We start from the raw sequence: 144,179 nt of genomic DNA, 5'->3' as shown, positions 1-144,179 counted from the left end.
GTCTTCAACATCGATTACAGATTTCTTGCAGATGCTGTTGTCAGTATGAAAAAAATATATAACGTAAAAAAGGCATAGCGCGAAAAATATAAAAAACTGTGTACTGTAAAAGAAGGTTGCGAAGGTGACTGTTCGCGAGAAGTGAGAAATCCGGTTTCGAGACCTGGTCCGACACAAATTTTCACTTGATGGAATTCGAATTATTTCAGTGTGAAATTGCAGCCCAATCCGAAATCGGACATGTCCGAAACGACACCATACATAAGTAAAAGAAAAGTACGAGAGGTTGAAAATACCACTTCAGCTGTCAAGTTTTTGTTATCACACGACCGGTTTCGCGCTCTTATAAGCCTATCTTCAGGTGTCGTAACTTGGTGCTGCGACTCCCGAGCTCCGCGGTGGACGTGTACTAGGTGCTGTGTGCAGCCTAGGAGCGCACAGCAGGTAGTGACTTTACAAGTGAAGTGGCATATTCAACCTCTGATATAGTGCTCAGTTGCGGATGTTCCACCAACAGGATCGTTTGTAAAAGAAAAGTAACTGATGACAGTGGGTTGTATATATTTATATAATGAGTTTCAAATAAGTGATGACACTCAGGTTCACCTTGCATATTAATAATGAATCCTCGTTGCGTAATGGTTACAGTACAGAATCCCTCAGACGGTAATTGAACAAATAATACCGAATAATATCTGTAGATACGAGAGCAGCAAAATTACCTTCTACTCGCAAGTTCGCTCAGACAAGAGAGTGTGAACAAGAACTCATCCCAGAACAACGGCTGGGAGAAAGATTCGCGTCAGTGATTTATTATCTTCGTTGACATGGATTACAGTCACAAGAAAAAATTAATTGACGTGTCGTATCATGTTTGCGTAGTGCACTGCGATGTGGTTTCGATGATCTTTAAATATGCTTCAAATGCAAATCAAAGTTAAAGCTACTATCGTTAATCCTTGCGTTAAAAACTGATATTGGTTCCAGAAAACCACACTGACACTCAAATAATACTATGAAGTCAACAACACCCTAATGCTATGTCAATGTTTTTAACTATTTGCGGCAAAAGCTTGGCGTAAATTACTTCTACACACATCAGAGTAATAAATTTCAGTAGACCACGAATAAATCAAATTCTCAGGGATTTCACTCGAAAATGGATTCAGTCGTATGTAACGTTGTATTACACTGTTGCTTATATTCACTTTGCAATCAACTTGGATTGTTAATGAATATTCCATTGGTAGCTGTGATGGCGAATACGGTAAGCTGATATTACTTGGCAGCATACATCCAGTAGTACCACTGTTTCTACAACAACAACAAAATTTTTTCTTTGTCTTTAACCTTGGATAGAGACAGAATGAACTTCCTCGTAAGTAAATGGGCTCGAAGAGCCAAAACTGACAATATCATTTAGGCCAATAGCAACGGCGGCCAATAGTAGAGGACTGAAGCCACGTAAAACTGTCTTAAATATCTCAGGTGAGAGCACTATATTACAAATAAAAGATTATAATTAACAAATACGCTACTGTATTGCGAAAGCATTTAAGTAGGTAATTCACGCAATTATTGTTAACGTAAATGAATTAAATAATAGCTACGTCAAACATATCTAAGCCAGCGGTAATCTTAAGAGAGCTAGCATCAGTCTTTGTTCGTTGGACAAAAGAGGCAAAAAACAGTAACTATTACTGTCTTTTGTAGTTAGTATCAGAGATCGCACAGTCATATGTAATTGTTCATCAGTGCCGCTGATCACCTTTTATCACTCGCTTCACACGATTTCTTTCGTTCTCTATAGTACATCCAGTTCATCATACAGATCAAAAAGTATTCTCCAGAATGAGATTTTCACTCTGCAGCGGAGTGTGCGCTGATATGAAACTTCCTGACAGATTAAAACTGTGTGCCCCACCGAGACTCGAGCTCGGGACCTTTGCCTTTCGCGGGCAAGTGCTCTACCATCTGAGCTACCGAAGCACGACTCACGGCCGGTACTCGCAGCTTTACTTCTGCCAGTATCTCGTCTCCTACGTTCGAAACTTTACAGAAGCTCTCCTGCGAACCTTGCAGAACTAGCACTCCTGAAAGAAAGGATATTGCGGAGACATGGCTTAGCCACAACCTGGGGGATGTTTCCAGAATGAGATTTTCACTCTGGAGCGGAGTGTGCGCTGATATGAAACTTCCTGACAGATTAAAACTGTGTACCCGACCGAGACTCGGTCCCGAGTTCGAGTCTCGGTCGGGCACACAGTTTTAATCTGTCAGGAAGTTTCATTTCAGCGCACACTCCGCTCCAGAGTGAAAATCTCATTCTGGAAACATCCCCCAGGTTGTGGCTAAGCCATGTCTCCGCAATATCCTTTCTTTCAGGAGTGCTAGTTCTGCAAGGTTCGCAGGTGAGCTTATGTAAAGTTTCGAAGGTAGGAGACGAGATACTGGCAGAAGTAAAGCTGTGAGTATCGGGCGTGAGTCGTGTTTCGGTAGCTCAGATGGTAGAGCACTTGCCCGTGAAAGGCAAAGGTCCCGAGTTCGAGCCAGGGTCGGGCACACAGTTTTAATCTGTCAGGAAGTTTCAAAAAGTATTCTGTTGGTTTCTCAGTAAATCCTAACTGGGAGTACATAATCAAGAAATATGTTACGTAGATTTACGTCAGAATAGTGATCAACGAGACGATAAGACGCTGCCGTAACATTTGCTTATTTACGAACAAGAGATCTTCAAGTCACCTACATATGAACAAAACTAGTACATGTCAAATAAATATGGTCAGTCACACTGTAAAATACGGATACAATTATATAGAGTTAAAAGAAGGTTCCTTGTCATCAAGAACATAATTATCAGTTGCAGCATCTAAATGAAATAATTAAGACTCAATACGTGTGAAGACATATAAAAAACAGTATGTTAATATACACCCGTTAAAGATATACGCAAATCTAGCTTGAGCACTTGTCACTTATGCATGTGTGCCTTGTCTCCTAAATTTTTCTATTTGTCAGCAAGTTGAGAAATTGTCAGTCCATTGCACTGTTCAGCATATTGTCTGGCCAAAGTAGTAACATAAACTGGTGACTGAATCAACTGATGTTTGTTTTCATTTGAATGCACCGATATTATTTACAGGTTGGGATAGTCGATCGTAGCTTCACAAGCGATGCATAACTTACACTATGTATGAACTTGGTTACGGACGATGAATAAACAGGTAAAACTGAGGAAACCACATGGGGAGTCAAGCCATAAAGTGAAGCCTACATATTAGAGCGTAGATTAGAATACTCGGTATCTACATGTACATCTATACTCCGCAAGCCACCTTACTGTGTGTGGCGTAGGCTACTTTGTGTATAAGTGTCATTTCCTGCCTTTCCTATTCCAGCGGTGCATGGTTCGCGGATGGACGATTGCTGGTAAGCCGCTGTGTGGGCTAGAATCCATCTAATTTGATCTCAATGATCTTTCCGCGATATATACATAGTAGGAATCAATAAATTTGTTAAATTTTCTAGTAACGTGCTCTCTCCGAACTCACTTGTCAACAGCCATTTTGCATCTCGGATGTATGTATTTTGGTGTGTAGAATCCGAACATGCCATTTAAAATGTTCTAGCACGTACTATTTTTGAGTTATTAAAGGTTTTTTTTTAGTTTTCGTATTCCGTGTTTCACTTTTTGCTGCTCTTCTGATTTGATGTTTAATTGTTTGGTTTTGATTTGCCGAGGAGAGCTAGAAGATCTACAAATCGTCAGTAAATGTTTGGTGTGGTAATCCAGTAGCGTGAAAGAGATCCTCAGTGAGTGTTTCCTGTGGAAGATAGTGCAAATTTTTTGTGTTGAAAACTTACACTAAAAAATGGCAACAAGTAAATCTCGTTGTCCAAATCATCCCGACAACTTTTGTTATGTGTGTGGGAAATTCACTCGAAAAACCCAAAGAAAACCAATCACTGATTTGGTTACGAAGTCATATAAACTGTATTTTGACTGTCCTGTTGGTGATCAAGATAAAAATTTTGCACCTCATGTTGCCTGAATAACCTTTACTACAACCCTAACCAAGTGGTTGAAAATAAAACGCCGAGCCATACCATTCGCTGTTCAGGTGATGTGTTGTGAGCCTAAAGACCATTATTCAGACTTTTACTTCTGTATTACAAATATTCCGGGACATTCAACCAAAACCAGACATAAAATAAAGTACCCAAATGTATATTCAGTACATTTTCCTGTGCTCCATGACTAAGGGTTGACTGTTCCTGCTGTAACTTGAAAGCCACGGAACCAGACACCATGTCAAGTGAATCAGAAAGTATTGAACATATAGAAGAGTACCGCCCTCAGAATCATGACACTTCGCCTCAGCACTTTAATCAAGAGGAACTGAACGATTTGGTTCGCTATCTACAATTTCGAAACAACAAGCTGAACTCTTGGGGTCGAGATTGCAACAGCGGAACCTTCTAGCTCTAGGGACAAAAAGTTCCTGTTTCATATCAAAAGGTGCTTCCTTCACTCAATACTTCCATATTCAGAATTCAATGTGTGTATGTAGAGATGTCAAAGGTCTGATGATGCAGCTAGGTGTACAACATAATCCACAATAGTTGCGACTATTTATTGACTCCAGTAAAAGGCGCTTGAAAGCAGTACTATTGCGTAATGGCGATGCATTTCCATCCGTACCTTTGGCTTAGGCAGTAGACATGAAAGAAAGTTAAGAAACCATGGCTTTGTTGCTAGAGGCAATCAAATATAAGGATCATGAATGGCAGCTTTGCTGTGATTTAAAAGTTGTTGCACTCCTTATAGGTTTACAGGCTGGATTCACGAAATACTGCTGCTTTTTGTGCTTTGGGACAATCGTGACACCAAGAACCACTATATAGTCAAGGAATATTAAGTGAGGTAAAGCTGAAAGAGGGTATAATTGTTGGACCACAAATAAGAAAATTGCTGAAAGATCCAATCTTTCATACCAAACTCACAGATATCCAGTTAGCTGATTGGTCTTCTGTTAAATCAATTGTGAAGGGCTTTTTGGGTAACAGAAAGGACAAACACTATGTTACCATTGTGAATGATTTGTTGGACAACTATAAGAACATGTGGCACATCAGTAGCAGACAAATTGTGCGGGAATCGGGAATCTCAAAAACGTCGGTGTTGAGAATGCGATATCAACATCTATTGCAACCGTACCATATTTCTATGCACCAGGAATTCCATGGCGACGACTTTGAACGTCGTGTACAGTTCTGCCACTGGGAACAAGACAAATTACGATGACAGATTTTTTGCACGCGTTCTATTTAGCGACGAATGGTCATTCACCAACAGCGGTAACGTAAACCGGCATAATATGCACTAGTGGGCAACGGAAAATCCACGATGGCTGCGACAAGTGGAACATCAGCGACCTTGGCGGGTTAATGTACGGTGTGGCATTATTGGAGGAAGAATAATTGGCCCCCATTTTATCGATGGCAATCTAAATGGTGCCATGTATGCTGATTTCCTACGTAATGTTCTACCAATGTTACTACAAGATGTTTCACTGAATGACAGAATGGCGATGTACTTCCAAAATGATAGATGTCCGGCACATAGCTCGCGTGCGGTTGAAGCGGTATTGAATAGCGTATTTCATGACAGGTGGATTGGTCGTCGAAGCACCATACCATGGCCCGCCGTTCACCGGATCTGATGTCCCCGGATTTCTTTCTTTGGGGAAAGTTGAGAGATATTTGCCATCGTGATCCACCGACAACGCCTGACAACATGCGTCAGCGCATTGCCAATGCATGTGCGAACATTATGGAAGGCGAACTACTCGCTGTTGAGAGGAATGACGTTACGCGTATTGCCAAATACATTGAGGTTGACGGACATCATTTTGAGCATTTATTGCATTAATGTGGTTTTTACACGTAATCACGCTGTAACAGCATGCGTTCTCAGAAATGATAAGTTCACAAAGGTAGATGTATCACATTGGAACAACCGAAATAAAATGTTCAGACGTATCTACGTTCTGTATTTTAATTTAAAAAACGTACCTGTTACCAACTGTGCGTCTAAAATTGTGAGCCATATGTCTGTGAATATTACAGCACCATATATCACAAAACGAAAAAAAGTGGTCCAACTAAAACATTCATATTTCTTTACGTACTACAAGAATATGTAATAAAAATGGGGGTTCCTATTTTTAAAAAAAACGTAGCTGATATCCGTTTGACCTCTGGCAGCGCCATCCAGCGGGCTAACCACAGCGCCATCTGGTTTCCCCCTTCAAGCTAGACAAGTTTCGTTCTTTGTAGTTTTTTGCTTCAAAATGGTTCAAATGGTTCTGAGCACTATGGGATTCAACTTCTGAGGTCATCAGTCCTCTAGAACTTAGAACTACTTAAACCTAACTAACCTAAGGACATCACACACATCCATGCCCCAGGCAGGGTTCGAACCTGCGACCGTAGGGGTCTCGCGGTTCCAGACTGCAGCGCCTAGAACGGCATGGCTATTCCGGCCGGCTGTAATCTTTTCGTTTGACGCTTATTTCGTGAGATATTTGGCCCGGTCACCACCAATGGACCACCCTGTATATAAAATTGTATTGATTTCAACTGTTCTGAATGTGTATTTTTGTTTGAGTTAATTGAGTTAATTTTCGCTATTAAGATTTTTTATTCTGTTGTGTATCTAGGATCTGTGACGCCATATAGGATAACTGATTTTACCAGTGTATTCAGCACCCGAAAGTTAGGTAAATCCATCCATTTAGAAATCAGATGCAGAAAAAGTTTATACTTGTTGACTAGTGTCTTTAACAATAAACCACACCGCGATGCAGAAAGGCATGCTGTACCTTCTGCCTATGGAGTTCACTGGTCACTTTCGTGACGCTTCCGCGCTTACTAAGTAAACCTGTAAGGAAACGCCATGCTCTTCTTCGAGTCTCCATTTCCTCTACGAATCCTGTCTAGTACGGACCTCAGACTTAAGGACACTATTCAAGTACTCGTCAAACGAGGACTTTGTAAGCTACCTCTTTTGTTGAAAGACTACATTTCCTGAGGACTCCTCCAGCGAAGCTCAATCTGCCATTTATCCTACCCACGATTAATTTTATGTGGTAGTTCCGCTTTAAGTACCTCCTGTGGTATGCATGCACTCAGTCTTCAGATCACAAGTGACCCATCGATACCATATGACCGTCGTGTCATCCTCAGCTAAGGATCTGGATAGGAGGTGCGTGTGGTCAGCACACCGCTCTCCCGGTCGTTATGATGGTTTTCCTTGACCGGAGCCGCTACTATTCGGTCGAGTATCTACTCAATTGGCATCACGAGGCTGAGTGTACCCCGAAAAATGGTAACAGCGCATCGTGGCCTGGATGGTTACCCGTCCAAGTGTCAGCCACACCGGCAGCGCTTTACTTCGGTGATCTCAGGGGAACCGGTGTATCCTCTGCGGCAAAACCGTTGCCTTCCAGAGATATTCTACTAGATATTTTATGGGAGTAACTGTTTCCAGCGATTGTTCTGAAATCGCACGATTGTACAATAATGGGTATTTCTGTCTATGTACATATGCTGAGTTTCAATTGCTACTCGCTGAACGGAGGATCGATTCTTTGAATATCTTCCTGCATTTCGCTACAATTTTCTAACGTTGTGACCTCTCTGTTTACAACAGCACTATCTGCAAAAAGACTTTTGGAACTCCCGACATTATATTCAAGGTGTTACGGATGTAAGTTCAAGTCATGGCTGAGAACAGTATACTGAACATTACTACATTACTTGATTTGCAGGCTAATAATTATAGCTTTTATGAGTAGTATGTTTTTAGGTGGGTTAGTATTTCTGGCACAAGCTAGCCATTAAGTTTATTTTCCCCTCGGTAACAGGTCAAGTATTGAAGTGTGGATGCATGGAAACATAATGGTAATACGAGTATGTACTAATACTGGTAGCCCATTTCGCAGTGGAGTTACGACTTGGCGGGTCAACGAAGAATCTGAACGGGTGTCATCAGACGTGCGCTCCGAACAAAGAAAAAAGTCAGCGTGACGGATTGTCAATTCTCTGCACCCGGGTTCGATTCCCGGCTGGGTCGGGGAATTTTCTCCACCCAGGGACTGGGTGTTGTGCTGTCATCATCATCCTATCATCCTCATCGACTGCAGGTCGCCGAAGTGGCGTCAAATTGAAAGACCGGCACCCTGCGAATGGTGTGCCTTAGCCATACGATTAAATAAATCCCCTAACACCTTTTATGTAACAAAACAGATTATGTGGAATTACAAGATATATTTTTGTTACAGTCTAAGAACCATGTCACATTTGGCAGCCTAGTTACAAACATTTCAATATTTCACTGTTTTGTACAACATCTAAAACAATCTACCTTTCTTCAAATGACAATAAAAAAACTTAGGTATTTTAATAAGCAGTAGAATACAGTTTCGAACAAGCAGTTGCAAGGCAACTAGGAATGCAGCAGATGTTCCGATTGCCCTTGGTACTTTGCTACTGAAGATAGCGATTTTGGTTCAAATGGCTCTGAGCACTATGGGTTTAACTTCTGAAATCATCAGTCCCCTAGAACTCAGGACTACTTAAACCTAACTAACCTAAGGACATCACACACATCGATGCCCAAGGCAGAATTCGAACCTGCGACCGTAGCGGCCGCGTGGTTCCAGACTGTAGCGCCTAGAACCACTCGGCCACTCCGACCGGCTAGCAATTTTGCACCTACCTTGTCCTGCAGGAGTCTGGCGCAAGGCAGGGGTTCATAACACTATTGATTCTGCTCATAATGGAGTTATTTGAACCAGAATACTAGTGAAGGGATCGTTGTTGCTCGTAACGCCAGCTGGACTCAACAGCGTCCACCTGTTTTCGTAAGAAGCAGTTGCGCCGTTTTACTAAAGAAACGGTTCACCTTGTATTCTACGACAGAGACGGGCAGGTACAAAAGCTAGCGGCGGGCTGGCGTCTTAAAGGAGCCTGTGGAAGGAGGTACAGAGCAGGAACACAGGGACCCGTCTGGGGTCGGGCGAAACCTGGGCGTCGTTTATTGAGGTTCCGCCCGCGATGGCGGTACAATGGATAAGGCGGTACGACGCGTCGCTTAATGAGAGGTCGCCTCCGAGCTCTGTGCTAATGACCACGGCAAGTGGGTAGCTGGCAGGGGTGGAGGGAGGAAACGGGACGTATAAGCGGGAATAACTAACGGGCCGCGAGTCGCCTCTGATCTCTGTGTGTATAAACTGCGAGATATGCAAATGAAAAATGAATATGTGTACAGATAAATCTTGCGCGGTGCTCTGCAGGAGCGAGAAGGATGGGGCGGAATAAAAGAAGAGGGGTAGGTGAAAGTGTTTCTCGAGGGGAGGGAAGATAAGGTCGGCGAGAATGGGTGACGGAGGCCGGCGAAAAGCTTGTGGAGGGAAGGAAATTCCCAGGGAGCTGCGAGAACAATTGCACGGCGAGACAGCGTGCATTGCCGGTGACGACAGCGCGCTGGTGAAAGGCGAAGAGGCGGGGAACGCCACGGCGATGTGGAAGCAGACGAACAGCGGGCGGATGAGTGGTGTATGGCGCACTTATGCCGAACTATATCTATACGCCAGTCGTTTGTGTGGGATATGTAAAGAAGTATACGGCTGGATTACAACGGTCTGGCCAATAAATCTATAATTGAGATAAATTTTTTGTCTTAAGAGCTTCTGTATGGTTTGATGTGGACCGCCATCACTTCCTCTCGCGAGCGAACTTTTATTACACATCAAAACAGCACGTTGCAAGGCATCCCAGATATGTTCAATAACGTTCATTTATGAGGAGTTTGGTGGCCAGCGGAGGTGCTTAAATTCAGAAGAGTATTCCTAGAACCACTCTGTAGCAATTCTGGATGGTGGAGCGTCGCGTTGTCCCGATGGAATTGCCCAAGTCCGTCGGAATGCACGATGGATGCACTTGATGAGACAGGATGTTTACGCATGTGTCACCTGTCAGAGCTGTATCTAGACGTATCATGGTTCCCATATCACTCCAACTGCACACGCCCCACACCTTACAGAGCCTCCACCAGCTTGAACGAATCCTGGTGACATGCGGGTCCATGGATTTGTGAGGTCGTCTCCATACCCGTACACGCCAATCCGCTCGATACAATTTGAAACGAGGCTCGTCCGACCGAGCAAAATGTTTCCAGTCATCAACAGTCCAATGTCGATGTTGACAAGCCCAGGCGAGGCGTAAAGCTTTGTGTCGTGCAGTCATCTAGGATACACGAATGGGCCTTGGGAAGCCCATATCGATGGTGTTCCGTTGAATGGTTCGCACGTTGACACTCGGTTATGGCCCAGCATTGAAATATGCAGCAATTCGCTGAAGGGTTGCACTTCTGACACTCTGAACGATTGTCATCAGTCGTCGCTGGTCTCGTTCTTCCACGTTCTTTTTCCGGTTGCAGCGACGTCGGAGATTTTATGTTTTACTGAACTACTGATATTCACGGTACGCTCGCGAAATGGTCCTACGGGAAAATCCCTACTTCATTGGTGCCTCGGAGATGCTGTGTCCCATCGCTCGTGCGCCGACTATAACAACACGTTCAAACTCACTTAAATCTTGATAACCTGCCATTGGAGCAGCAGTAACTGATATAACAACTGCGCCAGATCATTAAAGTGAGTTATGGTTCCGCTTTCTGGCCCTAGATGTTCCAATCCGGCCCGACTGACTGCCATCACATTCTATGCCAGTGAAGTCACAGGACGCAGTACAAAGGGGTGTGGTTAGCACATTGTTTTCCTGGTCGTTATCGGGTTTCTTGACTTTTAAGCTGCTGCTAAGCAATTGGGTAGATGCTACGTTGGCCTCACGAGATTGAGTGCACCCCATACCTATTCTTCCACAAACAAAAACTCCCTAGCAGTACCGGGAATTCAACCCAGGATGTCTTCTTGGCAGCCAGCTATGCTGATCACTTCGCTACGAAGTCGGACAAAGCGTTAAGACCAACTGCTTAAAAGTGTGTTTTTCCCACTTTTGGAAATGCAATACGCCTGCAATTCTGCGTGGCATGCATTCGACAAGTTCTTGATACGTTTCCGCACTTACCTGGCACCAGATGTCTGTCGCACAGGTTACGCCATACTCGTAAATAATAGACTGAATGTTTGAGAGGTGCATAGCCAGCACCTGACCGCGTCCCATACGTGTTCCTTCAAAATGAGAGTAACCATCAGGTCTATCATGGTTCTCAAGCCATTATAGCTTGATTCTGGAATTTGGAACGGACAGTTGCCTGCTGAAAGGTGCTATCGTCGCAGGGGAAGACATTAACCGAGAATGGATACACTTGGTCCACAATAATATTCACGTAGTACACAGCAATCTTCGTGTATTCGGTTGGTACGGCAGGTCCTATTGAAGAGCACATGAGCGTTGTCCAAAGCCTAACACTGCCCACCTCCAGCGCGGTGCTACAGCGAGCAGCCGTTGGCTTGGATGACAATGTATCTGGACATGAATTTCGACATGACATAATAAGAAACCTGGTGCATCCGACAAGATAATAAATTTCCACTAGTCCACAGTCCGATCTCCATGATCCTGTGTCCACTGTGGACATAGCTGACGATGTCATTGGGGCTGACGGATTCATTGGGATAGTATGGGAACACCCACGGGTCGTCTGATGTTGATACTCACATTCAAAAACGTGAGGCGAACAGTGCTCCGAAACACTTGTCCCTGTTAACACCACTGGACTCTGTCATCACATCTACCACAGGTCCTACTTGACAGACGGGGCAAGCCTACGACCTCCACGCTCTGTGATGCGTGGATGTCCGACTGCTTGCCACCTGCTCGTGGTTTCATTGTCCTGCAACTGCTTTCCACAGGTTTCCATCATAGCAGCATGCTAAGAGCCGACCACCTTCATCCATTCCGAAATACTAATACCCAGTCTCTGGGTCATCACAACCTGCCTTTAATCAGAGTCGCTTACGTGAGCGGATACCTGACGAACCCATTCTGTTCTTACTGCCGCCATACTGACAACGAAATGATCTCCGCCTTCTTTTGTATTTATGTGTCCACCTCTCGTGGTATCTAGTAGTCGTATCCGCATTACGTAGTGGTGTCCAGATACTTTTGATAGATTCATGTTTGCTCTGCATTCTATGACCGGGAGGCCTTTTCGGGGAGTTGGGTCTCATCCTGTTGTTGTTATTCATTTAGCACCACCCAGGAGGCACACGTGTGACTTAGGGTATATCACGGATGCGAGTAATCTTGCCCCTGAATTTCTCACACACTGTGGACCAGTAACTGTCAAATGGCTTACTAACTTCATGTCAGACATTCTCTCCACTGGAAATCTCCCGCCATTATTCAAGAAAACCAAGCTAATAGCAACCCTTAAACCTAACGAAGACCCAACAGAAGTAGAAAGTTACCGCCCAGTAGCCCTGTTAAGAGTTAATTACAAACTACTTGAACGATTCATCTACAACAGGATCTATGAAATAATTAATAAACAAAAACCCATAGAACAAGCTGGATTTAGGCCTGGTAGAAGCTGTAATGACCAAGTGCTCGCATTAAAAACCCATATTGAAAATGGATATGAGAAGAAATACGTAAGCATAGCTGCTTTCTTGGATCTATCCGCCGCCTATGACACCGTATGGCAAGAAGGCCTTCTCTTAAAATTTGTAAGCATCAATCAGTGTCGGAAACTCACAAACCTACTTAGCAATATGCCAAGCAACAGACTTTTCCAGATTTACTCTGATAACGACAGAAGCAAAGTCTTCAAAGTAAGATACGGACTACCTCAAGGAGCCGGCCGCGGTGGCCGAGCGGTTCTAGGTGCTGCAGTCTGGAACCGCGTGACCGCTACGGTCGCAGGTTCGAATCCTGCCTCGGACATGGGTGTGCGTGATGTCCTTAGGTTGGTTAGGTTTAAGTAGTTCTAAGTTCTAGGGGACTGATGACCTCAGAAATCAAGTCCCATAATGCTCAGAGACATTTTGAACGTACCTCAAGGATCTGTATTGGCCTCTCTCCTTTTCAACGTACACGCTTATGACCTGCCAGCTACAACCTCAAGGAAATTCATATATGCTGATGACATCTGTTTGTTAACCCAGAGCCTCAGTTTCACCACTGCTGAAAGCACATTAACAGCTGACATGGAAATCCTGGACACATACTTCAGGAAATGGTGCCACCGCCTAAACCCTCAGAAAACTGTTACTTCAACATTCCACCTACGGAACGTGTAAACCAGAAGTTAAACTCCGAGGACAAACCTTGAAATACTGCAGCACACCGAAGTACCTCGGAATAACATTCGATAGGTCTCTAACTTTCCGACTTCATCTCTCCAACGTGGCCGCAAAAGTGAAGATCCGTAATAATATCATTCAGAATCTTGCTGGTACCTCATGGGATTGCAGCACTCAAACCCTAAGATCATCTATTTTGGCACTGTCATACTCTGTCGCTGAATACTGTTGTTCAACTTGAATGAACAGTGCTCACTGTAACAAGATAGATGTACAACTCAACCAGACAATGCGACTGATCACAGGCTGCATACGTAACACTCAAACTACATGGCTACCAGTTTTAAGTAACATCGAACCTACAGCTGTACGAAGAGCAGATGCTCTCCTGAAGATCTGGAGAAACATTCAGAAGAACCCCCAGCTACCCGTATACAGCGATATATTAATAGCAGAACATCAGCGTCTGAAGTCAAGAAAACCACCTTGGCGAACTGCACAACATCTTGAAGCCACCGACTTTAACATCAACGAAGTATGGAGGAGTCAGTAGGAAGAATCTCCAGTGTACAACGGCCATCTGGTTGAAAAGACTTTCATGCGAGTTCCAGGTTTCACACTCCCCATACGCCAGTGGAAAACCACCTACCGCATCCGAACAGGACAAGAGAACTGCGGATATCTAAAGCACAAATGGCGCTGGGCAACATCTCCATATTGTGAATATGGAGCTGCCCTGCAAACAGTAAATCACATTGTCGGTGAATGCCCGAAACGAGCTTTCGGGAGATCGATAAATGACACCCACCATGCATCACCTGAAGGGCTCAAATGGATCAACAGATTGGACTTAGAAATCTAAGAACTTGTCTAATGCGTACATAATTTAGGATAATACTTTGGACATTTGATTCTGTACCTCTACTTCGCTGGTCATTTCTCACACTGTGTACTCTTAAAATTATGTATTTGATCCGAGCTCTGTATAATCATACGATAAATAAAATAAGTTCATATTTATGATAATTCCCATGAACAGTGTAAGAAGACACATCATATATGAATAAGCAATGAAAAAAAAAAAAAAAAAAAGGAACATATAAACGTGAAGGGAAAAAAATGGTTCAAATGGCTCTGAGCACTATGGGACTTAACATCTGAGGTCATCAGTCCCCTAGAACTTAGAACTACTTAAACCTAACTAACCTAAGGGCATCACACACACCAATGCCCGAGGCAGGATTCGAACCTCCAACCGTAGCGGTCACGCGGTTCCAGACTGCAGCGCCTAGAACCGCTCGGCCACACCGGTTGGCCATGAAGGATAATAGGGACTAGCGTACTGTTGACTATATTGTTAGAGGGGTAACCAAGACCAGATTAGCGGTGTCATTTTCAGATAATCCATACGGGCATTTGCCTCAAGTGAAACCGTGGGAAATCTACGTCTGGACAGCTGTTCGAGAGTCTGATGCACAGCCCTATCGAATGAGATTAATTTCTTTGAGCACGCAGCAAAAAGACACGCTAACATCTAGGTTTTCAGAAAAATACCAAAAACAGCAAGGACAGAAAACGGTGAGAACTACAGCACAACCAGCTTGACAGCTCATGCATAAAAATTACTGGTACGAATAATATGTGGACAAATACTGGTAGACAAGAAATTTAAGGATCTGTTGTTTGACGAGCAGTTTGGCTGCAGGAAACGTCACGGCACTAGAGAAGGAGTTCGCAAGTTGCACTCAATGGCGGAATGAAAACTTAAGAAAAATCAAGATACTTTCTTACGGTGCTTCGGGCAAGAGAAAGCCTGCGACATTCTGAAATAGCGGAAAATGTTCGAAATTACCAGGTAAAAAGGTATAAGCTGTGGAAGCATTTAAGATGTGGTCTTTAGAAGGATGATGACAGTTAGGTGGACTGGCGAGATAAGAAATGGGAAGTTCTCAGTAGAACCGGCGAGGAAAATAACATATAGAGAAAACTGACGAGAAGAAGGGACAGGATGGTGGTGTAACGAATCAACACTACATCTTTCTTATTATCTCATGTCTTTGGCCATCGTAAGTTAATATCGAATGCATTTTTATATCTTGAGTGTGAAACCAGTCAATAACTATTGACAGTTATACAGTATGTACTTCATACTTTGCTTTACAGAAGCTACTACATCACATTTTATACGTTATTAACTGTGCAAATTTGTTTGTAAAGAACTGATCTCTGACTGAGCGAATGATGTATCAAATATTGGAACGTGATCTTCGATAATGAAAGTACGTAATCTGCAATGTCTTTTAATATGACGACGTTTTCTTGCATTATTGCAGTTTCGCAATCAGTAGAACTCATTCATAGTTAGACATTAGTGCAATGGAGTTGGCGGCTGGTGTGCACAATGAGCAGTTAATGTTGTGCACTGAAGTATCGCACAAAAGCAGGTGGAGAGGTCGATCTGGTGTATTTACAGTAATAAATCGTCCCAATTGCCTAATTTTCCTTTTTGAAAGAACTTTTTTTTCAGGCTAAATGAGTATTGAAGTTCTTAGTGTCACAAGCACAGCAAGCGTTTAGGTCAAGAAATGCATTGTGGCGAGCAGTGGCTGCGTTATGGATATGAGATGTGAAGATGTGTAAAATATTACCTGCTCGCGTCTTACACGTCCATGCGTTAGTTAAAAGAAACGACGTTTTCTTTTCTCATTATAGGTGTAATAGTAAAATCAGTTGTATTAGGGAGAATTGTTACTTTTAGTTCTGAACAGCATATTAACACGGTATATTATAGTGTATGTTAGTATTATTTGGAAGCTTAAGATTTCCGTTCGCACACGCCATTTTCCAAAGTTATACTGTTAACTGAAGATAATTATGCAGGTATGCAGTACAAAGGTTTGTACAGTAATATTAATGCTACATGATAGAAGATTAGGTCTAATAAAATGCCTTCAGCATGCAGAAAAGGTGGTAGCAAAATTTCTTATTGCAAGTTCGTATTACTACGCCTCTGAACAGTAAGTGAAAAAAGTGACAGTCCAGAGATACACCGAAGTTTTACTTATTTACGGAACTGTCGCGTCGCCAAAATTTATGCTTAGTTTCACAATTAAGATCGGTCACGAACACCGCAGACCTACAATTAAGACCTTGCGCGTTACGAAGAAAAGCAAAATTAATAATGTATGTCATTTCTCTTTGTGTAATCAAGAAAAAGGTAATCAATGTTTGTGTTTACGACCACTGACGACACGTAATTGTCTTCTGTGCAGGTTGCATGCCTTTTTCATATTGTTTCTGTGTCCTTGGTCTTTATACAGAGAATATGAAGGTGAAAAAGCTGCCAATAGTGGCACTAAGCTATTGTTGGCAAACTGAAAACGGCCACCTACAAATTGTATCTCCTCTAAGTTGCGGCTGGTCCCGGCGGAGGTTCGAGTCCTCCCTCGGGCATGGGTGTGTGTGTTTGTCCTTAGGATAATTTAGGTTAAGTAGTGTGTAATCTTACGGACTGATGAATTTAGCAGCTAAGTCCCATAAGATTTCACACACATTTGAACATTTTTTTCCTCCAAGTTTTGACGCAAGTCGTTGCGGATGGCAATTTTGTTTACCGGTGGTTTCATGGGGTCTGTAAACTACCTATGCATGTACATCGACACCTGAATCTACTTCTGCTCAGTATTATAAGAACAGTATACAGCTTATGGTGGGGAGCCAACGTTATAGTCGTACTCACTCGTTACGGACGTATGGTTCATTACGTATTGGATTATTGCTGCATGTTCCATGGAACTGCCTCAACATTTCTTCTAAGCAAGAACGGTACTCTGCAATACTGTGCCATACGAATTTTTCTTTGGGCAATGAATTCTACACCTGTGAATGCGCTTTTGGTGGAGGCAAGGGAGATGCCCCCTGAATTGCGGAAGAATTTCTTGTGTGAGATATTCATACTTAGTACAGCAGCGCAAACAGTTCATCCTCTGCTTCACTGCTTCATTGAGAACAAAGGATATGTCGATAGGATTCGAAGGAGGAGCACACCTCTACTAGAAAGTTACAGACAGCAGTGATACATGATATCTCTCATACCAAGAGACCCCAGCATTTAGTTTGGAATAGGAGCACTGAACTATCAGCCCGGAGGGTCTGATCCATCATTCACCTCTCCTAGCGGCAGTTCCCATGTGACTGCATCGACGTGGCTTCCATCGGTCAAAATATTCACTGATGGCTCCAAAACATGAGAGGGTACTAGCTTTGCTTACTTGTGCAAGGATCCACTATTTCGGGCTAAGTTCCGACAGAAGCCAGCATCTTCACTACCAAAGTTCTAGCAGATAGGGAGGTCCTTCGATATGCGATAAATCAGCTTGGCGACATATGCACAAGAAAACCTAGAAAAACAGCATTGGGACTGTTGTTCGGCTACTTTGGGAGTCACACAAACCAGGAAGGAGAGAAGTTGTGATATCCGGAAGCAGGAATCCAAAACTGTCTGCGCAAAACTTTTTCTGATAAGGACACTTTATTTCAAAACAGGAAGTAAACATAACTTCTCTTTACGAAGTCGCTGCCTCTGCCTCCTACTTGCAATTACTTTGACAATGTATTACTACTGGCAGAACGTAGGCTAAGTAACGCCTTCCTGTTAAGACTGAAGCTCACGAAGTCTACAACCGAACTGGGCTGTGTAGCGATGGGCGTCTGGTTAAACCACTGAAGCACCTCAACAGCCTGCACGGTTCACACAGGTACGGGAAGTGTCTGATGACCATTTTCCTGTTGAAATGTGTTATCAGAAGGGAGGTAACAAATGAGGACAAAGGATGCTCGTGACATACCGTCCGTCTGTCTCTATCAGCTATGGCTCAGAAGTCATATTTGGGGGCTCCCCACTCCACAAGTACAACCACTATCCCTCCGCAGAACATTGACATATGACAGGTCTCTATAGGTCGCCACCATACTCGCCGATGATCGGCACCTGGAGTAGTACGGAACCGCGACCGATCGCTGAACACCGAGCCCCACGAGACGAGAAAGATAGGCCATCGTGCCAGCAGCAGTTACCGACACGTAGCGAGTAACAATTTCGGAGGAATTTAATGATTCTTTACTGCGTATTTAACTGCATGCAAGTTCTAGATAGCAGATGACAAAATTGAGACCTTTAGTGGGTACCTTTTCAATTAAATACTGATTTGCCGTGGTCCCTGCCCGGAGTGGACCGTTTACGAAGTGTGGCAGACAATCTGACTAATGTGACATCACAAATTCGTTGCAGGGTTCTTATATCTCGTTGGCCCACTGAACACAAGATGACGCCATTCATCAACACTTGATACTTCCTGGCCGTGGTACCAATCAAAATGCAACAGATTGTGTTATGGTACTGACGGCAGGCTACTTCTGGGATGGAAGTTGCTGAAATTGCTGAGTCCGGCTGGTGATAGTTTCAGACCAATGGTCCAGTATGATTCAGAATGCTGCCGAGAGGCAACTGCTTGTTCCCGGATGACACGTACAGATACGAAGGGGCCACGATTTGCTTGGTGTATAATACGGCGATCCTCACTTGTGCGGGTCAGAGACGATCACCCGGAACCCTGACGACGAGTGTGATGGGAAACCTTGTCACCCCAAAATAGCCAACAAGGATTTTAGTGGAAGGAATGAACAAAATGGTTTGGATTCTCATACATCATTTATTGCACACAAAAATGATTTATTCATAATAAGTTTCAGGACGAAAACAAGCAATAAACTCTACGATAGAATATGAAGGTGCTTTAAAATCAAAGTTTACGATTTTAAAACAATTTAACAATATAAAGAATACAGATACAAAAACAATAATTTAACTTAAAGGAACATACAAATCTGTTTGCATGAAGTTAACAACAACCCTTAGAGAGCAAGAGATCAATAACTAACACTTCATTTCACATGATCCAATTAATTACAATTTTAGTAACTAACCAAAGAGCGAATGACAATGACAGTTCCCAAAATTTATTTGCAACAGGTAACAAACGCTAAGCGGCGCATCCATACTAATAATAATTCCCCGCTGAAGGAACAAGATGACGGCAGTTAAGGGCAAGAATTCGTTCCAGATAAAGGGAGGGATCACAACTCCTGCGTGTTGAAATAATTTTGAACAATACGTGATAATCGCAGTTAGTGGGGCAAGAGGAGCACATAGTGAATACAACGGACGAAACTGTTGACGCCCGCCAATTTTTTTGGAAAGCACTCCTTACGAACACTTTTCTGTTAAATATGTAAAAATTAACAACAGTAAAAGAAGAAGTATATCAGTCTCACTCTACAACCCGAATGTATGCAAAATTAAAATCTTTTTTTCAACGCAGAATTTATTGGCCGCTTGCAACGCACAACCTATTAAAGCAAACACTTTAAAATTGTGTCAAAGACTCCGGAGGATAATAGGGGATAATACAAAACAAAGACAACTTATCTTGTATTCTGTGTACGTAGTGGGCTCCGATAACACAACGGTAGCCACGGTTATGATTGGTTCAAATGGCTCTGAGCACTATGCGACTTAACTTCTGAGGTCATCAGTCGCCTAGAACTTAGAACTAATTAAACCTAACTAACTTAAGGACATCACACACATCCATGCCCGAGGCAGGATTCGAACCTGCGACCGTAGCGGTCGCCCGGTTCCAGACTGTAGCGCCTAGAACCGCACGGCCACTCCGGCCGGCCACGGTTATGACCTCGCTCTCCCGACTGCCTGACAGCCGGCGAAGGGACAAACAGTGTAACGCTGCACTACGAGCGTGCGAAACAGGAATCAGTGGCTCCAACAGGTTCGAACGCTGACTCCCGCACGTATCAGTACAAGTCCCAAAGCGATCAAGTTTAGCGTAGACACATGGAGTACAGATCAAACATTAGTAAATATTAAATTAAGGAGATCACAATCGAGCGCACACAAAATCAGTTGAATTAAGCTCATAAAACCCCAATGAACCCCTAAGTACGGTGATACATTTCCAACTGAGTGTAGAAAATATAAATTAGACACACGTGGAGTGCTGCGGCCAAATCAAGTGAACAACCCAAGGAAATTTTAATCTTAAAACTTTGTGGTAAAAGTACATAAAATTTTCCATAACACTAGTTCACAAAATATCCAATTATAAATCTGCCTTGCAGTCATTGCTTATCTGGTGCAAAGATAACAGCCAAACAGAAAAAAATGTCTATCGGAATGTAAAGGCTGTCGAATATGACCTCCTCCCGGCAATAGACAGCGCTGCCTGGAACAGAGTAAATGCCTGTACTGATAGATGGTAAAAAAACAAATTAGGCCGACCCACAATGATGACAGATTGTCAAGCTAACAATGCACGTAAAACAACTTCTGCCATAGCGTGGATAACTCGAATAACTATTCCGAACCACTCGGAACTTAACGGATGTTAAAACAGCCCCACGCAACAATTCATGAATTTCAATACGAAGTTCAGGGGAAAAAAGCAGCCTACACATCAAGGAACTACAGGGTAAACCCATCTGCAGAGATGAAACGAAGTAAGCACAAGAAAATCGTCTTAAAACATTTCAAGAAATCCATGTCTGTCATCACAATTTCTCCAATTGGCAGGTCAATGGCCCCAAGCGCCTAGGATCCCTGGCTAGTCCACAACACACCGCAAGTACTGCCGGTGACGGCCCAATCCACAAACATTTCGCGAGCTACTTGCTAGGCTCGTACTGCTCTCACCTCTCTCCAGCAACCCCATTTCTCTCCGCCAGAGCGCGCCACCATGCACTCGAGTCGCAACCGACGAGCAATGATCAGAACAGAGGGAAAGTATCGATATCCAGAGAAACGCTACGGCTCAACGAGTATGCCTGCAGTCACGTTCGGCCGGCCGTTGTGGCCGAGCGGTTCTAGGCACTTCAGTCTGGAACCGCGCTGCCGCTGCGGTCGCAGTTTCGAATCCTGCCTGGGGCATGGATGTGTGTGATGTCCTTAGGTTAGTTAGGTTTAAGTAGTTCTAAGTTCTAGGGGACTGATGACCTCAGACGTTACGTCCCATAGTGCTCAGAGCCATTTGAACCATTTTTTGCAGTCACGTTCCCATGCAGACCAACATAGAGCCACTGTCGAATCCAAATGCCTCACAAATATGGATATTACACGAATAGGAGCGAGAGGTCAAACAGATATCCACAATGACGCCCTTTTCAAACACTGTATGGTGTTGAAAGCGCTATTTTACACGACTAGTGGGTCTCCGTGGCCTTCACAGTGACCCATCAACATCTGCCGCTGTTCATGTCCCTTACGTACCCGTCCAATTTTAGTAACAACACACGAACAGCACTAATGATCTCTGGTGACTGCTCTACATGTCACAAAGAATTGAAACTCTTATCCTTTACATGGCAGGCGATGGTGTGTTCGTTGCGAAGCTGGATTGACATTCTACCTCGTCTAGTGGTGTTTGACTTTCTTGTCAAGCAGTGTATGAATATACGAGGTGCACTCAAGTTCTAAGGCCTCCGATTTTTTTTCTCCGGACTGGAAAGAGATAGAAACATGCGCATTGTTTTGAAATGAGGCCGCGTTCATTGTCAATACGTCCCAGAGATGGCAGCACCGTACGGCAGATGGAATTTTACCGCCAGCGGCGAGAATGAGAACTGTTTTAAATACTTAAAATGGCGACGTTTTCCTTACTTGAACAGCGTGCAATCATTCGTTTTCTGAATTTGCCTGGTGTGAAACCAATTGAAATTCATCGACAGTTGAAGGAGACATGTGGTGATGGAGTTATGGATGTGTCGAAAGTGCGTTCGTGGGTGCGACAGTTTAATGAAGGCAGAACATCGTGTGACAACAAACCAAACAACCTCGGGCTCGCACAAGCCGGTCTGACGACATGATCGAGAAAGTGGAGAGAACTGTTTTGGGGGATCGCCGAATGACTGTTGAACAGATCGCCTCCAGAGTAGGCATTTCTGTGGGTTCTGTGCACACAATCCTGCATGACGAACTGAAAATGCGAAAAGTGTCATCCATGTGGGTGCCACGAATGCTGATGGACGACCACGTGGCTGCCCGTGTGGCATGTTGCCAAGCAATGTTGACGCGCAACGACAGCATGAATGGGACTTTCTTTTCGTCGGTTGTGACAATGGATGAGACGTGGATGCCATTTTTCAATCCAGAAACAAAGCTCCAGGCAGCTCAATGGAAGCAAATAGATTCACCGCCACCAAAAAAGTTTCGGGTAACCGCCAGCGCTGAAAAAATGACGGTGTCCATGTTCTGGGACAGCGAGGGCGTAATCCTTACCCATTGCGTTCCAAAGGGCACTACGGCAACAGGTGCATCCTACGAAAATGTTTTGAAGAACAAATTCCTTCCTGCACTGCACCAAAACATCCAGGAAGGACTGCGCATGTGCTGCTTCACCAAGACAACGCACCCGCACATCGAGCTAACGTTACGCAACGATTTCTTCGTGATAACAACTTTGAAGTGATTCCTCATGCTCCCTACTCACCTGACCTGGCTCCTAGTGACTTTTGGCTTTTTCCAACAATGAAAGACACTCTCCGTGGCCGCACATTCACCAGCCGTGCTGCTATTGCCTCATCGATTTTCCAGTGATCAAAACAGACTCCTAAAGAAGCCTTCGCCGCTACCATGGAATCATGGCGTCAGCGTTGTGAAAAATGTGTACGTCTGCAGGGCGATTACGTCGAGAAGTAACGCCAGTTTCATCGATTCCGGGTGAGTAGTTAATTAGAAAAAAAATCGGAGGCCTTAGAACTTGAATGCACCTCGTACACTGAAACGACAAAGAAACTGGTGTAGTCATGCCTATTGAAATACGGAGATGTGTAAACAGGCAGAATACGGCGCGGCGGTGGGCAACGACTGTATAAGAAAAGTGTCTGGCGCAGTTGTTATATCAGTTACTGCTGCTCCAATGGCAGGTTATCAAGATTTAAGTGAGTTTGAACGTGGTGTTATAGTCGGCGCACGAGCGATGGGACACAGCATCTCCGAGGCACCAATGAAGTAGGGATTTTCCCGTAGGACCATTTCGCGAGCGTACCGTGAATATCAGTAGTCCAGTAAAACATAAAATCTCCGACGTCGTTGCAACCGGAAAAAGAACGTGGAAGAACGAGACCAGCGACGACTGATGACAATCGTTCAGAGTGTCAGAAGTGCAACCCTTCAGCGAATTGCTGCATATTTCAATGCTGGGCCATAACCGAGTGTCAACGTGCGTACCATTCAACGGAACACCATCGATATGGGCTTCCCAAGGCCCATTCGTGTATCCTAGATGACTGCACGACACAAAGCTTTACGCCTCGCCTGGGCTTGTCAACATCGACATTGGACTGTTGATGACTGGAAACATTTTGCTCGGCCGGACGAGCCTCGTTTCAAATTGTATCGAGCGGATTGGCGTGTACGGGTATGGAGACGACCTCACGAATCCATGGACCCGCATGTCACCAGGATTCGTTCAAGCTGGTGGAGGCTCTGTAAGGTGTGGGGCGTGTGCAGTTGGAGTGATATGGGAACCATGATACGTCTAGATACAGCTCTGACAGGTGACACATGCGTAAACATCCTGTCTCATCAACTGCATCCATCGTGCATTCCGACGGACTTGGGCAATTCCATCGGGACAACGCGACGCTCCACCCGTCCAGAATTGCTACAGAGTGGTTCTAGGAATACTCTTCTGAATTTAAGCACTTCCGCTGGCCACCAAACTCCTCATAAATGAACGTTATTGAACATATCTGGGATGCCTTGCAACATGCTGTTCAGAAGAGATCTCCACCCTCTCCTACTCTTACGGATTTATTGACAGCGCTGGAGGATTCATGGTATCAATTCCTTCCAGCACTACTTCAGACATGAGTGGATTCCATACCACATCGCGTTGCGGCACTTCTGCATGCTCGCGGGGGACCTACACGATATTACGCAGGTGTACCAGTTTCTTTCGCTCTTCAGTGTATAAAATTGCCTTTTTTTCCTAGTGTTCTAACGACTTATATACAGCGGGAAAGGATATTGCCTCATAAGGGTTGACAATATATTTTTCTTTTCAAAATTTGAGTTGTGCTGACTACTGTGCCAAAAGTGGCCGATATGCCCGTATAGCAGCATGTGGCCTCTCTTTGTGAGAGTATGCCCTATATCACGTTCCAGCAATCAGGCAGGTGAAAATGTGCCAAGTATTATCCGAACTACGTACTTGGTCTCTGAGGAGGTCGCGGCAGAGACAAGCCACCCAGCAGACAGAAGCGCTCGTATAACAGACTGCTTGCGTGGCCGTGTCGCGCTCGGCCGTCGCGTTAACCCACTGTAATACGGACACCTTCCCAGCGACTTTACTGCAACGAGCGTGCGTGCTCAGGGCCCCAACTGCGGAGCTGCATTTTAAAGCTGAACTTCTCCCTCACTTCGATCCCCACACTTCATATCACTCGCAATTTTAACTTGCGTATAAACAATGCTTTACCGGAATTTTGTGCAGACCTTGTTTTTTTTCCGAGTATCGACTTATTCGGTAAAGGTTCTCTTGCGGTATCTCACAGATTTCTCGTTGCCTCCTGGTTATCGTGATTAATTATGGAAAGTCAGAACGACGAATCACCAGTCGCATGTGGTTTGCCAGTCACACTGCTCGTTGGTAATTTCCTGTGACTCGTAAATGAAGTTAGCTGTTATTTTGTTCCACGCGCAGAAATTTAAGCTGTGCTGTTATCTCCTCCTTCAAATGGTGCCATAAAAAAAACAGAGGTCACAAGCAACGATAACGAAACGGCAACAACGCGCACGGTACTGCTGGTGTTCATGGTCTGCGTCTACATCAACATCTACATGAATACGCCTGGCAGAGTGCTCATCGAATCACTTTCGCACTATTTTTCTACTGTTACACTCTCTTAGAGTTCGCGGGGAAAAAGAGCTTTTTTAAATCTTTTCGTGCGAGCTCTGACCTTATATTATTTTATTACGTTGATCATTCCTTCCTATGCTAATAGATGGCAACAAAATATGTTCGCAACCGCAAGAGAACGTTGGAGATTGGAATTTCTTGAAAAGTTCTGGTCGCAACGAAAAACACCTTTGTTTTAATTACTGCCATCCCAACTCTTCCCTATTGTACGATCCTTCATAATGAGCTGCCGTTCTTTGAGCTTTCCCGATGTCCTCCGTCAGTCCCATATGGGACAGCAGTAACCCAGTAGTACTCTAGCAGAGGACGAACAAGCGTGATGTAGGCATCCTTCTTAGTAGACCCGTTTCAAATTCTAAGTGTTCTACCAATAAAACGCAGTCTTTGGTTTGCCTTCTCTACAAGAGTATTTATGTGATCGTTCCATTTTAAATTTTCGTAATTGTAATTCCTACGTATTTAGCTGACTTGACAGGCTTTACGTTTGTACTATTTGCCGTGTAACCGAAACTTCACGGATTCCTTTTGGTACTCTTGTGGAAGAGCTCATACTTTAATTATTTACTGTTCTCACTTTTCGCACCATACACATATCTTTACCAAAGGAACATCTTCCAATAGCCACATATTTTCGGCAGTTATTTTATTTGGACGAGCAGTTTAGGCATCGCAGCGCGGAATTAGCCGAGAGGCCTAAGGCGCTGCAGTCATGGACTGTGCGGCTGGTCCCGGCGGGGGTTCGAATCCTCCCTCGGGCATGGGAGTGTTTTTGTCCTTAGTCCCATAAGATTTCACACACATTAAAAAAATGTTTCGGCATCTTATTTATGCCATCTTCAGGTTTCTATGTACTCCATGTATACAGAATCTGTAGAAGGAGCCTGAACACGGAATTTATGAGATGCCGAAACTGATCGTCGAAATAAAATAACTTCGGAGAAAATACAGCTGCTTGGGATTTTTCTTTAGCAAATACCTGGCGGCTGCTGTCCCGTATCCACGATATGGATCAACAGAGGTAGACACATTTGGCGTAAACGATTCTTCATTTGTTATCGTTTTTGGATGGTAAAACACAGCAGTATCTGCGAACAGTCAAAGATGACTGCTCAGATTGTCTCCTAAAACGCGTGTTAGGAACAGCAGAGGACCTGTTGCGCTTTCTTGGAGAACACCAGGTGCTTATGTTTTACTTCATTACTTTCCGTCAGCTGCTACGAACTGTGACCTTTCCGACAGAAAATCTTGAATCCAGTGACCGTAATGAGACGATACTCCAGAAGCACGCTAATTGATTATAAGCCACTTCTGAGGAACGATATCAAAAGCCTTTTGGAAATGTAGAAATGTGGAATCAATTTGAGAGTGTCTGTTCAAATGGCTCTTAGCACTATGGGACTTAACTTCTGAGGTTATCAGTTTCCTAGAACTTAGAACTACTTAAACCTAACTAACCTAATGACCTCAGCAGTGAAGTCGCATAGTGCTCAGAGCCATTTGAACCATTTGAATGGAATGAAGAGCCATCTATCAGTCACGTAAATGGATCACTGATCAATGCATGTAATTTTTGAGCATTTCGACACAATTGTATCCGCACCGCCACTGTATAAGTCAAGTTATCTTAACAGGGTCCGGGTCCTAATTCTAAATACCAACTGAGTGCTAAACTTAATATATATATATATAATAACGTTAATGTGACCACCTGTCAAAAGCCTGCATAACCACCTTTCGTAGCACGGACTACTGCGAGACGTGCAGGAAAAGCGTGAATGAAGTTCTTAAACGTACCGACAGAAGTATGGAACCATACAGGCTCCAGAGCCGTAGCCAACTGCCCTAATGTTCTCAGTTCCACGGTGTGAACAGCCCGATCGAGGCGGTTCCACAGATTATCGATCGGGTTTAAATACGGGTAGTTTGGTCACCATGGGAGTACGGTAGACTCACCGTGGTGCTCTTCGAACTACGCACGTAGACTGCAACCTGTGTGAAACATTGCGTTGTCTTAATGATAGAGGCCATGGCACCGCGGAGGAACAAATTTCGTATAGTGATGGACACGTTCCCTAGGAAGAGATGCTTACTTGCGTTGATCTGTTGTGCATTTATAATGACGAGGTCATTGAGGGAATACTGCGAAAACATTCCCCAGACAATAACGCTCCGTCCTCCTGCAGGGAAAGCTTGTTTGCTTTCAGACGTTTCACGCCGTACATGAAGACATTCATTCCTTCGGCCTTGACCCTTACGACGATTGCTGCAGAGCTCTATTCGCCAACAGCCACCTGTACGATGGAGCACAAAACGTGATTCATCTGAAAAGGCCAACTCTCGCCATTCAGTGGATGTCCAGATGCAGTAATGGCATGAAATTCCAGGTTTCATCGCCGATTACATAGTCAGCATGGATGCTTGAACCATACTGCTGCTGCTGAGAAAGTCCATACGCAGCAAATTCCTATGAAAGGTCTATTGGTAGCCCCTTGGTTCATCTAAACAATGAGCTGCTCAGCAATTGCACGTTTATTCGCCCATAACCACGTTCGCAGCTTTCGTTCATCGCTGTCATCTACGGCTTGTGCCACCCTACAGTTGGCTCGGCACCGGCTTCGGAGAGCGCCATTTTACTATACACGGTATACTTAACCAAGTATAAAAACGTAGCTGCTTCGGAAATGCTTTCACACTTGGCCCGAAAACTAATGACCATGCCGTTTTCGACATAAGGTAAACTGCTTCGTTACCGCATTACATCAACAACTGCACTTTTTTTCGCGTTCTCCCGACACACATTATGTATCCTCCACTGCTCGTGCTGCTGTCTGCCGTCTGTGAGTGGTTATTGCAATTTGAGGTCGAATACAGTCAGTGGTCACATTCATGTGACTGGACAGTGAAGATTTCACGTCTTACATTTACAACCCCTCAAGCCACCTTAAGAGGTCTGGAGGGCAGTACATGGCGTTCGAGTGACACTTCCCACTTTTCCTATTCCAGTCGCGGATGGTGCGCGTGAAGAGCGTATGTTGATAAGAAACCACGTAGGTTCAAATGTTACCAATTTTACCTTCATAGGATATTTGCGACACATAAGAGGAAGTATGTACGCGGAATTTCAACAGTAAACTGCAACGTTAGCACAACGACTGCCTTCCAAGTCTCTGTAGATCTCCTACAGTTGTCTGTACCAGACTGACGAGCAATATTGGAGTATTCGCCGAAAGAGGTTTTGTAAGTACCTCTTGCATCGATGGACAACACTTTCTGAAAATACATCCAATATCTCTCAGTCTGGCAATGGAATTGCTCTCGTTTGTTTTATGTGATCGTTCCAGTTTAAATTCCACAGTACGTGTTTTCCCAGATATTTAATGAATGTCACTGCTTCCAGTACCTGTTAGGTAAGCGTGTAAACATACGATTCGTGTCTTTCACCTATTTACACGTTATATGGGTATTTATCCATTGCCAAAAGATTCAGGCCTAGTCCCCTATAGGGACATCCGTGAGTGGACTGCCAAAGGGGAGGTGATCATGAGGAAATAACCTACGACAGGGTAAAATTCTACGAGTAGGACCATGGAATTTCATAAATTTGACCCTGGTATGGAATCTAGCAAATCTGAAAAGAGAAATGCAAAGGCTGTGTTTAGATATAGTGGAGATCAATGAAGTGAAATTGAAAGAAGATACAGAATTCTTGTCAGACGAGTATAACGTAATACCAACAGCAGCAGAAATTGGTATAACGGGAGTAGGATTCGTTATGAATAGGAAGATAGGACAGAGAGAGTGAGTTAGTGCGGACAGTTCAGTGGAACGGTTGTTCTTATCAGAATCGACAGCAAACTAACACCGACAATAATTGTTCAGGCATAGATGCCGAAGTTGCGAGCACAAGATGATGAGTAGAGGAAGTATATGAGGATATTGAATGGGTAATTCAGTACGTAATGGGAGAAGAACATATAGTCTCGCTACGAGAATTTAAATCACGTCATCACAATCAACTTCATTGTGCAGTGGTAACAAGGTAGCGGTAAAAACACAGCTTGTAAAATTGGAATGCAGTTGTATGGGAGAGAGTAGAGGATAAGGTTACAAGGGAATATGGGCTTAGTAATAGGAAATAGAGGGGAGAAAAGCTAATTTAGTTCTGCAACATATACATCAGTTACTAACAGCGAATACACTGTTGCAGAATCAGAAGAGGAGGAGGTATACTTAGAGAAGGCCGGGAGAAACGGGAAGCTTCCAGTTAGAATACTTCATGCACAGGCAGAAATTCAGAAATCAGACAGTGCAAGTTTAAGAGACTAGTGAGGAAGTATCACCACATAAAGTCAGCCTCCTTAGCTGATTGGACAGTGCGTCTGACAGACATGCAGTGGCCACGAGTTCGGTTCCCGGACTGGTCGGAGATTTTCTTCGCTCAGTTATTTGGCGTGGCGTTGTCCACATTACTATTACATCATCGATACGCAAGTCGACCAACGTGGCGTCAACTCAAAACACTTGCAAATCGGCGGTCGAACCTCCTCAGGTGCGGAGGGCATGAAGCTGGATACGGAAGTTCTAGAAAAAGGAAACAAATTCTTGAATTTCTCACATGCTATAGAAACTGAGATAATGAATAGGGCAGTAGGCACATCAGTCGAAGACGTCTGGAAATCTCTAAATAGGGAAATCAAGGATGTTGGAAAGGAAACGTAGGTAAAAGGAAGATAACAGCGAAGAAACCATGGATAACGGAGGAAATAGTTAATAGACGAAAGAAGGAAGCATCACTATGTGGAGGGAAATTCAGGAATACACAAATACGGATCATTTAGGAACGACACGCATAGGAAACGCAGGAAAGATAAAGCGAAAAGGCTGCATGAAAAAAACGAAGCAATCGAAAAATATTTGATTATCGGATGGACAGACTCAGCATGTAGAAAACCCAAAACAAGCTTCGGTTAAATTAAAAGCAAGGCCGGTACCATTAAGAATTCAACGGGAATTCCACTGTTAAATGCTGAGGAGAGAGCGGGTAGGTGGCTGTGTACACTCAAGACCTCTATGGGGACTAAACTGAAGACTTGATAGAAGAAGAAACCGAAGTCGACAGGGAAGATAGGGGATCCAGCATTACATTCAGAGTGTAAAAGAGCTTTGAACGACGTAAGATCAAATAAGGCAGAAGAGGTTGATAATATTCCATTGGAATGTCTAAAATAATTGGAGGAAGTGGCAACAAACCAATTGTTCACGTTGGTGTGCAGTATGATGACAGAATTTCGGTAAAATGTCATTGTATATCATCAGTTTACGGAAAAACCTCATCAACACAATTCCGAAGATAACAAGAGCCGACAAGGGTGGAATTGTCTCACAATCATTTTAACAGCTCATGCATCCAAGTTGCTGACAAGAATTATATACAGAACAATGGAGAGGAAGACTGAGGTTGTGTTAGCTGACGATCAACTTGAATTTATGGAAGAGAAAGACACCAAAGCGACTGTTCTGTTCTTGCGATTAATAATGGAAGGAAAACTAAAGAAAAGTCATAGGATTTGTCAACCTGGAAGAAGCGTTCGGCTATGTAAAACGGTGGAAATTGTTCGAAATTCTAAGAAAAAAGGGGTATGCTAAAGATATAGACGGGTAACATACACTATGTACAAGACCCAAGGGATAACGCTAAGACAGGGTGGTCAAAAACGAACTGCTCGGCTTAAAAAGGGTGTAGGACAGGGATTTAGTCGTTGTTCCCAACTGTTCAATCTGTAAGTAGAAGAAGCAATGATGGAAATGAAGGAATGGTTCAAGAGTGGGATAAAAACTGAAGGTGAAAGGACATCACCGATAAGATTCGCTGATATTATTATCCTGAGTGAAAGTGAAGAAGAATTACAGGATCTGTTGGATGGAATGACCAATCTAGTGAGTAAAGAATATCAATTGAGAAGAAATCGAAGAAAGGTGATAGTAACAAGAACCAACAAAGATGAGAATAGTGAGAAACGTAACATAAGAATTGGGGATCACGAAGTGGACGAAGCTAAGGAATTCTACCACCTAGGCGTCAAAATGACCCATGACGGACAGAGCACGGAGACATAAAGACAAGACCAGGACTGGCAAAAAGTGCATTCCTGAGCAAGAGAAGTCAGTTAGTACCAAACATAGGCCTTAAGCTGAGGAAGAAATTTCTGGGAATGTATATTTGTAACACAGCATTGTGTGGTAGTGAAACGTGGACTACGGAAAAACCGGAACAGAAGGGAATAGAAGCGTCTGAGATGTGGTACTACAGAAGAATGTTGAAAATTAGGTGTACTGATAATGCAAAAAATGAGGTAGTACTCCGCAGAGTCGGGGAGGAAATTAATATACTGTAAAAACTGACAAGAAAAAGAGAAAGTATGATAGGCATCTGTTAAGACATCAGGGAATAACTTGTATGGCATTACAGGGAGTTGCAGAGGGCAAAAGCGGTAGAGGATGACAGAGATTGGAATAACAGAAGAAAATAATTGAAGAGTTTGTTGCAAGTGTTACACACAGATGCAAAGTTGGCACAGTAGAGAAATTCGTTGCAGGGCGCATAAAACCAGTCAGAACACTAATGGCTCAGGACGGAAAGATATCTGGTTGATTCACGCCGATGTCATTTTGTGCAGCCCGCTCTATGTCTGTAGCACGAACAGAATCCAGACAGGCAGCAGCCAAGTAATCGACGTAAGTTCTCTTTAAGATCTTTGGGCGACTGCTATCAGTAGTGCTAACAATATCGTAAAATATACAAGTGAGGACTGTTCATGAGTTAGACAACATTTTTTTGATTAAGATATACACTCATACTCATAAAGTCAAGATAATGCTGGTACATGGTAAAACAACGCTCTGGTGGGCGGTTTGTGGGTTTAAATCACCTCGGGGTATAGCCATGCCATGCATTTGACTTGCGGTCGTCGCACGGTAGCGCTGGCAGCAGTCCACATACGCAGAGGTGTGTTGGTGCATGTCAGAGTACGGTGCAGCGACTAAGTGTGCCGACGTTTTCAGGCGTGCCAATGGTGACTGTGTTTTGAGAATGGCTTAAAGAACACATATTGATGATGTTATGAGGGGTAGGATACTAGGGCGGCTGGAGGCTGGTCAAACACAGCAGGATGTAGCACGGGCCCTCCGTGTGCCACAAAGTGTAATCTAAAGATTATGGCAACGATTCCAGCAGACAGGAAACGTGTCCAGGCGCTACAGTACGGGACGTCCACAGTGTGCAACACCACAAGAAGACCGATATCTCACAATCAGTGCCCGCAGACGGCCACGAAGTATTGCAGGTAGCCTTGCTCGGGACCTTACTGCAGCCACTGGAACAGTTGTCTCCAAACACACAGTCTACAGACGACTGAACAGACATGGTTTATTCGCCTGGAGACCTGCAAGGTGCATTCCGCTGACCCTTGGTCACAGAAGAGCACGTAAAGCCTGGTATCAAAAACACAGTATATAATCATTGGAACAGTGGTTCCAGGTTACGTTCACGGACGAGTCCAGGTACAGTCTGAACAGTGATTCTCGCCGGGTTTTCATCTGGCGTGAACCATGAACCAGACACCAACCCATTAATGTCCTTGAAAGAGACCTGTATGGAGGTCGTGGTTTGATGGTGTGGGATGGGATTATGATTGGTGCACGTACACCCCTGCATGTCTTTGACCGAGGAACTGTAACAGGTCAGGCGTATCAGGACCTAATTTTGCACCAGTATGTCCGCCTTTTCGGGGATGCACGGTGTTCCATGTTCCTCCTGGTGGATAACAACGCACGACCCCGCCGAGATGCCATTGTGGAGGAGTACCTTGAAACAGAAGATATCAGGCGAATGGAGTGGCCTGCCAGTCCTCCAGACCTAAACCCCATCCAACACGTCTGGGATGCTCTCGGTCAACGTACCGCTGCACATCTTCAAACCCCTAGGACACTTCAGGAGCTCCGACGGGCACTGGTACAAGAATGGGAGGCTATAACCCAGCAGCTGCACGACAAGCTGATCCAGAGTATGCCAACCCGTTGTGAGGCCTATGTACGTGTGCATGGTGATAATATCCCATATTGATGTCGGGATTCATGGGCAGGAAACAATGGCGTTTTGTAGCAGATGTGCTTCGGGACGGTTTTCTCAACTTATCACCAATACCGTGGACTTACAGATCTGTGTCGCGTGTGTTCCCTATATTTCTATACTATTAGCGCCAGTTTTGTGTAGTGCCACGTTGTGGGGCACCATATTCTGCAAGTATCCTTAATTTATGAGCATGAGTGTATTTTACTTATCCAAGGATCTCTAATCATTCTTTCTGTAATTAGCAGCCTAGTCACTCAGGATTTGGATGTCTCTGTACGTTTACTTCCTTTATAGTTCTTAATCTTTCCTAAATCGTTCGGACACGTTGCCCTATGTTTCACCATCTGAAATAGCGTAATTAACAGGAGATATCAAAATGGTAAACGTGGAAGTAGCAACTTTCCACTATATCACCCAATGAAAACGTTAATACGTGTCTCGCCAAGTTAATGCGCTAAAGTAGTTACATAAACGAAATTTGTACAATACGTGTAGGATGTCTTCGTATACTTTACGAGTTATCCAGCGATATTTCGACAATGTGCTTCACATTTCCAGAGCGAAATGACCATCGGTGTCGTCCTGTCACATATGGTTGCATAAATGAAATATCTGGGACAGTTGCAACACCCTGTTTTGGTTCATGTTGAGGGTCTGCGTCCTCGGAGTCTTTCGCGGCAGCAAGTCTGAGTAAAATCTTCTCGGTTTTCAAGTCGCGTCAGCGCGAATAAATAGTCATCTATCAGTCTATTCACTGAACACTGATCCTCTGCAAGCCTTCCTTCATTCTGCTACAATTTCGTAGCGTTGTGACTTCTCTCTATACAACAATCCTTGCACAGCTCAAACTGGTGAATCAGATTCGTTTCCTTAACCTCGCATCTAGAACGCCTCTAGCGGGCTCACAGTGTTGAATCCACGGTGCCATTACTTTGTTACAGTATTAACCGTCCTCTGGGGAATGGGTGACATGGTTCGTTAACTTATTTCACTTGGATGTGTCCATCCCATTCTTACATGTCTGGGTGCATTTCATGTGTTTCCCCTGGCATCCAGCATCGACACGAATGACGAGTAGGCCTAACCAACTTAACCTGAAGGAAAAGTACACCAGGGAGTGGAGAAAAAATAGGCAGTGTCAAAGATAAATGCTAGATCCGGTTGTCACAGAGTTGTGGTTGGTCACACTTTATGGGATTATCTCCTCTCCACCTGTTCAAGACAGGAGCCGTTTCGACCACGCGCTTCTTTCATCGCTCATACTGCGAATTGGTAAGTGGCCATATGTTCTGTCCTGAACAGTCTTGTCTAGTCGAGAAATTATTTTAATATGACATGTTAATTTGTAGGAGTGTTAATCTATTTCTTTCAGCTTCGTTATTTTATTGAAAAGTTGATTCCCTTTCTTTTTGATTTATATGTTTAATTTCGCGTATTGAGTGAAAACTGATGGTACGCATTTAGTTCCTCACGAACTGCTGCCATATGTAAACTTTGTCCGAAACATTACAGAGTTTGAGCTCCCTGTCTGTTAGTTTGATTATCTATTACCTGATGAATCCCGTGGTGAAGGCCGTGCGAACGAATTACAACTGATGAAACATTGAATTTGATGCCATTTTCTTTGTCCGTCAGTACCTATATGTTTGAATTCTCTTAGGTTTCGGTTGAAGTCGCTATACACTTTGTGGAGCGTGGAATTATGTAACCCATGAGTATCGACAGTTTTTTGCGACCACACGCCTTTGATATGTTACCACTCGCCGCTACCTCTGTTAACTTCTTGCTTTCTGGGAGCTGATTGTGGTATTAAACACTGCCCGCTTCTTCACTGTATGAATGCTTGGGTACAAAATGAATCACGCCACGTGATTTTTAATGCTAGTGTCTCAAACACGAGGTCGTTCCTTTTACAAAAGAATTAACGTCTTCTCTGAAATAAACTTTGAAATGGTTGCAGAGACCTTCAATTTAGTAGCTAGTTCCGAAGAAGAACTGACCGCATAACTTCGTTTGTGCCCTGGTTATTTTGTTAACACGTGTTTCTGAAGTGTTTTTTGTAGCAATGATAATTGTTTTGAATAAATTGTCAACAATTCACCAATAAAAAATCCTTTTATCTTTCTAAAATGATTTTCATACCACGTCTTCCGATTTCTTTCCTCCAACACAGGCCTACCATGAAAGATTTATGGAAATGAAACGCGATGTTGTCTTCGAAGAAATTAAGTTACGGAGGTGCACCATGAAGTAAATTATTGTGCAACCTTCTCCTACATGCTTGCCTAGATTCGAGTTATCAGTTGCTTGAAATCATTGTCTTGTTTAATGGGCCGTATTCAAGTTTATTAAACATCACGGATATCCAGTGAATGTTACGTAGATGGAAACGCTTGGTACTCTTCAGTACAAATACAAATTTGAAACAAATAAACACGTTTTACGTGACAGCACAGTCTACGATTATCAGTTATACAAACTATTCCGTCTTTATAGCTACAATGAGTCTCCGTTTTTTCCATTAGGTTCGTTGTATAGCCCGTGTATAGCGACGGCCCTGTAGCACTCCATTGTACTATGCCCAAAATTACTTTTACGTCTGAAGACTTCTGTCTGTTAAGAGTGACCTGCCAAGTTCTATTTGTTAAAAGCTAGTCAATTCTGCCACAAAACTGATCTAATATTACGTATGGACAGTCCACGAGCACCGTGAAAAATACAATTAGTGAAAACCTGCTAATCGAGTACTGTGCATTACAACGCCAATCCTTGCATATAGTCAATAAGAAAATATGTATTGCAATATTTTCGGCACAAAACGGACGGTTTTGCAACACTGTACTTATATGTACAGAAAGTTTCTTTTTTCAGCGCACATAAAGCTGCCTGCCACTTAACATCGTGTTAGAATCCTTGAGATGGAGGGTCCTTTTTGACAGACGTATTTATTTTCATTTGCTAATTCTAAGCCGATAAGGAGCGACGTCTTCCGTTTTAATCACCATAAACCAAATACAAAGATCACAATGTAGTAATGATGAAGGGTAGGCTGAAGTTTAAGAGATTTGTCAGGAAGAATCAATATATATAAAAAAAATGGGATACCGGAGTACCAAGGAATGACGAGTTACGCTTGAGGTTCTCTTAGGATATGGATACAGCAATAATTAACAGCCCAGTAGGCAGTACCGTTGAAGAGGAATGGACATCTCTAAAAAGGGCAATCACAGAAGTCGGAAAGAAAAACATACGCACATGGAAGGTAACTGCGAAAGATTCCGGAATAGCTGCCATTCGGATCTCCGGAAGGAGACTGCCAAGGGGGAGGTGACCATGAGCAAAAGTTTGAATGACCAACGAAAGGATAGCGTTCTACTCGTCGGGCTGTGGAATGTCAAGAGTTTGAACGTGGTAGGAAAGCTAGAAAACTGAAAAGGAAATGCAAAAGCTCAGTCTAGATACAGTAGGGATGAGTAAAGTGAAAGGGAAGGAAGACAAGGATATATGGTCAAATGAGTATAGAGAAATATCAAAAGCAGTGGAATAAGGTATAACAGGAGTCGGATCCGTCATGGCTCAAATGGCACTAAGGACTATGGGACTTCACATCTGAGGTCATCAGTCCCCTAGACTTAGAACTACTTAAACATAACTAACCTAAGGACATCATACAAACATCCATGCACAGGCAGGCTTCGAGCCTGCGACCGTAGCAGCAGCGCGGTTCCAGACTAAAGCGCCTAGAACCGCTCGACCACAACGGCCGGCGATTCGTTATGAATACGACGGTAGGGCAGAGAGTGGGTTATTGTGAACAGTTCAGTGTCGGGGATGTTCTTACCAGAATCGACAGCAAACCGACACCGATAACGATAGTTCAGGTATACATGCCGATGTAGAAAGCTAAAGATGAAGAGATACAGAAAGTATATGACGATACTGAAAGAGTAACACAGTACGTGAAGGGAGATGAAGATCTTATAGTCACTGGGGACTGGAATGCAGTTGTAGGGGAAGGAGTAAAGGTTACAGGAGAATATGGACTTGGAACGACGAATGAGAGAGGATAAAGACTAACTGAGTTCAGTAATAAATTTCAGCTTTCAATATTGAATACTCTGTTCAAGAATCACAAGAGGAGATTCCTGGATTGTAAGGCTCACCTGTCAGCAGATATAGACACTCATCACAATGAAGTAGTGATGTAGAGTAGGCTGAAGTTTAAGAGATTAGTCAGGAAGAACCGATACGCAAATAAGTGGGACACGGAAGTACTAAATGGTTCAAATGGCTCTGAGCACTATGCGACTTAACTTCTGAAGTCATCAGTCGCCTAGAACTTAGAACTAATTAAAACCTAACTAACCTAAGGACATCACACACATCCATGCCCGAGGCAGGTTTCGAACCTGCGACCGTAGCGGTCGCTCGGTTCCAGACTGTAGCGCCTAGAACCGCACTGCCACTCCGGCCGGCGAAGTGCTGAAGAATGACGAGATACGCTTGAAGTTATCTAAGGCTATAGATATAGCAGTAAGGAATAGTTCAGTAGGCAGTACATTTGAATAGGAATGGACATCTCTAAAAAGGGGAAGTACAGAAGTTGGAAAGGAAAACGTACGTACAAAGAAGGTAAATGCAAAAAAGCGCAAGGGGAAGAGAAGAAATCCATCAGTTGATCGATGAATGAAGGAAGTACAAAAATGTACTCAGGAATACAGAATACAGAAATACAAGTCGCTGAGAAATAAATAGGAAGTGCAGGGAAGCTAAGACGAAACAACTGAAGGAAGACTGTGAAGAGATCCAAAAAGAAATGATTGTCGGAAAGACTCATTCAGCATATAGGAAAGTCAAAACAACGTTCGTTGAAATTGAAAGCAGGAATGGTAACGTTAGGAGGGTAACGCGAAATCTACCGTTAAATGCAAAGGAGAGAGCGGGTAGATGGAAAGAGTACATATATCATATGGCTCTGAGCACTATGGGACATAACTTCTGAGGTCATCAGTCCCCTAGAATTTAGAACTACTCAAACCCTAGTAACCTAAGGACATCACACACATCCATGCCCGAGGAAGGATTCGAACCTGCGACCGCAGCGGTCGCGCGGTTCCAGCCTGTAGCGCCTAGAACCGCTCGGCTATCCCGGGTGGCGAAAGAGTACACTGAAGGCCTGTATGAGATAGCAGTTTTGTCCGATGTGATAGAGATAGAAACAGGAGTCGATTTAGAAGAGTTAGAAGATATAATATTAGAATTATAATTGAAGATTGCTTTGAAGAACTTAAGATTAAATAAGGCAGAAAGAATAAATAACTGCTGGCCGAAGTGTCCGAGCGGTTCTAGGCTCTTCAGTCCGGAACCGCGCTGCTGCTACGGTCGCAGATTCAAATCCTGCCTCGGGCATGGATGTGTGTGATGTCCTTAGGTTAGTGAGGTTTAAGTAGTTCTAAGTCTAGGGGACTCATGACCTCAGATGTTAAGTCCCATACTGCTTAGAGCCATTTAAACCACTTTTTTTGGGAGAAGGGACTTTTTGTTGACTTGTTTCAGAGAAGACTACAAAGAGACGATTGTTTTGCGAGGAACATAACCTTCAATGGGAAGGCACACTTAAATGATTTGTGAAGAATCAGAAGTGCCGCGTCTGGGAGTCACAAAATCTTTTTAAGATCAAATATGGCAGGAGGGATAGATAACATTCCATCAGAATTTCTAAAATCGTTGGGGGAAGTGGCAACAAAACGACTTTTTACGCTGGTGTGTAGAATGTATGAGTCTGGCGACATACCACCTGCGTTTGGGAAAACTATCATCGACACAATTCCGAAGACTGCGAGAGCAGACAAGTGCGAGAATTATCGCGCAATCAGCTCAACAGTTCATGCAACCAAGTTGCTGACAACAATAACATACAGAAGAATGTGAAATAAAATTGAGGATGTGTTAAATAATGATCGGTTTGGGTTTAGGGAAGGTAAAGGCACCAGAGAGGCAATTCTGACGTTGCGGTTGATAATGGAAGCAAGGCTAAAGAAATATCAAGACACTTTCATAGGATTTGTCGACCTGGAAAAAAGTTTGACTGTGTATAATGGTGCAAGACGTTCGAAATTCTGAGAAAAGTAGGGCTAAGCTATAGGGGGGTCGGGTAACATACAATACGTACAAGAGTCAAGAGAGAACAGTAAGTCTGGACGACCAAGAACGAAATGCTCGTGTTAAAACGGATGTAAGACAGGGATGCAGTCTTTCACTCCTACTGTTCAATCAGTACATCTAAAAAGCAGAGATAGAAATAAAAGGAAGATTTAGGAGTGGAACTAAAATTTAAGGTGAAAGAATATAAAGGGCACTATTGGTCGATGACATTGCTATCCTGAGTGAAAGGCAAGAAGAATTATATCATCTGCTGCGTGGAATGAACAGTCTAATGAGTACGGAATATGGATTGAAACTAAATCGAAGAAAGACAGAAGTAATGAGAAGTAGCGGAAATGAGAACAGCGAGAAATTTAACATCAGGACTGATGGCCACGAAATTCATGAAGTTAAGGATAGCTACTACCTAGCAAAATAACCAGTGGCGGACGGAGGAAGGAGGACACCAAAAGCAGAATAGCATAAATGGCAATCCTGGTCAAGAGAAATCTACTAGTATCAAACATACACCTTAATTTGAGGAAGGAATTTGTGAGAATGTACATTTGTAGCACACCATTGTATAGTAGTGAAACATGAACTGTGGGAAAACCAGAACAGAAGAGAATCGAAACATTTGAGATGTCGTTCTACGTATATTGGAACGTTGAAAATTAGTTGGGATCATAAGATAAGGAGTGAGGAGGGTCTGCGCAGAATCGGAAAGGAATATGTGGAAAACACTGACTAGGAGAAGGGGCAGGATGATAGGACATCTTTTAAGACATCGGGAAATGACTAAGACATCAGGAAATGACTTCCATGGTGGTGGAGGGAGCTGTAGAGTGAAAAAACTGTAGAGTAAGAGATTGGAATATATCCAGAAAATAATTGAGGACGTAGGTTTCAAGTGCTATTCTGAGATGAAGAGGTTGGCGCAGAAGAGGCCTTAAAAGGAAAAAAAGCTAAAAACAGTGGGTCATGTACAAAACACGTGCAAATGACAGTACAGTCGGTTTTACTTTTCCACTTTCAAAGACTATTGTGCCTTTCACCTTTGGCCCTGTTCTCGTACCACAGGCTACATTCCGTAGTTTTCCATTTCATTATTAGTGTTGGTTCCTCTCCTATAGCAACTATATTTCCTGTGATAGGTACAAATTACACAGGCTTCGTTTTTGATCTACTCTTGCTTGTTCTGTCCTCCACTATTCAATCTATACTTTCTCTCGGTATGGTAGTGAACAATGAGCACAACACAGCGACGTGTTTTGTGTGTCACCCTCTTACAGCTTAACGTGTAGCAATCTCTGTCACTCAGAGTATGTATTTTGCAAAACAGAAAATAATTCTAAAGAACAATCAAATACATAAGAAACGGTGCAAAATCTTCCTCGCTAACACAGTTTAATAAAAGAGTAGTAATAAAAGTGTGGACCTGTTTTGAAGAAGCTGGTAGCTCACAGTTAGTAAATATTTGAAGGACCTTATGATTTACAGCTCCTCTTGGCGGGAAATGTGTATGTCTGATTTTAAAAGAAGAGAATTTTATTTCATTAAATACAACTTTGTTCACAAAGTAAAAATACATATTTAATGAGATGTAAAAGTCACGTACTTGATTAGAAAGTACATTTTTAATTTTTAAATTTTAATTTTGCTTCCAGCTATGAAAAGAACCACAACTGAAGGAATAATTTTATTTCCTTATACAACAAAATTGCAGTTTAAAAAGTTTGTTTAAATTATTTACTTATGCTTTATAGATATTAACCTCTTTAGTCCTCAAATGGTATATAAGCTACATAAAGCACTCCGTCTTCAGCCACGAGTGGCCTACCTGGACCATCCGACCGCCTTGTCTTCCTCAGTGATCGATGTGGATAGGAGGGGCGTGGGGTCTGCACACCGCTCTCCCGGTCGTTGTGATGGTATCCTTGACCGAAGCCGCTACTAATTGGCCGAGTAGCACCTCAGTTGGCATCACGAGGCTAAGTGCACTCCGAAAAATGGCAAAAGCGCATGGCGACCTGGATGGTCACCCATCCAAGTGCCGACCACGCCCGACAGCGCTTAAATAAGGTGGTCTCACGGGAACCGGTGTAGCCACTGCGGAAAGGCCGTTGCCATATAAGCTACATCCAAATTTTGTTTTTTGTTTTTTCTTCCTCAGGGAATAAATTAAACTTGCAGCGCCTAATTGTACGAATGGCATATACCGTGCTTTATACCACGAGCTTTCATCATTGGGTTTCGTTTCTGCATAATTCCAGCTGGCAGCAGCACCTACCTAAATACGCTCTTTGTCACAGTTTCAGCGTGTCTTTGTGTTATTACAAATGTATTTATTGTCGTTTGTATTATTTTCATAGCTGAGGAAACTCTTCTTGGTTCTATTGCTGGTCGGATAAAGCCTTAGCTACAAATAGTCACAAAACTAAAAAACCGCAGAATTTAACGAAAACCCGTATGGGAAGAAAATCAAACACGTTGATGTAAATTACGTAGAATTTGTATGCTATTTTACTAGAGTTTATAAAAACTTAAGAGTTATAGCGATACAAATAAACATTCTGGAACATATAGCCAGCAGAGGGCGCACAGGAAGATCTGCAGTTAATAAGGCACTTAATATGAATGCCGAACATCCTCCGCTTTTTATATTGCAGCTAAATGTCCTATGGAGAAAGAAAAGAAATCTGAATGGTACAAAAAGTTTTTAAGAGACCCTTACAAATCACAAAATTTTCATGTCTTACTTATATTACTTAATAAAGCAACTCGTTTCGAGGTACAAACCTCATGTTCAGCCTACAAAAGTAAAAATGTTAAAGAATTTGTGTACAGCCTTGACACAGGCTGCGGCTATCCTAAACAGGACACTGGTTTCCAGTGTGTAACGATTTTAAAGTACCATACACTTTAAAGAAGAACTGGAAGAAGGCCATATTGGAGGAAATGGAATATTCATCCTAGATCAAAAGGGAGAAAACGAAATCCCGAGCAGAACTAGAGATTTCAAGAAATCACATTTCTTCACCAACTTCAACTGTCATTACTAACATCAGATTGTCACAGTTTCTATTATTGTAATATATCTCGCTGGTCAACATCAGAGATGTATCTGCAAGGTGTGCAGAAGATATAGCAAGTCACAGATAACTCTATAATCGACAAATCGATAGTTACATCGAATGAAACTGTGTTTATACCGCCATCTGGTTTCCTCTGCACAATGAAGTTGATTGTAATGACGTATTTTAATGGTTCGTTGCAAAAATATGAACAGTGTTAGCAACATCAAAGGAGGCATAGCTGTGGATGTAACTGAACTCACCACAAGAAGATAGCTATTTCATATGAATGAGGTGAGTTATTATTTAACAAAATACGTGAACACCATACTAACAAACTAAGTAAACATTCCTTCATTTTAGGTTATTGCCGGCCGGTGTGGCCGAGCGGTTCTAGGCGCTTCAGTCTGGAACCGCGCGACGCTACGGTCGCAGGTTCGAATCCTGCCTCGGGCATGGATGTGTGTGATGTCCTTAGGTTAGTTAGGTTTAAGTAGCTCTAGGTTATAGGGGACTGATGACCTCAGATGTTAAGTCCCATAGTGCTCAGAGCCATTTGAACCAACCATTTTAGGTTATTATTCTCCTTCGCAGAACATCTTTCACACTTATGTCTACTTTTGTCACATGTTTCGTTTTGCTATTATTGTCGGAAGATGAGGTTCGTAGCTCAAAACTTCTTGCTACATTAAATACTCTCAGTGCGTCAACAAAAATTTATAACTGGTAGCAGAGTCCGAAATATCTTTTCATATTTTCAAAAAGACAACGTCTATTAATAGTCAATATGGATATCAACTGTCAATTGGTAGAGTTCTAAAACAGCCTTCACTAAAGAAAGACGAGTGAAGCATAACGTTTCGAGAAGAGGAAGAAAAAGCGCTGTGAAGGAAGGAAGGACATTGGAATACGAGAAAGAGAAAAATAGACGAATAAGCACTGGAATTCTCTGTAATGTTTAGAAGGCCCGTATGGAAAATAAATGAATCTTAGCGTAAGATGCTGATGTAACCGAGCTTATAATCTGTGGCTCACTCCTGAACAAGGAGAGCACTGAAGGTACAGAAGGCAAGATGACGATCACATGTCCATTTGCGTCAACTACCAAGAATTGGCCGTGACTGTCGTACTATTTTCCCGTGTATAAGACGACGGCGGCGAGCCTCCTGCTTCCGCCGGAACTGCGAAATTCCAGGCTGTCAGGCTTGCGCGCTGCACCATCCAGCCCGGCACGCTAACGAGCCGAGCGCTGACGGAGAGTGCCGACTCTAACCGAACGTCTGCCGGCGCGGCGTCTCCGGTTTCGCCGTGGCGCTGCCGCCGCCTGCCGGCTACCGTTAAAGATAATGGCTGCAGCCACTGCGGGGTAATTAACCTTTAGCTGCGGCTTTCTTCGCCGCCACCGGCGCCATACTGTTTGACATCGTCCGAGTTCTTCCTGCCAAAGATGTTGCCTATACATTATTCCTATACGTATTCCAAACTGTTCCACAACAACATCGGTTTCTCATTTACGGACGTTATTCGCAAAGTGTCAGACGCACAGCCAACGGTAAATGAATTTTGAATCGTGCGGCGTAGCTGCTGTGATTCGCTCCGACAACCAATAAGAATTCAGATTTTACCTAAGCGCTGTGCTGTCGGTACCAGCCTTAAAAGTGATTACAACCAAAGACGGTTTGTCCATATATCACATGCAATGGGCCTGCGCTACCACTGAATAGATTTTCGGGGAACATTAACTGTTAACAGACTATAAAATTCTTCTGGGCTTGGGACCGTATTGTCAACTACGAAATTCCGACGTTTCGGCGACAATTGCAAGACGCGTCTTACAACAGTCGCAGAAACGTAGGAATTTTATAGTTGACAATGCGGTCACAAACCCAGAAGAATTTTATAGCCTGTGACAACGGCCGCGGAAACCTACGTTAACTGTTAAGGGGCTCCGGAAAGGCTCAAAATCATGAAAAGTTCAATTTTTACTTTTTTGCGTTTTCTGAATCTGCAGACTATTATCTTTTAATAGATACATAATTTATTCAATTCCGAAGACTACAACTATTTTTAAATTTTTTTTGAAATGTGTTCTACATGGGCGTGACCCACTGTGGCGCTGTTAAACTGCTGTCAAATGGTGTTATTATTAACGTCCGTGTTCATCAGGTACATTTTAGTGATGTGAGATAAAGTATGTGTTGTGGCTAACCTGTGATGGTTCAATATATATCGCTGGTGTGATTGTCGATTGTTTCATGTTTATTTACTCTGTCGTTATCTCGAAAATATTCGTAATTAATTGTGTTTCTTGAGTCTCTGTTTTGTTGAAATATAATAATGAGTAAAAGTAAAGTTATTAGAAATCCTCTGAAGGCTTTTAAGAAAAGGAGAAATGTTGGAAAGCCAAAGGTATGTGTTATTACTGTAAACAATAAAGACGATAACCAAGTGAGTGAACCTAACCTCTCAAGTACACCTGCCCATAGCAGTCAAATTTATATATATATATATATATACGCATATTATGTGAACTCTATGTCGCCACAGTTTTATGTGGGGATTGTTTTGAACTATGATTCTGTAAGATACCGGTAGAAGTTGGGCCCGAACTGGACATTTTCGGAAATTTATGGTAAGTTCCTAAGGGACCAAACTGCTCAGGACATCGGTCCCTAAGCTTACACACTACTTAATCTTACACTAAGGACAACACAAACACCTATGCCCGAGAGAGGACTCAAACCTCCGTCAGGGGAGCCGCGAGAACCGTGGCAAAGCGCCCAAGGCCGAGCGGTTACTGCGCGCGGCCGGCCTAAACTACCACTGCCAACAGAGCTTAGGCACTGCCAAATGCTTTGCGCACTCCAATTTTCTTTGCATTTGGACTGCCTGTTTTCTTGTCTATTTTGAAATGAGTGAAGAGACTAATCCTGGAGCGTAAAGGGATTCGAATGCGACTCCAACCACAAGAGCCGGCCGCTCTGGCGGAGCGGTTCTAGGTGCTTCTGTCCGGAATCGCGCTGCTGCTACGGTCGCAGGTTCGAATCCTGCCTCGGGCATGGATGTGTGTAATGTCCCTAGGTTAGTTAGGCTTAAGTAGTTGGAAGGTTGGTTGGGTTTAAGGGCGATAGTTGGAAGTCTAGGGGACTGATGACCTCAGTTGTTAAGTCCTATAGTGCTTAGAACCATTCGAAACCATTTGAATCTAACCATAAGAAAAGGATAAGCGATCTCTATGACCGTTAGGTCAGTTCTGCTTTTGTGTAAGCGCAGAATGGGGGCTTAAGATGGTAGCCCTCCTTTCCCCTCTGCCAGTCTGTGCTCTCGTTTGTTTACTGTCGCAACCGACTGCCAGGATATAATGTCCGCATAATACTACTTCTGCTTTGTATAAATCTTCTTGGTTTGTTTTTGTGATCTTAACATTCCAAAGGTTTAATAACATACTACCTGACAGAAGACATGATCGGCTGCTAACGTAACACTACGCACCACTGTTCAATATGTAAACAATTAGAGTCGTAATTTACTACGACAGGTAAAACAACCACCAGAGTGCATTAGCGTTTTTGTGTTTAGTGTTGTTCTCAGTCAAAATGGCTCTGACTTAACGTCTAATGTCATCAGTCCCCTAGAACTTTGAACTACTTTAACCTAAGGACATCACACACATCCATGCCCGAGGCAGGATTCGAACCTACGACCGTAGCGGTCGGGCGGCTCCAGACTGTAGCGCCTAGAACCGCTCGGCCACCTCGGCCGGCTGTTCTCAGTCACGGTAGCATTTATAAAGGGAGTGAACAGTGTCAGATGTTAAGTGCTAATCCGGCCGGAGTGGCCGAGCCGTTCTAGACGCTACAAATGGTTCAAATGGCTCTGAGCACTATGGGACTTAACTGCTGAGGTCATCAGTCCTCTAGAACTTAGAACTACTTAAGCCTAACTATCCTAAGGACATCACACACATCCATGCCCGAGGCAGCATTCGAACCTGCGATCGTAGCGGTCGCACGGCTCCAGACTGTAGCGCCTAGAACCACTCGGCCAGTCTGGCCGGCTAGACGCTACACTCTGGAACTGCTCGACCGCTACGGTCGCAGGTTCGAATCCTGCCTCGGGCATGGATGTGTGTAATGTCCTTAGGTTAGTTAGGTTTAAGTAGTTCGAAGTCTAGGGGACTGATCACCTCAATTGTTAAGTCCCATAGTGCTCAGAGCCATTTGAACCATTTTGTTGAGTGCTAACTGTGAAGGACACGGAGATGCTGCGTGTTCGCTATCAGCACCTGAGAGAGTATGAAAGGGAACTCGTTGTGCATCTCCATTTGCTCACCTGGTCGAATCGTGCAATATTCGTATCTGTGGGGCATTCGGATGTCATACTGGCTTGATGTTGGACTGCATGGGAACATAAATGCAGGCATACTGATCGTTAAGGTTACGGTCAATCACGTCTGATCACGACAAGGGAAACTCCTCGATTGTGCACCGGACACCGTGCCTGCCAACCAACAACATTTTGTGTCATCCTATACCATTAGTTAGAGACTACTAGCAGTCAGCTACAGAATTTACCATTGACACTACAACAAAAACGCTTGCGTTTGAAGTGGTAAAGCGACTGGGAAACATGGACTGCTGGTGAAAGGTGTCGCAATGTGTTCAGCCACAAACCGTCGGCTCCCCACAACTTGACGTCACGAGCAATACCGCTGCGTATTTCCGAGACATTGAAAGAATGGGACCTCTATACATGTCGCTAACATACCCAGCAACAATGGTTATCCGAGATCATGCATAACTATGATTCATAAGGGATATCAGTAATATTGTAAGTATAAGTTTTGTACGGTGCTCAGCTGAACCACGTTCTATACTATCGGAACATGGCCCAACAGTCCGCCCCCGGTAGCTGAGAGGTCAGCGCGACAGGATGTCAATCCTCAGAGCCCGGGTTCGATTCCCGGCTGGGTCGGAGATTTTCTCCGCCCAGGGACTGGGTGTTGTGTTGTTCTTATCATCATTTCATCCCCATCGACGCGCAAGTCGCCGAAGTGGCGTCAAATCGAAAGACTTGCATCCGTCGAACTGTCTACCCGATGGGAGGCCGTAGTCAAACGACATTTTTTTTTTTTTTTTTATGGTCCCAACATAGGCCGCAATCGACTGCTCAGGAATAACTAACCAACACATTTGTTGCAAGTTTTTCGTGATTTGACCGTTTCTTCGGGTTCCCGACGGTTCATTTGTATACTGTTTCACTTATCAAATGGTTCAAATGGCTCTGAGCACTATGGGACTTAACTACTGAGATCATCAGTCCCCTAGAACTTAGAACTACTTAAACCTAACTAACCTAAGGACAGCACACACATCCAAGCCCGAGGCAGGATTCGAACCTGCGACCGTAGTGGTCTCGCGGTTCGAGACAGTTGCACCGAGAACCGCACGGCCACTCCGGCCGGCGTTTCGCTTATCCGATGTTTTTTTTTTTTTATGAGTCTGCCTTCTCTTACATAGAGAGCACTACTATCAGAAATTTTTTATGCTGCGTTTGAGTCTTCTCCAGGGCACTATGAAGGCACCATGGTTGGTTCTGAGGTTGTGAAACGACCAAATCTCCCGTACAAGCGACTCACGGTAGCCTGGAGTGAATCAAATAAGGAAGAACGAGTATAGACTGAATAGCTATATCACAGCATCCCTAGAGCACAAGAACAAGTAGAAACTATAAAAGAAATAGCGGAAAGAGTAGGTCTCCAATTATCAAAAGAAAAAATATTCCCTAGAAACAACCTGGCGTACAAAATTCTGAAAGCTGAATGTGGGAAAACTGCAAGTGTTTCTCATTTGAAATTCTGAGGTGAAACCACGAAGGAGAATGATCTGGAAAAGACTGCTTACGAAATTCATTGACATAAAACAGAAATAGGCTTTAGACTTACATAAGATATGTGTAACAAAAAATAAATCTCGTAATACACGGCAACACAGTCATCAAATTACATTGTCTTTCCTGAACTGACCACTCGGTTTTAACTGAAAGGAGACTTTATGAAATAATATGTATTGTTTCAGTAACTTTTTAGTAATATTTGTTAACAAGAAGCGTTTCTGCAGCATGCTGCCGTCATCGAGTGCGTTATAGACAGATACACGTCGCTTTGATTTGAAGTGTTATGACGATTGGCCGGCCGGAGTGGCCGTGCGGTTCTAGGCGCTACAGTCTGGAGCCGAGCGACCGCTACGGTCGCAGGTTCGACTCCTGCCTCGGGCATGGATGTGTGTGATGTCCTTAGGCTGGTTAGGTTTAAGTAGTTCTAAGTTCTAGGGGACTGATGACCTCAGAAGTTAAGTCGCGTAGTGCTCAGAGCCATTATGACGATTACGTAAGTCTGCAGGAATTTGTGGCCGATATTGTTTTAGGTAAAATCATTTAGGGTATTAGGCCGCCTCACATTTCTTCATTCAGCTTTGGACATCACAATATCCTGGAGAAGATTCCAGCAGACAAGTCGAAATATCGATTTATACCAGAAATATGACGCAGACTAACAACCTGAAGATTTTACTTTAGAAGGAGGATTATTTTCTGGGGGTACCAGGAAGGCTATGTTCCAAAATTTAATCTTGAACAGAATTATAAATCTGTTTGAGTGGGTATGTTAAACGAATCGTATGTTTAAATAATCTTTTTAATTAAGCGTACTTGTGCTATGGTACATATCAGATAGTGTGATTATTTGGTATTTCTGTGATATATAGGAATGCTAAGATATCAAAAACAATTTTTACAAATATCTTAACATTAAAGTGTAACTACCAAATACTACCTAATATGTAACACAGCAAATATTTGTGTTTAAAAATTTGTTTTTCCATTGCCAGTACTATTTTAGAAATCTAAATATGTTTGTCCTAGCAGAGTCTCTGGAGTAATGAAAATATTTGAATGTAAAAATGTTAAATGGTGATGATTTGTTTATTAATGTACTCGGTGTGCCAGACAAATTCCCAGCAAAAATGTAAGGAAATACACTAATTAAGAGACTTAAACATATAATTCGCTTAATGAACACACTTAAATGATTTTATCTTTCTGTACAGGTTTAAATTTCGGTTCACAGGATCACTTACATACCCAAAAAATTAACCTCGTCACACTTCACATTGATGTTATGTACACGTAAGTGGTGGCAGCATGTGCCGAAATGCGTCGTGTCATTACATATTAGGGAAAAGTCACTGAAGCAGCAGACGTTATTTTACAATTTAGTATACAATAACAGACCTCAAACAATTGAAACGGTAAGTGGATGGGTGTTTAGCAGACAAATCCATTAAGACGTAAAAACTTGGTCTGATGACGGAGAAGAGCCTATTCTGAGAAAAGTTCTACGTGCACAGTGAAAATTCGAAACAAAATTGAAATGCCTTTTGTTGTACCACACGTGGTCCACTAGAGTTTAAACAAGAATAATCGTACGCATAAAAATTCAGCCTGTGTATGTTTTGTTCAGGAAACTCGAAAAGCAGTCGGTCGATTGACCTGAAATTTTGACATTACGTTGCATTCACAAACGCGAGCGTTTTACATACGCATTTTTAAATAAATGTAATATATAAATAAATATGTAATATATAAAGGGGCACATTATTCCCGCAATTCTTGAATGTAGTTCACCGGATTACTTCACATTTTTACACGATGCTCTAATGAACTTTCTGATCGATATAGAGTATATATTATTAATATATGTAATATATTATATATATCTGTAATACACAGAGAGACAATTATTTAAACCAACGAACTCTGGGAGGTTGCTTGGGTCATCAAAGTGAACATTTTTCTCTTATGCCATATTTTCCTCTAACATTTTTTTTAAATCTATGGAAGGAGTTTTCTTTGGATGAAAATAAATTAAATTAGCAAAAGTCTGGGAGGTTGCATTGGACATAAAAAATGATTTTTCTAATGTATTTTCCTGTGCGGCACCATTTTATGAGGACAGAAAATCTTCCTTACCGCGAACAAAAAGTGATAGAAACAGTTTTTAATACTTTATTACCAAGAGGCAACAACGTTAACAAGGAAGAGGAGGAAGAGGACGACGATGACGAGATTGGTGTTTAACAAAAAAAATGGTTCAAATGGCTCTGAGCACTATGGGACTCAACTGCTGAGGTCATCAGTCCCCTAGAACTTAGAACTGGTTAAACCTAACTAACCTAAGGACATCACAAACATCCATGCCCGAGGCAGGATTCGAACCTGCGACCGTAGCGGTCTTGCGGTTCCAGACTGCAGCGCCGTTAACCGCACGGCCACTTCGGCGGGCGGTGTTTAACATCCCGTTGACAATGAGGTCAATAGAGACGGAACACAAGCTCGTATTATGGAAGGTTTGGGAAGGAAATCCGCCGTGCCCTTTCGAAGGAACCATTCTAGCATTTGCCTGAAGAGATTTAGGGAAATGACAGAAGAATGTAATCGGGATGGTTGGACATGGGTTTGAGCCGTTGTTCTCCCGAATGCAAGTCCAGTGTGCTAAGCACTGCGACACCTCGCTTGGTCAACATTAAGAAAACACAATTACTTCAGTTTGAGTAGAGGTTCTATATGCTTTCATGGAGTTGTAAAAGAAGGTTACACCGGTGACACATGTTGGAAGTGGGACAAAGACTGCAGGAGTATACCTAATGTCTCCTATTGCTGCCACTATCCTCTTATGATTCAACAGCAGTTTTCTAAACAAAATCCCTACACCGAAATAGTCCAGATTAGGCAATGGTACAGGACCACCTCTGCCAACCACTTTTTTGGAAACAGTCGGCTGAAGAATCGACGCACAGGACGACTGAAAACTGCTGATTCCCCGCCATACTGGAACCACATTCGCTGTCTCGTAGCGAGTGGCACGCCGTCCAGCAAATTCGGCAATGCTCTAGCGAGGAAATTGTAATAATGTTTGCCACTTAAATGGTTCAAATGGCTCTGAGCACTATGGGACTCAACTGCTGAGGTCATTAGTCCCCTAGAACTTAGAACTAGTTAAACCTAACTAACCTAAGGACATCACAAACATCCATGCCCGAGGCAGGATTCGAACCTGCGACCGTAGTGGTCTTGCGGTTCCAGACTGCAGCGCCTTTAACCGCACGGCCACTTCGGCCGGCGTTTGCCACTTAATGGCCTAGTTCGGAGGATATGTGGCCCAACTGAACAGTCCCCAACACATTCACATGAGCACGAGTAAATCAAGGCAGGTGGATTAAACCCACACCGCACATGTGAATTGCGGATGTATGAGACACAATCGCCATGTACTAAGCACCAAATATATCGGTGTACTCATTCCATTTGCACCCGTCCATTAGAGCACAAATACTCTGCTGGGTCAAGATGGACAACTAAATGTAAATGTGAGACAGCTACTGCAACTAAACAGGAAGTTTGCCTTCTACTGGTACTACAGAAACCGTTAGATAGCAAATAAATCACTACAACGGAAGAGTGAATACGCCCTCTACCAAATTCAATTATGCTGAAAGGAAATTATGACATCAGAGAAAAATATTTGTTTCGGTGTCCCCTGCAGCATCCTAGAATTTCTCAGATTAAATAATTTTCATTCTGTATAAAGGGGGAACAGTGTTACCAAAAATCCCAGAAAGTACTTGACCAGTGTACTTCAGATTTTTACATGTTACTGTAATAAATGTTAGGACACCCACCCACCCACCCACCCACACACACACACACACACACACACACACACACACATAGTTGGCAAACAACAAGTGTGTTTATGAGTTATCAAGTTATGATTAGAGTACCTCGAACAGGATCTAAATTTAGAATAAGCAAGCCTTAAGGTCAGAGAGAGGGAAGGGGAGGGGGGGAGAAGAGGAGATAAACAGAGGCTCTGTTCTGCACTCAGTCTTCAGACCACAAGTGGCCCTTCCGGACCATCCGACCGCCGTGTCATCCTCAGTTGAGGAGGCGGTTAGGAGGGGCCTGTGCTCAGCACACCGCTCTCCTGGTCGTTGTGATGGTTTTCTTTGACCGGAGCCACTACTATTCGGTCGAGTAGCTCCTCACTTGTCATCACCCCGAAAAATGGCAACAGCGCATGGCGGCTGGATGGTCACCCATCCAAGTGCCGGCCACGGCCGACAGCGCTTAACTTCGGTGATCTCACGGGAACCGGTGCATCCACTGCGGCAAGGCAGTTACCTAGATAAACAGAGGGGTGAGGAGTAAATGGATATAGAGAGAGGATATGGACAGAGAGAGGGCTGGCAAGAGGAGACGGAGTCGGGGGGGGGGGGGGGGGGGAGTAGAAGATGGACAGAGAAATGAGGGTGGAGCTGATGGACAGAGACAGGGGGGGGGGGGGGGGAGAAGGAGATTAGAATGTATACCCACATCCTACACATATTTAGCAATTTTCCGTTTAACCAGGCTGAGCCACAGCACACAGCAATATTTGGCTAGGTACATATAGTAATAATAATAACAATAATAAAATACAAGTGCTGCCGTGGTACATACAAAGAAAATCCTGAAACTTTTGTGCCCGTGTACTAACTTAACTAAGGGACCGATGACCCTAGCAGTCTGGTCCCTTTAAATCCCCCAACCCAACCAACCAACTAACTTAACTCATGAAAGAATGAGCTAGCGGGCACTTTTGCCTCCATTTCCACGGTTGCCACGGAAACAGCAGCGGCGCCGAACTTTACTTTCCCCCCTGGCTGGAGGGCGGCCCGCGGCCCTGCGAGGTCACGCTGGGCGCCTGGCTGCTCCTGGGGAGATTTACGGCGGCGAAATTACCCGCCTCCGCTGCCGCCGCGCCCTCCCGATACCCAGTTAGCGGAGTCTCGCCGCGTCTCCTGATGACTTAAGACGGGGATTTCGCGGCAAACATCTCGCTTCAGCCCTCTGCTGGCCTTCTGCGCAACAAATAACATGCTATACCACTTAAGAGGACTATACGGATACATTTTTATGGAAATATAAGACGGTACGGCTGCCTTGCGAAGGAAATACCAGTGTTCTGGTACATACATAATTTACCCTCAGTTTCTGCAAGATATCAGTAAGCTCTCCATTATTTAAAGAGTCGATGTCCCACGTACAAAACAGCTTCCAGCAATTGATTACTATGGAAACGGAAATGAGCGTTTCTTGTCATTGGCCGGGAGGCGCCTTGCGGGGCAGGTCTTATTACACTCGACTCCACATTGAGGGATCTGCGTGCTGCATGGGGATGAAATGATGATGAAGACAGCACAATACCCAGTCCCTGAGCGGAGAAATCCCCGACCCAGCCGGGAATCGAGCCCGGGCAAGTAGAACGGCAATCCGTCACGCTGACCACTCAGTTATCTGGGCGAACATTTGATTACTATACAAATGAGTTAATGATGTTAAGCAACTAGAAGACCGGCATTTGAAGCTGACGGAAGCCCATGTACAATTCTCGTAAGCACCATGAAGATAAGATAACGGAAATTAGGGCTCGTGCAGAGGCACATAGTCGGCCGCGGTGGCCGTGCGGTTCTAGGCGCTGCAGTCCGGAACCGCGGGACTGCTACGGTCGCAGGTTCGAATCCTGCCTCGGGCGTGGATGTGTGTGATGTCCTTAGGTTAGTTAGGTTTAAGTAGTTCTTTCTAGGGGACTGATGACCTAAGTTGTTAAGTCCCATAGTGCTCAGAGCCATTTGAACCATTTTTAGAGGCGCATAGTAGTTTTTCATTAGTCTATTTGCGAGTGGAACAGGAAAGGTAATGACTAGAACTAGTAATAGGTACCCTGTGCCTTGCACATCGAGCACATCGAGCAAGCAGGTAGTAGCTACTTGCGCCTGTCTTGTATCGAACCTAGCCAAACCTCGGGTTCGCACTGCTCACATGCGTTTCAGCGCTGGTAAAGCGGCTGAAATAAAGAGGACTGGAGAATTTTATTATGCTGTCCTTCGTGATCTTTATGACAGTGCTTGAGAAGCCTCTTTAAGAATTATGGAAGTTCATGGCGTCATGGCGCAACTCAAAAGAATGCAGTTAGACGGTATTTGTTTGCGATCCCAGTCAAGTCTGATACTGCAGGATGAGTTGACGTCCATGTATCATCTAATTAGACTTTGTACGCGGTCTCCAAGGACGTGTCTCAGTTACATTCGTTCTATAGAAGGTCGTGAGTGGTCATCCCAACCTGACATAACGTGTGATCTTTGCCGGTATCTTCCTGATCTTTACACTGGAGTGGTATCAGACGAGTTTTAATTTTGCTGGAGTGGCATCAGACGGGTTTTACTCTTCTCCGTTTCCCTAATGATTTCGGTCTTCAAGAAATTTTGCAGTTTAAGTTATTACTTCGCTAATGAGTTCCGTGTGGCTGCACGAGCTCTATTTAATAACGCTGGAGTCCCAAATTGTTGTCACTGCCTGTTTGTCCCGTTTACCGTTTTCATGCGGTTCTGTACAAAGTATTTGTTGGTCTCTGTTAAAGTATTTGTATGAACCATAATATCGTGTTGCCTTATCGGTTAACCAGTTGTTATGTCAGTATTTACGACTGTAATTTCCATTACGAATTAATAAATATTTTGGAAATTCCTATGGGACCAAACTGCTGAGGTCATCGGTTCCTAGGCTTACACGCTACTTAATTTAACATTAACTAACTTACGCTAAGGACAAAACACACACACACACACACACACACACATGCCCAAGAGAAGACTCGAACCTACAACGTGGGGATCCACGCGAACCGTGGCAAGGTGCCCAGACCGCACAGCTTTCCCGCGCGGCACGAATTAACAACCATTTTATCCCTAGAGTATTTCCAGGCGTCTTTATGTTTCCAAATGCTACTGGGCTGCCTCTCTTTATTAATCAATCGTAATTTGTATGATCCTGTTATTTGGCAGCATGCTGTGTCAGTATTTTATGGGAGCAGCGTATATCCATGATTAACACCTGCCTTTTGTTCAGTACGTTTTGTCTTGTTAATTTTTGATAAGGTTGCTGTACCTTCCTGATATTTTCAGACAATTATTACAGTGTGTTATCTTGTGTGAGAGAGCATGGCGCTAACCCTGTAATTGCGGCCTTCCGCAGTAATTTGTCACAGTAGCTCCCATGTCGTAAAATTTCTTAATGCACTTAATTTGGTCAGTGAAATAATTGACACTTTCCCTATACTGTAGACAGCGGTCCCACCAGTGGACTTACTGCGTGGGTGTGTAATATACTGAGGTGACAAAAGCCAAGGACTAGCAATCTGCACATGGACGGATGGCGGTAGTTTTGCGTACACAAGATATAAAAGGGTACTACAATGGCATAGCGGTCATTTTTTACTCAGGCGATTCATGCGAAAACATTTCCGACGTGATTATGGTCGCACAACGTCAATTAACAGACTTTCAAGGCGGAATGGTAGTTGGAGATAGACGCAAGGGACGTTCCATATCGGAAATCGTGAGGGAATTCGATAGTCCGTTATCCACAGTGTCAAGAGCATGCCGAGAATACCAAATTTCAATCATTACCTTTAACGACAGACAAAGCAGTGACCGACGGCCTTCACTTAACGATCGAGCGCAGCGGCGTTTGGGTAGAATTGTCAGTGCTAGCGGACGAGCAACACTGTGTGAAGTAACTGCAGAAATTAAGGAGGGACGCACTACTAATGTATCCGATAGGAAAGTGCGGCGAAATTTGTTGTTAATTGGCTATCGTAGCAGACGGCAGAAGCGAGTACCTTCGCTAACGGCGCAAACTCGCCTATAGCGCTTCTCCTGGCCTCTTGAAAGTATGATTGGAAAACCGTTGCCTGGTCAGATGAGCTCCGATTTCAGTTGGTAACTGCTGATGCTAGGGTTCGAATGTCGCGCAGACCCCACGAAGCCATGGATCCAGGTTGTCAACAAGGCACTCTGCAAGCTGATTGTGGCTCCATAGTGGAATGTGGTGTGTTTACATGCAATGGACTGGGTCTTCTGGTTCAACTGAACGGACCATTGACTGGAAATGGTCATGTTCGGCTACCTGACGACCATTTATAGCCACTGATTTCACCGAGCGTTTCTGGGCGCTTCAGTCCGGAACCGCGCGACTGCTACGGTCGCAGGTTAGAATCCTGCCTCGGGCATGGATGTGTGTGACGTCCTTAGGTTAGTTATGTTTCAGTAGTTCTAAGGTCTAGAGAACTGATGACCTCAGATGTTAAGTCCCGTAGTGCTCAGAGCCATTTGAACCATCGACTTCATCACAATACGCCATATCACTGGGCCACAACCGCTCGCGATTGGTTTGAATTGTGAGAGGCCGTAGGGGCAGCATGGCTTAGTATTACTGCAGAGCACTTCCAACAACTTGTTGAGTCCACTTCACGTCCAGTTGATTCACTACTCCGGGCAAAAGAAGTTCCGTCCCGATATTATGAGATATATCATGAGTTGACACCTCAGTGTACATTTGGGTACTCACCAGCTTAACTGTGTGTTATGACCTCAAATTTAAAACAAGTTTCCAGGATTCTGGCGTTGTCCACTCTTTAGTCATTGACAGGTAACTGGATGGTGCGACAGGACCCACAATGCCATTAAATTCTTATGTGTGTCAAGATTTGTTTGTGTCTATGTTCTAGAGAGACGGAGCTTGTGTGCTTGGGGTGACCGTTTGTGAGGAATCCCAAAATTTTTCGAGACATTAGGGCATACTACCAGCCACTGCGTGGCTTGTTTACAGGCAGTCTTTGAAGTTTGTGTGAATGCTGTCCCTCCTGTTGATGCCTGTTTACTGCCTTTCTCTAACCCAAGCATTGATGTTTAATAATTCGTTTAGACTTGTATCAATGTCTCTGAACAATTTGTTCTAAAACTAGAATTAATGTTTTCTAGCAACTTACTTTAAAGCAAGGAATGACATTTGATAATTTGCTCAGAACCTATTTGAATAATTTGTTTCAAATCAAGGATTAATATGCTTGTAATCTACAGTAAGGCCAGCGTTTGTGTGACTCTTTAATATTGGATCCCAAACCAGGTTTATGTCTTTTATAACAGTTTGAAGGGAGAAATCAATGTTTTGTATCAGCGAGGCTGCATGCGATGTTTTATAAATGCAGTTAAAAGTTGCGTGAGTCATGAATGCTCTTCAGTACCTTGTTGCCCTTTTCCTTCGGACCCCATGGAAACCAGGCACGGAAGCCATGAACCAAGTTCTTGTCAGGTCGTAACTAATATGTGAACCACATTTGGTTGAAATTATTCCATGGCATTATAATGAGCTGTTTACCCATAGCTTTGCCGACATCTGCACATATAAGATATATGTCACATATATTAATCATATTTCACACGTATTTGTAAAAATATTTCACCTGCACCTCTAATGAATTTCGCCCTGCATTTCCCACGCAGCGTTTTGAAACTGCAAGTTTAATTATTATCATCGTGCGTATCTAGAAACGATAGAAATATTTGCATAAAATATTTATTTCTTAGTTTCTTAAATATAGGCCTATTGTATGTAAACGTACGCAAACGCAATCAAAGAAGCTCATGACGTATGTGGAAATGTACCTTAATCTGTATGCACGCCATCTCAGCACATGATACTCTCTTCATGTTGGAACAATGGGACTGCACACGAGGCACCATCTTTTTGCATTTGTTAGTGTTTTAGTTGTTGATTTTTAGGTTTCCAGTTGGAAGCCTGGTTTGATGTCTCTTTGCACGCTAGTCGATATGATGCAAGCTCTTTCACTTGGTTAAGTGACAGCAACCGAAGTCTAATCGAAAATGATTGGTGTTGCCGAGCCTTGGTCTCTCTCTGTAATTTATCCCTTATCTTCCTCGTAAAACTGATTTGTCACTGACGCCTCAGGGTGCATGCTGTCAACGTATCCCTTCATTTAGTCAAGCATGGTCATGAATTTCGTTCGTTCAAAATCGACTTTTTCATTAGTTATTCGACCAACTTAATCATCACCATTCTTCTGTAGCAACACCCTTCTATGCTTCTATTCTCTTCTTGTCTGACTTGTCAATCATTCACGTTTCAGTTGCATAAATAAGTTCACTCCAGAAAAATAAGTTCATTAAAGGCTTACTAACACATAAAATTTGTATCAGATGCTATCATACTTCCTTTTCCCTGACATGTTTTTGTTCTTATTGCCAGTTTGCGTTTTATACCATCCACTTCGGCCATAGCAAGTTATTTTTTTGCCCAATACTAAAACTCGTCTTCTGCCTTTAGAATATCATTTCCCAATCTAATTCCTCATTATCGTCTAATTTAATTCATCTGCACTCACTCTTGTTTTGCTTATACTGATGTTCATCTTATAAACATTTTCAAGATACTGTCCATTTCATTCAGTTGATCATCCAATACGTTTACCATTGCTGATAGAGTTCCTATGTCGTAAGCTATAACATCAGTGTTGTTATTTCTTTTGCCTGAAGGTTAATTCTGTTTCAGGACTACGCTTTGGTGTCGTTCAGTGTTCCCGCTGTACTGATTGAACTACATGTATACGAGGCTACAACACTGTCTGACGCCCATCTCAATTAATGCCTCCTTTCATGTCCTTCGACTCTCAGTGTATTCAAGGTCGTACAACTTGAGGAGAACCTTCTGAAACCTTCAGAATTTCAAACACTGCATTCCAATCAACATTATAATTAACTTTTTCAAAATCAATGACATTCGATATGGTCAAATGGAGCACGAGATACATTCGAAAAATAATTTTGTATTCACAAGTGTCTCAGTGAGAATTCATGCATTTATGACAGTTAATCGGTATCGAATATAATGCATTATCATCGGTACCAGTAAGTTGTGAAATTAGTAACACGTTAGGTCAAAACCTGATGCGAATCGAGTTCACTTATAACCAAATTAGTCACAGAGAATTCTGGTGAGTTCCTTTCGGCAAGGTTGGCGGGGAGTGACCAAGAGGAGCACTAAATGATCTCTTTAATTGGTACTTTCGAAAGAGGTACTGATTCTGATGATGACTCACTAAAATCGAAACCGTTAACTGTCATAATCGGTTACCATGCTGAATGACTAAGTAAAATACGTATTTTAGGTTGTTCTGAATAAATCCTAATAACATCTAAAAATACATGCATAACCCCACATTAACACTCGTTATTGACTGTAGGTAATAAAAGTTATCACTTGATACGATAAAAAAAAGAACCTGACAGTTTCTAAATACCTTTGCACAGGTATGCTAAACGAGTTAAGTTCTGCAAGATTTATATCTCTAGTAACCATTTTACTGTTCAGTGTTGGCACAGTTCACTGTTTGTGCACCTCTGGTAGGTATTCCATCATTCTTCTGAGGTTCCTTTCCTTTTCTGAATATAATCCTTTTGCACCAGTGATCTCACTAAATGTCATCGTTTTGAAATCTTCACCTAGTCACCCCTTTTTCAACAATCTTATTATTTCCCAAATGTCTTTTATATCTCAATTACCCTAGGCGTGTTAGGCCGGAACTTACGTTGACGTTAGTTAGCGATCATATCGGAGGCTTGCTTGAAGCATATAAAAAAACTGCCTTTCTCTTGAACAAATTTAAATGTTTGCCTGTCACGAGCTACTGCTATTATTACATCATCATCAAGAAAACGCTTCCTCATCTTTGCTCACAATTTCTTTCAGAGTTTCCACTTTTTCTGTTACTTCCCTTTGCTGAATTATTCATACTATTTTAACTATTAATTGTACATCCAATGAATACGTGAGAGACTACCAAACGACAGGGGCAAGCGATAGTGTATAATGCGTGCGTCCAGAGTGGCCAACGCGTTTAACTCATTCTGCTCTTATCTTATTTAGCATGAACATGGCATAGGAATTACCACTTACGCAATCTACTGCTGTTCGTAACACCAACATCAGTTATCACTGGAGACAGCCCTTTTAGTTTGTAAAAGCCCCGTTCACATACCTCCTAAGAAAGTATAAAACACAATTTATCGAAAACTGTCGCTTAGTCCCTTTAGCAGAATAACTTCTCGATTGTGAACCAGACATTTGTGAAAAATAACGCATTTCTCTAAGTCAGCAAATGTTATGATCGTAGGATTGCCTGGCCGGCCGGAGTGGCCGAGCGGTTAAAGGCGCTACAGTCTGGAACCGCACGACCGCTACGGTCGCAGGTTCGAATCCTGCCTCGGGCATGGATGTGTGTGATGTCCTTAGGTTAGTTAGGTTTAAGTAGTTCTAAGTTCTAGGGGACTTATGACCACAGCAGTTGAGTCCCATAATGCTCAGAGCCATTCGAACCATTCGTAGGATTGCCTTTCTTAATTGTATCTTCTAAAAAAAGCCATCGGGTCAGTATTGCCCCGTGCTTTCCTACGTTTCTCCAGAATCCACACTAATTCTCTTCGAGATAGAGCTGGCTTCGATTAGTCTTTCACATTCTTCTGTAATTAATTTGTATATTAACATTTTACAACCATGAAGTATTAAAATGAATATTTGGTAATATTCTACACGACTGGCCATTAAAATTGCTACACCACGAAGATGACGTGCTACAGGCACGAAATTTAACCGACAGGAAGAAGATGCTGTGATATGCAAATGATTAGCTTTTCAGAGCATTCACACAAGGCTGGTGGCGACACCTACAACGTTCTGACATGAGGAAAATTTCCAACCAAAAAATTGACTCTGAGCACTATGGGACTTAACATCTATGGTCATCATTACCCTAAAACTTAGAACTTCTTGAACCTAACTAACCTAAGGACATCACACAACACCCAGTCATCACGAGGCACAGAAAATCCCTGACGCCGCCGGGAATCGAACCCGGGAACCCGGGCCAAAAACTTTCCAACCGATGTACCATACACAAACAGCAGTTGACCGGCGTTGCCTGGTGAAACGTTGTTGTGATGCCTCGTGTAAGGAGGAGAAATGCGTACCATCACGATTCCGACTTTGATAAAGGTCGGATTTTGGCCTATTGCGATTGCGGTTTATTGTATCGTGACATTGTTGCTCGCGTTGGTCGAGATCCAATGACTGTTAGCAGAATATGGAATCGGTGGATTCAGGAGGGTAACACGGAACGCCGCGCTGGATCCCAACGGCCTCGTATCACTAGCAGTCGAGATGACAGGTATCTTATACGCATGGCTGTAACGGATCGTACAGCCACGTCTCGACCCCTGAGTCAACAGATGGGGACGTTTGTAAGACAACAACCATCTGCACGAACAGTTCGACGAAGCTTGCAGCAGCATGGATTATCAGCTCGGAGACCATGGCTGCGGTTACCCTGGACGCTGAATCACAGCCAGGAGCGGCTTCGATGGTGTACTCAACGACGAACCTGGGTGCACGAATGGCAAAATGTCATTCTTTCGGATGAATCCAGGTCCTGTTTACAGCATCATAATGGTCGCACTCGTGTTTGGCGACATGGCGGTGAACGCACGTTGGGAGCGTGTATTCGTCATCGCCATACTGGCGTATCACACGGCGTGATGGTATGTGGTGCCATTGGTTACACGTCTCGGTCACCTCTTGTTCGCATTGACGGCACTTCGAACAGTGGACGTTACATTTCAGATGTGTTACGACCCGTGGCTCTGCCCTTCATTCGATCCCTGTGAAACCCTACATTTCAGCAGGATAATGCACGATCGCATGTTTCAGGTCCTGTGAGCCTTTCTGGATACAGAAAATGTTGGACTGCTGCCCTAGCCAGCACATTCTCCAGATCTCTCACCAATTGAAAACATCTGGTCAATGGTGGCCGAGCAACTGACTCGTCACAATACGCCAGTCACTACTCGTGATAAACTGTGGTATCGTGTTGAAGCTGCATGGGCAGACCTGTACACGCCATCCAAGCTCTGTTCGACTCAACGCCCAGGCGTATCAAGGCCGTTATTACGGCCAGAGGTGGTTGTCGTGGGTACTGATTTCTCAGGATCTATGCACCCACATAAAGTGAAAATGTAATCACATGTCAGTTCTGGTATAATATATTTGTCCAATGAATACCTGTTTATCATCTGCATTTCTTCTTGGTGTAGCAATTTGAATGGCCAGTAGTGTAGATGTCAGCACTTGCCTTCTTTGTAATTGGGATTACTAGACTAGTCTAGATGTCTGAGGGTCTTTCGCCTGTCCAGCTAGTTACAGTAGATGAAAGCCATTTCCGCAGCACGGCCCTTAACGCAGGGGTAGCGCTAACAGCACCAGCTCGCTGGCAAGCAGCGTAGCGTAGCAGGTACGGGCTGACTGGCGTCCGCCCTCGGCCACTGATGAATATTAATTCCGCATTCTAACAGGCAATGCGAGTCCCGCCGCCGCCGCCACCGCGCTGCCAACTTTGGCGCTAGAAATTCTCCAGACTTCTCTGCGACTATTATTCCAATATATACTGTCCGCGCAGCGGCGGCGGTTTATTGCCACGTAAATCACGCCTCCTCGTCCCTCACCGTTTAAATATCTTTTCCCGAGAGCTCTCCTTACCCCGTCCGCCACACTGCTGTCTTTTCGCTCTTCAGCCTTCCTGCACGCAGCTTTAGGCGCGGAGAATGAATGCGTGCTGTTGGGATGCCATCGCAATATGGCGCTGCGAAAGATAACATCGCAGTCGTTTGTCCTCGACGAACAGCCAGAACAGTTCCACTCTCTCTGCTGTTCCGGAGTAACGCTTCGATAACTCGGCTTGCGTCCAGAAAACTTCCACCCATTATGAGACAACATTAACGGCAGTGCTCGGCTACACGATAAATTTTTAAGTCGCAAGTCACGGAATGAAGAGGTACTAGAAATTCTTTGAAAGACTTCATGTTCTCCGTTGACTGTACGTTTTGTATCCCGCATGGAAGGCGGCGTGTAGGTAGGAGCAGGAAAAGGTAATACAAGTCGGTACTACAAATACAGTTAAAGCACCTTTACTAGTGTATAAACATATGCAAACTGTTGTGTTGGCAGAAGAGCCAACACCGTGTTACTAGTGGAGGCCGAAATGCACGCGTTTTAGCTCACGCAGGCTGGCGTGAGGAGGAAAGAACTATACTGACGTGTGGTCTGAAACAGGAAAGGGAATTAGAATTCAGAAAGCGGACGTAATTAGTTTGATACTTCAATCCGTTAATGATGAACGTCGCTCTTGACGGTGCATGATTCACAATATTATCTGTTCAGAATACATTCATAGTAACTGAATATGGCACCTTGCTAGGTCGTAGCAAATGACGTAGCTGAAGGCTATGCTAAACTGTCGTCTCTGCAAATGAGACCGTATGTAGACAGCGAACCATCGCCAGCAAAGTCGGCTGTACAACTGGGGCGAGTGCTAGGGAGTCTCTGTAGACTAGACCTGCTGTGTGGCGGCGCTCGGTCTGCAATCTCTGATAGTGGCGACACGCGGGTCCGACGTATACTAACGGACCGCGGCCGATTTAAAGGCTACCACCTAGCAAGTGTGGTGTCTGGCGGTGACACCACACAAACATATTACATAACTTTAGGTGATGACACGTAGGTGCGACGTTGTAGCCCCATCGTAACTGATGCAATGTCTCAATAGAAAGCTAAGCTGAAACGATGTTCCCTGGCTGTCTGCACCTGAAGAAATGCGCAGAATCTGTAGCGATGCTCGTAGAGCTCTCCAGCGCCGGCTAGAGGGTGCTGTCATCGGCGTCGGTGTCGTTTTGCCAACCTACGAAGTGGCATCGTAGCTATCGATACTACAGTACGTTTGTTAAAAATGCGCCACTGCAGTTTCAGATTTTCGCTAATTTTCAAGTGGGCAACAGCCGCAATCAATACATACACAAGGTTTAACGTACCACTATCGTAATACACACGTGATTTACAGTAGTGGCACTAAAATCATGATTAAAAGAGACTGGGAATGACTTAAGTGCTCCAAGACAACAGAAGTCATCACTAAAAGGAATAAAATTGACGGGAGCCTGTCATATCATAATTATCATCATGGTCTTCTTCTTCTTCTTCTTCAACAGTTTCCAGCCCCTGGCTGGGTCTGTGACCCTCGCTATATAGTCCTGTTTTCCCAACATCTAAATAATGTATAAAATAAATGCATCGTAGAACGTCAATGAAAAACTCTCCTTTAAATTTACCGTTATGTCACGGGTTGGGTTGTTCGGAGGAAGAGACCAAACAGCGAGGTCGTCGGTCTCATCGGATTATGGAAGGATGGGGAAGGAAGTCGACCGTGCCCTTTCAAAGGAACCATGGCTCTGAGCACTATGGGACTTAACTGCTGAGGTTATCAGTCCCCTAGAACTTAGAACTACTTAAACCTAACTAACCTAAGGACATCACACACATCCATGCCCGAGGCAGGATTCGAACCTGCGACCGTAGTGGTCACGCGGTTCCAGACTGTAGCGCCTAGAACCGCTCGGCCACTCTGGCCGGCCAAAGGAACCATCCCGGCATTTGCCTGGAGCGATTTAGGGAAATCACGGAAAACCTAAATCAGGATGGCCGGACGCGGGATTGAACCGTCGTCCTCCAGTTATGTGAGAAACAGGATAAAAAATACGTGAAATATGAAATGTGCTTGCTGCACGTATCAGTAACGAGCAGCGTTCTGGTCAAAACAGGAGGGAAAGATCTCTACCGGAAAAGAGCTCCAGTGAAATTACGCTATCTCTAAGAACTACATTTAAGATGCACGGAGGCGTATTGGTACACAATCTCTGCCTACATAGATAGGTATAGACAGCAAGTACAGTTGTGTAAAGAACTGACTAGCCACTCGTGGAGATAAGCGCTACAAGGTTAGACTACATAAGGTGACAGAGAGTACCAGATTTAATAAGCCGTGCTTTGAGTATACTTACAAAGACTGCATATCAGGACGCCTGCGCGCCTCTTAATTGTGGTCTTTGGAAAACGAAACTCCTCACAAACAGGCCATGAAGGTCCAACGGTACCAAACGGTCGCCGCGTCATCCTCGGCCCACAGGCGCCACTGGATGCGGAAATGGAGGGGCATGTGGTCAGCACACCGCTCTGCCGGCCGTATGACAGTTTCCGAGACCGGAGCCGCTACTTCTCTATTAAGTAGCTCCTCAGTTTGCCTCACAAGGGCTGAGTGCACTCCGCTTGCCAACAGCGTTCGGTGACCGGATGGTCACCCATCCAAGTGCTAGCCCTGCCCGACAACGCTTAACTTTCGTGATCTGACAGGGAGCGGTGTTACCACTGCGGCAAGGCCATTGGCGTATCCTTTGAGGACTGCTTGTAGCTGACTTGGAAACGACCAATGTTTGAAACTGTAATAATGGATATTTAGTAACCGTACTGTCAATGACGATCAATTCTTTCAAAGAATTTAACGAGACTGTGAATCCATAGCAAACACTCTTGTGTAAATTAATAGAAAGACTAGTCCGTGGAAGACGTTTACGGTAAATAGACAAAGGAGAGTGGTACATACATGACATACTGGAAAAATTAATTTGGCACTGGATGGAGCAGTAGAAAGGAGGACTGTAAAAGGAATGCAACAGTTCACTTGTAATTGTGGAATTTTTATCGAATCTCATCGTCGTAATCTGCCACTTCACAAGTACTGATGTGCCCGATAGACTTTTTCGTGCATTAGGGTCATGTCTGTGGTTCCATGTTGCTTCTAGACTTCTTTGTATATCGGTTACCCACCTTGCTTGCGTTCTTACACTAACATATTCCTGTGTCTTGTTATCCAGGAAAAACCTTCTTCATCTGTTTACCATCAGTTGGTCTTGGGCACATGTCTTGGCTACCACATATCTATCTTCATCTCAGTGTAACCATTCTTTTTGTTTTTCTCTCAGTACTAGTACTTTCCAAAGTGCATATTCCCCCTATTTTCTGAGGTTTAGAACGACTATTGCCTTAAAAGTTGGTTCAAATGGCTCTGAGCACTATGGGACTTAACAGCTGTGGACATCAGTCCCCTAGAACTTAGAACTACTTAAACCTAACTAATCTAAGGACATCACACACATCCATGCCCGAGGCAGGATTCGAACCTGCGACCGTAACAGTCGCGCGGTTCCGGACTGCGCGCCTAGAACCGCGAGTCCACCGCGGCCGGCTTAAAAGTTGGTAATAGGTACTAAACATACCCATGTGAAGATTCGGTACAGTCTTATGTTTGAAGACAGTATTCACCTAGCACATTTTACTCCTCTCTTAATTACTTTTTCTGTGCATGCCGTCGCCGTCCTCAAATCATCAACTGGTTCTATTCAATTTCCGATTTCTTACTTTTGAAGCTTTTTATATATTCTCTTGTTTTTGTAATTTGTTTACTTGTCTATTTTCTAGCTTTGTGTAGCAATATCTGATAATAATTTCTGAACTCTACCTCAGCTAAACGCCAACAACGCAATGTCATCAACAAAACGAATCCATTTAGTTCCTTTACCACTAACTTGTTTTTCTTCTCAACCGAATTTTTGTTCATTTTACTGGTTTGAAGCTGCCCCCCCCCCCCCCCCCCCCCCCCACACACACACAAATTCACCTCCTCTGCTAATGTATTCGTTCATAGCAGCACTCGCACAGTACATCCTCAGTTATTTGTTGGATATATTCCAATGTGTCTTCTGCTATAGCTTCCGCTCTCTACAGACCAGTCAAATATCCTTGAGGCTATTTTCTGATGTCTTAACACACGTCCAATGACCAGGTCCCGTCTTCTTGTCAATGTTTTCCACGCGTTCTTCTCCTCACAGATTGTGTGGAGAGGCTCACTTCTGATCTTCATCATTCCACCTAATTTTCAGCATCTTCCTATAGCGCCACATATCAGTCTCTTCGATTTGCTTCTCTTCAGATTTCCGCACAGTCGTTACTCTCACTTCTGCTACTCCTCATTACTTTCGTTTTTCTTCGATGTACTTTGAATCCATATCGTGTGCTCATTAGATTCATCATTCCATTTAACAGGTTCTACAGCTCCTTCACACTTACACTGAGAACAGCAGTAACATCAGCCCACCAAATCATTGATATCCTTTTACTCTGAATTTCAGACTCACTTCAGAACCTTTCTTTTGTATCTGTTATTGCTTCTTTGTTGTATAGATTGAGCAGCAGGAGCGACAGCCTTTCTTCCTGACTCTTTCTAACCCAAAGACTGCGATTTTGATATTCCATTCTTATTTTTCAAATTTGCTTCTAGCACGAGGCATACGACACACTTCACGTGTTCACTTGTGAATGAAACGGTCCTCGTTTTATGTATGAATAACTGTTAACTGCGGCTGCGCTCATATGTCAGTAGTTTTGTTATGAAGAATGGTGACGAGTAACTAATCTACTGTAAGTGCAATAACATCAGCTGCCGTCACGTGTCTGCTGGTTGGGGAGAGCATAGCTCTTGATGTGCGCCCCTCTCTCCCTCGACCCAAGCTGTCCCAGCACACGATGTATCGGCATGTTCAACGTCGCTGCCGCCTCTGCTTACAGAAGAGCATGGGCAGGATTCCCCATTCATGAAGCGTGTTACTGAAGTAGTTACAAATTTTACAAGTTGTACATTATGCAACAAATAGTATGGAAGTATGCTTAAACACGTTGAAGGTTATATAAGAATTGCATTCATTACTTTGAATCGTATCATGTAGCCATATCAACGAATAAAATCACTTTTAGAAATATGGTAAAGGTCAAAAGTCAAGGAGCAAATATCTTTTTCACTGAGTAAATATTTTTCCCTGGTTCACGTAATACTCTTCTGATCAACAAGTATATTGTACCAAACACTTCTTAAAGTAACCTTTGTTTTTCCTCAATGTTCAAGCTATGTTCTTACCAAATTTCATAGATATTAATTCAGCGCGTTGGTCGAGAAAAGCTGAAGATACAGTTAATTCCTTTGGAATTTACATCAGTTCCGATAAAATTTTCAATTACTATATATTTTTTTGTGATCCGTTTTTGATGAGATAAAGGCTATACTGTGTTACGGGTTATGCTCAAGTCATCTGTGAAATCACAATGAAAATTCGTCTACTAGTTTTGAAGATTAGTGCGGTCAAATGGAGAAACGGACAGATACAATGGTTTTAGGTAAAACATTAAATCACTATACATTTTTATCGTGATCCGACTTTGATGAAATAAAGCCTTTACGATGCCCCAAGCTATATTCAAGTTACCCGCGGAAACGCCATGAAAATTCGTCCAGTAGTTTTCGAGAAGCTTGTTCAAACAAACACACAGCCGCGACAGTTTTACAGAATTATTACTGATATGGATACTGTTCCTATTTTCGTCTCAAATATGAAAACCTTATTTACGACTGCAGAATCAGTAATAAATGGATAAAAACTGGAAAAGAGTCACCCACACGTACAAGGTATTCGGAAATTCCCGTAACTACGTTCTGGGACTCGTAGAGCAGAATGAGCACATAATATTTGGAATAGGAGCCCATATCCCGAAACTTACTGTTTCCGTACTACGACGGTTACAGTTCAGATGTACACACATCAAAAAAAGTTTTGCATCTCCTCGGTTCCAAGAGTTCCGAAACCTGTATAGAAAATTGGATTAGAGATCAACATAAACATCATTTCCGCCCTTTTTATTGCTCATGAAAAACCACACATTGCCTGTTGTACCACCATACAGTGAGACGTTCAGAGGTGGTGGTCCAGACTGCTGTACACACCGGTACCTCTAACACCCAGTAGCACGTACTCTTGCATTGACGCATGCCTGTGTTCGTCGTGGCATATTATCCACAAATTCATCAAGGCACTGTTGGTCCACATTGTACCACTCCTCAACGGCGATACGGCGTAGATTCCTCAGATTGGTTCGTTGGGTCACGTTTTTCATAAACAGCCCTTTTCAGGCTGTCTCAGGCATGTTCGATAGGGTTCATGTTTGGGGAACATGCTGGCCGCTCTAGTCGAGTGATGTCGTTATCCTGAAGGAAGTCACTCACAAGATGTGCACGGTGGGGCCGCTAATTGTCGTCTATGAAGACGAATGCCTCGCCAATATGGTGCCAATATGGTTGCACTATCGGTTGGAGGATGGCATTCACATATCGTACACCCGTTACGACGCCTTCCATGACAACCAGCGGCGTACGTCGGCCCCTCATAATGCCACCCCAAAAGAGCAGGAAACCTCCACATTGCTACACTGGCTTGAAGTGTGTCTAAGGCGTTCAGCCTGACCGGGTTGCCTCCAAACACGTCTCCGACAACTGTCTGGTTGAAGGCATATGCGACACTCATCGGTGAAGAGAACGTGATGTCAATCCTCATCGGTCCATTCGGCATGTTGTTGGGCCTATCTGTACCGCGCTACATGGTGTCATAGTTGCAAAGATGGACCTCGTCATGGACGCTGGGAGCGAAGTTGCGCATCATGTAGCCTACTGCGGACAGTCATAACACACGCACGAAAAGCATGATTCAACATGGTGCCGTTGTTGTCAGGGTTCGTCCGAGCGATAATCCGTAGGTAGCGGTCATCCACTGCAGTTGCAGCCCTTGGGCGGCCTGAACAAGGCATGTCATCGACAGTTTTTGTCTCCTCCATGTCCGAACAACATCGCTTTGGTTCATTCCGAGACGCCTGGACACTTCCCTTGTTGAGAGCCCTTCCTGACACAAAGTAACAACGCTGACGCTATCGAACAGCGGTATTGACCGTCTAGGCATGGTTGAACTACAGACAACACGAGCCGTGTATCTCCTTCGTGGTGGAATGACTGGAACTGGTCGGCCGTCACACCCCTTCCATCTAATAGGCGCTGCTCATGCATGGTTATTTACGTGTTTGGGGGGGTTTGGTGACATCTCGGAACAATTGTCTTTGATACAATATCCACAGTCCTATCTTCAGGAGTTCTGAGAACCGGGTTGATTCAAACCTTTTTTGATGTGTGTATAGCGCATCCAAGTCTGTTGATGGAAAGAGAATATCTTAGACCTGCGAAACAGCTACGTCTGGGCCAACGAGAAACCTCGTGCCCCGCATGTTCAGGGATTTAAGCACAAATTTGATACCAACGTGTGGGCAGGTATTCTGGGTGGTCATGTGATTGGGCCATACCTCCTTCAACTCAAGCTAACTTGAATTTCCAACAAAACATATTGGATTTATTTTTGGAAGCTATATCACTTAATGTCCGCCAGGATATGTGGTTTCGGCATGATGGTGCACCACCGCACTTCTCACGTGCAGTTCGGACACGTCTGAGCAGACGATACGGTGAGAGATGGACAGGCTGAAGTGGTCCAACCGTGTAGCCACCGCGTCGTCAGATTTAACTCCTATGGACTGGTACTTATGGGGTTGTATGCAAAGTTTAACGTACGAGACTTCTGGAGAGACAGAGTTCTGGCTGCTGCACTAGAAATTAAAGAGACGGCAGATGGGATGGAGAGTGTGTACCAGAACATTCTTCGTAGTTACAATGTCCGTAACAGCGTTCGTGGTTGTCACATCGGTCCACTTTTATAGCGCATCTATACTGTTCTCTACCAACAGTGTGCTGGGTTCATTTTTGTTTTAGAATAATGCAAACACGTGACGTTTAAATCTTAATACAAACAAATTTGCTTATGTGGTAAATGGATGTTTCGTTTGGTTTCCTCTCGATCTTTTACCTAGCAACATTAGTGGGTCACGGCTGATTCAATTCGTCAAGGGGAAGAGGATGAGTTAAATATCTGAAGTAAAACGGTATCAGATCTGAAACGATACGTTTCCAGTGATGAGGTCGTATTAAAAATGTTATATACTCACTCCCCACTACAAGTCATAGAAGCTTAAAGTTGAGGTGACTGAAATCTGGTCCATCAAGTTCCAAGGTACGCGCAGAAAAGCCTCAGTATTTCTTGCGTGCTATTACGTGTAGTGTGTGGTTGCACGGGCTGGGGGCGCATGTAGAGAATACTCCAGGGAAACAATAAGCGAACTCCTGCCGCAGAACACGGCAGGTCAACATTTCTTGCAAATATCGTCGGAGGAACACCTATTTTGAAGAACCGAAACATAACGGCCACCTGATTAAAATCATGTTGGTTCGCAATACAGCGCCTACTCCTTGGGAGGTTCTCGGACAGATCGCATAATACGCGTAAAATACGCGGCGGTTGTTCGTTGACAGTGAGTTGTCATTCCATAGCATTCCAGATGCTTTCCGTGGGTGACAGTTCAAATAACTTTGGTTGCCACGACTTCAACATGACTTCACTAGCATGCCCCGCAAACCACTGTAGCATGATACTAGCTCCGTGACGTGGACAGTTATCCTGATTTAACATACACTTACCGTGGGAGAAGACATCAAGCATGAAAGGGTGAAGGTGCTCCGCAATAATGATGATTCGAGTACCACCGCAGCCCCAAGGAAGCCCAGGTATATGTCTGTCCTTGCGTGAAACTATCCCCACTTGCGTGCTTCCGTGCAGCAATGCACTTTACGGCAGCCGTTGCTCTGTATGATAGTGTATCCGGATACGAACATCAGTATGATGTAACAATAAACATGAATCGTCTGCCAAAGCGACAGGTTTCCGTTGATCCATGGTCCAATCTCGATTACCCACTGCCGACAGCAGTCGTAATAATCGATCCTGTTAACCCAACAGGGGAACACGTAGGTGTCGTCTGGTGCAGAGTCCCTTGTCAAACGATGTTTGCTGAACAGTTTGCTCCGACACTCTTGTACCTGCACCAGGTCTGTCATCAATCATCAGATCTGCTGCTTGTGCTTGCTATCCTCCTTTGTAAAAGGAAAAATCGGCCCGACACCCACTTTCTACATCTACATACATACTCCGCAAGCATCATAGGGTGAGTGGCGACCAGTCATTTCCTTTCCTGTTCCACTCGCAAATAGAGCAAGTGAAAATCGACTGTCTATAGGTTTCATATGAGCTCTCATTTTTCGTATCTTAACTACGTGGGCCTTAAGTACAATGAAAGCTGGTGGCAATTGAATCTATAAAAAAACTAGAAACCGCCTCGATTGCGAAAAAAGTACCTAGTGTTAACCTAGGTTTCGGCGTAGATAACTACACCTTCTTCAGAACAATAAAACCCACAAGTGCCTAAGAAGACCTTTGTCAATGATTAAAAGAACACCATAGCTGTACTTTTATAAACCGTTACTTAACTTAATGGTGTAACCTCCACCTCACACCGGCCTATGTTCGATGGGCCATGACCCGCCACCGCAATCGAGGCGAGTTTCTAGTTTTTTAATATATTAACCAACGATTGCTGACGGGCTGCGATGTTGAAGGCAATTGACTCGTTCTACAGTCAGCTTCGAATGTAAGTTCTCTAATTTTTCTCAGTTATGTTCCTCGAAAAGAAAGTCGCCTTCCCTTCAGGGATTTCCATTTGAGATCCGGATGCATCTCCTAACGTCTGCGCGTATTTCGAAACTATCGGTGACAAATCTAGCAGCTCGCCTCTGAACTGATTCGATGTCTTCCTTTAATCCGACTTGGTGGGGCTCCTAGAATCTCTAGCAGTACTCAACAATAGGTGGCACTAGTGTCCTAGGTGCGGTCTCCTTTACAGATGAATCACACTTCCCTAAAGTTTTCTCAATAAATCGAAGTCGACTATTCATCATACGTATTTGTCACGTTACGCCTAGATGGCAAGCAAGACCTAACTAATAGGACCTTACTAATGCTGTATTCAAACGTTACCGGGCTGTTTCCTAACTTAAATTTTTCTACGTTTAAAGCTAGCTACCATTCATCACACCAAGTACAAATTTTGTCTGAGTCATCTTGTATCCTCCTACTGCCAGTCAGCTCCGAAACCTTCCCGTATACCACAGAATCATCATCAAACAACCACAGATCGGTGCCCACCCTGTCCGCCAGATCGTTTATGAATATAGAAAATAATGGCGGTTCTATCTTAGTTCCCCTAGAGCTTCCCGGTCGATACCATTGCATCTGATAAACCTTCGCTGCCAAGAACAGACCAGCTTCTATTACTTAAGATGTCTTCAAGTCTTTCACATTTATGAGAACCTAGTCCATAAACTGATGTAGTCGTTAATAGTCTGCAGTGGGCACCTTTTCAAATGTTTTCCGGAAATATAGAAATGTGGAATCTACCTGTTGCGCAGTATACCATGCGAGAAAAGGACAAACTGCTTTTCGCACGAGCGATACTTTCTAAAGCAGTGCTGATTCGTTGACATACTGATCTGCAGTTTCGCGGGTCCGCTCTTTTACCCTTCTTGTATACAGGAGTCACCTGCGTTGGGCGAAAGATGCGCGATAAATGCAAGGTAAGAAAGGTACCTTTGCCGTATTGTACTGCTCATAAAACCGAAGTTGTGATCCGTCCTGATTTGATGACTTACTTGTTTTCAGCTCTTTGTATGAAGAAGTGTAGAACACTTTGTAGTTTCACCGTCTATGAATCTGTATCCCCATTTGCTCATGACACTAGCACGCGTACGGAGGACCCGCTTTGCCATTTCAGAGGTACTCTTTCGCAGTCGCCATGCCATAAAAATCTACCGGTTGTGTGTTTATTTCCCCAATACTGACCCTATCATAGCCAGAATGATTCCTCATTCGTTCTGTTCCACTTACAGCATTCCCCTATCGCAACACGTGCCAGCAAAGCCTGGTGTATTTAATCTCGCGATGGACAGTGATCGTAATGTTTTGGCTCCTCGGTGTATGCAACTGGATCTTTTGAGTTTTGTTGCCTGTCAAAGTAACAGAGACCGTCTTTTATGTCAAAGACTTCCGAATACATTTTATTGTACAAGATAATTGAAATAATATTTTGCAACTTAGTGACTGTTTGAAAATGTATTGTCAATTTGTGAACTTCCGGGCAAAATGTTTGAAGCACCCGAAAGACGAGGAGAAAACAAAAATGAAGCTCCACGGGCTATGAATGTATGTGGTGTTCTTACAGCGTCTACAAACTGGAGTCAAATTTACAGAGAACTTGGCATTACGAGCCCACGTATTCGTATGACGTGTTACTCCCTTTGGACGTGATGGACTCTATGCACCGATTCGGGTTGTTGTATCCTTTTCTGGGAGAAACTGGCCACAACTGTTGTAACTGGTCCTTGATATTCTAAGACGGAGTTTACATCTGAGCTGTGCGGGCTTTCAAATAACTACGCACCCTCCGACTCAGATTTGAAACATTGAAAGGTTTGGCTGGTCTCGATGTCTAGGGGCTGGGATATGTATTATCCGCATTACAGGCCAAATACTGCTGAGTCTACTATATACGAATGGTTGAAGGTTTCTATCACTCAGCAATTGCGAATTATGAAAGAAACATATAAATTTATAAATGAAAGATCACAATTAAATAAAATCTGCAGGTACTATTTTAAAGACTTCAAATTATGAGTACGATAGTAGAAGTACTTTCGAGAATGAGGTATATTTCTACAAAACACTTATTGGTGTCGATGGTCCAGCAATTAAATAAAATATAAGTTTAATAACAGGGAAACAATAGATTCCTACTTCATGTAATTAGTTATGAACAACAACAACACAGCTCGCGAGATGTTCACTTCTAAACGTATATTACGTCTTAACTGTAGAAACCACGAAAATCTCACACGTTCACAAGTCTGCACTCCGAAGTATTTCTATCTCTCGCAGTCACGCGCAAACTGCTCCACTCCAACTCTTTCCCGTGACTGTAAGTCGCGCCTTCACGTCCAGCGCTCTCTCGTGTCCTGAGCCGCCCTCGAAGTATGATTCTCTCCCCGACTTCCATACAGTCTCTCCACGTGTTCTTTTTAGAACGATCGCTGTGATTGGCTAGAGCGCTCCCTCCATGTCTCCAATCCATCGTACACTCCCAAACACATTGAAACACTTACGAAATACTGGATTTACATTTAAATACTTGAAATTAAATAAATATTCCTACGGCTGGATCATAAACACGCTCTAACACACATTATTAGATACATAAACAAATTAAGTAAACATATACCAAAGGAATAGAAAAAAAGGTAGGCCAGTAGCATAATGTCTCTGTGCTTTCTAAAACACAGTAAATATTTAACCAATTTCTTCATGAATAGTATATATATATATATATATATATATATATATATATATATATATATATATATATATATATATATCGGATATAAAAAAAGACATAGATGAATAAATATATTTATAAGTCTGCTGCTACCGTTTCTTTGTATAACTGTAGAGTATTTATGGCCTGATGCGATTGATAGTAATCAGCCACTTTGACCTCCAATAACTCACGTACCATTTAAGTTACATTCCTGTAATTCATACCAATTTAGGTTTCCACTAATAACTTTCTAAAGACACAGCGATCGACGAAATCAGATGAAGCGTTTGTATTATGTAAATTCGTAGCTGGGTTTTACCTGTATAATTTACCGTCAGAATTAAACTTTCGACTACTAAAGATGTTGAAAATCTGATTACACAATCAGAATCGTCGTGCAAGTAATAGTAATGTACATGTTTCTTTTTGAGGTATCATGATTCATCTGGCTACTATTAATTTCTATACGAACTGTGAAACGTCCGCCATTATGGATTCACAAAGTCCGCCATCTTTGGCACTCCCGGCATAGACATCTCCTTCATTGACACAAAGCACCGTCCTCGTCACATCGGAATTCTCAGCCACGCGGCTGGACCATGCGCTGGGGCTACCCCTCTAGTCCGGCTAACGTCTGGCGCCACGTGTTTGCTAACGAGCTCGGCCGCCAACTCTGAACTTAGAATATTTTCAGGGTGCCGCAACTCGCCCGTTGCCTCACAGCTGGCACCACTCATGTTCTATAGGAGACACATGCAGGCACCTAGCTGGACACGAGAGTACCTCAACAGCACGTTGATAGTTCATAGAGAGACGCTCCATGTGTAGACGAGCATTGTCCTGTTGAAAAAAGGCACAACGATATTGTCGTTTGAGAGGTAGCATATAAGGAGGAAGGATGTCAATGAAGTATCATTGTGTCTCTTAAGTTCCCCCAGTCACCACCAGAAGTCAGTCCCGATGTCTCCCCACACCATGACACCGGGAGCAACACCGCTGTGTCTCTCTGAAGCATTGGAAGGATGGGACCTCTCTAGAGGTCACCGCCATAATCACTGACCACGGTCATCCGAGGTAGCGCGTGTAATCTCCCCACGGAAAATTACCCTCTACCACGCAATAATTAATAATGGTCAACCAAATCATCCACATGTATTTACGTTTGAAAAGTATCTGATCAGATTTTCTAGTAATATATGCGCCGACAGCTCGTCGACGCCAAGGTATTTTTCTAGTACGTTTATTCTTTGGAACAACAGAGGTACAGAAATGTATGCTCCATGGTTATTATAGAGAGAGAGAGGAACAGCTTCGGAAGTATCGGTTGGAAGATTGTCGGATTGCTAAAGGAGATTTATTTACTCTTCTTCGCGCTAAAGCGAGCTAGGAAAGTTTGTGCCGCTAGCGTGATAGATAAAGAGAAAGAAAAACCTGAAAAAGAAAATTACATGAGACTTGAAACCAACAGAAAACGGAACATGTACGGAAATGGATTCAATATACAATTTTCCTCAGAAATAAGGTTTGTGACCATTTTATTCTAGAGTGAATGACGAATGAGTTCTCTGTCTGAACCATTGATTATTGTCTGGGCCCTGTAATTAATTGGGAAGTTTCAGCTGTGACGAAGAGAGCCTGCAATCTCTGAGTTTTTTTGAAATCGTCCAAAAAGGCTTCGTCCACATCTGAAATTTTAGATCTGTCGTAAACTGAACGAATTGTTCAAACGATTGATTTTCCCAACTGAATGCAGCGCTTAATAATAATAACAAATGTAAAGATCTTTTCTAGCAAGCCAGCCGCTGAATATTAAGAAGAAGGGCTCCACCAGAGATTCTACTAGGCTGATTTCACGTAAATAATATATTTGAACTGTACACAGATAAAGGACAGAGAGAGAGAGAGAGAGAGAGAGAGAGAGAGAGAGTGAGAGAATGCTCCATTAGCATAATTGTTTCTCTGTCTTTTCACGGTTTAGCCTAACTAGAAAACACGAAGCCCTGACTTTATTGTACTGATTTATGTGTGAGAGGGAAAGAGCGATAAAGGCGACAGATACACTTCTGTACAGACAAAACATTACACCAAGTTAGCGGCAAGCTGCATTCACATAGACTTTCATCATTTACAAAAGCAGAGTAGAATTCATTATACGGGGAACCGAAACTCATCGCTGAACACTTTGCGACATTATTCATCAGCTGTCCGTTCTTCCCGGCCACGGCGCTATACCAAGCGCAGCCATATGTATTGTAGTGTTAACGGCCCTCTATGCTTCTGAAACTAATAGCCTGGTCTCTTTGCTGCTGGTGCCCGACCATTGATGCTGGATGAAACAGAATGTTGAAGGGAGTCTACTAGTTGGCATTACTCGTCGTCCAAGTCAACGAGCATGGCTGCCCTCACGCTCTCATGCAGTTCAACATCGGGCCATTGGGACATCCGAATGCCCGAAAAATCTGGATATCGCACAATTCCCACAGCGGAACAAACGGAGACCGCCATGAGAGCCTATCCAATAGGTTTTAGTAGCTGCTGACATCGCTGCCTCCAACGAGTATGCAGCATCTCTATTGTTGACAGTGTTCACTCAAAAACTGAAGCTGTTTACGACCCTTACATTTTCTATGAGGCTCGGCAGTTGCACTAAAGACGGATAAAATCAATGCATTCTTTTGGATTTTCTAGCTGTCACAGAGAATTGCAACTCATCTTTTACACACCCATCTATCATGTGTACATGCAGGAAGTTACTACTGACTTACAGTTTTACGCAACCGTACACCTGATGAAACAGTAACGGAGTTAACAAAACTTTATAGCATTAAGTGACAGTAACAGATACTTAAATTTAAGTGCACCTTTTTCTTATAAAAGTCCCTGAATTCATTTCTTTTTCAAGATATTTCACATTTTCGCTCTGTTAAGCGAGCTGCTTTTGAGCCCCCTTTCAGCCTAATTTTGAAGTAATTAAGAATCATATTTAGCCTTAAACATGAGCAATAATGAAAGAGGCTCTTACCTTGAAGGAGGACATGGCTCCTCTTGCCTGGCTGGGCAGACCAGTTACTTGTTTCTCCGTGTCTCTATGATGCTGATACCGCGACTGTTGTTCAATTAATGAAAAGCAGCTCCCTTTCTTGATTATAACATTGTTAAATCCAGAGAAGACCGTTTTCGGCATTTAAATTAGGCCATTATGAAGTGTATTCGAAACTGTCAAAAGTAAATATAAATGAATGGCATATAGATATTTTATTTAATAATAGGAGATGAGTCAATAATTATCTGTGCACAAGTGCTCCAAGGATATACTGCTTACTTTATGCAGTAGAGAAGCAACGTTCAACGATAAAAACAGTAGGAATCAAGTGGAATTAAAAATGTTTCGGGTACAACATACCATGAGAAAAAAGGGCTTGTCGTAATTATAGAAACCGTACAATCCGAGACATTAAAACTTTTAACATGCATTAGCTTAAAAAAGCTATATTATGGCGTGTTTCAAAATTAAACTTGCATATTTTTCAAATAAAATGCCGAAAATAATTATTTGGAATTAATAAAAAACGTAAAATATTTACAATGTACGAGGCGCCCATGTCGAGTGTATAGGTGCGACCCCTTAACAAATAAAACTTGAACTACGAGGAACGGCTGGGAGCTCTAGAAAATCTTGCGGCATCGTCGATTGTTTTCAAAAGTATATTTACAAGCAACTAGTTACAGCTGCGGACTTGAGAAAACTCTTTAAAGGAAGTTGTTAATAAGTGGTTGGCAGATATCCAAGGAATTGGTGCTCCTTAATGTGCGTTGCTCGTATAGCGTCCTCTCTTTGGCCTTTTTCAGGTGAGTGTAATTTCTCTATCTTCATGAATGTCCATAAAATAACCTTACTTCATTGTACGAAGTATTACATGGTAGTTTTCGATATAGTGTAGCTTGGAATATCTTGCATAGGGTGAGTGCGAATGCGGATTTAATTCCTTCTTTGTTTTTCCTTTTAATTCTTTGTGTTCCTTATATCACGTTTGGAAATTACTTCCGATTTACCCGATGTAGCTCAACGTACAATCAGAGCTCTGAATTTTGTAGATGGCATCGTTTTGGTATGCATCACGTGTAGTGTTATTGTCATGCATCAAAAGGCATAAAAGTGATGATTGAGATTTATATACAATTTGTGCATTACTTTTTAAGAGGTTACTTAGTCTGTATGAGACCTGATCGTTGAAAGGAAACAAAACAAATGGTTTTAAACAGTTTTTATTTTATTTCTTTTTTTTTTATTTAGTGACTAGTCCTGTGTCAACTGCTTACTTTTAGACTTGGTAGACTATGTAAACTTGTAATTTTCATCAACGACATTGCTATGAGAGCCGTTATTCCGCGCTGTATTTTGCAGCCATGTACCTTCTCAACTTCCTTAGCGTGTTGTGGCAGTTTAAGGTTTCTGTTCATTGCTGAAGGAAGATAAGGTCTTGAACAAGATGGCGCGATATGGCTGGAATAATGACATCGAAAGATATATGCTTATGGTAAGTGCCAAAAATATTCTACGAGGGAAAAGTCTAATAAATCAATGCTGTTATTCTGCTGGTGCTCGATCGAAACAATAATGTTAGTGTGCGTTAGACAAAGTGCAGTTGTGGTATGGTTAGTTTCTTGTGAGCCACGGAATAAGACGAGAATGTCTTTAACATAACGTTTGCAGTACACTATACAAGCCTTAATTTCTATGTGACCTATTATTCATTTACTGACAGGCTCATTTAAAGATATTTCGCAAGTCTTCAGGCTGTACCTAACTGTAACGTACTTTTGCAAGTAGTCGATGATGCAAGCGAACTATGCTACAGTCCTCAATGCTTCACGATGGTTAAAATTTTACTCGTCGTTTATTGCAACTATTTCACACCTTTCTTAATTTAAAATGATAAATTTCTGCATTAATTCTTAAAGCGTGTGAAGAGTTTTAGAGTATCTGATTGTCTAGTTTTTATAATTCCCACTGGCCCATTTTTCTTATGACGTCAATGGATGCGAAAGTTTTAAATCCACTTCACTCCTACCGCTTTTACCATTTTACGTTGCTCCTGCGCAACATAATGTAAGCTGCATATTCTTTCTTCACATAAGCATTGTATCTCATCTCGTATTAGCAAAAAAATCTGTATATCCAGATATATTCATATTTGGCACTTTCAGGTACACTTGCTAATGCCTAATATAAAGTCCGAAACTTACCATGTGTAGACGTAATAAAGTTCTAATTAAGTAAACTAAGTGACCTTTCCTCAACTTAAATGAGTGACTGAAATATTTACAACTACTGCACGGAACACAACTGCATATCTAAGAACAGCAAAACTGTAGAACAGGTGGGAATATCTTATGGACGTCTCTAGTGCGCATTCCTTCGTATTATTCTATGATCAGTCACTAGCTGAGTATGGACCAAAAATCATATGTTCCTAGGTACACTATGCTCTAGGCACGAAACCCTCTCCTACTATCAATTGGAAAGTTGTTACGACTCGCGCTTGGGTTTCGATAGATGAGAAACGGTTGTTAGTCTGTCGTTGAATCTCAGAAAAGGAGACTATTTCATTGTTAAGGTGGCCACAATACCGACATTCACCGCGTTAGGGCTACGGCGTTGTAACGTAACGAGTCAATACGCAGTAGGATTTATTGTACTACTTTGCAGTACGGCTCTTAGCTTTGGAGCCGTTGGCGGTGATAAAAACAGCCGCTTGTATCTTAGTTGACTCATTCGCACCTGTCGCTAGCGTAGCCATGGGAAGCGGTACCTGCGTCAATTCGAGCGACAGAATATTCAAGCCCCTAAGAATCTAAATAAACTATATTAAATATTATTTAATTTAGTTAAAAGTCAATATACTGCCCTCTGTTATCAAAAAGAAAATGGTGTAAAAATCTCAGATTTCTAGCTGGCATACTTTCAGAGTCAGAGAAAATTACCTAAAACACCTCAAACCGACACTTAAAAGGTGAAAGTCGGTTAGGATTCATAGAAGTTCGTCTTTTAGTATCATTTAGAATTATTACTGAAGTTCACTAAATGGCAGAACAATTTATTTAGATTTTTGTAATTAAAAACGTTCACTATTTTTCATTTTCATAACACAGAATTCAGAAAGGATTAATATTTAATAACTATTTGTTTTGTTGTGCGAAGAAATGAGAGTAAGTGAGGGTGTATATGTGGGATATACATAAATATTCCATATTATCTGATGTTAAACATTACATAACTATGTCATGGGAAAGTGTGAAGCAAGCAGTTGTAATTTCCCCACCCGGCTAGTGACGTACGTCTCAACGTACTTGCTTTTGTAAGAGGGCAGCCAGAATAGCGATTTGCAGAGTAATAGTTTTCTAAAGTTATTTCAAGATTAATTTTTATTTTGTTTGGTTTTGTGAAATATTTTATTAATATTTGCATGATGGAGTGACGTAATTGCATCTGTGAATATTGATTGGCGTAACACAGTTTTAGTGCGAGGAAGAACTCGGAGGATTGTTTTGGTGCTGGCTGGTCATTTTGAACAACCAATCAGCGTTAAGCATTTCCCGCGCATTGCAAGTAGTTATAGGCCCTGGAAGGAACGGCAGTGGGGCAGTCGTTGGCTAGCTATCGGACTCACATGTCATGTTGGACGTATCCGTCTACGTTATGAGTAAAATGAAGAAGTTACTCGTATTTCACGCCCGGATGGTATTGCCGTGAAAGCAACAAAAGGCCCACGCACTCAGCCACTAGCAGGTGTCCACTCTCTTCAGGAGTGTAAAAAAAAAGTAATTTTGAAGTACTACATAGAAAATGTTTGAACAGTGTCTTAGTGATTCATGCTAAAATCATTTACGAATTCACCTTCGCCCTGCAATCATAAATAAACGACGTGGTCTTATCGAAAGGAGTCGTTATTTTCGTCCCCTTTTCATTATTGTGTCTTTCCCTGACTTGTTACTGCGATTCAATATTTCTGCCAGGAACATTTTTTTTTATCTTTCATATGCCGACGTTTGGAGGTGGTTTCCTGCTGCGCATTTTATTTTATTTTATTTTTGTTTTGTTATGGAAATCAGCAGCCTCAGTACTTTTCATATACACATTCCTAGTGTAGCCACCGGCATAAAACGACAACATACGACATAGCTTCGAGTTAGAGAAAGTTGCTTTTTTTCTTTTTCCGGAAGCTGGGAGGGAAGTTCGTTGCCTTTCTTCGTCTGCCTATTGGAACGTGTCTCAACGGCAGAAGTCAGCCTTCCCGCTGTTTTTAAAACCGAGTCCTTTGACTGGCCCGGTAGAGTACCAAGCAGACCTTTTCAGAATTTTATGGAAATTTTCCCTGTACAGGAAGAGCCTAGGAGAATGGCCGCGCACGCTTTTCCAGTCTCCCTCGTAGACTTCGCGGACACGCTTTTATAGCCACCAGTGATTGGTCAGTTGCGTCCCTTATTAAAGAACTACCAGCACTGCATCCAGAGGAGGTTGTGGAATTTCTTTGAGAGAGGCACTAGGAGACGGGGAACCGATGAGTACACACGTTTCTGATAGAAAGAGATATTAGATGTTAAGTCGAGATGAGATTGTATATGTAAGGTAGCGTTCAAACCTTGTGACATCAGCACCCTCAGATGCAGCGAGTGATTCATTTTAATTGTTTCCACTTTACGTATGAAGTTAAACTCTTTCGTGTGGAATTGTTGCATGGCCTTGTATAAGATAGATCAAAAACTTTGTATTTGAAGGCAGTATTGCAGCATATATCTAACACAGCTCGACTCATGCGGATATAAAAGCACCGACAGGTAGACAAAGGATCAGTGTGGCATTTGTGTCTCCGAAGGAGAAACACTAGTAGACATCCACCGGAGAGTAAAGAATGTCTATGGGGCAGTATGGCTGTGACGACTCAACACAAGACGCCGATCTCTATTACGGCCAACAAGCATGTGGTTGCTGGTACAGTCAGGGCGAACTGCCTCATAACTATTAGTGCACTAGCAATGGTTTCCTTTGGTAGAGTGCAACACATTATCCAGCAGAAGTTAGGCTACAATAATATCTGCTGCCAGTGGATACCCCAAGTGTTGGATGTCGAACAGAAAGCAAGCTGTATGGCATTTTGCCTGATGTACTTCATGCTTTCACTGTTGAAGGAAACCCGTTTCTTGAGCTCATTGTTGCTAGGTAGGAAGGCTTGTGCCACTACTGGGAACCAGAATCGAAAGCGTAGACGATACAGTGGTGACATCCAATGTCTCCTTGTTGAAGAAATTCAAGAGCCAACCATCTCCTGGGAAGGTGATGCTCACCCTATTCTTTGTTTACTGAGGTTCTTTGCAAAAAAATGTTCAAATGTGTGTGAAATCTTACGGTACTTAACTGCTAAGGTCATCAGTCCCTAAGCTTACACACTACTTAACCTAAATTATCCTAAGGACAAATACACACACCCATGCCCGACGGGGGACTCTAACCTCCGCCGGAACCAGCCGCACAGTCCATGATGCAGCGCCCTAGACCGCTCGGCTAATTCCGCGCGGCGAGGTTCTTTGCTTCTGATATCAAGGCTCCTATTGTTTCCAACAGTGGGGAACGATACTGTGAAACGCTGGAGAATTACGGCGTCCAGTTACAGCGAAACGCAACAAGGGGTGCTGCAGCTCCACTATAATGGGCGTCTCAGTATCGGAAATATCATAAAACAGAAGTTACGCCTATCCACGTGGAATACTCTCGAGCAACCACTCTATAGTACTGATCGCTCCCCATGCAATTATAAAGTTTTCTGTCCAGGATTACTGTCTGACGAGGACATGCAGAAGACAGTTTATGAACTTCTTCGTATAGCAGGACACATTTTATCGAAAGGTTATCTTCAACGAACATCGATGGGATGATTTCCTCAATGATGAAGACGAATTTGCCTGATTGGCATTGGCATCTAACCCGTGGGAAATTTACCGCAAGTTTTCTTTCGCAATCCTCAGATGCAGCTAGGTGGCCGTAGTACCAATTCCGTTAACTCTAAATTCAATGCAGATAGAATTTTATGATTTTTCTCTTGCCATGCTTTTGGAGTCCACGTGACCACCGGCCATTCAAATCACCCTTTGTAATCTCCCTAGTCTGATGGATCTCAGGTCCACGATTCCATCTAGCTCCAATAGTTATGTCATCATACTCTCTGGAATGTCCATGGATGTGCGTAGTGATAGACTCATCCCAAAGTAGATCTTCCTCTCAAAATGTAGAACGTAAATGTGTTGCTTTAATTAATCCGAATCATATGCGACGCTTGCATACACAGTGGAAAACGTACCCGGTGAATAGTCGACGTATGGCCAATGAAACTCAACGTGGTGTGCCAACTTACAGAAATCCGCCTCTCTCGTAGCGAGTCTGACCTGATTTTTAAATGGAAATACAGAGCAACACTCGATGGCACATTCCTACACCCCCCAATCATTTTTATTGGAAGTGTTTCGTTGCGAAACGAGACTGCGTCATAACGCCCGACCATCCGCAGCAACAAAAAATTATTAGAAATTTAGCTGTTTCAGACACCCACTTCACTCACCAGGATCTCGCCCCGTGAGAGTTTCATGTGTTTGGATGGCTGAATGAAGCGCTGGGAGACGAAGATTTCAGAAACGATAAAGGAGTAAAATCAGCTGTGCACGAGTAGCTGCATGTAAAACCAGAAGATTCCATCTCACGAGGAATCCTGTACTTCCGAAGCGGTGAGCGCGTGCATTACACATAATGGGGGCTACGCTGAAAAATCATATTTGTGTTTGTTACTATCTCCGTTGCATCCACGGGGCACGAAGGCTCCACGCGGTATTACACAGTTACAGGTGTTGCCTAAGCAGCAGGCGTTTATCAGTGAGACGCACAGTAGTTCCGGACGGGCGTCTATGGCGCACTGTTTTGCAGCGCCTATCACTCACGCGGAAATAGAGACTTGAATAGTATCCTTCCGTCCCGTGGTATTAAGGGATTTGCACGACCCACAAGAGAGAGAAATGGAGAGTTAACTGGAGCCGAGCTGGAGGGTCAGTAGGTACGCTTCCGGGGCAGATGTCTTGTACAACCGCCGGCCTCTGTGACCGAGCGGTTCTAGGCGCTTTAGTCCGGAACCACGCTGCTGTTAGGTCGCAGGTTCGAATCCTGACTCGGGCATGGATGTGTGTGATGTCCTTATCTTAGTTAGTTTTAAGCAGTTCTACGTCTAGGGGACTGATGACCTCATATGTTAAGCCCCATAAGTCCTTAAAGCCATTTGAACCATTTCCTGTACAACCACTGCCAGAGAACACAGGCTACGACCCATTTTCGACGGCCGCCGTTCGTCCATTGAATCGTCATTCCACGAGGGGATTTAGAACTTCTTGGAAGAGCATACTGACACGATTAACACCGTGATACAAAGTGACATTGTGTAAGTAGGCTGTTTAGGTATTTTTATTGGTAACGCCACCTCTGTATGAAAATCACTGGCTGTGCTGTGTGCAGTCTGTGGCTGCTTTGCATTGTTGTAATACTCGCCATTGTAGTGTTAGGCAGCTGGTTGTGAACAGCGCGTAGCGTTGCGCAGTTGGAGGTGAGCCGCCAGAAGTGGTGGATGTGGGGAGAGAGATGGCGGAGTTTTGAAATTTGTCATTAACTGCTATATTTATATATGATGATATCAAGGTAAATACATTGTTTGTTCTCTATTAATATCTTTCATTTGCTAACTATCCCTATCAGTAGTTAGTGCCTTCAGTAGTTTGAATCTTTTATTTAGCTGGCAGTAGTGGCGCTCGCTGTATTGCAGTAGCTTGAGTAGCGAAGATGTTTGTGAGGTAAGTGATTTGTGAAAGGTATAGTTTACTGTTAGTCAGGGCCCATTCTTTAGTAGGGATTTTTTGAAAGTCAGATTGCGTTGCGCTAAAAATATTGTGTGTTAGGTTAAGCACAGTCTTGTATAAATTGTTCAAAGGGGACGTTTCATAATTGTACCACACAAGCGACGGGTAGTGAAATAGCGTGCTTATGGGTTATTGTCTCAGATATCTGAGTGGATTTGTGATTTCCTGTCAGAGAGGTCACAGTTCGTAGTAATTGCCGGAAAGTCATTGAGTTAAACACAAGTGATTTCTGGCGTTCCCCAAGGTAGTGTTATAGGCCCTTTGCTGTTCCTTATCTGTATAAAGGATTTGGGAGACAATCTGAGCATCCGTCGGTTGTTTGCAGATGACGCTGTCGTTTACCGACAAATAAAGTCATCGGAAGGTCAAAACAAATTGCAAAACGATTTAGAAAATACATCTAAATGGTGCGAAAAATGGCAGTCGACACTAAATAACGAAAAGTGTGAGATCATCCACATGAGTGCTAGACGGAACTCGTTAAACTTCGGTTACACTATAAATCAGTCTAATCTAAAACCCATAATTTAACTAAATACCTAGGTATTACAATTACGAACAACTTAAATTGGAAGGAACATACAGAAAATATTTTCGGGAAGTCTAACCAAAGACTTCGTTTTATTAGCAGGACACTTAGAAAATGTAACAGACCTACTAAGGAGACTGCCTACACTACGCTTGTCCGACCTCTTTTAGAATACTGCTGCGCGGTGTGGGATCCTTACCAGATAGGACTGACGGAGTACATCGAAAAAGTTCAAAGAAAGACAGCACGTTTTGTATTATCATGAAATATGGGAGAGTGTGTCACAGAAATGATACAGGATTTGGGCTGGACATCATTAAAAGAAAGGCGTTTTTCGTGGCGACGGAATCTTCTCACGAAATTCCAATCACCAACTTTCTCCTCCGAATGCGAAAATATTTTGTTGACACCGACCTACATAGGGAGGAACTATCACCACGATAAAATAAGGGAAAGAAGAGCTCGTAATGAAAGATATAAGTATTCATTTTTTCCGCGCGCTATACGAGATTGGAATAATAGGGAATTGTGAAGGTGGTTCGATGAACCCTCTGCCAGGCTCTTAAATGTGATTTGCAGAGTATCCACGTAGATGTAGAGGTAGATATAGACTGCTGACTAAATGTTGCATGTAACACTGATGCTCTTAAGTAGGGAGTAAGCGCTGTATATATAAGGGGCGATCAAAAAGTTTCCGTTCGAGGACGTACAGTCCTGATTCGGTGTATCAATCAGGCAAAACCTCTGTGAGCATTGAGGCAATCATCCCACCGCTGCACAAAGTTGAAGTTACCGGTTTGGTAAAACACCACGTCCCGCTATGTAGAGATGTCAGTAACTACCTGTTGCTCATCCTCGTCCGACAGGCATCGTCGATTCTGCAGGACCGTTTCTTTAAGAGCTCGAAGACGTTATAGCCGCATGTGGAGGGATCCGGATTAAGAGTGGTAGCGGTAAGTTCCTATGGGACCAAACTGCTGAGGTGATCTGTCCCTAGGCTTACACACTACTTAATCAAACTGACTTACGCTAAGGACAACACACACACAACCATGCCCGAAAGAGGATTCGAACCTCCGACGGAGGGAGCCGCTCGAACCGTGGCAAGGCGCCCAAGACTAGGCGGCTACCCCGAGCAGCCCGGGTTAAAGGGCGGTTGCTCGTGTGTCTCCCACTTGTGGCATAGCTTCTGCGTTACTACACTTGCAATATGGAGACGTACATTATCATGAAACAGCAGCACGTCCCGTTTTTCACGAATGTTTCGCCTTAATTGCACGCAGTAATTTCTCCAGCGTTGCGCAGTACCGGTTTTCAGTGACAGTGTCATCAGGTTCCTTGAATGAATGAGATTTGGGCTCCCAGATCGGCCAGCGTCTTGTAGCGAATAGCACGGAACTAGGCGTGCCGTTCTACAACAATGGTTTCGACAGACATGCTGCCCCATAAATATTCTTCATTTTCCGATGGATGTCCACCAGTGTTTGTCCTTCGCCAACAGTATAAGAACAACAGAACGTCGGTCCTATCTGCACGTGTCTGTTAATAACGTCGCCATAGTTCGCGTTTCCGCATTTACCGCACGCACGCCGGAAAGACGTGAATGCCATGTGCACAGTAATTCCTTGCGTGTATGTTGGTGCTTGTATACCAGCATCGTAGTCGCTCTACGTCGCATATACGCTGCAAAATCGTCCTAAAACGGGAAGTTTTTGATTGTTCAGTAATAAATGCTTGAACTTTTAGAATCGTGGCTCATTAGTTGTGTAAGCCATCTTGGTGGATCTGATATAACATTTACGGGTGCCGAAAAAAGCAACCTCAGTTGCATACTGATAGTTTCTGTTGTGTTGGCAGAAGAGCCAACACCGTGTTACTAGAGGAGGCCGAAATGCACGCGTTTTAGCTGACGCAGGCTGGTGTGAGGAAGGAAGGACTATACAGACGTGAGGTCTGGAACATGACAGGGAATGAGTATTCAGAAAGCGGACGTAATTAGTTTGATACCTAACTTTAATCCCTTAATGATGAACGTTGCTCTTGACGGTACATGAGTCACAAAATTATCTGTTCAGGAGACATAGTAACTGAATATGGCTCCTTGCTAGGTCGCATCTGAAGGCTATGCTAAACTGTCGTCTCTGCAAATGAGAACGTATGTAGACAGTGAACCATCGCTAATGGTTCAAATGGCTCTGAGCACTTTGGGACTTAACATCTATGGTCATCAGTCCCCTAGAACGTAGAACTACTTAAACCTAACTAACCTAAGGACATCACACAACACCCAGTCATCACGAGGCAGAGAAAATCCCTGACCCCGCCGGGAATCGAACCCGGGAACCCGGGCGCGGGAAGCGAGAACGAAACCATCGCTAACAAAGTCGGCCGTACAACTGGGGCGAGTGCTAGGAAGTTTCTCAAGACTAGACCTGCCGTGTGGCGGCGCTCGGTCTGCAATCATTGATAGTGGCGACACGCGGGTCCGACGTATACTAACGGACCGCGGCCGATTTAAAGGCTACCACCTAGCAAGTGTGGTGTCTGGCGGTGACACCACAGTTTCCATTTGAATCACTGTCGTACACTGGCTACCATGTACTTAACAGAGTAAAATAAATGTATAGACAATCCCAACAACAGCAGTCAGTGCCACAACTTGTTTTCGTACATTGAACGCGTGTCTTTATAAATTCGGCGCCATTATGTCCCTGTAAGGACGTAAGTTAGCGAGGCTTCGAATTGCTAAGTGGAGCTACTCGTCACTCAGGCAGGTGGCCGGCGCCGACGCTCTGATTTTGTATGAGACGGGTAATATTGCTGAAGTATGCGTCGCGTTATGCGCCAGCGGAGCGTCGCCGGGCGTCTGTAATGGCCGCCATCCGTCGGCGCGCCGGGATCCATTTGCAAGCGGCGGCGTCGGCGCATCCGCTGCGTCTTCCGCGCCCAAGATTACAGCCAGATAGTTTCCGCCGCGCCGATAATCAGGGACTCCACGAGTGTTCCGGGCCCTGTGGGTGGGCTGGAGAATACGGCTGGAGGAGGAAAAAAAAATCACTGCGGAAAGGTCTGTCGCAGATAATTGTGCTTGACTGTAGGCTCAGGATCAGAGGAGGTAAGGAAAAGTAACGGCAACTTTCTTCTGCACTTGGTACAGAGCGCATGATGTCCACAGGATGTACTAGGAGCTTCCGCTCCTGATATGGTGATGAGCAGAGTTCGCAAAATAACGTGGGACCAGCGCAGTAATGTATTCTCTTCTTGAGTGCTGGAGTATATCAGTATTCTTTATCCTTCACGAATTATTTTTCTCTATGACATAACCACATTGCTGTTCGGAAATTAAGGCCGAAAGTGACTTTCACTATAGTAGACACAATCGTCTTGAGAGATCCCGCAACTATTTATTGTTCCGTCTCAATCGCAGATTTATAATTAAATTACATGTTTCCATCACTGTATATCGTCTTCAGATCAGCTGAACACGCATATGCACTCTGGGCCCTCCATCTGTGTAGGTGTGCAGATTTTGTCAGGTTTCCTATAGATCTGAAGATGATCCAGAGTGATCTAAACATGTAACCTAATTAAACTGTGCATCAGAGACGAATTTCGCATGATGTGTCACAGCAGTGCTGGATGTACCTTCACATGGAGAGGGGTGGGAACACCTAATTCACTCGGTAACATTGTCGAACACGGTAGTTTGGTGGTCCAGGCGTAACGGTGTGGAGAGCCACAATATTGCACGGTCCTACTGACCTCTAGATCATTGAACACGGTTTACTCAAAGGTGCGCGTTACTCTGACAACTTACTCCTTTCCCATGTGTATCTTCTTAGGGTGGCGTTCGATTTGAATTTTATTTTTGTGACTGACAATTTGCGACCGCATGGAACAGCGCTGGTGGTGGAGCCCTTGGAACGAGACGATATTCGGCAGATGGACTTGCCTGCCGTTCCCTCAGTCTTATACCCCATCGAGCAAGTGTGGGATGCAATGGGGATGGATATTGCAGCACGTCCACTTTCACCAACTACCACACCGCAGTTGTCAAATTTGCTGGTGAAGAATGGAACGCCCTACAACAAGCGATCCTTATCGAACTTGTGACAAGCGTGGGATCACGTTGGAAACATGTCCTGTCGTCTGTGGCGATCACACACACTGTTAAGAACCATGTCTCACATTTATAATATCCAAGTGATCTCACAGTATTGTGATGTCTTCGGTGTAGTTATTATCTTTGAATAAAAGTGCAATTTCTGATCGTCTCATTGCGTATTTCTTCTAGTTACGTTCTGTGCCATGATTTGCAATTCTTTCAATGCAGGGTCAAAATATCATCGAGTGATGCTATTTGGCAGTGAGACTTGTTTCTTACTTAGATTTTGCACTAAAGTGTATTTTGCTCTGTATAATTTATATTTCTATGAATCCGTGAAGGAAAGCTCTCACATACGGTAGTAATTCTTTCACTCTTTAATTATGTAGTAAATATTTCATATATATGAAGATGGTATCCGTTCTTTCAGACATATCCGGACATCGGTGACCATGGAGCTCGTTAGAATGAAATTACAATGAAATGAATACCCCAAGCTACATACATGCGTTGATATAAGTCAACAGGTACAGTTGAAAATGTGTGCTCGACCGGGTCTCGAACCCGAGCTCTCCTCCTTGCGTGGCATACGCTCTATCCATCTGAGCCACAGAGGACAGTGTGACTGCAGGGACTTATCTGTGGCACGCCCCCTGTGAGATCCACATTCCCAACGTATTGTCCTGTACTATATTCATAGTGCCCCTGCCCATTATTTCTTGCGGATTTCAGCCGATGCCGGTAAGAGTTCGGACACTGTTTGTGCATCCGCACAGAAGAAGATGGTCAAATGGCCGGTGAGTCTTACCTATATATATATATATATATATATATATATATATATATATATATATATATACGTTCTTTCTGACATGTCCAAATTAACAGATGCCACCGGCGATGATGCAGCTCATTAGAATGAAATTATAATGAATACCTCTAGCTGCATACAGGCTTTGATATAGGTCAGCGGGGACAAATGTGTGCCCCGACTGGGACTCGAACCCTGGATCTCCGGCTTACATAGCAGCCGCTATATCCATCTGAGCCACCGAGGACACAGAGGTTAGTGCGGCTTCTATTCATTTCATTTTAATTTCATTCTAACGAGCTGCATGGTCACCGATGGTATCTCATCTTCGTATATAGTTAAGGCTCACCGGCCATATGACCATCTTCTTCTGTGCGGATGCAAAAACAGTGCCCGAACTCTTAGAGGAATCGGCAATAAGCCGCAAATAATGAGTGTAATGGGCAGGGGTACTATGAATATAGTGCGGGACAATAAGTTGGGAATGTGGGTTTCACAGGATTCGTGCCCCAGATATGTCCCTGCAGTCGTACTGTCGTCAGTGACTCAGATGAATAGAACATATGCCACGTAAGGAGGAGATCTCGGGTTCGAGTACCAGTCGGAGTAGACATTTTCAACTGTCCCCGTCGACTTATATCAACGGCTGTATGCAGCTAGGGGTATTCAGTTCATTGTAAATATTTCACTCTATCTGTTTATCTTTTGCGTAATCTCTTTATCCGTATTGCATGTGTATTGTGAATGTATGAAAACCGCTGACGCTTCCAAGGCTCAGTTTCAGCGTTATTTGCATCTGTAAATATTAATTCTATAATTCAGTGCATGTCAAGTCAAATACTGCGACGTGGTGATGTGCGATGTCTATTTACGTTCAGTATTTACTTATGGTGAATCGATGTAAAACTAAGTGCAGATAATTACTGTGTGTGCGTGTGTGCGCGTGTGTGTATGTGTGTGTGCGTGTGTATGACCTGCAAAATGTACATTATCAGAAATAATACCACTAGGCAGCGCAATTAAGGTACTCAAAACATAACAAACTTTTCGTTTTATATACCTTTTCGTTTTACGAACATTTCGTTATCGGTCCTAAATTTCCAGCATTTCCGCCTGAATGCTCAACTCGGTGTGTAGCTGCACAAGGTCTCGATAGTGTTGGTGTAACACCTCCATCTGATGTGCCTGCAGTGCCTTGAAAAACCCCTTGCATGTACAGGGTGATTCAAAAAGAATACCACAACTTCAGGAATTTAAAACTCTGCAACGACAAAAGGCAGAGCTAAGCACTATCTGTCGGCGAATTAAGGGAGCTATAAAGTTTCATTTAGTTGTACATTTGTTCGCTTGAGGCGCTGTTGACTAGGCGTCAGCGCCAGTTGATGCTAAGATGGCGACCGCTCAACAGAAAGCTTTTTGTGTTATTGAGTACGGCAGAAGTGAATCGACGACAGTTGTTCAGCGTGCATTTCGAACGAAGTATGGTGCTAAACCTCCTGATAGGTGGTGTATTAAACGTTGGTATAAACAGTTTACAGAGAGTGGGTGTTTGTGCAAAGGGAAAAGTTCTGGACGGCCGAGAACGAGTGATGAAAATGTAGCACGCATCCAGCAAGCATTTGTTCGCAGCCCAGGAAAATCGACTCGCAGAGCTAGCAGAGAGCTGCAAATTCCACAATCAACTGTATGGAGAGTCCTACGAAAAAGGTTAGTTATGAAACCTGAACGTCAACTACCCGAGGCGATGGATCTGCCGCCAGGCAGCCCGTGACAGAGCACTTCATCACTGGCCTCCAAGAAGCCCTGATCTTACCCCCTGCGATTTTTTCTTATGGGGGTATGTTAAGGATATGGTGTTTCGGCCACCTCTCCCAGCCACCATTGATGATTTGAAACGAGAAATAACAGCAGCTATCCAAACTGTTACGCCTGATATGCTACAGAGAGTGTGGAACGAGTTGGAGTATCGGGTTGATAATGCTCGTGTGTCTGGAGGGGGCCATATTGAACATCTCTGAGCTTGTTTTTGAGTGAAAAAAAACCTTTTGAAATACTCTTTGTAATGATGTATAACAGAAGGTTATATTATGTTTCTTTCATTAAATACACATTTTTAAAGTTGTGGTATTCTTTTTTAATCACCCTGTATATAATGACAAAGAAGATAAATCATATAAAATTTCAAAAAAGCTACTGATTGCCTATTATACCGAAATAAATCACCAATTTAAATCACAGGTACAGTTAGGCATCCATAATGGACATAGCGAATTATTCCAATGTATTTTTACTCAGTTGATTGTCGTCTGGATAAATAATTTATACTTAGAGCGTTCTCGTTGCTATTTCTTTACTACATAGCATGTCACCGCAGTCTTTGCGCACACTAGCTGCAGGGAAAGCTCATAACCAGGTGAGTGTGATTCCGTGCAGTACCCTTAAATTTCAGTCGGTAAGGAGGCAACGAGGTTGCAAAAATCTCATAAAATTTTGTGCTTGGTAGAATTCCAAGAACCGCTGGCTCAATAAAGAGAATAAAGTTCTTGCAAACACTTACTCCTATAGTATAACGCACAACGCGCTAGTTTCTGGGTGAGGTCAGGGCGGAACCCGCCCCGTGGGCTACCGACGGCTGCTGGCGCACTGGCCAACCTGAGTACTGTTTTAAGGCAGTTTCTCTCGCTCGCTTAGGATGATGCTGAGTTGTTCCTCAATTTGTGTCTCGTAAAATACAAAAAGATTTAAAACACGATAATACACATAACAAGGTTTACAGAATACAACGCTACGGAGCGCAAACAACGGGAACAGGAAGAGTATCGTGCTGCAGTGTTAATGAAATTGCCAAATCTTGAGTGGAAGGGACCACGTACTAGATGGGATTAACACTAAGGAAATAAGGAAGGAAGACAAGTACCTTCAAATTCTTCAATACTTCGGGAAGTCGCGGAAGAAAAAGAAAATTTTGTTTTTAGATAATAATGAGAAACAGTTTGTTAGAGAAACGACAATACTTTCAGGTGATACATGTTCTTCATTTTCCATTGTCAATATGATAGTAAGCTTCGTTGTCCGCTACGCTGCATATTTCCTTCTGGCCGTAGCGGTCTTACGTACTTTGCTTTAACTGGTCTTCAGTATTTTTCGGTATTTAGGTAAGAGACTGAACCTCCCGCATAGTCGAGTGCGCTGAAGCGCCCTCTTCCTGGATACAGCAAACGCATGGGCCCTGAATCGAATGCGCCTCGCGGATTAACGACGGGGACCAGCTGCAGGCGGATTTCCACATCCACTTAGGTGAAATACCGGGCTGATACCTAGGTTCCGCATCCAATGCACAAACACATTAATAAACATAATTTTTGAAATTATCTTCATCACAAAGTCCACTTAAAACCTTTATATGTAACCTGCAAGGAGCGCCGGGCGCGATGGTCGTGCGGTTCTAGCGCTGCAGTCCGGAACCGCGGGACTGCTACGGTCGCAGGTTCGAATCCTGCCTCGGGCATGGATGTGTGTGATGTCCTTAGGTTAGTTAGGTTTAAGTAGTTCTAAGTTCTAGGGGACTAATGACCTAAGATGTTAAGTCCCATAGTGCTCAGAGCCATTTGAACCATTTGAACCTGCAAGGAGCAGATTACTCTTATATGTTTCAGCCACTGGATCAAACTGTTACCCGAGTGATAGATCTCAGAGCTAACAAGTCAGACTTGATAGTAAATTGTGGATCAACTTTACTGACTCTTCTTGAGCCAAGACATGGTCAACGGTGACCCAAAGGTAGCAGTACGTCCAAATCAGTTTGTCTGTCAGTCTTGGTTGTCTCATGGGGATTCATTCTCTGATGAGCATATACACATGTATGCTCGTCATCAGTGAATGAATCTCCATGAGACAGTCAAGGCAGACAAACAAACTGACCTAGACACACTGCTATTAGCCAAGTGAATTTTGCAGAATCTGAGTATGATATAGAAAGATCAGTGCCTAACCTGCACACAGCAGCAAAAATGTATAACTTGGAGATCTCCCTCAATAAAACTGAAGTCATAGCCTTAATCTGGAATCAGCACGAAAGAGCCAACATTTCAATAGACAACACAATCCTGGAGGAAGTACCGAGATTCAGATAAAGACACGGGCCTAATAAACAGCATCTCTTCAGACTCAAATTGTGCAACATCCGGGTCGAACACTCTCTCTTGTATGGCAGAGAAGTTAGGACACTCTGTATAGATGACAAAAATTTAATAATGAGCGCCGAGATGCGGTTTATGAGAAGAATAGTATGGGAAACCAAACGCTCTGGTGACATCTTTAAGGATCTCAGACTAAAGTCAACTTTCAAGACAGTGCAGAACTACAGAACATCCTAAGACCGTGTACTACCCATGAATTCTGGATATATCCCCAAGAATCTCGTCAAGTAGCAGTCCAGAGATAGAAGAGGAAGATTAGCAAGGAGATGTCTCGAGTTCGTAACTGGTCACTGGCCTAATACTAGATAGGAAAAAGAAGAAGCAGACTTCATTCTTTAAATATAAATTCGAGAGGAGTTGCAACTGATTCAAAGAAGAGCTGCGAGATTCTTCGGGGTTTGTTTCCTCAGCTGAAAAGCGTTGCAGAAATACTTAACTCTATCCAGTGGGAGATACTACGGGAATGGCGTTTCGCTTAAACAATGACGCTGGTTTCTGTCCGACCGCAACTCTAACTTGGATTTGCTGGTTACCGTCAGGGCCCTATCTGCGCTTTCGTTGTCACACATACCACGTGGAAAAACCTCGGAAATCACACGTGGCAATGAAAGTTAGAGTCGGACACGGGTACGTGTTCAGACATCCTAATGGTTTAAGAAGTTTTCTCCCGATAACCAAGGACTACAGGTTAGCACTCCGATGTAGCACGAATTTTCATTCCACGCCCATTACATTGCAGGTTTAGAATATTTGAAAGAATTGCACAGATTTCAATATATGCAACAGAACAGAATAGGCAGGTGTAACACCAGTCCCTAGTAAGGAAAGATTACGCTGTAACCTCGTTCAGAAGCCGCATTTGAATGTTGGTTGCTTTGAAAAGATAGCCTTACGACTCGTCTAAGAAGGGGAAAGGTGTACACGCTTTTAAAAACCGACAGTGGTTCTACCGTAGCCTGTCGAGATACTGCTGCTCTCTTAAGTCGAGATCTCACGAATTTCATGCGAATGACGACTCGGTCGGCTGACGGGAACGATAATTAATGGCAGGATCTCAGTGGCCCCACGCAACTAACGCCCGGTAGGACAGGGAACTTGCTTCCTCCACCTTGACGGGTGATATAGCCACGTAACGTACCTGAGCCTAGAAACTGGCTCAAAGTATAACTACTTCTCAACACAGCAAAAAAATACAGAACTTCTCGGAAGAACGACGTACTATAGATGAAAAATAGCACTATCCCCCGAAAAATCCTCAAATACTCCGTCGGTAGACCACTTACTCACAAAAGGCAAAGGTCCCCGTGGAAGCGGTCAGATACTTTTGGAGAAAGGGAGGTAAATAGTTTTCTGAATATTAGCGCCAGTCAGTCGGGATTTGAAATTAGCAAGGAACCCTGATTTGAATAATGCGCCACAAAAATGTTCCCTTTGATCGAAAGTACACTTAGGAGTGGTTTAGATTATCTGAACATAATAACATCTTATGGCTACATCATTTGCCTTTCACAGCCTTTTCCCTTCCTCTTTTCGCCGGCCAGGGTGGCCGAGCGGTTCTAGGCGCTAGAGTCTGGAACCGAGCGACCGCTACGGTCGCAGGTTCGAATCCTGCCTCGGGCATGGATGTGTGTGATGTCCTTAGGTTAGTTAGGTTTAAGTAGTTCTAAGTTCTAGGGGACTGATGACCTAAGAAGTTAAGTCCCATAGTGCTCAGAGCCATTTGAACCATTTAAACCTTCCTCTTTTCCTGAAGAACTACTGTTTGAAGGAGAAGAGCAAGTCACTTCCGATAGAATTATCTTGACAAACTGATTTTCTTAATTCACAGAATTTACTTTTGGGCCCCACAATCCACATTGTTTGAGCAAGGTAACATTGCGTAATAATATCGTATCCATTACTGATGACAATTTCTCGCGGGAAACCAGCTTATAGATCTTTCGAGGAGGCGAGAAGGAGGGTGGGCAGATACATTAGAAAACAGATTATCTTACATTAATATTCTACGTGATGTGACACGGCTGAAAACTAGTATGGAACATTATATTCCCCCTCCATAGGAACCACTTAGATGGACTGTGGAGTCGACGAGTTCGGAAATATGGGATTCCTATCGACAAGTGGCAGTGCTGTGGCACAGTCATTCGTGTATCAAATATAAAGTACACAAATGGTAATATCGGAACTCGAGAGATTGCTGTGGGCAATGTTTCCGTTTGGGTAATTGCACATGGTATAGCGTCCCCAGTGCCAAATTTTTATCATGTAGCCGTAAAATAATAATTTCTCTGTGTAGTTTTAGATTGCAAAGAAATAATTTATGACAGAATGATCTAAAGAGACGACAAGTTACACTCTTTTGTTAATTTTTTAGTCGAACTTACTTCTTCACTTGTCTTAATGGTGACAGATGGACATCTTGCGAGTGCTGGCAAATGTAAGCATATTTGTATGAGTTAAGCATATAATATACTGATTTAATATTATTGTGCACTTTTAATTTGTAAGAGGTGATCCCGATTTCATGTCCGCCTTCCTTGAATTAACCTGCATTCAAGTAATTCACAGCTCAACAATCGCAGCGGCCGATGCAGCCAACGACGCCATTACGTGGCGATATTAACTTTTGAAAAATTAGCGGAAGCGGAAAACTCGCCCGCTATTAGCATAATATTAATTTTTCTCCACAGCCGCACGAAGTTGCAGAAATACTTAGCTTTAAGATTCTTATTTTCAGTACCATAGCCGAGACCCAGAGCCAGGACTCTGACTACAATACAATGGTTAACGGAGGTAAGAAAAATACTCTCGCGCGTGTGTGGGCCGCAATTTTAATTAATAACTGAAGATTTCTTGCTTTAAAGTGAACTGACTAGCCGAGGAAATTAATATGAAAAGTTTATTACATTGTTCAACTTAAATATCATTTTTATTAAGGCCCACCACGTAAGTCGGCAACAATCAAAAAATAATAATAACAATAGTAATATATATATTAAATTACGACGGCCGACGGACGCGAGAATGGATAACTACGCTTCGCGCGTGTTTTACATGGATGACTTACAGATTATTCGTACAAATTGAAAATGAATCCAGTGGAGATGAAAGTTTTATCATAATTAACTTGATACACGATAATCAAGGTAGCGTAACTGGTCTACAACTGCGCAGTCTGCGAAGTATGGCTGGTAAGTAGCGAGGACACCGTTGCGAAGCAGTCCGACAGTTGGAAGTTATCCATGAGTCACATATCTCACAAATCAACAGTTACCAAGTTTGTAAACGATAGTATTGACAGATCATGTCCCTACGACCAATAAATAGACAAATCTCGACGATCAAAGTCAATATTTTCTTGCTAGAGCCCATCCATCTATTCACGCTGGGACTAGTGCAGCACTTCTCCACTTTCACGGAGAACCACACCAGAATTTAGGCTATTATTACGATGAGATCACTACTCCCAAGGGAATTTTAAAGCTACTCGCAGTTCCTTCCTCTCCCTCCTCTTTGCCCTGACGAGGAATTTGTGCACCGCTTCTGTCTGCTTCTACTGTATATCACTTGGTCAAATGTGACATGCTATAGCAATGTAAAATTTGACATAAAATGACAAAATTCAGTGCGATTACATGCTGCACACAATTTTTTTATTTAACTGTCATATCGCAAAGTTTTTTTTTTACGAGATTTTCGTCTATGCAGTAGTCATCATCAGAATCTACAAAACACGCAAAAGACGAAAGCGTTACTGTCTATTATATTACGAGGGTAAAAGCAGAACAGAAATTGTAATACAGGGAAGAATGGCCTGATTTTGGGCGGTAATAATTACGAAACTTGGACGTGCCGGCAAGGAAACGTGCTTTGTTGGAATGAACATGGCCCAGACTTTCAGAAAATCGTTTTAGATGTCAATGTGTCTTCTCAGCTTCAGCCAGTCAGAAGTAAGACAGGGGCCCCTCAATACCAGGCATTTTGTGTGCGGATATTTACAAAGAGTGAGCCAGTGATTTCGGATCAGCGTGCTTTTCTTCGGCGTTTTGGTACTGATCCACCTACAGTCCAAAACATTGGTCGTAGGTATCACCAATCTGAAGAGAAAGGATTCGTGTGCAAAAGTGAGAGTCCAGGTCGACCTAGCACTTCTCGTGACATGATGGGAAAAATTTGGCAAATGATTGGACAGAATCCACGACAATCTACTTGCCGCAAAAGCAGAGAACTGGCAATGCTTCATACGACTGTCTGGCGAGTTTGATTTTCAGTAGTGAAGCAACATTTCATGTTAGTGATAAAGTAGACCAACATGACATGCGTACATGGGGACTCCAGAACCCTCACTTTACTTGCCACCATGGTGTGAAGGTCCACCACACTGTCGCCATTACGTACTTCAGTTTCTCAATGACACTCTGCCTCAACAGTGAATAGGGCGCACTGGACCTCGAGACACTGTCCTGCTATCTTGGCTTCTAAGATCACCAGACATGACCCCATGCGGCGTTTTTTCGTGGGAATACGTGAAGGAAAGTGCGTTCATCTCTCCTCTATCTCGTGACGTAGAAGAAATGAAGAAAAGAATAACAGACGCCATAACTTCTATAGAACGAGATGTACTGTGTACAGTTTATGACGAAAGTAGCTATCGTCGTGCTGCTGCTGATGGACACATAGGGCATTAGTAATAGCATAGCTAAGACCTTAAGATTTTATGAGTATTTTTCAATCCATCCAATGTTTGTAGTGTGTGTTTATCAGTAAATATGGAGTTACGAAATAAGGTCATTCTTTTTTAAACAACCTGCATGCAATGGAGTATTAAACGTACAAAAATAGCATGAGTCAAAGTTGCCATGCAAGCTTCAACCAGTACAGAGCAGTCAAGTGCAATCATAGAGGTCGTCCCTCTCATGACTTACTTCCATGGCGCAGCTGACCATCTCACGTCAAAACCAGAAGCACAGCCTCGTATTAAAATTAATGGGTTCACTTGCTGCACAACATTCGGATGAAATTCAAGCTTTCGATGATACCCACCACCATCTTTGACAGGGACTAAAAATGACTGTCGTGAGCTGTTTTCTTTTCTTTCTTCTTTCTTCATTGTAATATCAAATCCCCATCCAGGGAAGGCAGACGGCAGCATACGCGCTGCTCTTCAGCCAAGAGACATTAAGTACATAGCAGGAAGACATTTGAAACGGAGGAGAAAAGGTGGCAGAACATCGATACAAAAAGGGGAAGCATAATGGAAGAGAGCATACAAAAAGGGGGTGACTGTAAAAATTGAGATAAAAATCTAAAAAAACTATTTAACACAGAAAAACGTACACATTCAGGACTAAAGGATAAAGGTAAAGTACAGCTGGAGCAAAAATATTGCAGAAAGATTAAAATAGCCACATGATGGGCGTCGTAGCACAGAACAAACACGGACAGCAATACTATGTACAAGTCAAGCACATAATTAAAACTACAGCACTTCATGCCACTGGAGAATGGCGACAAACACAACACTGATGTAGCGCAGTGACGAAGAAGAACAAAGTGGAACGATCTGCCAGGCGAGGGAAACAAGAAGGATGGGAAGAAAGGGAGCGATGGGGTGGTGCGGGAGGGGGGGGGCAGAAGGTGGGACACGGTGTGGGGCGTGCTGAAAGGGGCCAGGGAGGGAAGGATGGGAGAGGAAAACAGCCGAGGAGGGAGTGCAGAGACTCAAGGGGGAAGGAGGGAAAACCGCTCAAGGGGAAGGAGGGGATGGGAAATTGAAGTGCCAGGGTGGGGGAGGGGGGGAATGAGGCTGGGCTACAGTTGGTAAGAAGAGTAGGTGTCACAGCAAAGTTTATCATCCAGGACTGGGAGATGCTGGAAATTACCCTGATGAAGGTGTGGAGGTGGAGACAAGGGGGGGGGGGGGTTACTGCGCTAGAGGCATGGCAACTGGTGGGGAGTGGAAAGGAAGGAGGACACCAGAGGGTGTGGGGTGACCAAGCCTGCAGACAGTTCATGAACTGGCAGGGTTACATGTTTTCTACCCACAGAATGGCATCCTACTGGCTGGATTACGTCATGATAGCACGGACAGGTGTTGCGCGCTCTACATCCATAGATCTTGCTTAAGCTCTCTGTCTAGAGCTGCTTGCAGGACAATCCATTGCATCTGGCAGTGAGGTGCGAGAAGTATTCCTCTTTGTTTTCTACCATCTAGTGCACGCTTCCATGCATTACTAAGTGCACAGCTGGGGTCTTTGTTGAAGTTGTTTTCACAAAGACTGGTTTCAACAGCTTCTCTGATCACAGAGTCCCAATACTACAAAGCGTGAGCAATTATTCTTATTTGTTCAAACAAAATCTTGTGCTCATTTACAAGGTGATGTTCCTGCTTTCCCTCCACCCCACCCACATCCTTTACACTATCTGCAGGCCTTACTCCCCCCCTACCCCCTGGTGTCCTCCTTCCTCTCCACCCTCCACCGATTGCCACACCTCTATCACTGTATTCCCCCTCTCTCCACCTTCGCACCCACCATATCGTTCGTCATCCAGCAACTCCCGCTCCCAGATGATGAACTTCTCTGTGATGCCTACTCTTATTACCAACTATAGCCCAGCCTTGTTTCCCCACGCTCCCTCCCGAGGGTTTCCCCTTTCCCACCACCTGGTTCCCCCTGAGCGATTTTTCCTCCTTCCCCCCATCCTGAATCTCTGCACTCCATCTTCAGCTGCTTTCCTCTCCTGTCCTTCCCTCCCCTGCCCCCTTCGGCGCGCCCCTAACCCCACCCGTTTTTCTCAGTCCTTCTAGCATCGCCCATTCCCCCCTGTCCCCTCCTCCCTTATCTCCCCACCTCTGTCAGATCCTCCTAGCTTTTTTCATCATAGAGTGTGCTGTGTCAGTGTTGTGTTAGGGCCGTTCTACAATGTTGTCAAGTGATGTGGTTTTAATCATGCACTCGACTTTTATATAGTCTGCTGTCCGTGATTGTTCTGTGCTACGCCACCCATCGCAGCTTTTATACTCCGGCCGTACTTCTCCTTGTGTTCTTTTAATCGTGACAGTGTGTGGTTTTTTGTGTAAAGTACTTTTTTAGATATTTATCTCCATTTTACAGTCACCCCTTTTTGTATACTTTTTTCCATTATGTTCCCCCTTTATATATATATATATATATATATTCCATCTTGTTTCCTCCTTTATATTGTTTTAAATGTCCTCCTGCACACTTATAAAGTCTCTCGGTTGAAGAGTAGATCCTATGCTACTGCCAGCCTACCCCGAATGGGGAACTGAAAATACAACAAAGGAAAAAAAAATGTGACGCTGATGCTCGATGCAACGATAGGCAACCCACCGCACAGACTGGCCCGCGTAACTATTGAAAGAGTCGCAGGAAATGTTATAAATTCGCGGCGCACTCATACTGAGATAATATTTAAGATGTTGAAACATTTCTTTAATTTATCTGAGTGGCCGGAAGACTGGTCTGATTCCTTGTATGTTTACGACTCTACTAATCTTGCTAGTTGTTGCACCATAGAATATAAGTTGCGCTATGGGCCGCTCCTCTTGGCTCATTTTTACGCAAGGACTGTGCCGCGAAAAGCTTCGTAGCAATAGCACTACCATCTCCTGCTCAGCATTCAGTGGGTCGCTCCTGATGCACACCATCCGTCTATCGCCATCGTAGGATGGGCGTCCCATCGTGGTGAGCATCCAGAACCGTGATGTATCCGGCCGCCGCCCGGGGCCGGAGCAGACACGTCAGCATCGAGCACACGCCGCAGGTGCTGAAACCACATGGCCAGCTTATCAGGCCTATAGTGCTTGATGGCGTATCTGAGTCAACATCACGGGGAGTGCAAGCACCAGGATCTCGCCGAGGCCACGATGTCTATGACAGAATAATCTATGACTGTGTAACAGGCTACATTAAGTAATAGATTAACCTGAGTAAATTAATTCTGTAGAGTGCAAAATAGTGCCTTTCATTGATTGTTATGTTGTATTATTAAAATTTTTCCTCAAGAGTATTCCACGAAGTTTCGGGATTGCAGCCGGATGACGTCGACTTCTTGTCACGACGTTCCGGCTGAAAACTATTCAGCCATCTTCAGGTGAATGTTTTGCACTGGAGATAACTAGTTCACTTGTCTGACTTCATACTGACAACTGCCGCTTAGACGCATACGCGAAGGCAGCCGCTACATGAGCGATCTCTGTCGAGTTTCGCGTCCTCTTCGAATACTGCGTGCGTAGCGGTGTATCTGGATACACGCTCTCTGTCTAAATGCGGGGTCACTGACTTAAGACACAGATGACAGATTAATAAAATTAACTGTCGTTAGATGTGTCGTTAGTCAGTCGCAGCGCTACTTGCTAGTCAGCCATAGTCAACCATTGTGTCTCCATAGGACATTCCATGGATTATTCTGCCACGCAAATCTTGGTCGCGATGAGATCCTTCTCGAGTTCTATTACTAAGAAATAAGTAAAAACGCGTTTGGCGGAAGACCTTATTAGCCACGGTAGCGGTTTTCATCTGGATAAGGTGTAGTCAGCCATAGTCAACCATTGTGTCTCCATAGGACATTCCATGGATTATTCTGCCACGCAAATCTTGGTCGCGATGAGATCCTTCTCGAGTTCTATTACTAAGAAATAAGTAAAAACGCGTTTGGCGGAAGACCTTATTAGCCACGGTAGCGGTTTTCATCTGGATAAGGTGTTGGACCCGGTGATTTCTTTAATACCTTCCGAGAGAAAACATTGCATGATTAATAACACGTCTCACGACAGTGAATTTTGCCTAGAAATAGATATTCTTTACAACACGTTTTGATTGTTTTACGATCCCATTCTATAAGGACGTTGAAGATATACAGCTCTACATAAAAAAGTCTGTTTCATTGTCTCTACAGACGAAATTGTTAGAGTATGTACGATTGTTACAGTGTCGTGGTTTACCAGATGTGGTCTTAATATGGTGGGGAATGTGTGTGTCCTTGCTTTCATCCGACCTTTCAGCTTACGATAGGATAACATGAAAATCGAACTAAGTTCCACTTCGCATTTTTCGCATTCAAAAGTCAGTTCCAAACGTGAAACATTGACAGAAAATAGAGCAGATGCGAGGATTGAACACCAGTTTGTAGGATTTGTAGTGCGACACTTACACAGATATTCGATGCTTTAATTATCCCTACGTGTAAAAAAAATTGGTTTGTTTTATTTTATTGACGAAGTTGTAGGATAATTCAGTTGCTTGGGACTCGCTGAATTTACTGAACTAAATTGATGACATTGTGTAAAATAGTATTGCTTCCTAACGTGCTGTTTCCTGCGGCTGAAGACGATTTTATTGTCCTCAAAGGGATTGGCACAACAACATAAGTCTGGATTCTGACTGAAGTGAATCCGAGAGCAGAATATCTGATGCTCGACTGCGAGCCACTAGAGAGCCCAAAAGGGATTTTTGTCTGAAATTCCCCTTAACGCTGCTGGGCGTAAGCGAAATGAGCAGAAGCGTTCCACCAGAGATGACTACTTAAACGGGCCACGTTCGCCGATTTCAAAGGCAGCGAGGGCTGCTGCCCTGACCTCTACAGGTGAGCTGTGTGTGTGTGTGTGTGTGTGTGTGTGTGTGTGTGTGTGTGTGTGTGTGTGTGTATCTGTGTGTGTGTGTAGCGCCAGTGGACAGTCTGCGAGGCGAGCGCGCACTCTCTCCCATTTAGCCGACAGGGCCCGCGAACGCTCCAGGTAATTAAAATACTGCTGGCGGCATGAGGAGGCAAGCGCGAATTAAAAGGAGGAGTGAGAGCAATTTCCCAACTCAGCAGAGCGACTCGGCCTGAAAGACGAACGGCGGGCCGCTAAAAAGATAACCTGGCAAACCCGGAAACCGAGTGGAGGTTGGCTACGTAAGATCTTCAGGTACTCGTGTAAATTTGGCGACGGGTACTGTCGATTATTTTACGATTCACAGCTATTAAACATAGTCATTCAGCCATAGTATTATCAGTTGACGTTTAGAGTTAAGCAGCCGCACTGTTCACTGCAGCTGGGCATTATCGCAGCGTATTTAGCTTTGTATCCAGCCATGCACCAGCAGTCTAGGTCAGAGCTATTCCACGTGTATGTGCTGTGGAAGGATCGCTGCGTATACAGCATGTCCGACAAGATCCGGTTCCCAAGATCCAAACAGTATATTGTATATTGGAGATGATTATCAACTTGGTTTATGGGTCGTCGGTCTTCATACTGCGTTGTAGCGACCGCCATCTTGTGCCAACCTCTCCCTCTTATAGGTAGCACTAGCTCCCTATGTCCTTAACTAATCGTTGGCTCTCCGAATCTCGGTCTTCCTTTACACTTTTTACCCTCTGCAGCTTCCTCTAATAACGTGGAAGTTATTCCCTGCTGTTGAAACTTCCTGGCATGTTAAAACTGTGTGTCAGACCGAGCCTCGAACTCGGGACCTTTGCCTTTCGCAGGCAAGTGCTCTACCAACTGAGTACCCAAGCACGACTCATGACCCGTCCTTACGATTTTACTTCCGTCAGTACCTCGTCTCCTTCCTTCCCGAACTTCACAGATCTCCTGCGAAACTGATTCCCTGATGTTTTATCACACGCCCATTCGTCTTGTCTCTTCATTTCGTCAGTGATTTTCATATGTTAATTTCACCCACGAATTCTGTGGGAACCTCCACATTCCTCATCAGTCTCTACAGCAAAAATATGTAGGAGTGGATTTTTTATTGCCCAGGAGCACCATCTTTGTCTGCACTGGTCTGCATTTGATTTCCTCCTTGCCTCCTTCCAAGTTAGCAGAATTCCTAACTTCATCTACTACCTGGTTGCCAATTTCGATACTACTACGTTTATTGCTAATCTCATTTCTGCTACTCCTCATTACGTCTGCCTTTCTCCGGTTTACCCAATGTCAGTAGTTTGTACTCGTAAGACTGTTCACTTCATTTAATAGGTCCTGCATATGCTCCAATCTTTCACTGAGATTATCAATGTTATCCGTGAATAATAGTGAAATCCTTCCACGCTTTTAATTACGTCATGGCCTCCACGATGTACCCATCGAACAGTAGCGGCCTACGACTACGACTACATTTCCGTCTTAGACATCTACATCCATACTCCGTAAGCCACCTGACGGTGTGTGGCGGAGGGTACGTTGAGTACCTCTATCGGTTCTCCCTTCTATTCCAGTCTCGTACTGTTCGTGGAAAAAATATTGTCAGTATGCCTCTGTGTGGACTCTCTAATCTCTCTGATTTTATACTCATGGTCTCTTCTCGAGATATACGTAGGAGGGAGCAATATACTGCTTGACTCTTCAGTGAAGGTATGTTCTCGAAACTTCAACAAAAGCTCGTGCCGAGCTACTGAGCGTCTCTCTTGCAGAGTCTTCCACTGGAGTTTATCTATCATCTCCGTAACGCTTTCGCGATTACTAAATGATCCTGTAACGGAGCGCGCTGCTCTCCGTTGGATCTTCTCTATCTCTTCTATCAACCCTATCTGGTATGGATCCCACAATTGTGAGCAGTATTCAAGAAGTGGGCGAACAAGTGTACTGTACCTACTTCCTTTGTTTTCGGACTGCATTCCCTTAGGATTATTCCAATGAATCCCAGTCTGGCATCTGCTTTACTGACGATTAATTTTACTGGGTCATTCCATTTTAAATCATTCCTAATGCTTAGTCCCAGATGATTTATGGAATTAACTGCTTCTAGTTGCTGACCTGCTATATTGTAGCTAAATGATGAAGGATCTTTCTTTCTATGTATTCGCAGCACATTACACTTGTCTACACTGAGATTCAATTGCCATTCCCTGCACCATGCGTCAATTCGTTGCAGATCCTCCTGCATTTCAGTACAATTTTCCATTGTCACAACCTCTCGACATACTACATACAGTATCATCCGCAAAAAGCCTCAGTGATCTTCCAATGCCATCCAAAAGGTCATTTCTATATATATTGTGAATAGCAACGCTCCTACGACAATCCTCTGCGGCACACCTGAAGTCACTCTTACTTCGGAAGACTTCTCTCCATTGATAATGACATGCTGCATTCTGTTATCTAGGAACTCTTCAATCCAATCACAAAATTGGTCTCATAGTTTATATGCTCTTGCTTTGTTCATTAAACGACTGTGGCGAACTGTATCAAACGCCTTGCGGAAGTCAAGAAACACGGCATCTACCTGGGAACCCGTGTCTATGGTCCTCTGGGTCTCGTGGACCATTTCAAATGCTATCACTACGTTCTTGAAATTAAATTTTTATTCATTCATTTTGGATATTGTACATATTCTGCACTATTTTGTCTTTCTGCATATTTTTCTAATATTTTTATCGGAATTTTTAACATCTTGCACGAGCAAATCCAGATACTGCAAATACTGGAATACTTTCATATAAAAATACTGTATGCAGTGACCTCTATGTGATAGAGTAACCAGTTGTGTCGTTTCTCGTGAGCTGTGCCGATATTTGGCTGTGTTATGACACGTCCTGTGGAACCCGTACGAGAGATGCCAAATTCTGACCTTTTTAAAAATTTGAAATATAATACCTATTCACCTGAAAAAAAAAAGAGAATGATCGAGTGCATTAAGGCTCAGAAATATGTTTCTGAACGTTTCGATGTCAGTCCCCAAGACTTTTAGAACACTGTAGCGGCCAGATTGGGAGACCGTTATGGTGGATAGCAGTGATGGGAGCTGGCGAACCACCACCCGAGGGCGTGGGTGAGCGGGCACTTGATAGATGCCCAGTGAGGCGGCAGTGAAACGATACTGACGAATCACACTCACACATTATTCAGCAGCAGAGACATCGCTCCAGAATGCCAGCACTCGCAGGGTGACGGCGGTGCACACCTGCTGAAGTAGGTGCTCACCAATTTGTGGTTCTTAGCCGCAGGCAGCGACAATGAGTGTGGAAAGCAGTGGCGCCAGCACGAATGACACTGCATGGCCTCTGTCCTCGCAGAATAGGCATGGTGCTTCACTGACGTGTGCCCAGTGGCAGCCTGCAGTAGGCGACGTGGGTCAGCATGATCATGAGTCTGTCCACGCAGCAAGCAGCAGGTAGTGAGTCGTGGCTCCATTAAGATTGTAGACTGTTCTGCCTCTCGCCACTGGCTCAGATGTGCTCGTAGTATCTACTATCCCTCTTCCGGCCCCAATCCCAATATCTGTCAGGAAGAGTTAGTAGCCGGCGGCAGTGGCCGAGCGGTTCTAGGCGCTTCAAAAAAATGGTTCAAATGGCTCTGAGCACTATGTGACTTAACTTCTGAGGTCATCAGTCGCCTAGAACTTAGAACTAATTAAAACTAACTAACCTAAGGACATCACACAAATCCATGCCCGAGGCAGGATTCGAACCTGCGACCGTAGCGGTGGCCCGGCTCCAGACTGTAGCACCCAGAACCGCACGGCCACTTCGGCCGGCCTCTAGGCGCTTCAGTCGGGAACCGCGTGACTGCTACTGTCGCAGGTTCGAATCCTTCCTCGGGCATGGATGTGTGTGATGTCCTTCGGTTGGTTGGGTTTAAGTAGTTCTAAGTTCTAGGGGACTGATGACCTCAGGTGTTAAGACCTATTGTGCTCAGAGCCATTTGAACCAAAAGTTGGTATCTGCGGACTGTGCCCTTAGAAGGTCTTTGGTTGCCGATATACAGGGTGTTACAAAAGGTACGGCCAAACTTTCAGGAAACATTCCTCACACACAAAGAAAGCAAATATGTTATGTGGACATGTGTCCGGAAACGCTTACTTTCCATGTTAGAGCTCATTTTATTACTTCAAATCACATTAATCATGGAATGGAAGCACACAACAACAGAACGTACCAGAGTGACTTCAAACTCTTTGTTACAGGAAATGTTCAAAATGTCCTCCGTTAGCGAGGATACATACATCCACCCTCCTTCGCATGGAATCCATGATGCGCTGATGCAGCCCTGGATAATGGCGTATTGTATCACAGGCGTCCACAATACGAGCACGAAGAGTCTCTACATTTGGTACCGGGGTTGCGTAGACAACAGCTTTCAAATGCCCCCATAAATGAAAGTCAAGAGGGTTGAGGTCGGGAGAGCGTGGAGGCGATGGAATTTATCCGCCTCTACCAATCCATCGGTCACCGAATATGTTGTTGAGAAGCGTACGAACACTTCGGCTGAAATGTGCAGGAGCTCCATCGTGCATGAACCACATGTTGTGTCGTACTTGTAAAGGCGCATGTTCTAGCAGCACAGGTAGAGTATCCCGTATGAAAGCATGATAACGTGCTCCATTGAGCTTAGGTGGAAGAACATGGGGCCCAATCAAGACATCACCAACAATGCCTGCCCAAACGTTCACAGAAAATCTGTGTTGATGTCGTGATTGCACAATTGCGTGCGGATTTTCGTCAGCCCACACATGTTGCTTGTGACATTCTACAATTTGATCACGTTGGAATGAAGCCTCATCCGCAAAGAGAACATTTGCACTGAAATGAGGATTGACACATTGTTGGATGAACCATTCGCAGAAGTGTACCCGTGGAGGCCAATCAGCTGCTGATAGTGCCTGCACACACTGTACATGGTACGGAAACAACTGGTTCTCCCTTAGCACTCTCCATACAATGACGTGGTCCACGTTCCCTTGTACAGTAGCAACTTCTCTGACGCTGACATTAGGGTTATCGTCAACTGCACGAAGAATTGCCTCGTCCATTGCAGGTGTTCTCGTCGTTCTAGGTCTTCCCCAGTCGCGAGTCATAGGATGGAATGTTCCGTGCTCCCTAAGACGCCGATCAATTACTTCGAACGTCTTCCTGTCGGGACACCTTCGTTCTGGAAATCTGTCTCGATACAAACGTACCGCGCCACGGCTATTGCCCCGTGCTAATCCAAACGTCAAATGGACATCTGCCAACTCCGCCTTTCTAAACATAGCACTGACTGGAAGACCACGTTCGTGATGAACACTAACCTGTTGATGCTACGTAGTGATGTGCTTGATGCTAGTACTGTAGAGCAATGAGTCGCATGTCAACACAAGCACCGAAGTCAACATTACCTTCCTTCAATTGGGCCAACTGGCGGTGAATCGAGGAAGTACAGTACATACTGACGAAACTAAAATGAGCTCTAACATGGAAATTAAGCGTTTCCGGACACATGTCCACATAACTTCTTTTCTTTATTTGTGTGTGAGGAATGTTTTCTGAAAGTTTGGCCGTACGGTTTTGTAACACCCTGTATATACGGGGTTCGCTGGCTCGACAGGGAGGCACGAAGTTTGGGGAATGGCGATAGCGTCGCGACAAGAGGTGGTCACGAGGTCCGAGTGGCCGAAGCCACGAGCTGCGCAAGGAGGGTCTGCTCAGAGCGAAGGTACCGGAGTACTTCTCCGGGGTCGGTGTCGACACAAGCAGCGGACCGACATCCCTTCGGTTGGTTGGCAACATTCGTGTCGGATGGTTGCTAGTGGCCTGGCTGCCGTCTTCCACCTGGCTTTGATCGGCACCACTCAGTAACTGCCGCGACGCACCGTGGATCCAGGAAACCTCTTGGTGATGAAAGGGAGTAACATTCTGTAATACTCGCAGTGATTTGTATAGTTGTCTACCTGACCTCCTCATTATTTTCTAGTTTGTACCCGACGCTCAGAGTTTTACTCCGTCGGCTCTTTGGTCGTAAATATAGGCCGTAGTACTGAACTAAGACACTAGTTATCACTTGAAAATTTTGTACCGCTATTATATTGCCTTTCCTTTCCGGTTTATACCCGATCATTAATGTTCTAAGGAATCAACTCCTGGTCGTAAATACAACCGGAAAAATTGTACTAAGGCACAGGTTGCCATTAAACAAAACGGGGACCTTGTGGTTACATTTAGATGTTAACCGGTTCAATTCTTTGATTGTAATTGTATTTCTCAGTCATTTGTTATAATCTTAACAACCTGTTGTACAAGCTGTGCGTTGCTGTGTTTGAAAGACCGGGTCATTATTGTTTTATTTTAGCTGGATATTGTGGTTCCGCCGAGAGAGTTCCCTTGTAATAAGTGTTAAGATGTTATGTTTTAGGACGTTCCTTCAGAGCGGTATTAATTACTGACAATCAGTTTAACTTTGAAAATATTAACAGCCAACTGTCAACAGGGCTTTAGTTAATATAAGATTGTCAAGGTGGACGGGTTGGGATTCAGTCGCAACTTGGTTGTCGATTGAAATTAAGAGGTTGATTGCTTTGAAGTAAGCCTTATCACTGTCGTATTTCCCTACCCTGTTTAACCTTTAGGCACATATCCGCATCTTAACCACGAACCTTTCGATATACAGCTTTCAAATTGAAAGTTACGTCATCTGTTTTTAGTATTTGAATCATTATTGTCATCAATGGTGTTTATATAGTTTTCATGTGTTGCAGGAGGGCATTTAAGAAGAGAAACTGTGTCCAGCGCTGTAGTAAACACCGCTGTTTCACCCGATAATGGGCGGGTGCAGAGCTGACCGTTTTGTAATCATTGTCTTATTGTTTGCTGTTTTGATTTATTTTGCAAAAACTTATTCATCTGAAGGTTTAAGGTCAAAAAATTTTTTGCAAATTTGTTCATTGCAAAAACAAAAATTTCTGGTTGTGTATTGTTCATCGGTAAAACAAAAACATTTGGTTATATATTGTTTAATAAACAGGTTGTGTGGGAAGAAAGTTATATTGGCGGGTCCTCCCTTCCACGTTTCCCTTAATTCCAGTACGTCTCAGGTACTTTGCCTGGACAAGTAGAAGTGGAGGAACAGCTGCACGTCCCCAGGCACGAATTAGAGGCCACCAAGAGGCCTCTGAGTTGCAGAGCGCGCAGTCACCAGCATACTCTGCGTGAGCACAGCGGTGCGCCGAGCAGCGCATAAGTCCACTGCAGAAGACGTTTAGACCCATGGAGCTCGTAGGTTCGTAGATGCGAAGGCTGTAGACCATCGTAAGCCCTTTCTAGTACCTGGGTGTAAGTGAAAATGAGCAATTTTTATACAGGCCTCGCCAATACTTGTTTCACTACAGCACTAGATCCTTCCACGCAAGCCATAATAGAACCTCAGTCAACGGCGCCGGGGTCGCTCCGTATTTCTGCTATGCGGGAACTCTGGTAGCTCCGGTCACCCGACTGGGCGACAACACGAAGTTACAGCCTCGCTGCCTGGACAGAAATTCCAGTTGAATCGGCTTGCAGTACTATATGTATTTGTTGTCACCCGCCTACGTAGGGAGAAATGATCATCATAACAAAAAAGAGAAAGCAGAGCTCGAACGGAAAGATTTAGGTGTTCCTTTTTCCCATGCGCCATTCGAGGGTGGAATGGTAGACAAGTAGTGTGAAAATAGTTCGATGAACCCTCTGTCATGCACTTAAGTGTGAATTGCAGAGTAACCATGTAGATGTAGATAATTTGCTTGGTTGGCTTGACCCACTTCTGCGAGCCATTGTGTTAGGAAGGTACGAACCAAAATTTTTCCAATTTCGCCAGGTATAACATTTTGCGTACCACAAGTTTCTGTCAGCCGATGAACTAAAGGGATACCTCAAAGCGTAACAGAACTGTACAGTCGAAAACATGCACGTGACTTCCGTTGTAGTATTATTACTGTCCAGCTGCTATTTTCTGAACAGTGATTCAGCTATTGCTTGCCCTTTCCCTCTGGTCCACTGACTGGCCTCAACTACTCTTGGTGTAACCATTAGTACTGTTCACCAAGGCGAGCTATTTGTCTTGCTGGCGTGGCAGCACACTCATGCAGTATGCAGATGACCTTGTAATTTCATATCAGGTTAAGATCTATTTGAACCTGAAGACCACTTTATAAACAGCCTCTCTAAACGCCGAGACGGTACGCAACAACAAAATACACTCCTGCGCTCTTACAAGCGGAGGCCTCTCATAAGCCACGCTGTACATGGTGTAATAGCATAAGTGTAGATATTTCTGTTGGTGGCTGAGGATGACCTACGGAATAACTTTACAACAGTATTTACGTCATTTGCAAATTAATAATTATACCTATTATAAGTCGTATGTTTTTAGGTTGGTTAGTACCACCGGGTATGTGTGGCAAGAGCAAGCCATTAATGCTTATCTTTCTCTGGGGAGCAGGCTATGTGTTGAAGTGTGGACATGTGGACGGAAAACAGCCTATACTCGCAGGTGTAGTCCACTTACAAGGGAAACTCGCCATCCGTACGTCCCGCAGATTTAGTTGTAAGAGCGCCCAGCGGACAGCCCGTCAAAACCTGAACACAGATCAAGCATGAAAATAGGAAGAAGATGTATTAGGCTGTAAAAAAAGGCAAAATAGAAAGAATGAACGATCCAAGAACAAGAAGTGCAATATAGAGCAGCCAGGAAGAGAAATGGCGTCGTCGTGAAGTGGTCACGGTGTTCGACTAGCAAGTGGGCGAGCCAGTCTTTTCTTTCTTTTTTTTTTTTTTCGCTGTTCCATTCATCCAAATAAATTAGTGTCTGTGTCGTGGTATAACATCCGTTTGCAACAGCGAGGTGTAAGATAGAGACCTATAATGACAGCTGATTCTGCACAACTACTCTATTAGCAGTCGAAAGGAAGTGGCTTTGGAATGTGAACCGCAAACGTTTAATGTGAACTGCAAACGTTTGATGACAAGGCACAAGTCAACCGAATCCTCCACAGGAAAACACGTCTGGTGATATATACAGCATTAGTGACAGTGCGTCATATCATATGAATCTTTTATCGAATCACCTAACTTGTACGACTGTTAATGAGCGTAATATGCCTCCTTGCTTGATATAGGTGTTCGTACGAATGTGGATATGATCACTCCGAAGGAAATGGTGAAAACATAATAATTTGTCACGTAAGCTACAACAAATCAGTGCAACAGTTTCACAATCACACTGTTTCTCTGTGCTTTGTCAAAACATATTTTTAACGTATTTGAAGTTTCTTTCCGTTTTGGAAGTCTTGACTCTTGAATTCCTTTGTCGCAATATAGTTCACCCCCGTTTATTTCTTGTTTTCATTTCCGTGAGGCTTCTGTGTGGTATCTCGTTTAGTCTCTCTATTCATTACTTTTTTGCTTGCGACTGTAACGTGTTGGGCCTCCCGGCCATCAATGCCACACGATCATTTCATTTCATTTCTTACCACTTGATTCATATTCTATAACCAATGTATAGTATGACAACTGCCAAGACTACAAAAAGGGAACAAACATTCCAATGAGTGGACGGAAAGATCAAAATTTTGTGCAAAGAACAAAACCCAAAAAAAGGCACGTGGGAGTTTTGAACACGGCTCGCCCACTTGACACTCCACCCCCTTGACCATGTACCCATAACACCGTTGGTGTTTTTAGATGCTCTTTATTGCAGTTGCTTGCAGTTGCTCTTGGACCTGTCACTCTTTCTATTTTGCTTTTTTTTCATAGTTCAGTACACCTTCTTTCTGTTTTCATACTTGATCTGTATTCAGTTTTTGACGGGCTGTCCACTGGGCCCTCTTACCACTAAATCTGAAGGGGGTGCGATGGGGGGCTTCCCTCGTTATTGGTGCAGCTACGACCGTTCAGAAAATATCACGAGTTTGTTCGATGCAGAGAAAAAATAATCACACACTGATGTCTGAACATATTAAAGTTCCACATGCAAAAATATCCGCAGTTGTACCCGTTACACCCCGTATAAACTTTAAGTGGCCCAGACAACACATGAATGTCCATAGACGTAATTCAATGGAGCGTTCTGGGTTTTCATGGGTCGATGCCCACGTTTTCTTTCAGCATTGAGTTCAGCATTCATTTAATACGCTGATCTTCTGGGTGTGAGTCGTTTCCTAGACAGAAAGAGTAAATTTTCTTGAAGAGGGACTAACACAATTTTAGAAACTGGCTGGCAAAAGTTGTAGACAGCTACCTTTCGGCGACAGTCAGCTGGACAGATGTTTGATAGTACCATAGTGGCAGCCAGCACATCGCTCTAGGAGAACTGAGGAGCCAGACTGATGCTCAATATTCGACTGCAGAGCATATCACGCAATGGATGTTCCTCTAGGAACTTACGTATTTGCTCCCCATGTACTGGCTGTCAGCTCGATATCTGAGTTCACCAGGGACAGTACCTTATTAAACGTATTGGAAAAGTGTTTGTGATATGTCGGCAGTCTGTCTAAGGTGACAGAAAGTTATTTTGGTTTATCGTTGTATTTGGCAAGAGGGCCAGATTGTGAGCTTACCTCTGCTGATACTAGACGATTGGAGAGGTGGAAAAGACATACTTCTGTTTTAGAAACATTAAGTCTAAGTCGGAATGAATTTAGAGAGGCTGCTTATTAAGTGGTCTTCAGATTCAGATAGATCTTCACCTGATATGAATTTACAAGGTCATCTGCATACTGCAGTTTCTGGCAGGTAAATTTCGGCAGGACTGCTGTCTAAGGATCGAATGAAACCTAAGCAAGAATAGAGTCTTGAGCCATCCCATCACTGAGAACATGCCATGTTCTCATCTTTTCACCATGATGGACGTTAGACCACCGATTTCTCAACACGTTGCTCAATACCTAGAACATTGAAAGTTACTATTCTCACTTTCTTAGTGTCATACAGAGCCATTCCACGCGGTCTAGTCACGTTAACGTGACTACCGAAGAACTCGACGCCAAAATGCAATAACCACTCACACCCAGCAGGTGGCCGCTCTAGCGGTTGAGGGAGGGGGTGCGGGGGAATTGGTAACAGAATTCAGTGCAGTAGTAATTGTAACGCGGTACTGGAGCGACTTATGTGACCTCCAAAAGTGATTGACTATTGACGTTCGTGCTAAGAAAGTGACACCGGTTTCCGCCAGATCACCGATGTTAAGCGCTGTCGAGCTGGACTAGCAGTTGGATGGTTGACCATCCGGTCGGCCGTGCGCTGTTGGCAAGCGCGGTGCACTCAGCCCTTGTGAGGCAAACTGAGGAGCTACTTGATTGAGAAGTAGCGGCTCCGGTCTCGTAAACTGACAGACGGCCGGGAGAGCGGTGTGCTGAACACATGCCCCTCCACATCCGCATCCAGTGACACCTGTGGGCTGATGATGACACGGCGGTCGGTCGGTACCGTTGGGCCTTCATGGCCTATTTGGGAGGAGTTTTAGTTTAGTCAATGTATTTACTTAGTATACTTAACGTCTTTGAAATTGTTTCTGTTTAGAAAAACAAACATTATAAAACCAGTCTGATTTCCACAGACTGAATGAACTGAGAATATAGACACACCTAAATGTAACTTGCCTCCCGCGTTTTGTTTCTCACTAAACGCGGAATCAAGAAACGTTCAAGTGAGTAGGAGCGAGGGGCATTAAGCGCCATGGAATGAAGTATTACTCAGCAAGGCGATCAACACGGTCATAGCGAGAATTAACTTGGTCACCTGATTAGGTATAATCCCTCCCCAGTTCAAAGTAGTGGATTTTAACCCGAAATAGTAACAACTGGGCTGAGTGCACCCCGCTGGCCAACAGCGCTCGGCCGATCGGATGGTCACCCATCCAAGTGCTAGCCCAGCCCGACACCGCTTAACTTCGGTAATGTGGCGGAAACCGGTGTTACCACTGCGGAAAGGCCATTGGCAAGTAAATACATTGACCTGAAATTTCACTAGCATCTTCAGAAATGCATAGCTTACAATTCTTTATTATGTATGTGTTTCTTCATATGTAATCCTTTACGGTATTAATGATTTTCCTCGACGAGCTTATGACTCAAGCACTGTCCAGTCACATTAATTTTATGAGATGTGACAAGACTGGACGTGCACTGAGGCAGAGTCAGGAAATTTCTGTAAGGTACCGACGGGGTTGTGGACCCATGACGAGTCAAGCGCTAGATTTCTCGATTCAGGACACATGGCGTGAACAACCCAGTCGAGATGGTTGTACATACTCTCGACACGGTTTAAATCCAGGAAGTTTAGATGCCAGAGGAGTACGTTAAACTCTTCCTCATACTCTTAGAAACAAGCACATACACTGCAAACATTGTGACACGCTGCATTGTTCTGTTCGTAGATGCCATCAAACAACAAAAAACAACCTACATTTAGGGGTGAACATGGTCTCCAAGGATAGATGTATAATTGTGCTGATAAATTATGCCTTCCAAAATAACGAGATCACCCACCTGGAATGTCACCAAACCACTTCTTTAGAGGGTAACGCTCGCTCGATGTGTTTGCTTTCAGATGTCCCACGCCATACGTGGCAACAGCCATCTGTCGAATGGAATATCAGACGTGATTCATCTGCAAATGGCCACTTGTCCCTAAACATTGGACGTCCGGTTACAGTATTCGCTTGCTAATTCCAGCCTTTGTGGTCGAGGGGCAGCAGTCAGAATGGTTGCATGAGCCAGACGCCTGCTGCTGGGGCCCATACGTAGGAATGTTCGCTGGACAGTCGATGAGGAGACACTGTTGGTAGTCCCTTGGTTCGTCTGGGCATTCAGTTGCGCAACTGTTGCACGTTTGTTCGTCCGTTCACAGTCCAGCAACCACCGTTGAACCATGTCATCTATGGTCCATAGTGCACCACAGTTGCCCCGGCGCCGGGTTTCAATAACACGATTTCGCCATGCACTCTATACTTCACCACGGCGGCACGTGAACAAGTTTGCAAACTTATCTGTTTCGGAAATGCTAGGTCGTCAGATAAATCACTCTGTTTCCGCATTACGACAACGACGGCACTGTTTCTCGCGTCTTCCACCTCCTCTCCTCCTCCGCCCCCCCCCCCCCCCCATACGCTTTATACATACTCTCCACTGCTAGTGCTGACACCTGTCGTCTGTGAGTGGTTACTGCATTTATGGTTAACCTAGGCGGTGGTCATATTAATGTGACTGGGCCGTTTGGATTACAGGAAAAGTAACAAAAAATGCGATTTAACTTTGCGGTATAACTTTTTATTATCAGCCTCAAGCTGGTAGTATTGATGTACTGAACTGTAATTTTGAGTACAGTTGTATTAGTGTATTGTTCACAATTTATCATAAAAGAAAACTTATGTAATTACTGAGAATTTAAGTTAATTTTTGTTTACCTACTACAAGACCTTGTTCCTAAGGGACAAGTCCTTCAGCATCGATTATCTGGATACTAGAGATGTCAACACTAGTGTGTGCACTTCCAATCCCCTCACTGCCACCTAAACATCTAGCGCAACTTCTGCGAAGTTATGCGTGGGAAGACTTGTTCAACAATTCCGTAAATCTTCGTTGGTGTTACCCAGAAGCTGAGCCACACGGATAGGGACTATTACCCAAAATGAGTTGTTTTGCGTGGTAAGATTCTGGCTTCGAAGATGCTGATTAGCCACACTCAGTTCACCAGCCTTGAAATTGTTCGCCCCGAAATTTTTGCATCGGGGTAGTAAAGTGTGTCGGTGATCCGTCCCGCTGTAAACACTGTAACCACTGCCGTATACGTATTTCAGTACGCGGTTCGATAACACTAGGGTCACGTTCTACAAGCAAACATCTAAAAGACAGAACACATTTTGTAAGACAGGAAAGTCCAAGGTAATCAGGAATGGGTAGTACGATACTGGAAACATACACTATGTGACCAAAAGCATCAGAACACCCCAAGAAACATACGTTTTTCGTATTAGGTGCATTGTATTGCCACGTACTGCCAGGTACTCAATATCAGCGACCTCAGTAGTCATTTGACATCGTGAGAGAGAAAAATGGTGTGCCCCGCCTAATCAAGGACTTCGAACATAGTCAGGTGATTAGGTGTCACTTGTGTCATACGTCTATACGCGAGATTCCCACACTCCTAAACATCCCTAGGTCCACTGTTCCGATGTGGCAGTGAGGTGGAAACGTGAAGGGACACGTACAGCACAAAAGTGTACAGGCCGACCTCTCTGTTGGCTGACAGAGACCGCCGACAGTTGAAGAGGGTCGTAATGTGAATAGACGGACATCTATTCAGACCATCACACAGGAATTCCAAATTGCATCAGGAACCACTGCAAGTACTATGACAGTTAGGCGGGACGTGAGAAAACTTGCATTTCATGGTCGAGCGGCTCCTTATAAGCCTCACACCACGCCGGAAATGTCAAACGTCGCCCCGTTCGCTATAAGGAGAGTAAACATTGGACGGTTGAACAGCGGAAAAACGTTATGTGGAGTGACGAATCACGGTACACAACGTGGTGATCCGATGGCTGGGTGTGGGTACTGTGAATGCACAGTGAACGTCATCTTCCAGCGTGTGTAGTGTCAACAGTAAAATTCGGAGGCCGTGGTGTTATGGTGTGGTCGTGTTTTTCATGGAGGGGGCTTGCACTCGTTGTTTTGCGTGACACTGTTACAGCACAGGCCTACATTGATGTTTTAAGCACCTTCTTGCTTCCCACTGTTGAAGAGCAACTCGGGGATGGCGATTGCATCTTTCAACAGCATCGAGCACCTGTTCACAGTGCTCGTCCTGTGGCGGAGTGGTTAGACGACAATAACATTCCTGTAATAGACTGGCCTGCACAGAGTCCTGCCCTGAATCCTATAGAACACCTTTGGGATGTTTTGGAACGGTGACTTCGTGCCAGGCCTCACTGACCGACATCGATACCTCTCCTCAGTGCAGCATTCCATGAAGATTGTGCCTCAGTTCCCCAAGAAACCTTCCAGCAACTGATTGAACGTATGTCTGCGAGAGTGGATGCTGTCATCAAGGCTAAGGCTGAGCCAACACGATATTGAGTTCCAACGTTACCGACGGAGGGTGGCACGAACTTTTATGTCATTTTCAGCCAGGTGTCCGGATACTTTTGATCACATAGTGTACGATACTGTAAACAGCAGAGTTAAATAGTAGTGAACAAGAGTTTCCCTGCAGCAGTTATCCCAAAATAAAGGCACAGCTGTATAACATTACGACCATGAGACTAGTGCCCATGTTAATGGAACACCACTCTGTTGGGTATTATTGAAATATGCTGTAAGAAAAACATTGAGACGTACGTGGGTAAAATGGAAAAGTTTCCGCGTAACAACACCCTCGCGCACTTTCGACAACAGTCTCATTGCCACTCGCTCACGTTTGTTAAGCACTTCAAAAATGTACCTGCTCTGACACAAGCCGTGACGAGTGTCCCAGGCACCTGAAGATAGGTTACCATTTGATACCTCTTCGTTATGGCATGCCTACAAAGCCGGTGGGCAGGACTCTTTCAAAGGCACATGTGTAAAGTGCTCAACAAAACGTTGTCGAGTGGCACTGATAGTATTATCGATCTGTCGGCTTAGAGGTATCCTTTGCCATTTTTTTCACGCTTATGTCAATGTCGCACCCCTGTGTGATCACGCCACAGGAGGGCACAGAACAGTGGAGCTGAAAAAGCAGATAGTCTTCGAATTCTATCGAACTGTTTCGAACTGTCCATTACGATTCCGCACTGTTCACCAGAGCAAAAATTGCAGTCACCCTGCACTCCAAAGGAGTGAAATCACATTCGATGTGACTGGTAGTTCGAAGTCCTTAGAAAGGGTTTGAAGCATCCATGGGGTGTGAGAAATGTCAAAGATCGCACTGCAGAGTGTCATTTTCTGCAGCAAAATTTGTGGAAATCAACGTCTCAGGCGAAGGGGTTGTTTCATTTACGCCCTTTATGCAACCCTCTCAGGACTTATTGTGTCGATTCCGATAGTTGGTCCATTCCTCGGCCACACATAAGAACACCGCGTGATTTCAATGCTTGGGTGTCACGGTTCTAACCTCCATCGCGGACGCATCAAAAGAAGGAGCAAAATCTGGGTAAGAGGGGGTTGCGACGACCTGCTCATCGTGTGACATATCTGCAGTGATTTGGCAGAATTGTGGTGAAATCTGGTGTCAATACGGCATCGTTAACCCATGTTACAGCTCAATGAAATTCTACGTTCTGCCCTTTTCTTGTGCATGTGTCGTCACCTTGCTGTTTGAATCGTTGCCGAGCCCGAGGGTGACGTCACAGGGCGCCAAGCTTTTGCACAATTACAGAGGAACCTTTGAGCCAAATTTCAAACTTATACGCCGTAGTAAGAAACAATTACAGGATTTCGAAACAGTGATCCTTTAATTGGGTTGCACATTGTAATCTCATTAAAGAAATTTCTGTCTCATAATTTGACACTGATAAACTTTAGAAAATAATTATCTTCATTAGAGAATTGGCCAAATGATTTGCTGTAGCTTAGCACACTTCGATATAGTGCACAATAGTATTCAAGAGCATGTCATTATATAAGAATTATCTTGTTATTGTATAATCCATATGCTCTCTGTACACCCAGAAAACCAAAGAGTTGACCACATTATATCGTAAGGTTTGTAGCTGCTTAAATAAATTGATTATTAGAAAATTATCATGCTCGAATAGGCGACAATTTCTGACAACGTCGTAAAATGCAACAAGTAAGAAGAAAAATAATCAACAATGAAGACCACAATGTTTTAATGTTTTTGTATACACGTAATCGTGCCAATGCGATTAACTTATTCTCCCTACTTGTAAATGTTTATCAGTTTTGCTACCACATATGACAATATTTACAGTGCCTTAGTAGCCATTACCTGCGAATTTTTGTGTCATTAACATGAGTAATACTACGTTGACGAATCTCGAACTGCCTCTCGGCAGAAGTACCGAACACTGTCACTATCGTTGCTGTAGGATTCTGCTTTTTTACGGTTGGGCCAAGAGCCCATTTGGGATGCAAGAGCCGTGCAGATACGCGAGACAAGTTGAGGTGGCAGTTCGAGTTCTCGACGTGTGTAATGAAACGTTCACGCTGCATGTTAAGCAGCCAGAAGGCTCCACTTCCGTTTTGTGACAGAAAATCGAGTGAAGTGGACAATATCATAGAAACAAAATTATTGTTGTTTTTCCAATGTTGTTAACATCTCATTGATATAGTAGGGAAGGGATACTGGGCGACGTCTCGTATTGCGGGAGGTCAGACAGACAACAGAAACTGGAAGGAAGCTTAGGTTTAAGATCACGACTATCACCAGCTTATTAGAGAACAAACTCTTTCATTGGATTAGTTTGCAGAAAGAAGGTTCCATTTCCATGGCACCTACATTCGGTGATTTAGAGAAACAATGCAAAACCTAAATCTCGATAGCCGCACGGAGTTGCAGCCAAGTTTTTCCCGAATGCCAATTGGAAAACCTTGAAGCGGGTTTTTCCGCGACATTACAGTAAGAGGCAAACTTCTGCGGCGTAAAAGACCTACCGTTCATCTGGGAAACTAAATCACAGAGTGACGTGAATTCTTTCACAAATGTGTCTTTTATTTTTGCAAGTCATACTAATACTTTGATAAAGTTATCTACTGGCCATATAGTTAACAGATTCACACGGCAACTGACAGCTATATATGACCCGTAGTTGTTACGCTGTTTCCTTGATTAAGCCACAAATGATCGTTCAGCGTCTCGATGACTCTCGATGGTCATTTGTAGGTACAGTATATCAGTTTTCATGATCTGACGTAGCTCTCATATCGCACACCCCACTTGTAAATGCCTATCTTCATGCAGCACCATACACAATAACTTCTGTGGTAGATCTGAATGTCTTGATAATTAAGTGATGTTGCAGTCACGATTAATTCATCAATTAAGGAAGGTACGATTAAAGTACAGCCCCAATGTTTTGTAAACCGATAAGCGCCTGTAGCTTGCTGGTTGTACAATGCATCCCGTGTGGTCAACGAGAGAACCCCATCAATTTTCCGCTAATAGTAAGGCGAGCGTTTGTCTCTTGTCTGCTCCTCCAACTATGAGAATGCGCAAAAATTAAGGAAGAAACGTGTGGGTACGAAATGTGTTTTGTCTCGGAAAAAGTTGTCAGTATACATTAGTTCTCTATTGACTTACTGTCGGCACCAGAAAACTAGTTGTTTCCTGAGACACCAAAAATTTTACTTAAATAGGAGGGTGAGCCAAATGAAAACCTTAAATTTGCAGTAACAAATCGAAATTTCGCGCCGTTATCCTGTAAGTTGGTAAGCGTGCTACAAATAGCGTCCAGAATGGCCTGTAGGTGGCAGCATAGTGCAGATGCACACATACCGTCACAGTATCAGTATAAAGAGGGGCCGACCCACTTGCGACTTGCACCAGGGAAGAACAGAGTTCTGTTATTCGGTTTTTGCGTAGTGAAGGTGTGAAACCTATTGAAATTCATCGACGAATGAAGGTTCAGTACGGTGATGCATGTTTGTCACAGCAACAAGTCTACGAATGGAACAGGAAGTTCGCAAATGGTGTGACTTCAGTGGAAGATGCTCCTCGTCCAGGTCAGGCACAACGAGTTGTGACTCCACAGAACATTGCAGCAGTTGAAGCCATAGTGAAGGAAAACCGCCGAGTGACACTGAATGACATTGCAGCATGTTTATAGATTAGTCATGGATCAGCACACCACATTGTGAATGATGTGCTACAGTTTTAACATAGGTACTAGTAACGTAACTGCGAAGAAACACTGAGTAACAGAAGAAATTCTTCTACTGAGTGACTAAAGACGGTCGGCTTCTTGTGGCCGAGCAGTTCTAGGCGCTTCAGTCCGGAACCGTGCGACCGTTACCGCCGGAGGTTCGAATCCTGCCTCGGGCATGGATGTGTGTGACGTCCTTAGGTTAGTTAGGTTTAAGTAGTTCTACGATCTAGGGGACTGATGACCTCAGATATTAAGTCCCGTAGTGTTCAGAGCCATTTTAAACTTGCAAGAATTGTCACTGGGGACGAAACGTGGGTTCACTTCCACCAACCGGACACGAAGAGAGCGAGCAAGGAATGGCGCCATTCGTCATCACCAAGTGATTTCCGTATGTTTGGACCACTAAAAGACGCAGTGGGAGGAAGAAGTTCCGTTCAGATGAAGAGGTACGCCACGCGGTGCATGAGTGGTTGCACGGACTACCAAAAGAATTTTTTTCTAAAGGAATTCATGCACTTTGTAAGCGCTTGGATGACTTGCATTGAGCGCGGGGGAGATTACGTTGAAAAGTGATACAGCTTTGTACCACTTCTGCACAGTAAATGATATTTTGAAAAATTTTTAAGTTTTTCATTTGACTCACCCTCGTATATTTAATTATTGCTGTCGTCTGCGGGCCGAAGACAGGTTTGGTACAGCTCTATCGGGTGTAAGTCTCCTCATCACTTCTTCAACGTAAATCCATTTGAACATGTTTGCTGCCCTCATGCCTTGGACTCCACCTATTGATTTTACTTCACACACTTACCTCCATGGCCGCTATCGACAGGGGATCTCAAGTTGATTCCGTATTTCTAGATTTCCGGAAAGCTTTTGACACCGTTCCTCACAAGCGACTTCTAATCAAGCTGCGGGCCTATGGGGTATCGTCTCAGTTGCGCGGCTGGATTCGTGATTTCCTGTCAGGAAGGTCGCAGTTAAACGGCATATCATCGAGCAAAACTGAAGTGATATCAGGTGTTCCCCAGGGAAGCGTCCTGGGACCTCTACTGTTCCTGATCTATATAAATGACCTGGGTGACAATCTGAGGAGTTCTCTTGGGTTGTTCGCAGATGATGCTGTAATTTACCGTCTAGTAAGGTCATCCGAAGACCAGTATCGGTTGCAAAGCGATTTAGAAAAGATTGCTGTGTGGTGTGGCAGGTGGCAGTCGACGCTAAATAACGAAAAGTGTGAGGTGATCCACATGAGTTCCAAAAGAAATCCGTTGGAATTCGATTACTCGATAAATAGTACAATTCTCAAGGCTGTCAATTCAACTAAGTACCTGGGCGTTAAAATTACGAACAACTTCAGTTGGAAAGACCACATAGATAATATTGTGGGGAAGGCGAGCCAAAGGTTGCGTTTCATTAGCAGGACATTTAGAAGATGCAACAAGTCCACTAAAGAGACAGCTTACACTACACTCGTTCATCCTCTGTTAGAATATTGCTGCGCGGTGTGGGATCTTTACCACTTGAGATTGACGGAGGACATCGAAAGGGTGCAAAAAAGGGCAGCTCGTTTTGTATTATCACGTAGTAGGGGAGAGAGTGTGGCAGATATGATATGCGAGTTGGGATGGAAGTCATTAAAGCAAAGACGTTTTTCGTCGCGGCGAGATCTATTTACGAAATTTCAGTCACCAACTTTCTCTTCCGAATGCGAAAATATTTTGTTGAGCCCAACCTACATAGGTAGAAATGATCATCAAAATATAATAAGAGAAATCAGAGCTCGAACAGAAATGTTTAGGTGTTCGTTTTTCCCGCTCGCTGTTCGGGAGTGGAATGGTAGAGAGATAGTATGATTGTGGTTCGATGAACCCTCTGCCAAGCACTTAAATGTGAATTGCAGAGTAATCATGTAGATGTAGATGTAGATTATCAAAGTAGCGATTTCCTCTTACCAGTGCTGCATCGCACGTTCCTGCATTTCTTCGGAACACAATCTGATCTTCTCCGAAGACTACAAGAGATGATCGTACGGTTTAGTCAGACGTACAGTAATAAATGAGCAGTTAGCTTCCGTATATTAATGTCGATCACCGTCACATCGATTAAGCGACTTTAGAACCCGTTCCGCGCCCCCAACTCCTCCCTGCCTACCAAGGACAGTGGAGACGCCCCACGGTAATCGCCTCGGCAGCGCTTTATTCTGCCCATTAAGGCCCACTCTCCATTAATGGAGTAATGTATTTATTCGGCGGTGGCTCCCGGCGGGGGTTCTCGGAAAACATCTTCAACTTTTGCCGCAGCGCTCCTCGCCAAATGTTTGCCTTTTGCGCCGCTCCTGCAAACAGAGGAGCAAGCCAAGACCGCCCCTCCCTCGCCCGCAGAATCAGATTAAATTAATTCCGCCGCAGGAGCAAGTGGAGCCCGGAACAGCGCACAGCCGAGCAAAGCAGAGCAGCGCTATGAAGGGGGGACCATTGTCTGCCTGAAACAGATCGTGTTTCCTATTCCGCTGTCTTTGATCACAATAGGACGCCGCGTCGTACTGCCGTCGCACCGCCATCGAATTTGGTAACGAAATATCGTTCCCGCTCCAGTGTCTCACAGCCCAACGTACACAACACAGAACAATATTTTTCTGGTGGCATGAGAATTCAGTACACGTAAAGCTCTAGCATTACCACAGCCAGTGCATACTAATTCGCTGCGACTGTACTACTTCACAAACCGGATTGGGAGACGAAAGTCGCTAATAATGGATTACTACTGGTCCCTAAATTACCTCTTTCGTACAATCCGGCGGAACAGATGTGCGTGCGGACTAATTCTCTTACGTTATCTAGGGATACCGGTGCACCATCCAAAGCTATACAGGTTACAAAAATTGGTGTATGTCTGCATATACGTGTTTATGTATATATGTTCAACATTTGCTCATAACTCGCCGGCCGGGGTGGCCGAGCGGTTCTAGGCGGTACAGTCTGGAGTCGCGCGATCTCTACGGTCGCAGGTTCGAATCCTGCCTCGGGCATGGGTGTGTGTGATGTCCTTAGGTTGGTTAGTTTTAAGTAGTTCTAAGTTCTAGGGGACTGATGACCTCAGAAGTTAAGTCCCATAGTGCCCAGAGCCATTTTTTTTCTCCTAAAGCCGCGCGGGATTAGCCGAGCGGTCTAGGCGCTGCAGTAATGTACTGTGCGGCTGGTCTCGGCGGAGATTCGAGTCCTCCCTCGAGCATGGGTGTGTGTGTTTGTCCTTTAGGTTAAGTAGTGTATAAGCTTACTGACTGATGACCTTAACAGTTAAGTCCCATAAGATTTCACACACATTTCCTCCTAAATTACAGGACCGAATTAAACCAAACTTGATACACTTACCACTTGTTCTCGGAAAAGAATCACCGTACAGGTAAGAACTACCTACCTATCAAAGAGGAGGCTGTGGGTGAAAAGCAGCGTAGACCACGACTTGCGAATACCCTTACTTTAGTGACCCAGTATTTGAGAATGAGAGCACTTAATGAGCGGCAAGAAACATTACACATAATTTAAATCTTCTTGTTGACAAAATTATTAAAAACGAAAAGAAACTTCACTTACTACGTTTTCGCTGTTTATGCAGTAGAACTGCTAAATGAGGTATCAGGTTTTAATTTTATTACTTTTGTACTACTGACTATATTTGCAACACATTTCACAGACAGTGGCCACGTATTCCATTCGATGTACCTGCAAAATTATATCATTGTACTACACTTTGCTTAGGACATATGGCGTCATGAACACTGACAAGCGTGAAAAACTACTGTATCATGCATGGCGTTTAAATTCATTATTTCTTTGGTATTAACTTTATTCGCAGCACGTTTCGCTGACAGTATCCGCATATGCCGCTGAATGTAGCTACGAAAATACCTTACTGTGCGACACATAGAGCAGGATATTACAGATATTAGACGTCGTAGACTGGGCAGACTGATAAAACCTGACAGACGGCGCACTGTAGCAGAATTAACATCAGGACCTTAATGCTAGGCAGATTACAAACGTTTTCGAACACACATTGCACCGAACACTCCTAACGATGGGCGTCCGCAGCCGACGACCCATGCAGCCCGACGATATCGGCAGTACTACTGAAATGGGCAGCTGAACATTGGCAGGAAACGTTGGTGCAGTGGCAGAGCGTTGCATAGTCTGATCAATCCTGATACTTCCTTCATCATGTCGATGGTAGGGCGCTAATCTGTCGTCTTCCTAGGGAACTACTCCTTAACACCTGGACTGCTGGACAGAGACAAGCTGGCGGCGGCTACATTATGCTCAGGGGAACCTGGTGATGTGTTGTCCTCATCAATCATTTCATCCTCATGTGGCATCGAATGAAATAAGACTTGCAATCTGCAACCGAATTTCACCGAATGGGGCCTCCCGGCCAACGATGCCATACGCTCATTTACATTTTTTCCCGTCATCTGATGACCTGATAAAATAAATAAAATTTGTTTTTATATGTGGTAGATGTTATAAGAGTCTTATAACAGTCATTACAATAACACAACAGTCAATAATAATTAAATGTATATCTCCGATACGTACTACATCACAAGGATGCCTCGGTTCTAGGTAGTCGATGAGAAACTAAGAATTTTTTTCCCGATAATTGCAGTGGCGACTGGAACGAATTTACTGTGACACAGCAATAAGCCGCGGGAATTGTCTTAAAGCTGAAGGAGTCTAGAACTGGATTATATGCTAGAACCGTGCCGAGAAGTGTTTCCAGCGCAAGTTATGAAAGCCTGCACAATAAAAAACAGTGTGAACGTTATTCACTCAAAAGGGGTTCCTATTGTTCTACTGTATACTTAACTTCTACTGAAACAGCATGATTTAAAAGTGCTTTAGCAGAACCCACTTTCATTTTATCGTAATGCATTTTCTCGTAGGTTCGAAGGAATGTTTATCTCTTTCTCAAAGTTATACAGCTTTACAACAGATTCAGTGTACCACGTGACGTTCAGTGATCAATGACAGCGCTCAGTTGTCGGCAATCCGCACGCAAAAGACTGTTCCTTCTTTCTCTATTTACTACTTTAGTATCTGTTCTCCAACGCCGTCTAGCGGGCACCTTGTCATCTGCAGCGCAGAGAGTCCGTTTTGACGGTAAAGTTCTAACCTTCTGCCTGTCTCTTGTTGGCATTAAATTTTTAGTTGATGAAGCTCAAGCTCCAGTTGACGATAGACGACCAGTATGTGAAATTCGTGTTACACATATGTACCGTACAGTATGTATGTATGTATCATATTTTATTACTGTTGACTGCTGTTAATCGTAATAACCATTACTAGAATCTTCTAACGTCCACCATACGCAAAAAGAAATTTTCTTTATTTATCAGGTCATGAGGTGTTGGGATTAAGCTGAAACGTGTCATAAATAATAAAGAAACTCACAAAAAACTGTGAATATTTGTGAATAACCTTACAGCGTTTTAAAGTCTGTTTCATAATTATATTACCAATCTCATTGTTCGAACAGAAAAAGGAGACAGTTTCCAATAAGAATGATACTTTATATACAAACTTAGTTCAAGATATACATGCTTTTCCTTTATGCTCGCACGATAAAATTTTTCGCAGTCATGATTAACGCTAACTACAATTAGTGCAACGCACAGATTAACATAAAATCTTACAATTCGTCTCTTATTTTGATAGCGCGCATGCAACATCGCTTATAACATCTGTGAAAGATATTTTATATAAATCGTTTGTATTATACTGGTGGAGATTTGTGACGTCAGAAATCAGGGAGAAAGCTGATAGGGCTGCGCGGGTTTGTTCTGAGGAGGCGCAGCGAAGAGTCCTGCAGAGGTAGACAGGTGGATTTGCGTAATTGGTAAGTTGGAGAGTATTTCCTGCAGTGATCTGGATGGCGATTCAGCCGATCGTCGGTAATTTACTTTTAAAATCTTCCAAGTTCGACTTAGTACAAATGACGAGATACATTGAGCAGTGACTAGCTCCAATGCATAACAACGTCATGGTGGGCTGGTGAATTTTATTAAATGAATTACATAATTATTGACAAGTGATCGGTGGTGTTTTATCTCGCCTCTCCTTGTATCTAGTTCCGCTCTATCTGATTCGTAAGGGAATCAGTTAAACTTACACCAACTCAACTGTCGCCTAAATTCTTTACTCTAGTTCACTTATTTACTGAACTTTGTAAACTATTCATCTAGTCTCTATTGTTTTAGAAATAGAGAAATAACCAGCCCCACACTCGATTATTGCTTTAAGACAAGCCACATTTTCTCGCAGCTCAATGTTTATGACGCCATATCAGCTGAACCATATGTACAGTGATCCGATTTTGCAAGTATATTGCCGGCGTGTGTGGCCGTGCGGTTCTAGGCGCTTCAGTCTCGAACCGCGTGACCACTACGGTCGCAGGTTCGAATCCTGCCTCGGGCATGGACGTGTGTGATGTCCTTCGGTTAATTAGGTTTAAGTAGTTCTAAGTTCTAGGGGACTGATGTTCTCAGAAGTTAAGTCCCATAGTGCTCAGAGCCGTTTGAACCATTTTCTAGTATGAAATCTGCTAGTATGATATTTACTGGTAATACACATAACTAGATGAGTACCTGGCGTTGTCTGGGGACGTAGATATTCCAAGATATTTTCTGTCTTCCATAAGTTCATTTTATCCTTCTCCCTCTCTCTGTCCATCTCACTATGCACTCTTTCAGTCCATCTCCCACCTCTACTCCCACATTCCATCTCCTCCTTTCTTTCTCTCTCCATCTTCTCCTCTCCCCTCCCTCTCTGTCCACTTCCCCTGCCGCTCTCCGATCCATCTCCCCCAACCTCTTTGTCCCTCTACGTTACCAGGGCCTAATTCCCAACACGTGAAGTATGTGTAATAATACGAGTAAAATACGTTAGATATTTTGTGAAATATATTTTACATATGTGTACGTGGGCAAACACATAGATAAATAATCATGCTAAAACCCTGGGAAAATTTCTACGAAATTTGGTACACATATTAGTTACGATCTGGAAAGATATCTTATGGGAAGCAATAACCACGAGCCCTCTACTGGGGTGAGGGTGGTAACGTAGAGGGACAAGGAGGTTGGGGGAGATGGATCGGAGAGCGGCAGGGGAAGTGGACAGAGAGGGAGAGGGGAGAGGAGAAGATGGAGAGAGAAAGAAAGGAGGAGATGGAAAGTGGGAGTAGAGGTGGGAGATGGACTGAAAGAGTGCATGGTGAGATGGACAGAGAGAGGGAGAAGGATAAAATGGACTTATGGAAGACAGAAAATATCTTGGAATATCTATGTGCCCAGACAACGCCAGGTACTCATCTAGTTGTGTGTATTACTAGCAAATATCATACTAGCAAGTTTCATACTAGCAAATGGTTCAAACGGCTCTGAGCACTATGGGACTTAACTTCTGAGGTCATCAGTCCCCTAGAACTTAGAACTACTTAAACCTAACTAACCTAAGGACATCACACAGATCCATGCCCGAGGCAGCATTCGAACCTGCGACCGTAGCGGTCGCGCGGTTCCAGACTGTAGCGCCTAGAACCGCTCGGCCACCTCGGCCGGCTATTACTAGCAGGCTAAAACGCATTTACCCAGTTGAAGGTTGCAGACGGCTATCCAACGGCTTCCAGGGTCAACACGTTTTTAATTTCATAATTATTGAATGAATTGAAAATATAATATCCCAGTTTAATATTATCTTGCGCTGAAGGTTAAATTTAACATGTCAAGTATTAAACTTGAAAACTATGTGCATGCCTTGATGCAGCATAGTTCACGGAGTTTATACGACACAAGCTATCATTATTTGAGAATGAGAGCACTTAGCGATTTCGTCACGTCGTTTCTAACCATTTCCTCGCTGACAACTCCAACGCAAAAAATTAAAAATGTTTACTGCTTGCTATATTTGGGCTATACATGCAGTAACTTCTGGATAAGGCATGACGTTTTAGTTTAGCACTTATTCACTAATAATGATTCGCACCACATTTTGCAGGCAGTACCCATCACTGAATATACTTGCAAAAAAAAAGAAAATGGCTCTGAGCACTATGGGACTGAACATCTATGGTCATCAGTCCCCTAGAACTTAGAACTAATTAAACCTAACAAACCTAAGGACATCACACACATCCATACCCGAGGCAGGATTCGAACCTGCGACCGTAGTGGTCACGCGGTTCCAGACTGAAGCGCCTAGAACCGCACGGCCACACACGCCGGCAACATACTTGCAAAATCGGATCACTGTACATATGGTTCAGCTGATATGGCGTCATAAACATTGAGCTGCGAGAAAATGTGGCTTGTCTTAAAGCAATAATCGAGTGTGGGGCTGGTTATTTCTCTATTTCTAAAATAATAGAGACTAGATGAATAGTTTACAAGGTTCAGTAAATAAGTGAACTAGAGTAAAGAATTTAGGCGACAGTTGAGTTGGTGTAAGTTTAACTGATTCCCTTACGAATCAGATAGAGCGGAACTAGATACAAGGAGAGGCGAGATAAAACACCACCGATCACTTGTCAATAATTATGTAATTCATTTAATAAAATTCACCAGCCCACCATGACGTTGTTATGCATTGGAGCTAGTCACTGCTCAGTGTATCTCGTCATTTGTACTAAGTCAAACTTGGAAGATTTTAAAAGTAAATTACCGACGATCGGCTGAATCGCCATCCAGATCACTGCAGGAAATACTCTCCAACTTACCATTACGCAAATCCACCTGTCTACCTCTGCAGGACTCTTCGCTGCGCCTCCTCAGAACAAACCCGCGCAGCCCTATCAGCTTTCTCCCTGGTTTCTCCACCAGTATAATACAAACGATTTATATAAAATATCTTTCACAGATGTTATAAGCGATGTTGCATGCGCGCTATCAAAATATGAGACGAATTGTAAGATTTTACGTTAATCTGTGCGTTGTACTAATTGTAGTTAACGTTAACCATGACTGCGAAAAATTTTATAGTGCGAGTATAAAGGAAAAGCATGTATATCTTGAACTAAGTTTGTATATAAAGTATCATTCTTATTGGAAACTGTCTCCTCTTTCTGTTCGAACAATGAGATTGGTAATATAATTATGAAACAGATTTTAAAACGCTGTAAGGTTATTCACAAATATTCACCGTTTTTGTGAGTTTCTTTATTATTTATGACACGTTTCAGCTTAATCCCAACACCTCATGACCTGATAAATAAAGAAAATTTCTTTTTGCATATGGTGGACGTTACAAGATTCTAGTAATGGTTATTACGGTTAGCAGCAGTCAACAGTAATAAAATATGATACATACATACTTTACGGTACATATGTGTAACACGAATTTCACATACTGGTCGTCTATCGTCAACTGGAGCTTGAGCTTCATCAACTAAAAATTTAATGCCAACAAGAGACAGGCAGAAGGTTAGAACTTTACCGTCAAAACGGACTCTCTGCGCTGCAGATGACAAGGTGCCCGCTAGACGGCGTTGGAGAACAGATACTAAAGTAGTAAATAGAGAAAGAAGGAACAGTCTTTTGCGTGCGGATTGCCGACAACTGAGCGCTGTCATTGATCACTGAACGTCACGTGGTACACTGAATCTGTTGTAAAGCTGTATAACTTTGAGAAAGAGATAAACATTCCTTCGAACCTACGAGAAAATGCATTACGATAAAATGAAAGTGGGTTCTGCTAAAGCACTTTTAAATCATGCTGTTTCAGTAGAAGTTAAGTATGCAGTAGAACAATAGGAGCCCCTTTTGAGTGAATAACGTTCACACTGTGTTTTATTGTGCAGGATTTCATAATTTGCGCTGGAAACACTTCTCGGCACGGTTCTAGCATATAATCCAGTTCTAGACTCCTTCAGCTTTAAGATAATTCCCGCGGCTTATTGCTGTGTCACAGTAATTTCGTTCCAGTCGCCACTGCAATTATCGGGAAAAAAATTCTTAGTTTCTCATCGACTACCTAGAACCGAGGCATCCTTGTGATGTAGTACGTATCGGAGATATACATTTAATTATTATTGACTGTTGTGTTATTGTAATGACTGTTATAAGACTCTTATAACATCTACCACATATAAAAACAAATTTTATGTATTTTATCAGGTCATCAGATGACGGGAAAAAATGTAAATGAGCGTATGGCATCGTTGGCCGGGAGGCCCCATTCGGTGAAATTCGGTTGCAGATTGCAAGTCTTATTTCATTCGATGCCACATGAGGATGAAATGATTGATGAGGACAACACATCACCAGGTTCCCCTGAGCATAATGTAGCCGCCGCCAGCTTGTCTCTGTCCAGCAGTCCAGGTGTTAAGGAGTAGTTCCCTAGGAAGACGACAGATTAGCGCCCTCCCATCGACGTGATGAAGGAAGTATCAGGACTGATCAGACTATGCAACGCTCTGCCACTGCACCAACGTTTCCTGCCAATGGTCAGCTGCCCATTTCAGTAGTACCGCCGATGTCGTCGGGCTGCATGGGTCGTCGGCTGCGGACGCCCATCGTTAGGAGCGTTCGGTGCAATGTGTGTTCGAAAACGCTTGTAATCTGCCTAGCATTAAGGTCCTGATGTTAATTCCGCTACAGTGCGCCGTCTGTCAGGTTTTACCAGTCTGCCCAGTATACGACGTCTAATATCTGTAGTGACGGGTGGCCGCTCAACCACCCGACGTGTGGAACATGATTTGACCTTGGTTTCGCCAGTTGTTGAAGGTACTCGCCACAGCACTCCTCGGACACCCGACAAATCGTGCAATTTTCGGAATGCTCGTGCCGAGCCTCGAAGCAGTCACAGTCTCCCTTCGGTCGCAGGCAGGTCGCGCGCCCGGCCACCTCCCCCATTTTGCACAAGGGCCGCACGCTCACTGATTCTACATGCACAGTGCGTGTCGGACTATCATTCATTCCTCCTCAGGTGACGCTGATATCACCCGGACGGTTTAATATTGGTCGGTGGTCATAATGTTCTGGCTGGTGAGTGTATATAATATAACCTTAGAATGTCCCTTTCTAATATTATTTATCGTATTCCGCCTTACTTCTTTTTTTTTAGGGCATAGAATTTGCCGTTAGGTCATTGACATTGTGTAACTGTTTATGTTTGGTCAGCGGATGCATCCACCTGGAAGCCACGCCCATGCTGAGTGTACCTAACATATCACTAATATTCACCAACCTTATTGCGTACTCGCTCCTGGCAGATGGCGCAAACAATCGGTCAAAATTCCGTCACATTACCGATACACTTTCACGGTAAATGCTCGCTGTATGTTGCTGGCGACGAAGTCTGGAAAATATCGTTGGTAGTCAGGTCCGCTCAGTAGTAAAGACTAAAGTTTTATAACAAAAGTTATCAGGAACTCCTTGGGCACTATCGTATATTAAGGACAACAATTACTAATAAAGTTCTATGGTTTTTATGAAGGCAGCTAGTATACTCCTACAATTAGGGCACTCCGGAAGTAACGTCAGAATTAGGGGAAGCAATCAGGTACATGGAAAGAGGATAAACTACAGGGAATGATGCAATAACACAAGAAACATAAAAGCAGGGGCAGAGGTGGAGAAAGCAGACCTTGCACAGTTTTTCACAGAAGTTTTTCATGAACGGACGATATCAAACAGCAGAAACAATGGTGTAATTTTTATAACACTAATGAAAGGGTGAGAGGAATATTCAAAGAATTAAAGGTCTCTTACCCATCTGTAGAGGGTTGCGAGACATTTAGAAACATCCTAACTAATTGTCTATAAACTTTGGTTTTCAGCCAGAGAAAAGTAAAAGCTGGCTTCAGAAAATGGCGACGATCGACAAGTTGTGAACGAAGGTATTGAAAAAAGCAATGAACATGATCTATTACAAAAGCCGGCAAGACTTCAGCTTGCGAGCCATTCTCTGGCATGACTAAAGTAGCACTCATCCTAACTGCATACTTCCCCCACCACCATACCACGCGGTCTGACTGTGAAGAGAAAGAAGTGGGGGAAATTGCAACTGTGCCACATTTGAGCGGCATAACAGCCGCACTTCATATGACCTCGTTTTATGTTTAACATTTCACAACAGCCTACAATTAAAACAAATTTTCAGTAGTATTTAACAATTCTTGACGTGGTAAAAACATATCATAATTTTATCTAGTACAAACTATTGCCTTACGGACAGACTCAAACGTTTTCACAGATTTTCGCATTCACGTGAATTACTTTCAAAATAGAAAAAAGCTCGTTCAAACAAATATAACAACCGAAAGTTTGTAGCACTTTTACAACTTCATTATCGACATGGGGAACTCAACTTGAGAAAAGAAATGTAGATGTCTTGGACAGTTTTAATGAAAAAGGATCTGTCATTATAATGGGAATTATCTTGTAGGTAATTCACTTACATCCGGACATTACAGCGGTGCTTTGAACTGAAATGGCAAACAGTCTCGAAATCACATTTAAGACTGGCAGTGTCCTCAACATTTTTAGAAAATTATACTTGTAATTCTTTCAGAGCCGCGATGAATTCTTCAAACCATGTATTCGTCAGCAAGTGTTCCTTCCATAACGCAATTTTCTTTTTTAAAGCGTCAACCTGAAATCAGAAAGAAGTTGTTTCTCACCTTGCAATTTCTTACTGTGAGCAATATGCAGTCAATTCCACTTAATGTACAAGGTCTGCAATCCATCTAGGACGTTCTAATTTTTGTTCCTGCACTCCTTTTTCGTTCGTAAGTACAAGAATAGCGAGTTACAAATCGAAAAATTGTTCCAGGCACGTTTCTTGACTTAACCAACGTACTTTGGAGTCTACTGTGCTGCATCAAAAACTGTTGCAACTGACAGTGGAACACTGTATACGACTTCTGAAACTTTACTATTAATACCAACAATTTCTTTAAGTACTGTATGGCTGTAAGGTTAGCACAAAGTGCTTCTTGATATGTAGAACAATGAATCACGTCTGTCGATTGTTGTAATTTTTTGCTCTTTCATTTTTAACAAAATCTTTAAATTCTTTCTGCATGTCATTGTAATATCATTTAACAGCAAATATTCTGTACCTGACTACATAATATATATACATAATTATCAGCCCTTTCTTCTATCTATCCTACTCACTATTAAAGGCTTCTGACATCAGATCTATAGAGTGCCTCTTTTTGTGTAAACAGCCACCGTACCTATGAACGTCCTTCATGCAACGAACAAACAGCGAACAATAAATTGCACTGACACCTCGATTCTGCCAAAATGAGTGTTGTGCAGATCGAAAAATGCCTCACCTCACTGCTAAATGAAATGTCGCACTGTACTCGATATTTCCGGGAAGGAAAGGAAAAAGCCGAGACAGGCTTAGCATTGACCCATCTGCAGCCCGTGCAGCCAGCCTGAATGAAGTTTTCCATGCATTGGCTGGCCGTCATAAAGTACTTTGTATAGGGTTTATAGGCTTCGAGAAATCTAACAAGTGGAATACGAAGAAGATCATGAAACTTCCTGACAGATTAAAACTGTGCGCCGGACTGAGACTCGATCTCGGGACCTTTGCCTTTCACGGGCAAGTGCTCTACCAACAGAGCTACCCAAGCACGACTCACGCCCCGTTATCAAAGCTTTACTTCTGCCAGTACCTCGTCTCTTACCTTCCAAACTTTACAGGAGCTCTCCTGCGAACCTTGCAGAATTAGCACTCATGAAAGAAAGGATATTGCGGAGATATGGCTTAGCCACAGCCTGGGGGATGTTTCCAGAATGAGATTTTCACTCTGCAGCGGAGTATGCGCTGATATGAAACTTCCTAGCAGATTAAAACTGTGTGCAAGACCGATACTCGAACTCGGGACCTTTGCCTTTCGCGGGCAAGTGCAGTGCCAACTGAGCTACTCAAGCACGACTCACGCCCCGTCATCAAAGCTTTACTTCTGCCAGTGCCTCGTCTCCTACCTTCCAAATTTTACAGAAGCTCTCCTTGCAGAACTAGCACTCCAGGAAGAAAAGATATTGCGGAGACATGGCTTAGCCACAGCCTGGGGGATGTTTCCAGACTGAGATTTTCACTCTGCAGCGGAGTGTGCGCTGATATGAAAGGCAAAGGTCCCGAGTTCGATTCTCGATCCAGCACACAGTTTTAATCTGCCAGGAAGTTTCATATCAGCGCACACTCCGCTGCAGAGTGAAAATGGCTAAGCCATGCCTACGCAATATCCTTTCTTTCAGGAGTGCTAGTTCTGCAAGGTTCGCAGGAGAGCTTGTGTAAAGTTTGGAACGTAGGAGACGAGGTACTGGCAGAAGTAAAGCTTTGATGACGGGGCGTGAGTCGACACACAGTTTTAATCTGCCAGGAAGTTTCATATCAGCGCACACTCCGCTGCAGAGTGAAAATCTCATTCTTTAAAGAAGATGATGTTTTACTATATAGTATTGGAAGCATCTGATTGAACTCTACATACAAGGACGAATCAAGCAACCATTTGAATGTCGATGAATTAAGGCTTATCATAGTCATGTAGGTGAACATTTACATTTTTATAATGTGTTGTCAGTAACACAGATAATGTATTAAAGATTTCTTCCATGTATTAAATGTTGGTACAGAGATGTTGTAAAATGAATGTAGAAGTAAATTACAACTAGCAATAGATCACTTTTTTATATAGTTCTGTTCATCTGTATTTGAATTCTTCATATTTGTGCACATCTGTTCTCTCCCTGATGTAGGATTAATCCATATATACTATAACAATGATGCAAACGTATATTTACATACTATGTTCCATATTTCTTCCTAAGTCACTGGAATGATCTCAAATAAACTTGGCACACATATCAGTTATTGTCTGGAGAGAACAGCTGTGAGTAAGAACCTGAGAGATGACAAGTCACTGTCTCACTATTCTCCATACTCAAGGGTACAATTTAAAGCTGATTTAGCACCTAAACATCCTTTTTGTGAGACTACAGGACGACACCAGCATGAGCAGATAGTGTTTGCAGCATGTACATTGTTAATGCATGAGGGATCTTTATGGTGTGTCTTCTTCGAATAGTATTTTTTCGGAATTGAGAAGAAGCAGGTAGTTTGGTCATTTAAAAATAAGTCTTGCCCTGGACGTTTGGGGCTTAAATGAAACGCGCTACTACTGGAGAAAGGAACTTCTCGTAGCACTTACTGGGGACAGAATGCTGGGCCCAAGAATTTTTGACACTCTTGTGCAAACAGTGCGTTTGCCCGAAGAGGCGAAAAAGCCGCCTACCTGGACCTACCTGTTAGGTACGCTTCTCACAGCAGGGACATGGGGTGTATGAGAAATCTAGGTCACCTGGACAATTCGACACGACAGTGTCATAAACGCCCTTTGTGAACAGGGATGGCAGCCATGCAAATTCGCGAGTTTCCATGTTAACCCTGGACTGGACACTGTCAAAGGAGCTAGCAGGTGGTGCCATCCATCGGCCTGCAGAGTTGTTTTTTATTTTCTTTTTGCGAAGTCTCAGGCTTTCAAAACAATTTTAGATGGAACACAATACTTATGGCGGCTCTGAAATGATCTGTGTTGGGACATAAAAACACTTCTCTCAGTTTTGCAGGAACCGATGGTCGGACATGCAGTAATATTAAAGCTGTCCAGATAATGTTCTCCATGATAAATGTGTTGTTTGTTTTAGGGCTATACAGAAACTCAAAATAACACGCTACCTAAAGTGGCCATGGGAAAAAAAAGAAAAAAATCGGGAACACGACGTCTCGTTCTACCTATTCTGGAATTTGAGAGTCCGGGATTGGCTACATCCCCTGAAAAGATAAAAATATTGTTAACTTTGATTGAATTGGTTTATCAGCGAGTAGATGATTTATATGGGAGACATGGTGATCACGGAGTTTTGTGGTTGTTATGAAATACTTGTGAGTGCAGTTGTGGGAGTGATTTTGTGGAGTTTACTGAGGTTTGCTGGAAGGTGAGGAGAGGAGAATCTTTGTCTTCTTATTCAGACTCCATTCTGGAGTGGATCCTCTGATGCAGAGTCCAACCTGGAGAGAATTCTGGCATTGACTTTTGTAATGAGTGGGTTGAACTTGGGACACTTGTCCTCAGTGTGACTCCACATTAGCACTGGTTGTGACTGGGGAGCCAGTGGTTAAGACTAAGGTATTGCAACAGTTTAGACCTCAGTCATCTTGGATAACTCGCTGTGCCAAGTACAGTCTTATTCGTGACAGGTCTGCTACCTAGACGTTTGATCCCCCTGTGTGCACTGCCATATAAGTAAGTGAAAGTGACCCATGGTATGTCTGTCGAACAGGAGTGTCACTTGCTGTAATCTGCTGGAAACGTCTGTGTAGAATAAATCCATCAAGGTCAGATTGTGTTATCCATACTTTTAGCCAGAGAAGCGAAACCTTAGTCTTTGCCAACCAGCCACCACACATAGAAGTGGTGAAGTGTGTTACATATCTGAGCTACCATCAGTTCATGTTCTATTTTGTCATCATGTTTAATATACATATTTTTGTCCCATTTTATTTGTGCCATAACTTTCATAAGAAATCAATCCTGTGTTCATAAATGACTAAAATAACGACAAGACCACCATTTCATTAACATTACTTCAGCATCTGAGTTCACTTAGATTCTGATAAATGCGATAGCCTGTAATGAAGTCTTTTATGTACATCTACATACATACTCCGCAATCCACCATACGGTGCGTGGCGGAGGGTACCTCGTACCACAACTAGCATCTTCTCTCCCTGTTCCACTCCCAAACAGAACGAGGGAAAAATGACTGCCTATATGCCTCTGTACGAGCCCTAATCTCTCTTATCTTATCTTTGTGGTCTTCCCGCGAAATATAAGCTGGCGGCAGTAAAACTGTACTGCACTCAGCCTCAAATGCTGGTTCTCTAAATTTCCTCAGTAGCGATTCACGAAAAGAACGTCTCCTTTCCTCTAGAGACTCCCACCCGAGTTCCCGAAGCATTTCCGTAACACTCGCGTGATGATAAAACCTACCAGTAACAAATGTAGCAGCCCGCCTCTGAATTTCTTCTACGTTCTCCCTCAATCCGACCTGATAGGGATCCCAAACGCTCGAGCAGTACTCAAAAGAATAGGTCGTATTAGTGTTTTATAAGCGGTCTCCTTTACAGATGAACCACATCTCCCCAAAATTCCACCAATGAACCGAAGACGACTGTCCGCCTTCCCCACAACTGCCATTACATACTTGTCCCACTTCATATCGCTCTGCAATGTTACGCCCAAATATTTAATCGACGTGACTGTGTCAAGCGCTACACTACTAATGGAGTATTCAAACATTACGGGATTCTTTTTCCTATTCATCTGCATTAATTTACATTTATATTTGTTTAGAGTTAGCTGCCATTCTTTACACCAATCACAAATCCTGTCCAAGTCATCTTGTACCCTCCTACAGTCACTCAACGACGGCACCTTCCCGTACGCCACAGCATCATCAGCAAACAGCAGCACATTGCTATCCACCCTATTCAAAAGATCATTTATGTAGATAGAAAACAACAGTGGACCTATCACAATTCCCTGGGGCACTCCAGATGATACCCTCACCTCCGATGAACACTCACCATCGAGGACAACGTACTGGGTTCTATTACTTACTTATCAACAAACACACTCAGTGAGCGAAATCCCTTTAGCAGACGCATGGAGCAGATTATCAAGTGGGAGTTTTTCTAGTTGAAGTGACTGCTGTCGCCTTTGAAAACACTCCGTAATTCCTGTGCAGTCTTGCACAGTACCAAAATATTACATGAGTGCAGATGGGCATGAAAAGGCGGTGTAGCCCACAATGCATGTACACCCACAATTTATTCACCTACTATTTGAGAATAAGAGGATTTGGAATATTACAACAAACTTTACACATCATTTCAAACAATTATTAAATTTTTCTCGCTTGTAGTCCCCACAAAATTGTTAACACATTTCGCAGACTAGGTCATGTACTCCTGTGGATGCATCTGCAAAATTATATTACTGTGCGATACGCAGTTCAGGGGATACGACGTCATAAACATTGAGCTGCGGAAAGCGAAACTTTAATCATTTGTATGTCTGTACACGTTCATTACATCTACCAATTTCCGTCCCATCTTGATAATTTCTTTGAGGCACACCGTTTTTCTTTTATTATTTCGTTGAGTGTAGTTTCTTGGAGAATATAATCTACGGAGATAGTATTTTCAGAAGACAAAAGCGTGTTAGAAGAATTACACATGATATTGATTCTAGAACACCTACGAGGGTTACCCAGAAACTAATGCGCTGCATATTTTTCTTCAACAATTCTTTATTTGAACATAATGAGAATTACAGACATGAAAGAATGGTGTTTTATCTATAAATCCTGTTTCTACACGTTAACTCCAACTCTTTCTATGGCCTTTCTGCAGCGCGAAACAAGGGCGTGTATGCTCTGTCAGTACCAATCCTTGTCCTGGTGGCGGAGCCAGTGATTCACTGTGTGAATCGCCTCCTCATTGTTCTCAAAATGCCTCCCACGAATGGCATCCTTTAATAGCCCAAAGAAGTGGAAGTCCGAGGGGGCTAGGTCAGGGCTTTACGGTGGATGGGGTAGCACTGTCCAAGCCTGTTTTGCGATGTGTTCAGCATTCCTCAGACATGTGTGGGGCCGAGTGTTACCATGTTGCAGCAAAACATCTCCTGGATTGCTGTGGCACTGAAGTCGCTGGAAGCGCGTCATGAGTTTTGTTAATGTGTTTACATAAACTTCTGAATTAGTGGTACCACCTCATAGTCTCAGAACATGGTGATCATGACCTTACCGGCGGAAACAGTTGCTTTGAATTGCATCTTCTGTCTTTTGTTTCGGGCTCAAAATGGTGAACCCAAGTTTCATCACCTGACACAATCCAGGGGAGAAGGCCTCCCTTAGGCTTCAAAACGTTGCATCAAATCAAGACAAGTGTTTCTTCCTGTGCAATGTGATCCACCATTAGACACTGCAGGACCGAACTTGCACACACTTTTAAATATCCAAGATTGCGGATAATTTCATCAACACTTCTTTTGCTGATTGGCGGATGCAGCTCCAATTGCCGAGTCGTAATGTGTTTGTCATCGCGAATGGCAACATCAGCTAGCTGCAACATGTCAGGTGTGACAGCCGTGGATGGTCTCCCCGACC

The sequence above is a fragment of the Schistocerca americana genome, chromosome 6, assembly GCF_021461395.2.
Source record: "Schistocerca americana isolate TAMUIC-IGC-003095 chromosome 6, iqSchAmer2.1, whole genome shotgun sequence".
In the NCBI taxonomy this organism is placed as follows: domain Eukaryota; kingdom Metazoa; phylum Arthropoda; class Insecta; order Orthoptera; family Acrididae; genus Schistocerca; species Schistocerca americana.
The sequence above is the reverse complement of the archived record's forward strand: the minus strand, read 5'-3'. Positions refer to the sequence as shown.